Source organism: Poeciliopsis prolifica, unplaced genomic scaffold (assembly GCF_027474105.1).
Source record: "Poeciliopsis prolifica strain line A6 unplaced genomic scaffold, Auburn_PproV2 SCAFFOLD077, whole genome shotgun sequence".
In the NCBI taxonomy this organism is placed as follows: Eukaryota; Metazoa; Chordata; class Actinopteri; order Cyprinodontiformes; family Poeciliidae; genus Poeciliopsis; species Poeciliopsis prolifica.
Genome location: NW_026562452.1, coordinates 1370642 through 1475986, shown reverse-complemented (window position 1 = coordinate 1475986; position 105345 = coordinate 1370642). Strand labels below are relative to the sequence as shown.

The window sequence follows — 105345 nt, the reverse complement described above, 5'->3', positions numbered from 1 at the left end:
AAGTAAAGTCATTTTGCTTTCAAAATCAGAAGACAGAACATACATAATTTTTTTGAAAATTATGTATGTATTTTAACTTGTAACATTGCATATAAAGGCACACGTAATTTGGCACCATTGCATATAAAGGCTTTGACAAGTTCTTATTCTGTTAAAAAAGCTTTAATTTTAGTGTTTACTAAGCTAGTACATATGTGAAGTAAACAGAAGCTCTACAACAACAAAAACAACTATTCTAGATTGTGAACACATCATAGTATTTAACATGAACATTTCTCATTGCTACTGTGCTTTCATTAAAGCTGTTAAATCCAAGCAGTCGTTTAAGATCCTGGTGTACCTAATCCACTCAGGAATTTATTGGGTTCAAACACTACAGTTCAAGAGGGGTTTTTTTGTGGCTTTTTTATTGTCATTTATACGAGTACCGGTAAACAATTATTGCGAGTAGAAAACATTGTAAGAAATTCTTTTCAGGGAAGCTTTCAATTTTTACAGTTTTTCAACAGGATGAGTGGAGTGATCAGTGAGGGATGCTGTGATGGGCCCCCCTGCTGCATTCTGCTGTGCTTCAAAGCCCAGATTATTCTGTTGTTTGGTTCCCCCAGATGCAGCAGCGGCTGCAGCACAGGATGCCTACTGTCTGGCTCTGATGAGCAGATCTAAGCAAGATTAGTGGGCTGTTGTGGTGGGTTGGCAAGAACAGTTGGCGGCTGTCCACTCACAGCTGTGTGTTTGTGTATTTTACAACGCTCTGGTCTCTGGTCTGTCTTTGTGTTTGGCTCCAGCCACTTTCCCCCCCTCAGAGTCCCATCAGAACTGAGAGCTCTTAAAATGGGGGCTCTCCAAAATATCAGGAACACTGCCACCTTTTAAGGTAATATGAGACTACTTGAAGAATAGCAGAGACATATGAAATCTCTGCCTTTTTGGATCACATCAACTAAGTAGTTCAGCTTCTTTGCACGACTGTCAATCTTTGGACATGAAATGATTTGAAATGCGATTTTACTGAAAACACTGCAAGTCAATGTGTTAATAAATTGGTCCAGGCAACAAGAAAACAAATAAAAAGCACATAAAAGCTTAGAGTTTCAATAAAAAAATCTCTCATAGTTGGATTTTGGTTCCCCTGGCACCAATTATTGTTTCTCTGCTCAACACGCCAAGTCATATTTTTGCCTGTTCCATCACTGTAGTCATATTTCATATCCCCATAGCAGCCATGGTTAGCTGGTGACAGTCTCTATTTACAGAAAACAATCGTCATGAACAAAGAGCTGGTGGAAAGTATCAGATGATGAATGTCTCTTGGAAAAAAACATATATATTTTACTCTAGCTGGAAAAATGTTTAACATGAAACCATATTACATTTATCACAGGCTTTGCTTGCTTTGGAAATCAGTATAGTTCACGTAATTGTGGAAAAGTAATTCAAAATTGTCATTTTTGGAAGTCAAGCCCCAATCTATGCAAAAAATATATATATATTTGGAAGATTGTGTTAATGTTTTAGAAAAACGTTTTCTCTTTTTCTGTCAGATATTTTATCCCTGGTGTTATCAAATTTTAATTGTAGAAAAAAAATAACATCAGATATTTTGCATATGTTTTACCTCACTAGTTAGAAGCATTTCTATTTTTATTGATACTTATGGCTTTGCTAATAACTGCAATCAAAAAGTACTTTATATGTATGACAAAGAAATTATCTATCAACTCTATATGGGAATTTTGCCCACAATTTATTTCTTATCAGTGTCTGGGTTTGTATGGAATGGAAATTATATTAGTGTTGGTTTGAGGCTGATGATATGGTACATAAAAAGTACAAGATTAACTTCTGAGAATCTTACAGAAAAACCTACACATGTGAAAAAAAGTAAGAAAAAATCTGAATGCGGTGAGAAAATGCCTAAATGGTATAAAAGCCAACCCTCAATTGACATTATGTCACATTTGACAATTATATTATTTAACACTATGCTGGGTACTCATCTGAAAAGAAGAGCTTAGAGGTATTTTAAAAGTTCCCATGTTTAAATATAAAGGCTAGGATGATATGTATGCAGATATCTCCATAAACACACACCTACTGGAGCAAAAGGAGAAGAGAGATGAAATGTGTCAACCCTCAAAATTATTTTGAAGGACCATAACGCTAAAAACAAAAGTTTAGTGTTTCCTGACCTATTTACTTTTGTGATCCAGAGTTGTGTTTTTGACATAAGCAGTTTCGTTTCACAGACTTTCCTCAAAGACTTTTCCAGTGTGCTCCAAATTCAGGCGGTCAGAATAAATGGCTCTCCTAAACTTTTTTCTAGAAGGCCTTGGTCAGCACACAACATTGCTAACAATGCTCTGGCTGCAGAGTCTCTTTGCTCTTCCTCAATGTGTGTCTGTGTGTTTGATGTCGTGGTTTGGCTGTCCTCTAAAGTGTTCATTTCAAAGTGGTTACTTTGGGCCTCAATTGGACTCACTGGCTGTCTGCCTGCACACTGTGGTCTACCATCCACTACAACAACTGCCAGTATTTGTAGGGGTCTGTGTGCTTATGTGTATGCATAGTTGTCTGTGTGTCGGTAGAAAACTCATTCCTGTCTACTAGCACTGTAAATCCATGTTCTACTGGAAAAGTAGTCCTGTTTAGTCTGCATGTAAAGGGAAAGCATCCAGAAGGCTCTTGGACTGTTAACCAACAGAAAAGCAACCTCTAGTCCTCTGACGTCTTTGGCTTATTCGTTCTGATTGGGTAAAATGTGTATATTTTCAATACCTATTTCATTTTACAGGAAGCATCGTATCTAACAAATGCCACAATTCAAGAAATGTAGGCTGAAAAAAAAAGTTAACTCATTTTCATTTTCAGCCAAATCAAGATCATAAATGCTCTTAAAGGGCCAGTTGTACCAGAAGTTACTGATAAAACTCATTGACAAATTGTTAATACTGATGACTACCTGTTTCTGCACTTCCTAAGTCCTTCTTTAAATTAGACGTCTTTTCATATTGTTCAGTTCCTTCAGGATTTTGAGATTTTTGTTTTGCAATTAAAATCACAAACTTTGTGGAGCTAATTTAGAAATAGTTTCAAGGAAGTTTGCAATATTTGCATTTGATGTTGTATGTGAGACATTAATTGTGACTTTGTTAATTGTTATATCGATCACGGACTTGACATCAAATGAGGGTGAGGCAGCTGTGTTGTAAAAGTACAAAGTACTTTGTACAAAATACAAAGTATTTCTTTTCCTACAGTTGGGAGTTAGTGGGCAGCAAATCCAATGTTTTTGACAATTTTTGCAGAAAATTGGTAATAAACTTACAGTTGTGCATTAACGGAAAAAAATGAGGGTATCTGTTGCTTTTAAGTGAATTTTCATAATCATATAATCAATTACAGAAAACTGGATGGGATGATTGATGTAATTTAGCAACTGGAGTCATAATGAGTACGCAAAAAGCTATGGTGGGGTGGATTTGTCCCTGGGGCCTTCAGTTTGACAGATGTGCTCTAGACAGTTTCCTTTGTCTTGTCTCAGGACATAAACAGTGCAGCGCATTTAACATGCACCTGAACCATTGTCCTGCTGCAGTTTCACAACAAAGAATGCTTCGAGATTCCATTAGCAGTTTTGCTTCATTTGTTATACAAACACCCTACATGTATGCAAGATCATCGTGTAACATTAGTTTTTTAATCTACCACAGATGGTTGACATAAACACATGCAATGAAGTAGCCTTGCTCTAGTTGACATTCCACATTAATATCATCCCGTTTGCTTACACAGTTGTCCATGTTTCACAAAGCATTAGTCCACGATCTTGATAGTTGAACAATATGGAATTACATAGTCGAACTCTATCACACTCCATGGCCCTGTTAAGCATGCGGGAATGCAAATCTGAAGCAGGTGGTAAGAAAACTCCAAACGTAAAGAGGATGAAGCAAAACTTGCAACAATCTAGAGAACACCACTGCACAGTTCCTCCATAATAAGCGAGCTGTTTTGCCAAATTTAGATGTGATGGATTGCATAATAAAATGTTGCATTTTCACTTTCCACTCAAACTCTTTCCATGTTGGGCTATTTCTCGTCCTGATCCAAATTTCCCTGTCAGTCGCCATCTGTTACTCTAATGCTTACTTCTTGTTCCCATTTTTCCTTTTACATCCCGCACATCAGCACTGATTTTATTGAAGAGCTCTACAGCTCTAAAATGTTTTTATTCAATCTGTGCACCTGCTAAGATCAGCTTCTCCACTGTGAAAATTTCCTTGGAGATTTCCCCCCCTGCTCACTATGCTTCTGAAGTTAGTCCCTAATTTGCAGGTATCTGTAGCAGTCCCTTTATGGTCATCTAAATTCCAACTGGAGTTGTTTGTCCTCTAAAAAGCTGGAATCTGAGTAACAACTCCAAATGTTGTAACTTTAGACATAAAGCTTGACAAGTGTAATTTCTAGCCTATTGTTTTACCCAGCAACAAGCTATATGAAAGATCTGTGTGTTCTGCTGAAATTAAAACTGGAATCTGTCCTCATCTGTCATCCAAAAATACCTGACATTTTTTAAAATCATTTTAAGCCCTTCCACTCCCTGGAGGTTTTGCTAGTTTTAATTGACACAACAGACATAAAAACATTTTCTATCTTACCAAAGGATTGTTTTAAAACCTTTCTTGATTCCAATCAACACTCCATTGTGAGTTTGGAGAAACCTCTTTCAGCTATCATGGATCAAAAATCCCCAAATTGAATGACAATCAAAGCAAATATTCATGAATATTTAAATAATATAACACATACTCTCTGTCATTAGGCTCAGCAGTGGCAGTGAAATAATGAGAATGTTTTTATTGTTGTCAAATAAAACCTCCATGAGCTACAAACACAAGTTTATAAGTTTTGCTTGAAAAATGAATTTCTTTTTTTTTAACATCATCCAAAGCATTGAGCATTAGTTAGGTACACCACACTCCACTTTCATTCCTAGACATGAAAAAAGAGACAAAGCCAAAGAGACAAAACAAGTTAAACTTGTTTTGCATCGTAAGTCATTTATCTATCTGTTTCTCTTTCCATTCATCCATTATTTTCTGGAGGCGTTCCCAGGCCAGTCACTTCACTGTGTCCTGGTTCTTCCTTTGCATCTCCTCCCACTAATGTAGTGCCAAAATAACATACAGTGAGATAAAACTTGATACACTCTAACATAAATGTTCTGAGAAAAGACATGCAGATTAAAGAAACATTTGCTTTTGATGCAATATCGTTCTGAATCAAAGAACTGTAACAATGTGCGTGACAAGAAAAAAACTGTTATGGTTTAGTCGGGATAATAGTGTTACTGAAAGCATAATCAGAAACTATTAACCAACATGTTAGGTTTTGTGTACTTAGTTGTGGTACAATGAATGCATTTTTTTTTCACTAAGCCATTTTGTGGGTAAGTGAAGCAGAAACAAAAACAGGAACTGAGCAAGCACTGATAAGAAGAAACAGAAAGGAAGTCAACAGTGTCAAAATCTCTTTGAATAAAGAACAAAGTCTGTGGACCTCTGCTTATGACCTTTGATCAGTGCATGGAGTTTGTCATTCCTGCTCGGCCATTTGGGCCTCTGGCTGTGAATCAGGCCATGCAGCTTCTCTCTCAGTGTGGAGAATTGAATTGGTGAGGATGTTTGGATAAGTGAATGGAAGAGGCCAAGGGGAGGAAATGCTAATGAGCTTCATGGGCAATAAACAGGACATATATCTTCAGGTTGGTAGATGTACATGACCTTTGGAGTGTTTCAGTGACACTGTGTCTTTATTTGGGGAAGGCTGAAACCTGAAGATTTTCAGAGAAGGAGAAAACAGACTTTAGAGTAATCGTGATAAAATATTTTAGAGCTGTATTAATAAAATTGATTTACCTTTATCCTGCAGGAACATTATTGACTTTTCTGTTATTCACTGACTTGGGCACATTTTTTGAAATGGTGAGTGATGAAATGGGCAGTAAAATGTGATGACTATTAAGGAGAAGAAAGTTGTCAGTAGTTTTCTATCCATACTTTCTGCGGCAGCTCTTAATGGAGAACACCCCCACCCTTTTCTTGTTTTTCTCTTTAAATCTTTTTTTTTTTTCACCCATTCATGGCCATGGGATCTTCTCATCAGATAATACTTTTATACTGCTGACTCATGGTGGAAAAATGCTGAAGGTTCCATTGCAAACCTACCTGGCAGGTTCCTTCCCAGTAATTATCGAGTTTCTTCACTTCCTTCCCCTTTTTAGTATCAAAGACTTACTTACTGTACATGTCTAAACAAACAAGATGGGACATGTGCTGAAATTTAAAGAGGATGACAGACAAATCTTATTTCCTTTGAACATGACCATGTTAATTATTTTTTTAAAACCACACCGAGCTGTGAGCAGCATATACACAAACATGACTGGCATGGCTAAGACCCTTCTCCTGGCTCTGATTGGATGTTTCTGACCGGGAGCAGTTTATTAGCAGTTTACGTCTGAGAATAGTAGGACCGCATGGAGGAGATAAAGGTGCTTGATTTTTTCACAGATCACTGTCTCTTATTTCACTGTCAGAACATGACAGTTTAAACAAGTATGTACAACACATATTTTTATAAAAGTTTCCTGTGCAGCTTTTTGTCATTTAAATCACTAGGAAATGCAATGGAGGCAGGCATTCATTACTCTTGCTGCTAGAGCTGAGTGGGGTGTGATGGATCACCAGTGTTTTATTATCATTTTCCGTATTCATGTGTCATGGCAGTGCAAACAGAAATGGTGGGAAAGGAATGAAAGCAGGAGCTGTGTGACTCAAGACATGTTGGAAAAACAATGACTATAAGAAGATTTTTTCCCCCCTGAAGCTGTTAGATTTTAAAGCCCTCAAGAACAGCAGACATTCTGAAAACCTTCACACAATCATTTTTATGTCAAAATATACTGGCTACTGTACAGTAAAATGTTTAGATAGTAAATTCATAAGAGAATTTTGATTGCAGTTCTTCATCTGACCTCAGAATACGAATATTTCACTTCAGTATTAGATATCTGTTTTTTATCTCTGAAGGGGAGGCTTAGATACAGTAGGGCTATCAGAAAAGTGTTTCCTTTTTTATTTCAGTTATATGTGGTGTCTTCAGACCTTGCAGTCAATGTCACAAAACACAATGTGGGTGGAAGCAGGCGGTGGGCAGCAGGAAAGCAAAAGTAGTATTTCAGGGTGGAGGGGCTTTCTTTTTTAAGGCAAAGAACTGACACTGGATGAAGGAAACCAGGCTGAAGGGTATAATAAGAGGGTGAAAAAAACATGACAGATGTGACCACTGCCAAACTAGAAGCAAATATGCAAAATATATACAAAACACAAACACGCCCTTTTCAGTCCTGAAAACACAAGCCACTAGACAAATCCCGCTTCACCATCTTGATAAAAACATAAAACACATAGACATGCAAGTATGTACTGAAACACCCTTGTGTACCTCCGAGATTGGGTGTTTTTACAAAAGGCTAGAAGTTCCATAATTAGCTCACTGACAAACTATGCAGCTTTTTTTTTTTTTTTTTTGCGTCATTCTGTGTTTATTTAGGACACCACATAATCCACTTTTAAATAAACAATGTCAAAAAGTAAAGAAAGACAAGAACCTCACTAGGTTATGGATGAAGTGTAGAGACATCTTTCAGTAGTGAGGTGACAGAAACAGCATACTACTGATGAAACAACATTAGTGTACAAATACATGAAGAAAAACTGTGTTGCTGAGTTTTATATGGTCACATCTGAAATCGATTACTTATCCTTAATTGTTTCAACTTGTCAAATGAAAAATTACCCTTTTCAAAGAAAAATCTCGCAACAGGATCAACATCTTGTTTCTGGAAATTAAACTTGTGCACAGGATTAACGCAAATTTTACTTGTACAAACTGATGTTTTTCAGGGTATTTTTAATCTCACCAGTATTTGCCTCTATGTGTTAATGTTTGATCCAATATGGACACTAATGGGTTCCCTTCATGAACCAATATGTCTTGTTTTGAACTATTCTGGGTAACAAGAAGCTGTTCAGTCGATTGAGCTGGAATTTACCGTGAGCAGTTTTAAAACCAGAGGTATGTCAAGTGTCCATACTGGTGTTTGTTGTCAGAACAGAAGAATGGTCTCGAAAAAACTGTGGTGTGAATGTTTAGGCAAACCAAACAAATCGTGACAGTGGAAGTCATGACGGCTTTGTGAAATAACTGCTTTTAGCTGTAACCAATTTATTTCCACCCGAAACTTCATCAGGTAATTACAAAAGTGCCTTGTTTGTATTGCCTTAGCTGTTACTCAGACTTCAAAAACAGCTGCTCTGTTTGGTTGTTTAGCTTTTAAGCCTTTGAGTGCCTCCATCAGTGGTCTCAAGAACCCCCCTCTTTGTTTCATTTGTGGGCATAAAAGTTAAGGTCTTGCAAAAGTATTCACATCCATTTTGTTTTACGTGTTGAGACATTAAAACAGAAGGTTTCAATCAATTCTATTGTTTATGTGAGGAAAAAGGACGTCATAATTGAGAAATGAATGTTTTCAAAACCTTTAAATAAATGTTCCTTTCTCTTTTGTACAGCACATTTATTCTGGCACCCTGGAATAAAATAGTGTCTAATCTAATTACTGAAACGATCCCTCCTTGTAAGGATTTGGTTGTTTCTGTGTGTTTATTTAGGTTTCTGTGTCCTGTAGAGTCTCTGTGATGTCCCGTCTACCCCTTTATTAGTTACACCTGTTTCTTGTTTCTCCTGATTGTCTCCTTGTGTATGTAAACCCACTTGTGTGCCTTGGTTCTGGTTGGGTCCTTGTCGAATCTGTCTTGTCAAGCTGTCTCGTCTAGAATGCTTTCAGTTGTTCATTTTTGCCAGTTGTGAGCATTAGCCTTTCACTCATCTATGCTGCCTGGATTATTGTGCTTTTGGATAATTAAATCAACACTTCTTCATTCCAACCTGGGTCCTCGGCATCTTCCTCACCACCTCTTCACTGCAAATCGTGACTCCTGTGAATGCCTTAATACAACTATTAGAGTTAGTTGATAAATTCATCACCCAAAACACAAACTGATCATTGCAGGCAAGGGTAGCATTAATCTGAAAAGTAGACAAGACTACATGTCTGACCAGACAAGACTTTAGCAGGTTAATAATATTAAGAGTGACCACTTCGCTCCAGAGGAATGTTCATCTCGCTTTGGGCACTGATACAGCTGCAGAAGAATCTCTGTACAAGTAAGGAAACAAAGGGTGAAGAGCAAGACATGTGGTACTGTTTAAGAAGCATTCCCTGACAGTCTTAATCATAAACATAACTTCTCTGAACAAGTTAAACGCTGGAGGACAGGACTTAAAGGCATATAATATCACCACTAAACATGAGACATGTCCACAACAGTATTGTCTATCTGAACTCCAATAATTGGAAAAAAAGCAAAACGATCTTCGATCATACTTCTCCTCAGTGGTGAACAATATGGGCCATTTTGGCAGATTTTGTTTACCTCACTGAAGGTGACGGGTCCATCAGCAGGTGAAAACCAGATGCACAATGCTTCTTACTGAAATGGGTCTATGAGAGTGTTTCTGGCTGGGTGGTGTACAGGGCCTTTCCTCTCTTTGTGCAGCTATACTGTGGGTCTTTGAGCTGCCCCATTGTGGGGCCCCTTCTCCTCCACAGCCCTCCTACTCTATTGTTCTGCTGTTTAGTGCTTTGTTTGAGGTCTTTCCCTATCATGTGTGCAGACCCAGTTTAATCTTATTTACCATATAAAAACTACGAAAAGAGTATCTTCACAGTTAATCTTTAAGTCGGTTTTTGATAATTGTGACATAAACCGAAGCTGATTTGGGGACATGTGTGTCAGTTCAACTCCTTCCTCCAGCCTGTACCTGCCAGCAGCCCTATTTACTGTCACTCCTAATGCTTTGTGGGAGGTTTTGTATGGAGGAAGAGCTGAGGTGGTCTTTGCTGTCTGGCAGGCTTGTTTTATGAGAGGTCTGAATTCACCGCACAGGATTTTCTGAAGACAGACAAGTTAAACAGATGACAGAGTGCTGCATGCTCCGACCTTTCTCTCCCACACAGACTGTTGGATTCAGTGGAGCAATATCAATTACTGTGACACTATTCGTGCGCACAATATTTTTGTGTTTCTCAAAATGGTTGAAGTATAAACTGAGTTAGAATGGAGAGGTTATAAAGAGGTGGAAGAGACGTGGGAGAACCTTGCTGAACCGCAAGGGTGTCATTACACGGTTTTTCTGACATCAGCCACATTTCCTTCACACCCAAAAACACATGACTGTAGTCCAAACAAAGACAAACTGCCAGCTAGAAAACCATCACTGTAACAATAACGTCTACAGACTTCCTACATTTGCTTGGGTCTTACCTTGCACCCATGTAACTTTGCAGTGATTGTGGATAGCAGCAAAAATTCAAGCTTGAACAAGAAATCCTGAATACATACATATCAGATAAGAGTATGCCCGGAAATCTTACACATAAAACACATCCCTAGGCATTCCTCTGCTTCTGTATTTATATCTATTGCTGCTGTTTCAATAATGACTGAAGAACAACTATGTTCACTCAGTCCAGAATTTGTTGTGGACTTGTATCTAACTTGTTTATTCAGAGTTTATTTTTATTCTGTTTTAATGAGGCACCCAGCCATAGATTGTGGAACTGTGTGAACGTCACAGAGATTGCAGAGAGATGGCGACTTCAGCCACATTAAAGGCATATCCCAAAAGGATTTATTATGTGAAAATTAGTTGTACTCTGAAAAATGACTCGCTTCAGAGTACAACTAAAGCTGCTGTGCCTTACAGAAACAATGAATGGCAACGAGAATTTGTTCAAGTATATGCTGGAAATCTTAAACTTTTTGAAAAGTAAAACTCAGCCAGAGATGAAGGGGTTAATGTTCTTGTCTGTGACTCAGGGAGGGAGAAACGGTATCATTATATTTGAAGCCCTCTGGGGTATTTCTGAATTTCTACACCTGGTTCTATTAAATCCAAAGAAAGTATGCAGGCACAAGTAAAAACACTGTAAGGGATAAAAAAGATGTATATCATCAGGCAAATGGAAAGTCACTGCAAAATACCAGATAACAATTTAGGATTTCTTACAGCTGAACAGATGAGCTGTGATGTTTTTCACAGTGGTATGAAAAAGTTTTTTGTTTTTGTTTAGGTCACACTTAAATGTTCCAGATCAACAAAAACAAATTTCATGTAAAAGATAATGTGAGTGAAAACCAAAAAGCTTTTTGACAAATGATAATTTGATTTATCATGATGAATAAAAACTATCCAAATCAACCTTTTTATAAAATTACAACTTAGTTATTAACCATATTTATTTTAGAAAGCTGATTCCAAAACTGCTAGAAAAAGAGAATGTTTGACTATGTGTTTATGTCATTAAAGTACTTGATTTATGCAGCAAGATGATGACTGGATGCACACCAGTGAGTTCCCACTGATGGTCGTTCCAAAAGTTAAGGTTTTGGAGCGACCTGGTTAAACTTTGGACTTGAATCTACCTGACATGTCGCACTGTAAACAGATCTTGAACAGGTCAGCATAAAACATGTCCTGCACAAAAAGTTATTAGACTTTGGGTTTGATTACTTTCACAGAGGGCCAGGTTGGTATAAATGGAAATCCTAATTTCAAAACCGAATTTTAAATTTACTCATGTTGTTGTCTGACATTAAGTTTTAATAAAACATGCATTATGCACTAATAAAGTGAGTAAAAGCAAATGGCTCACATTGAAGTTAGAGCTACATGAGGTTTTAAGAAAAAACGACAACCTCGTTAAAATTACTGGAAATTTAAAAAGATTTTGTGAGGAAACTGACAAGTGTGTTGACCTGCTATAGCATGGCCTAAAACTCAGTGTTATTTTGTTTGCATACATTTCTTCAGAATAAACATATGATATTCCTACAAACCAAGAGAGATGCTTCACCATGACTTTTTAAAAATTCTATTATTAATATAAAACATTCAATATCTTCCTGCATTATTTTGGACATGCATTGCAAATTTCGCTGGACAGCAGAAAAGCGACCTCAACTATTTGACTTGTTCCAAGTCATATGTCCCTACTAGACCATACTACAACAAAACATAAAGGAGAAAGACCTGAAATACAGACATAATATGAACACACCTTCACTATAATTTAGCAGCGATTTTTTTTTTTTTCCTGAGACGCCACAAGTCTACAAACCCTCACCCTCCTCATTCCAAATGCAGAGCACTCAGGGGCTAACTGCTGGATTTTCCTGTTGTGTAACAACCCAGAGCTGCTACCAGGATTTGAGTGAAAGGGAGGCTGTGTGTGTATGTGTTGTTTGACTGGGCTGATATGTGTGAGTGTGTGGGTGGTGGGTGAATGCACTTGATCTGATAAAGTACTGTCTGCCTGCTCATGCACTGATTATCTTTGCGGTATTTTCCATAGAAGGTTTGGATGAGGTCGCAAACTCATTGGTTAACCTCATTCCTGTGGCGCTTGTTGCATCTCGTGGTGCAACAGATGGTAAGTTGTTAGTTCTTATTTTTTTATTTGCTAAAAAGTCCACCCATCAATTTCTAAAAATATTAAGGTGTTAAAAATAACACATCTGAATTTAACTCACTTTATGATGGTGGTCAGGGTTTAAAGGCTAAAAAAAATAAAGCAGTTACACAGCAAATCAGCGAGAAACATTCTTTGACTTTACATTAAGATCAAAACAAAACAGGCACTTGAAAAAATATTCTACACAAGATGACAGAGAGGTCTGATGTCACACATGGAATCTGCCATGATGTTTTCGTGCAATCCACTCTGGAGAACATACCGGTACGTGAGACTGAGACTGAAACGGCGCTGGTATTGCCAAATAGAAGGCATCTGGATTGAGTTTCACTCTGCAGGGGTCTGGTCCTCAGCAGATGGTGCTCGCCAAACAAGCAACGCTTATTAGAACCAGAGAGGCAGCGCTTTCGCTTACATGCACTCAATTCATGCATGCTTGTCAAATGGCCAGTTTTAATAACATGTACTTAAAAGAAACGAGGGCTTCCATGCTGGTCTCTGATCACGGCCACAAAAGGTTTATTTAAAGGCTGGTGATGACTGATCAGCAGTGTTTCTGTCTATTTTCATTAACTTCTATGGGAACTGAGAGGTTCTTAGCGTATATGTTGTTTAGATTTGATTCATTTGATGTTAAATTTGATTTTTTTTTTTTCCCTCTGATCAAGGACGGCTAATTTGTTTACACTGTTTAAAAGGAATTTGGGACAGATGGGCCCGTGCAAACATTTGATTTGAACCACTGAAACATCTTAATCAAGACTCCTAGAAAGAATAAACAAAAACAACACTCCATACCTGGCAACCCTTCTCACAGTGTTCCTTCATTTTTAAAAAAAAATCCAAATTCATTCTTAAATGAGCAACCTTTGTGCATAATTTTTCAGACAAAGGTGAAGGTACCATGGCATACTTTTTAAAGGAGCACAGAGTGTAATTCTTTTCCCCCCAAGTCTCACCACATGATGTTCACATGACGCAAAAAAATACTTCAGTAGTGGGTTGTAATGACCACAGAGTTTGTTAGCTTTTACAGAGTGGATGAGAGCACACTGAGTGTTGGCAGCATTCATGGTGGTCCCAGGGATTCAGTGACATCACTGAGCAGAACCAAGTGGCTTAATGTGGGATTTTGGCTAAAGCCTCACAAAGTGTAGAGCAATGTAGCATAATTAGAACATAAGACTTCATTTAGAGTAAATTGTCATCTTGAATTTGTTCACAGCGTTTATTTCTGCAGTTAGAGTCAAGTGTAAAATTATTCACACCATGGATAGATTATATTTAAAATTTGTTCTGTTCAACCAGGATTTTTATTTCCATTCAGAAATTAAACAGCCATCTTACAAAAGAAAAGAAAACAAAAAAAGCATCAATCTTGAAAAAAGAGAGAGAACTTAGCTGGTTTTGTTAACATTTTGTTGATGTCAGAATTATTTCTAATTTTCTCAGTCCTCCTCTCAGTGAAAAAAATTATCTATGGCCGTACAGCAGCTAAACACTCAATAGTTAAATACAGCAATGGTTTGGTTGAAAACGTGTTTATTTCTGGATAAACAAACTTTGTTGAAACTGGTAGAAAAAATAGTTTGGACAGCTGAGTCTCTTTCAGCATATAGGAAAAGATTCTACCAGCTGCTCCAGTCAAACACAAAACTATTGTTATTTCCAGAAATAAAGGACTTAACTTGTGCAGAGCAAAATAAATTAATTCCAAAATGAAATGTGTTAGTGCGTTAATCCATTTTTCTATACATCTTACCAGAAGGAATTTCAGTGGGATCACCTTACATCTATGTATAGCAATGAATCAAATTTTAATAAAACAAGTTGTTTCAGCATTAATTGTCCAGCAACGTGAGCTTAAACCATTTTAGTATTTTACCTTCCTTTGCTTTCCACTATAACCTACATAGTATTGGTCCACAAAGACCTTAAAGCATGTCAAGTTTTGTCCCATGTCTCAGTTGCTAAATGCTCTGATGATCCCAGAACTAAGGTAACCAGTCTCAATTCTGTTGTGTTTGCAACATACGTTTCTCCAGATCACACTTTTTTGCATACATCACTGTCAGATCTGCAGAAATGAAACGTACTGAGTTTTGAAAATTTCACAAGGTTTTGTTCTTTTAAAATCTATGTATAAATCTATGTCTGTACAATCAGCCCTCTTCTATAATCAGTGAACTTGTAGTTCCACTCAGAGCGGTGGGTTTTAACACACAAGCAGTCTGCAGTGGAAATGTCAGACCCTCTGAGAAAGTCATCCTTTGGACCGTTAACCTGAGGAGTTTCTTGAACCTTGAACTTAAACTGGATTCAGACTGGGAACAGTTTTAGATATGAATTGAAAATCACTTAAAAACATAGCCAGATCCGTAATCACAACTAATCTACTAATATATGTTTATCTACTTTTGTTATGTGTGTTTGACAGCAGATTTCAGAAACTACTTAAAGGCCCTTCAAGGAGCGACCATTGCAAATTAGCCATGTCTATAATTGCTAATGTATATATTATGTTAATTACAAATATAGTTGTCACGATCAAATAAACAAATACAAATAAACAATTGATTTTGATATTAATAATCCCTAAAAGTACATGCGGGACTTAAAGTGTTACTAAAATCATACCAAAATGCAAATTTTCTGCTAATAAATATAAAACTTCATAATATAAATCCTGAGACTGAAAGGTACCTTGGTTAGTATTTCCTGACAATCAGTCCCGACATGATAATGCTGTTTAAAATTTCTAATAATTGCATCTGGGACTTATTTTTACACAATACGACAAAAAACTCCATTACCTGGAACTCCTCCAATTTACCTCTCAGGGAAAGCTAATGTGATTCAAATGAAGGACTGGGGGCATGAGAGAAAGGCTGACATTGTACGTTGTTGCTCTGATTCACATACTGTACCCACAGGCGGCAAGACCTCAAAGCCTGTCTTTAGACTTGTGTCTCACCCTTTGCTTTCTTGTGGGAGGATTCCTGCAGTCCATTCCCACAGCCTCCATGAGAGGGTCCAGTCAGGATAAATAGCTCTACCTCCCACCCTGTGCCAGGGAACAACTTTTATGGGACTGTTCTCCATTATCATAAATATCTTCTCCGCATGTGACAGAAAAGCAGGTCACAGTGTCCCAGCAGAAAATTTGCCACCACTTCTAATAGATCGGGCAGTTAAAGTGGGAGAATCTTACTCCCACTTTCATGTGAGTAGGTTGTGATTGTCCATAACAACTGAGTAGAAACAAGGAAATTTTTGACAGCTCCCACATACAAAATATTTACAGTTTTGAAAAAACTATTTGTGTAGCAAAAGAGGAAACACATTGTCCCAAAAAGACTGTGACTGTGGTTGGAATTTCCTGGTTCACCAGTTGACAGAGAGCATCAGAGATCTGGAAGGAAAAATAGGCATCCAATCCAACATTGTTTGGGAAGTGTGAAGTCTGCTGACCTCAGTTTGAACCAGGAGATTTTAGCGGTAACCGGTCACATTCTCGCTCTTTCACCATCGGTGACCATGGATACAGTCGTCTTTTGTCTGAAAGTGTCCATCACCGACTTCAAAGACAGTTCGGCTTTCCAACTGACCACTTGACCCTCCGATGCCCCGTTCATGGAGAGCTGCAACAGGAAATGAACTAAAGCTCACTATTATCATGATCACCTCAGAGACAGGCTTCACAACAGAGAATTTTAGAAGGATGCGACAGCCGCTAAGAAATTGATACAAGGATGGTGGTCTTTGAGATTCAATTAGCACAGACTTTGAATGGCATGGCGGCGTCTTTAAAGAATTTGGATTTTTGCATAATAATTTCCTGCTTCTGAAAAGGGCAGCAGCGATAAGAATGAATAACGAGGGGTCTCAAGAGCTCTGATCAAAATGTCACCTCTGGCATTGATGCAGCACTGTGCATGCTTTGATTAGTGATGAATGCAAATCTTCTCTTTCTGATGCCTTCTTAACCTTCTGTGGCCTTCCTGCATTCTGAATGTAATTAGACAAGAAGCAATTAGCATATTTCCTAGCAGAAAGGAACTGGGTTTCATTTTAAATTTTGAAGCTCCAAACCTAATGCTAAAATTGCTTGTTCAGTTGTTAAAGAAAACCATTGTCAAACTGGAATAAGTATGTTTTGTCAATGCCACATTACAGCTATTAGCTCTGAAATGTTTCCACAGGACTGATGTTTTATTTTCTTCTTGCCAAAGCAAACAGTGTGCAACTTGTTTTTACTGCATGCAAACCATCTTTTTCATTTTAACCTAAAATCTGTAATGCACTGAAAAATAAAATATGACACAAAACTCCCTCTGGGATATAATTCTTTTTTGCTGTCACTTCATTGTTACCAGTCAGTTTTAAATGTGTACCAGAAATTCAAACTTTACATTTATTTCAGTTTCTATATCCTATCTAAGGGATGTGATTTTCTGCAGTATCACGTTGAGATTTCTCCCTCTCTGCAGTCGTCGTCTGATAAATTCGACAGCAAACAGAAACCTCTGTTGCCGCCATATCTCAGTGCTTTTTTTAAACACCACGAGGCTCGTTTGAACAGCAAGTTTTCTTAAGAAAACAAACAAAAAAAAAGTGGCAGAAAAAAAAAACACCATATGTGCTAAACACCTTTTTATATCTTAAGAAAAATACCCTGGGATCTGGTAAATTATGCATAGCATTCCCTGCCAGTTCTATAATTACTGTTAAAGCATTTATACAAAGATACATTCCAAAACAAGCCCCCTCGGTGGCAGCTGAACTAAATAAAGTAAACCCAAAGTTGAGCCAGTTTTTTTTCTATTTTTTCTTCGTTTTTTGCTCCTGCTGTTATTTGTTTGTGAATTTCAACTAAGAAGAGTGCTGAATATATAAAACCCTTTTATAGAGTCTCAGAAACAGTATATGCACTTTTGAGAGCAGCTGAGAGAGCCGCTGTTTTTGTACTTGCTGAGTGGATAAACTGAGTGGATTCATGTGGATGAGTTCTACCACAATAATGACTCCTTCTCAGAGACAAACAGTTCTGTTCTTATTTAAGTCCCCAAAGGAAAGATACCCCTCATAAAAGTTCATCTCTGTTTTTCATATTGTTGTCTCTTTTTTTTCCCCAAGCAAACCTTTTCCTTATAAAGTAGTTAAAATGCATCCCCAGGGTTGCTGCTATAACTAGTCAGTGGGAAAAAAAAGAAAAAAAGAATCAGGTGCTGCTCATGTGATAAGTGGCTTATGTCCTGAAAGGCTATAAGTCCTGAAAGGCGATACTATTTTTCTACTGCACGTGATCAAATTTACAATTTGTTGTAATTAATTATGTAGTTATGTACAACTTCTAACTGCTTTCAGTGCAATTACTGGTTCTGCAGTTATAAGTGCATGTGGAAAAAGAACAACAGCATAGAGAGCTAAGAGAAAAATTGTATCGACTGCTGCTGAATGTATTGCTTTATGTGGAAAAACAGATCACTCTTCTATAATGAACAATCACACCGATAAATTATGAAGAGACCATGAATGAACACCTGAGATTTGATCTTTTACACATGTCCTACAATTACTTTGAGAATGTGTTTGCAGGCCTCTCTGGTCATTTCTGGGGTCTTAAAAAACATATTTCCTTTTGAGTAATAAGTTTGTTATCAAACAGAATCTTTATAGTCAATGTTTATTAAATTAAAGTGTGGAGCACCAAAACATAACCTACAACTATGAGAGACACATTATGCTCATAAATGACCCAGAGAAATTCAATTACCAATATTTTTATGAGCAAAATAACTTAGAAGTCTAGCGGAAATCAAAGATTGCATTAAATTAATATGTAGCAACACTGGAAATTTCTTTCCTCCACTTGGCTTTTAATAATGAATCAGATTTCTTTTTGTTTATCTGGAAAGTTCTCCAGCATGAATCAGTGTTCAAGCAGAGTGAGTTCCCTTAATTCAGAAAGACTCAATCCTTAGTTTTACAGAGAATAAACCTAATGAGAACATGTCAGAGCCTGTGTGTCCACATTAATGGACTCATTCTGGTCTCATTCAGACAGTATATTGGGATCAGTCAACACAATACTGTAAGAAGATAAAGGGATGGTTCTCTGATGGATTTGGCCAACAGACCCAGCAAATCACTGGCTGTGGCCCAAACACCGCCCCATTTGCATTCCTCAAGGGCAAGCTGTCCAATATTATCTCTTCTCACTCCAGCAGAGGCCTCAGAAGCCACAAAGGACTTGCTGTGTAGGCTTCTTCCCACATCACATACACTGAAGAGCAAAGGCTGACTTCAGAAGTGTCTAATTATGTAGACCTGTCAGCAAGAGATGCACCTGCAGGCACAGGTGTTTATGTCCTTGCATGCAGTGATCTTTGTTAAAGGCATCTTCACAGGCCCTCGCAGCAGTACACATTTTTAATGATACAGCACAGCGTTCACAGGCAATTTTACCAAAATTTTGAAATTAGGGTGCATAAATGGTCACATTTTTTATTTTTTTGAACATAAACCACAAACAGAATAGTGGGTCTTGCCAGCACATGCACACAGAGATCCAAAAGATAGCTTAGTTTGTATAAATTTACAATGCTGCTCCATTGACTGATGCTGAAAGTAGTGCAGGTGTGAAATCCCACATCTGGGTGTGTGGGGGATCCAGGTTCAGCTGCTGTGGTGGGAGGAGACAGGGACTATGGTGTAACATTCTGCATGGAGGATTAGGCTTGTCTGAGAGAAGATAAGACTTTGCAGCATCAATGCTGTGTTAAATGTATCTGTCAGAGCCAGAAGAGGAGCAACAGCAAAGCACAGACATTGCCAACATTCCTGGGGATCAGACACTGCTACAGACTTCCAGCTTTTTCATAAGATTTAAGGAAAAGTTTGTATGAAAAGCTTGGTGTATTCTTAACTAACATCAAAACATGATGGACCTCTATTTTGGGTTTATGTGAAATGATAAATTATATATATATATATATATATATATATATATATATATATATATATATATATATATATATACTTGTTTTTACTTTTTCACTAAAATTATAAAGGAATTACAAAGGAATAGTGACTATTGCTGTCACTTTAACAGACAGCAGGAGTAAATACTGACTTTGACATAAGGATTTATTTACTTTTGTTCTTATTCCTAGAGAAGACATAATGAGAAGATATATTCATTTTAGTCTCTCATCAACAAACTATTCTTATACGTTTGCTGCAATTGAGCGTCAGTAGCTATACAATGGAAAACAGGGCTTGTTATTAGGTATTTCCCTTACTTTGTGCAACCTTTTTATTAATTTTCAAAGTTTTAAGTTTAAGGTAAAAGTAGAAATGCATAAAATCCTTTATCCAGTAATGATTTTCTACATAGATAACAGCACAACAAAGTGACAAATTTATAGTTCTGCTGTGCTGTTTACAATATGTTGTCAGTAAGACGGTCCTTGGAATACATGAAAAGTTTGGTAATTGGAAATACATCCTGGCATTACTACTAAAAAACACTATGTATAATATAGCCTACTGTCCTTAAAAAATGAGTAAATGTTGTTTTTAGTTGTCATTACGAAGATAACTGCATAAGTTGCTGAGTGGAAACAGTTAATGAAACTATAGGGACATCTAGTGGTGGGAATCAAAAGCCCTGCAACATTTTTACCCAGCTTTTCTAAAATCCATGTTGTCAAACAAACACTCAATTCATCACAGGGAGCCAGTATCACTAATCTGCAACTGGCTTCAGCCTTGCACATGCTGCAGCTGATGCACTGTTTGGAGGGCATTGTGTCTGTATAAAATGACAAGATCCTCTCCACACTTGAGCTAACATGCAGTTCATAACCCATCTGTTTTCACCAGGTTTCTCATTTAGAACGTATCGACTGCCAGTCAGTAAACCACAAGCTTTTGTGTCTTGCAGCTATGAGAAATCCTTGTCTAATCCAGTGTCACAGCAGTCCCTTTGAGTGGTATGGACACTAAGGTGAGTGTGTCCTGCGGCTCTGTATTCTCACAGTGGACATAATGAACACCACTGTTTTCTCGTAGTTTTATGTCGTTCTTCTGCAGAGTTGCTGCTGTGTTGCAGGACGTGTTTGATCTCCGGCTAGTCGCGGCAGTCGGGAAGCGAAATATTAAAAGGTCAAGGATTGCCAGAGACACAGGACTGAGAGGAGGAGTGTGGTGAAGAAAGGTGAGAGATTGACAGAGAGGATGAATGGACAAAAAGGTCAAAATCAGCCTGTGGATTTTATTTTTTTTCACACTACGATCGTGTGCTGGGTTGCATCATGTGCCAATGTTGCACCCTTTTCCTAAGGCTGCTATAATTTCAATAAATAATACATACAGTTTTTATGAGAATGAAGAAACCAGGATGAAATTTAAATACAGTCTTTATTGGGTCAGGGACATTTTCTAAAGTTATTATCTAATAAACAGCAACACAGGCATTTACAATTCAATGACAAATGATTCACTTTAACAATAACAATTTCAAAGTTTTTTTCCACTTTAGACAGTTTTTACTAGCTTTGATCTCTGAAATATGAAGAAAAATCATCAAAATTAAGGAAATCATTATATGGGGAGAAATTTAACTATTGTTGCAATTTGTGCATGTCTAAAACATGCTTTTTTAAACTTATGTTTTGCCCCTTTTTTATGTTGGTCACAAAAACACAACTAGTTTACTGTGACTGAATATTAACAAATTATTATTATTATTATTATTATTATTATTATTATTATTATTATTATTATTATTATTATTATTATTCCAAAGAGAGGATCCTGAATTTAAAACTACTCCCCTTAATACTGTCTTTATAAAGATATAAATGGCTACTATATCATGACCCTAATCTAAATTTTAATGTCTGTTTATACTCAAAATGAGGTTGCATTGTTCTTTGTAAACATTTGTAGGTAATAAATTAAAGTTTTTGAGGACGAATGCCAATCAAACACTGTTAGCTATTCAACTATTACCTTAATAAGCTGCGCTTGTCTTCTAGGGGGTAACTAAATGCCACATCTCAAAAATAAACTAAACAAACATAAATGCAAGTGCTGTTCAGACATACTGAATGACTCCCTGCACCTGTAAGAAAGCAGGCTTCCTGAACACCTGAACAAACCCTGTAATGCAAAACATGTTTGTATTTTAATGTTTTCTTTTCTGTTATTTTTTTCTGAGTGCTTTATTCTCACAACTTCACGTTTACAGCAAAGCACTACACAAGCAGCTACTAAAAAGTTACGTCATTGTCAAAATGCTGTCGGTGTGAGGATTTTGGTGCCGAGTACCTGCTACACTTTCTTTACTTCAACTTAGAGACTGATTTGAAATTGTGAAAAAAATATCAATATCATATGTTTCAGAAACCCCCAAAAGCCTAAATGGGCAAAAGCTCTTATTTGTTCTTAGCTAGCACTCCTGTAGAAGACTTTGAAAAATCCTAAAATAAAGTTGTGTTCAGATGTGGTAATGTGGCAATAAAAATGTCAAAACTTTTACTTCGAATGTGTTTACTCAGTGGGAAAAACAATTGTATCTTTGTTTATTATTATTATTTTTTTTTTTTTTGAATATGTGTAGGTTTACTTTCGGAAAGCTTTTATGGTTTAGAGTGGAACATTTGTAGGGAAAAAGTGTTTGTGGGTTGAATAGCAGAGTTGAGTAAGTAGGTTTGGCTCATGAATAACTCTGCAAATCCTCTCTGTGTCATAAACCAGACAAAGCATCCAAATATACAGCCAGATATCATGCACAGCTTACAAGATTTATTTCAAACCTCTTCAATAGTTTGGCAAGGCTAAAAAGCCTAATTTTTCCAATGAGGGATGTACTATCCCAGATCACAACACTGCCTCAACCAGAAGCTGTTGAAATTGGCTGAGAACATTTGATAAGTTAGTCAAAGGTGCAGCCCACTCAGCTCTCCTGCTCCACCCACAAATACATTTCTTTACAAATGTGGCACAATTTAAGTCTGACTAAACAGGTTTTCTAGTGCTGAATGTTTTATCACAAAAAGGAAATGCTACATGGAATAATCCTCACCAAGCACAAAAGTTCTTACATTAAAGGTGAAATTAATATGAGAAGAGATTTACTTTTTAACAATTTTTAACATACTAAAATGTACTAAAGGTACCAGCAAATTTGCCCATTTGTGCATTTAAAAAAAAATCCATAATACCTTTAATAAAGTAAACATATGTATTGAGAAATTTTTGACCAAGCTAGGATTAATCTAATCAATATTTACTTAACTATTTGTCAACTTGCAATAGCAACACTGAGATATTTTGTGCTTTTTGAAGCCTGTTTAATACTCCTTATTTTGCATAACCATGTAATATGAATGTCCTTTTCACAAGGTAAGGTGGTTGGATTCCAGGTCAAAGTGTGACCCTCATCTTTTTTGCAGCAGCATTAAGGTTCCAGTCTTCCAGCTCCACTAAAAGAGTGTTTGGAGCTCAAGCTTAATTCTGCTTGTCAGGCCAGAGAGAGCTGCTGCAGAGGGTAGGACTTTCTTTTCCCCTCAAGTGCAATTATACCACTGCACGTGTCATTATCCTCACTTCTCTTCACCTTGAGAGAGAAAATGTCAAACCATGGAACAGATTCATATTTAAAACATAAACGAAGGCCTTCATGGATTAAAAGCTTTCATATCCCAGGCACTGTGACGCCTGAAGTCGTTTTCTGGTGGATTCTGAACACTACATGTGCGAATCCAAACCAATTAGCCTGGTTTTCCTTTAAGAATGAGACGCTGGCATTTCTGAAACGAGGATGCAGTATTTTTGCCTCCATCAGAATAAAAATGTGAAGGACAAAGAGAGAAAGTGGAGGTCAGTCCTAGAAATGCATTCCTTGAACTCTTTAGAGTCATTTGTTCATTAATTTGTTCAATTCTGAACAAAATATAACATTTTTGAAATGATCTGAACTCACTGGGTCACTTTATATTACTCAGCAAGTATTTTATCAAGTTTTTCATGAATTAGGTGAGCGTTAGGTAAGATATTCTTTATATAAAAGCTTTGAATAAACATAAAACAGCTTTCAGTTAACCTGTTGCTCTTGTGCAAACAGGAAAAAAGAAAGAGGTAGGTGACTAAGTTTTTATAACACTGAAGTCTCTTGTCATTGGTTTCTTTGGTGACTTTTCATGTTAATGCAAGGTGATTAAAAGTTAAATGAAAGCACACAGTGACTTGTGTGCGAGGAAATGTTAGACCTTGTTGCTGCAGACCTCTCACTGGCCCACAAGCTTAAAATTTACGACTACCCAAAATTGTGTTCTTACAATTAATGTCTTATTATGTTTATATTAAGAAGCGTCAAAGAATAAATCATCCAGCACTTTCCACAGTTAATGGCACCCCTTAGTGCTCCTTAATAGCACCAAGCCCCAAAGTAAAATAAAATAAAATAAAATAATCCTACCTTTCAATAACATGAAATGTGGCACAATTTTCTGCATTAAGAAAATTAGTGAAAAGTAAGATTTCATAAAATAATTGGCTACGGGGAAGTTATTTGCAAATTTACAACACAAAAAATTCGGATAAAATATTTAAACAAAGTTTTTAACATCAGAGAATATCTAAGTATTTTCTTGTAAATATGTGAAATTGATCTCACAAAGTTTTTTGTAGAAATTTACTCCTCTGTGGCATTATATTACTCCTTTTATTTGTAATTTCTACTCCACTGTAAAAATAATTGTACTTCAATTATTATTTACTGTTTTAAGGTGGATTTGCATGTCAAGCAACATCTTGCTTTCCTGTGGTTTAACAAAGGATGTGACATAAATTTGCTTCTTCTTACCACAACTTTTAGTGAGAAAAACAAGAAAATTGGCATGCAGGTTGGACAGATGTGTGGAGATTTTAGTCGTAAAGGAAATAGATTACTCAGTCTAAGCTTTCCCATATCTTTAGACAGAGTAATAGTTAAATCAAATCAAACTCCCTACAGATTAACACATCCTTTCCATAGGTGCCATTAATTATGATGGATGCTATAGCAGGTGAACACCCTAAATAAGCTTCCATCCAATTGCACTCACATTACCTGTGAAGAACCCCCATCAAAACACGTCTGTATTCAATAAACATATCTGAGGTATAGATTTAGACTTAAGACTGAGAGCTATATGTTGGCTACTTTCACAAAATATTTTTTTAAATGTTAAATCTATCATATCAAATATTATACAACAAACATAACAATTACTTCATTACAAAAAATATAGACTAGTAACATTCAGTATCAACTATCCATTGACTTCTAAAATATAGTTAAACTGAGACAGCATAGAGTTGCACAGTGACTGGAGGTTCATTTTCCAGTAAGAAAACATCCTCATGTTCTTTTCATTTTGGTATAATTACCGAGCAAACAATACATTGGAAAAGAAAGGGTAAATATTGTAAACATTGTTACAAGTACAAAAGCACGTGTCGCAAGATGTGATCAGAAAACATGAATACAACCAATACTAACAGCTCTTAGTCCTCCTCCATCGACTTCTCAATCTCCTTCAGCCTGCGAACGAACTCCTGAGCCTCCCTGTCTCCCGTGCGAGCGTCCAACATCCTCATGATTGGCTTTTCTGAGGGAGAAAGAGCAAACATACCTCTTATATTCTTAGAATTACATCAGAAGGCAAACAGACCGAAACTTCCTCAACTACAGCATTTGTACCACTGGGTTTGCTGCGGGACAAGTGCAGAATGACGGGCTGGACATTCTTTCCGGCAGCTGAGGCATTGGGTCTCCCCGGCCAGCAGAAGTCGCTGAGTGGAGCGACGGCTTCTCCAGCAAAGTCGTTGGTCGACAGCCAGTCATAGTCCATCACAGTGAAAGTCAAACAGGCGTACCTGTGCCTGTACTGTTCAGGACTGACATGACTGGAAGACAATAGAGTCAAAGAACCAATCAAATGAGCAACAGAGTGTACACCGCCATGTACATGCACACACACACACACACACACACACCCACACACACACACACACACACACACCCACACACACACACACACACACACACACACACACACACACACACACACACACACACACGCACACACCCGCACACACACACACACAAACACACACAAACACACCCACACAGACCCACACACACACACACACACACCACACAGACCCACACACACACACACACATACACAGACCGACCCACACACACACACACACACACACACGCACACACCCACACACACACTGTCTTTTCCATATTTTGCCATGTGACCACAAACTTCAGTCTGCTTTACCAGAATTTTATGTGATGGACCAACACAGGTCAGAGAAAAATTGAGGAATGTAAGAACAATTAATAATGGCTTTCAATTCTTTTTGTTTTTTTTATTTTGGTGTGAATAGATGTATTTCCCCGCTCCTCCAACTGTTACTCTGATTCATCTAAAAACAATTTGTGTGACCAAATGTCTTGTTTGTCAAATGTTACCTAATTAGTAAACAGAGCCCATCTGTGTGTAATTTAATCTCATTGTAAATCTACAGACCCATTCAATAAATTAGAGTATTACTGAAAAGCCCATTTATTTTAGGAACTTTATCACTAAGTGAAAGAGTGTATAGATTAATTACACACAGATGGATAGTTGAAAGCCTCTATTTCTGTTAATTGTAATGATTTTCTACTCACAGACAATGAGAGCATGACATTTAAGATTAGACTACTACATTTAAGGCCATTAAAATAGTTTTTTATTGGCCTTAAAAAACTGTTTAAAAATGTGTCTTTTTGCTGGTGTTGGTGTCTTCCTGCCCCTCCACCTCCACCCTCTTTGTTTTTGTCCCGTCTGTCTCCCAATAATGTTGTTTATTTTCTGTTCAATCAATCAGCTGAACCTGGTATGGCCTGAAGTGCTGTCACTAATGTAATAACTTTAATGCACAACTCACGCTTCAGGTTTTTATTTATACAAAAAAAGGAAGAGAAAATTAAAATTATGTAATATTTCCTTTCACTTCATACTGTAACTGTCAGTAAGATTGTGTTGGCTTGCTAAATGAAAGACAGATAAAATAGTCCGAAGTTAGTGATAATAATATAATATATGCGGAGAAGAAACTAAGGCATTTCACTCACAAATAAAACAGTTCATCGAATACTGGATGCAGCGTCTTTAGCTTCACTTGAGTGCGTTGACTCTTGGCTGCTGGAAAGAGGTGATGAGGACAAAGCTCCACAATCACAAATGGATCACTAAGACCTGAAGGAGATGACAAAAGTATTACAAGATGTTCTGCAAAGCTTATGTCTGTCAAAAAACATTTGTTTTTACTTTTACCATTAGCATCCAATGCGATAATGTCTGCAGCGTGCAAAATCTCCACTGTGAGTCTCTGCTCTGGAGGATCGTAGTAGCATTTCACACTGATTCGACCATAAGGCGTATGCTTGAGTGTTTTCTGTGACATGTTACATCACAAGCAAAGTCAAAAACATATTTCTTAAGTGTTTACCTAGCAGTAAAACATCCACTAACAAGAATAATAATTTTCTTATTCTAAAAATATTCTAAATTTCTCACAGTGTCTCGTAATATTTGATTGCATGTTGCTTTTAGGGGCTTAAGAAAAGGCCAGACTTTCAATCAGGGGTGAAGCAATAGAGCTCAGGGTATTCAATCAATATCTCTCCATCCACTTAAATGAAATTGTCTGTCCGGTAACTTAAAACACACCTGGAGGGAAATCTTCTCCAGGTAGTACTGCTCAATCAGATCAAAGGAGGAACATTTGTTAAGCCTGAGCTCTTCATCCAAGACCTAAACAATGAAGGTGATCAGTTAGGGAAACATATAAAAGAGCCAAATTTAATTTACCGTGCACATGAAACTCGGCTGGCAGAATTGCATGACTACATACCTTGTAGTCTCCACTTTTCATGTCTTCCAAGGCCAGACCGTCACCCTTAACATGGAAGAACTGCAACAGGGTCTAAAACATTTAAATGATGACAGAAATAGAACAAGCATGCTATGAGTCATTATACACACCTCTCCAATAGGAATAGGCTAAAGTCTCAGCTCTGAGAAGATGCCTGTTGTTCACACTAACATTATGAAACCTTGGGCAGGCAAATGTGATATTTGTGGAGGAAGGTGTGGAGGGACAGTGCGAGCGGCTACTGCATCCTAACTTAGCCCACGTCTATGGAAGACCTAAGCGTCTCATGGAAATGTGTGACGTCCCCTGCCAGGTCGTTGACTTTGTTGAATAAATAACATTTTCTACATTGTCATTCATAAGGGAGCTCATGTTGCCACATAGCTGCTATCTGAAGACTTCATGAATATCTGACATATGCTAATTAGAGCATTACAGCCGGCAGAAAGCTAGAAAGGGACGGGAGCAAACATTTACTAATGGAAAAGAAAGTGGGTCAACAAAGCTATGACACTGACCTCAACTGTGTACTGGAAGCGGTTGTAGAACTCCACCTGAACACCCCTGTTTTCTGTGACCGCGTCCAGGATCATTCGCAGGAGAAGCTCCCACATGCTCTGCAGAACTCTGTGAGGCAACAAGCACGAACAATGCTCTCAAACATAATGCCCACAGGCCACAAAAACATGTAGTCATTTTGCCAAACTCATACTTCTGGAAGAAAACAGCAACATATTAAATGGTGAACTAAAATAATCACTTAATCATAATCAAAAGCTGCTTGGTTGTTTTAGCCAAATCTAGATAATTGCCCAATCATTTAACACAGAGCCAAGGTCTTTCCTGAAAAAGATGCCATCTTTGGTAGCAGCCTGTGTCACTCTAAAATGAGTAAATATTTTTCAGCCTTAGTGGTTTTTCCATGTAAGCAAAAGTTACTAAACACCATGTGCATTAATGGACCCTCATGCAGTCATGCATCCTGGCATTGCAGAGTCCTCATATCAAAAGCAGATGGTGTTTCCTCTTTTAAAGATGGAGGAAGTGCTGTCCATCATTTCCTAGATAATCGACTTGGAAAGGTTAGAAGTTTACAGGACAGATTTCATATGTAGCTCCTGCCTGCCAGCTTTGCTCGAGGTTTTAATCAGCCAAACATGTTGGCTGATTTTTACATGAGTGGGAAACATGCAGGAGATCTATTGGTTTACTTCTGGCTAAACTGTCTGATCAGATCAGATCAAATTTTATTTGTAGTACACATATGAAAATAATTCTACAGAAATATCACCATTAAATGATATAAGTATTGTCACTTAACAATATTGTAGATTGTAATTATGCGAAACACTTATTTCACTTATTTCTATATAGTTAAAAATATTCAATGTTTCAAGTAAAAGTATTCCTACCCTTGGACTGTTCCACATTATGTCATAATATAGCTGCTACTTTCAAATTTATGCTAGATCCACATTTTTTTGCAATTTCATCTTCAAGATTTTAAAGGTACAGTGCTGAAAAGTATCCACAGTGCTTCACTTTTTTCACACTTTGTGATGTTACAGTCTTATTCCAACTTGTACTGAATTAATCTCTTTTGAAAATTCCACACACAAATACCCCATTTTCACAGTAAAGAAAAAATATTTTGCAAACGTATTTTACTGTCATTTCTTTTTTACCTGGTAAGATTTTCCTTAACAAGGTTTGCTGTCAGGATGACCATCGTGTCTTGAAGGTACTTCATGAGGGGGCAAACAGCCTGGGAGAAATCCACATGTCACAAATATACAGTAATGACAAAACTGACACAGGAATGAAAATGTCAGCTCGTTGTTGCTACATACGTCGTCATTGTTGATGGAGTCCGGAGACAAGCTGATGTGCTGAATGTACCGCCGCAGTTCAGGCAGCATCTGCACCACACATAATGCTCAGTTATAGAAGAGCATGCTAGTGTCTATGACCATCTACTGATCAACAAATCTATGATAGCTTGAGTACATGTTTGACCCCCCAAAACAACCAAAGATATATATATATATATATATATATATATATATATATATATATATATATATATATATAAACTTTATATCCTTTTGCTTTCTTTCTGTATTCATTAATGTATTTTATCATTGATCTGGGTTGAAAAATAGGATGACACACTAATGTGGAAATTCTGTGGGAATATTTTTATAATTATTAGGTCTTAGCTATGCAACTCTGAAATTTTTAATACTTATATTCTATCATTTAAAAAATAGACAAAATGCCAGAATAAGAAATATTTTAGTCAGTAACATCAAAATAGTTACCTACCTACAAGCGTATATAGAAAAAGGCTTATTTAAGAGCAAAGCTAATAATTACAGCTAAACAGGTATGTTTTATTGTTATTTTTTTATGTAATTGAAGTTCAATATTTGCAAAGTCTGGACAAACTAATCTGTGGCACAAAACAAAAATAATAATTTTCTGTGCTGGTGGATAGTGCAGAAAACATATTGTTTTGCAATTTATCTGATGGTTATAATTAGCATTGAAGATTTAACATACATACTGAGGTTCTTAATGTTTTCACCTTGTCGGTGAGCACTGTGATGAGGCGCTTGGCTTCTCTTTGCAGGTCCAGGTCCATGTTGAACAGCTGCCCGTTGAGGGCTTTGTAGACCTGCTCTTTCCCCTCCGCTCCACACGACTCCTCCATGGCCCGCTCCACGCCAGGCCAGTCCAGGTCTCGAGGCAGGTGAGCCAGGAAAACACGCACATGCTCCACGTTGTTCAGGCCGATGCAGATCTAGCCAAAAGCCAAGAGGAGCAAAAGAGGAGAAAGAGAAGGGTGGTGGAGGAGATAAAAAAGAAGGAAAAGAAGCAGAGCTACCAAGAAGTAGAAAGATGGCTTATGAGTATAAACAAGTCATGACAGCAAGACACATCTGCTTTATTTCTGTGTCGACATTTGTACTCTCCTGCTGTGCTTTTGTGTTTATAAGCAGGAACTCTGATCGTTTTTACTTCATCGTGTGTCACCCCCTGCTCTGTCTTGCTACAGGCGGTACCTGCACTGTGAAATTCTTGTGGTCTCGGGCCAGCTGGTTCCTCTCAATCTTGCGCGTCATCATCTCCGAGTAGCAAACAGCTTCATTGCAGAAGTTCTGCGGGAGATGAAGGTAGGACCATTTATACAACTTGATAACTTCATATGGACCGCATGCTATACAGATGCTATATTTTGTGATGTGGGAGGAAAAATATGGATGGTGGTCTATTTTATTTTATTTTTTTCCAAATTACCTGCCTGAGTGATTCATTTGTGGAAATATTTGTGGCTGCAATTGTATCCACAAATGTTTTGGAGTTTTCATGTCAGTGTCAAGTCTGTTAGCTTGTTTCCTTCAACAATTGTTCTTGTATTTACAATTAAAACCAGATTTTTAAATACACAGAATGGAAAGACGCATATGTGTTTTTTTGATTTTTCCTCACTGCCTGAAGTTAAATCAGGCCAAACGTCTGATTCTTAGGTGAGATAGAAACCTTTTTTATTTAGGTTAGTTAGAATTAACAAAATTATTTCTATTTTCTAAATGCCAGAAAATGTACAGAAAACAAAAAAATATATTGTTTCAGATTTATGTCCATCCCATCTCACTGCTAACTCTGACCAGTTGTCCAGTCCCTAACAATGAAAAGCATTCCCACAGCATAATGCTGCCACCACCATGTATGCCAAGTAATATCATTTTGGAGTAATTTGCAGTTGTGCAATCTTTTTTTTTGGACAATGGGTTGAACATCTGTCAACGCTTGAGTAATAGTTTTATAACCTGATCTTGCCTTAAACTTCGTTACAACTGTATCCCTTCATTGTCAGATATGTTCCTTGGTGTTATGATGCAGTTTGTTCACTTATGTTCCTTAAACCTTTGAGTCCTTCACAGAACAGCTACATTTATAATGAGACTAGATTTAACTAGATGTCTACAAAAGGTCATTTGTCGCACTGGATTTTATCCAATTTTTATGCCATACTTTGATAATTTTATTTGTAAGAAAATCTGAAAACCATATTTTGTTTCACTTCACATACATGTCCCCGAGTGTTGGTTTATCACATACAATCTGAAAGTTTGTAATATTTAAAATTTGTGGTTTCAGTGTGACAAAATGTGCAAAAATTAAAGGGACGCTAGTACTTTTGCAAGGCATTGAAAGTGTCTTTCTTCAATTCAACTGGTAAAATCTTCCTTTAACCCTTGCACGTCTCATAGGAGTCATCTCTTTATGACTGCAGGATATGAGTATGCATGTGTTGCAATGCTAAAAGTGGCACTCACGTCTGTCAGACGAGTGACAAAGATGAAGGCCCCCGCAGAGTCTGGCCAGGACAGCTGGAGCCAGATCTTGCGTACCTGGCTGAAGCAAGCTGTCACTTCCACTGCTGAGCAACTGTGTTTGGCTTGTTGCACAGGCTGAAGCTGTTCACAAAACACATGCTTTTTAATCATCACACTGGCAGAACATGAATTTATTCACAAAAACATGAACACTAAGATTTTGTCAGGAGGCTTAACATACGACTTTTCACAGCATTTATGAACACACATTATGTTTCAGTGAACCTGTTTCAATTTCATCTATTTGTTCACATTTACATCATATTAAAGTAACTGTAATAACAAATCAAATGTGTGTTCTCAGTCTACGCAACTAAAATGTAATTGTGTGGTCGAAAACAGGGAAAATAATATTTAACTTAATTCAATAATTATATGGGTTAGGTTTTAGGTCATTAACCAGAATGAATGTCTGGTCCTAGGTGTAGTGCCTGTCATCACAGATCAACTCCAATTATTTTAATTACAAAAATAATTGTGTTTGAAGAGCAGAAGCGTCCCACCTGATCTGTTTCCACAGCTTTGCGGATTCTGTCACAGGATCTGTCATGAACAATCTGCAGGAACTTATGAATTGATGACTTGAACCAGTTATGAAAGCCAGTCAGGGCCAACATTTTGGCATCTCTATTTGAGCAAAGCAGAAGTCTTTATGAATAAAAGGGAGGCAAATCAAATGATGAGGCTGGCATATGAATAGTTATTAAAGCTGAACAAACTTGAGGGGAAGAAACTCTCGAAAGCCCTTGAGGATCTTCAAAGACATGAAGAGTTCGAAGATGGTTTCCCCCATAGTCTGAGTCAGTCTGGAGCTCTCTTGCTCCAGAGTGCCACAGACCCGCTCCATTGCTACATTTACATCATCTGCTACCTGCCAGGAGGGAGAATTGGAAAGAGGCAGAGTCAAATTTAGCAACAACAACATCACAGCATGACTCACAAAGACTTCAGAAGACTTTTTCACCTTGTTTCAAAGACTTACCTGTTTTTCCAGCTGCCTGTATGATATGCTGAAGTAATCTACTTTCACAGCACTGTGAGAGCAAAGAACAAAATGACATGAGACCAACTACTAGGTAACAACACAAAATGATAAAATGCTACTTGGTTGTATTTTATAAAGTACGTAGCACATACTCTTGGCTTTAGTAAAAATAAATAAAGAAAGAAATAAATAAATAAAAATAAATCACCTGTAGAAGAGTTTGTTGTAGATGTTTTGGCCTCTCTGTATGTCTGCACAAACTGCGTCAATCACCTGAACCATTTTTTTCAGCTGCTCCTCCAGAGACTGAATTATTAGAGAAGATTAACAAGCTTCAGCGTGCTTAGTAAAATAAGATTCCTTCTACCTTTACACGTCATAAACTTACCCCTTCCTCTGGTTTGTACTGGGCAATTAAGCTTTCATACCACTCAGATGATCCTTTCTGTTGATGAAAAGAAACAACGGGTTTCACCGGTGATGTAACAACATTTAGCGACATATTTTGTCAAAGTGAAGTCTGCACTGGTTGCTGTCAGCATGTATTAACATGTGAAGTTTTGTCATAATCGAAAGACATGAATATTTCTGGTTCATGTTTCCTACCCAACGGTATCGATGTCCAAGACTGTTAATTTGAAGAGGAAAAGGAAGAGTTTCCTCTTCAAGAAAATGTGTTGACAGATGCCAGAGGCAGGTTTTGTAACCTTCTGATTACAATACTATCAAAAATTGTCTTTTAAATTGTCTGTGAGGCATTATTTTATGTACTTTGGTATAATCAAAAACTGTTAAAGAGGGATGAATGAAATTGTAAGCTCTGTGAAACCAGGGGAACTGTTAGTACAGAGTTTTACAATGGCTAGAATTTCCCACCATCCCTTAAAATAGCAAGATTACTCATAACGCTTGAAAGAGGCACTCAGCAGTAAATCAGTTCTGGATGCATTTATCCTGTATTTTTATGAGTATGTATTTGTAGCTTATACAAAATACCTGAACTGATCAAAGAATAACAAGATTATTCTACACTGAACTGAGACTCTTCATAGGTTCATAAAATCTTTATTGACGGGGGAACTTGTGATTTTTTGAGATAGTTTGACATTGAATTTTTTTTCTGTTATTCTGATAGACAATAACCCTCTTTTCCTTGTGCTTGCATGATCTTTTTCTGAATATAATCTGTATTGTAAATTGATACACCATTTTCCAGAGTAAAATTCATGTAACACAACCTATCAGATTTCCAGTTATTTCTATTTTGGCAGACTGAACTACTACAGCAGAAGAACAAGTCCTGTGGCGTTTCACTGAGTTGTAATACAGATGTTCTGTTTTGCTATAAATGCTTGCCCATTGTTACCTTGACAGCAGTGGTGATGTCCAAATGAAGCTCATTTCGGAGAGGACAAACAGTCTTAAATGCCCTCATGTTTTGCATGTAGCCAATCCCCCTGGCATGCACAGACAGGAAAAACCAATTACATGACAAAATTGCTATTCAACTCATCACATAGTGACACATTGTTCTCAGAGTTTAGCAAGTATAATAGCTGCAATCTCACTAAATGAATTTCAGTCTAATTGTATGCAGGAGTCTGGGTTATTTATGCAGGAGGAGAAAGATACATGTTGGGTGTGTATGAGAGTTTGTATGACTGGCAGTTTGTTTTTATGTAATAATGGGGTCCATTACCTGAGCAATCACTAACTTCTGTAAATATGTTGACAACATTACAATTCCCACATGAAAATGTTTGAATATTTCTTTTTTTTAATTCAGATTTAAATCATGCCAGGCTCAGGCATGAGTATTCTCTGTTTAGAGAATACTCAAAAACATTACATTACTTTGTGTAGCATAAAGTTATTGTTTCTAAATTTTCTGATAATCAGAACCTTGTCTTGTTGAGATAAATGTTGCCATGGTGATCTGATAAAGCTCATAAGATACATCTACAAACATTTGCTGCACTTTCAATCTTTAAAAAGACACGAGTAGCTTCAGATTTGTTTTGTATTGCAATGTAAGCAATAAGTATGAGAACATTTTTACAAGTTTTATGAAAGCTTAGCATGATATAAATGAAAAATAATATAAAGATAGATGAGAATATGTCAGAGTACTGGCACACAAAATTCTGCCTTTTGTAGCATTTGTGCGACAATTTGTTGTTAGAAACAAATGATCGTTATCTTGTTTTGTATGACAATGAGAAATGATTGAGATAATATCTTTGTAATATACTTTGATATTACTGCTGCCTGCACAGAGTGCGACTGAACGGCTTTAGTCTCTCTGTGTTCGTTGGAGTGAAAAAGGTTCTTGGTATGGGAGCGCAGGCGAGAGCCTGATGTGATGGTGGTGTGACTTTACCTCAGCATGAGCTCGTAGCGTGTAATGGCAGCAGCGCTTGTGCAGGGGAAAACCTGACGCATGTTCTTCATCAGGCACAGGCAGTGCTCTGTGTACAGTCTGAAGCTGTCTGACAGCTGCCTCTCCTGGACACAGGAAGGGCCCTCAGTTATAGCTTCCAGTACACTGGCTGTGGGACATTTTTGGCTGAACCAAAAACCTTGATGAATGCCAGTGAAGGGCTGAGCTAATGAGGTGACTGTTTCTAGGCGATGGAATTTTTTTTGTTTGTTTTTTTTTTCCCCTATTGGGAAGCCGATAATGTAGAACCTACCAGGTCTCCCCTCACGGTGGGAGGGTCCCACTCTGCATCGATGGTCCTCAGGAGGCGCAGCAGCAGGGAGTAGCACAGCCTCTGGTTCCGATGATGGTTGCTGTAGCACTGCCAGCGCCTGCATAAAACAAAAGAAAATATGCACCTTGCAGGCAAATGCTTTAGGTCTCATACTTAATTTAATCAATGTAATTTTGTCATTAATACCTACACAATAGCCTGCTGTAGAGGTGAGAGATCAGTTTGCACAGCATGGTGAGTTAGTACAGTCCATGCTGGAGGAGAAACCTGTCCATTCCAGTTGTAAGGCTCTCTCTGGGGTTTTAAAAGAGTGACAATGTAATTTTATTCACATATTATGCAAAGTAAGATGCTTTTTTGTCAAACAGATGATGTTTGTGTGTGAGTTGTTACAAACATCTAAATACTAACCAAGGTCTCATACCAATGTAGAACAAAAAGCATCTGTCACTTCAGAATAATTACAACACTTAAATCATAAAAGGGAGAAGCTGTTAGCTCCAAGAAAGGTTGCAGCAAAATCATAACCAGTGGAACAGCTTTGTTCAGTTCAGCAAATTAAAGTTTAACGGGAAAACATTAACCAATCTTTTTAAACAAGCTTTGGCAAGTTTATGGGTTTTACATGCTCAACATTTTTGCACAAAATCATTCACAGGTAATATTTAATTCTTTCAAATTGACTTGTTTTAGGAATCTCCCACTTTGATGCAAATAAGTTGTTGCTGGTCACGCCCTCCCAACTCGTTATTTACACTTGGCCTTTAAACACGTCCAAATGCCTTAAACTGTTGTGTAATTGTACAACCGTACATCTTTGCCCCTGGATCAGACCCAGAAGCATAAGAAGATGAGCCTTCTTTGGTTTCTAATTTTAATACTGATATTTTAACATTTAAAAATAATAGACAAAATGCTAAAACACTTGTCTTTTCCAGCAGCCATTGTACAGCCCACATACAGCAATAAATTGATCAGCTCCATTGTAACAAATACTGATGATTGAGAAGAACTTATTAGGCATGTTTTATCTCAATAAAGAGATCAGGTTATTGATTTTATGAAGATATGAGCATAAAAGACAAAATCCATACTAATCCATAACCTTTGAATATTTTTCTTCCAAACTGAAATACATATCTAGCCAGAATCATTTTATTGGCCAAGATTGTGTACACAAACAAGGACTTCATCTTCGGTTTAAAGCACTCAGAGGTAAGATGACTCAGATTTAGAGCACAGCTGTAAAATATAAATATAGAGAGTTTACAGAAAATAAAGTAAAGAAGAAAAAGAACATGCATACTAATAGTTTTTGTGTAAAGGTAAAAAAAAAAAAAGAAAGCTAAGTTCCCTTCTTTTGTTTCACAGTAGAGTAGCTGACCATGTTCATCAAAGACAACCTGGGGAAAGACATTACTGTCTGTGCAGGCTGGTTTTGGAAAATAGCACCAGCCTGACTATAAAAGTAGAAACAGTTTTAATATTAATCTTGTAAAATGGTCTCGAGGATTTCTGAAGGTCTTTGGTTTCGTTTTCTTTCAAGTTTTTTGGTTAACTTCATCATCACTTTAACAGGAATGTTTTCTCGTTTTTAATTGTGAAGGCACTTAACTCAGACCTATGAATGTATCAGACATAAAAGGCTCCCACACACAAGGCATAAGCCATTAAAAAGATAACTTGCAAAAAATACAAAATAAAATTATTTGGGTCTTTTTCATGCAGTCTTTACCAATGATATCTACTTAGATGAGTGAGAAAGGCAACATAATTTTATACAATTTCTGTGTTGTCTCAGAAAGCTAAAAGGACCTGACACAAAATAGATATTTAGCTTAGTTAAATCATCTCTCAGTTAATATTTTGTAGGATTTTATGACAAAAAGACAAAGTATGCCGTTTTGATGACGAAAGATCAAAATGAAAACAGGTGATACAGCAGCCAAAATCCATAGAAAACATTTAAAAGACCTTCATAAACCTAATTTGAGTTAATCAAGACCAATTTAAAAGCGTATGACAAAGATTTTCTTCTTAGATTATAAGAATTATGTAATTGTTAGATTATTATGTTTCTCATATTTCTGTTTCATATTTCTACTAATTTATATTATTAGTAGTTTATATTTAAAGGTTGGTTTAGTGTTCTCACCTCAGAGAGGGAGAATTTCTTAAACTGTGTGAAAGACATAACTGACCTGTCCTTGACCTCGAGCATGTTTTTGCAGGTGGTGTCTTAATCTCCTTTAGGAGAACTTCCTGAGATACTCCTCACTTGTAAAACTGTCTCTGTGTAGAATGTAGTTTCTGTGCTTCTCCTTTCCTTGTTATCAGAATACCCCCGATCTTTTAAGATCACTCTCCCACATTCCACTCACTTGTTTCTTTTGCTAATAAAAGACAAGCTCTGAAGCAGAGTGTCAGAACGCACGGTGAACTGAACAGCTGGTGGAGGCCAGGCTGGCTTCTTACGGGCCGGTTTCTGCCAGGCAGGCAGAAATGCCTGGGTTACTGTGTCTTCTCGCTTTTGCAAAAGCTTGGTTGAAACAAATAAATGTTGTCTGTGGTTCTTTTTTATATCGGTTGAGGAAGTACCTATCAGAAATCAACACCTTTGCAGAATACTATTAAACGGCTTGTTGTAATGAACAGTACATTACAGAATTGCTCTGTTTTTGCTTTTTTGTTGTGCTTAAATTTTAGAAATTATTAAACCTATTTGAAACTCAGCAAATATAACAAGAGTGTAGATAAAAAGTAGTTTTTAATAAATCATGATTTAAGTTAGTATGAAAAATTCTACCTATAAAAGCTGCATGACCCATGAGACGCCATGCCACAAAATCTTTAATTTAGGTCTGCACTTTCACTAGGCCATTCCAAAACCTTACATTTTTTATATATAACATATTTGAACAAATAATTTGCAGAAATCTTACCTTAACTTGAGCATGCTCGTACTCCACAATCTGACTCAAAAGTTTCTTGTGAATGGAGACATTTGTGTCCCTCTTTGATAAAGTTGTGTCTCTCTGAAGGTAAAACATGTATTAGAGGATGCATGAATAGACAGGTGCACATTTAATGGATGACGTCCTGTAGAAACCTGGCTAGTGAAGACTTTCAGAATAAGGTGACATTCTCCCTGAACTTTAGATGCACTTGACCGTGGCTCCAGCTTAAACCAGGTATCATATCCAGCAACAGGAACTTCCTGCAAGAAATAGTCAGTTTCCAGTTTGTTCCCAGTTTGATTTTGCATGTTTTGATGCAGTAGCTTTGCATGTTGATTGGACAGACATCGCCGCTCACGTTCAAAGGAATGTTGATGCATCCGAGGAAGTCGTCAACATTCTCCTCAGACCCCGATGACGCTGAGCCATTGGAACGCACTGACTTTGCTATTTGCTTAAAATACCTGGAAAGAAAAAAAATAATAATTTCCGGTTTTATTACTTGAAATTAAAATCTTGCCTCCATGAGCAAATGATTCTCTGGTCCCTTGGTTGTGATTGACATTCGGAGGTTTTCATTAGACATGTCTGCTATTCATCAGGCTCTACTGTCTGTGTGCACAGCTTTATGGGCGGCTGGCTTTTCTGTGACCGCCTTTCAAAGGATAAAAATCAAATGGTTTTGTGGAATCAACAAGCAGAACATAGTTAGTTTTTTAAAGCAAATGGATACAAAGGCCTCTTCATTCAATAACGGCCACTTCATGCCTTTTTCACATGAAAGTGATGGGTTTAATTTGTCTTCCGTTTACTGCCGCAATACTGACTGGATGAATTCACTGCTGAACCAATTATACATCAGGTTTTACACAGGATCAGGACCTGTTGCATCTTTACACATCAAAACAACCAGTAAACAGAAATAGTCACAAAGAAAAAAGGCCTTCTAGACATTTACCATCTTTTAGTAGATACACTGAACAGATTTCAATACAAAACTTGAGTTAAAAAAACTCTATTCAGGACAATCTGACCATATTTTAACATAAATGTTAAAATATGAGTTGACCTTGATTAGCCACATTGTCAAATAAAACCAGTTAAACAGAATATTATTTAAAACATTGTTTTAAAAAAGGCCTTTTTATGTTTAAATCTAAATAGTTTTTTTTTACAGTGTTGTAAACTGGTAAATTTTTCACCTGCCCATTCCTCGAAGCCCACTGACTTCATTGAGCTTTTTGCAGGCCTCTGCAACAGATACATCATCATCATGGTCCCTGCAGAAAAAGAAATTACTCACAGGTCAGCATAAGGTTGGGTTTCTTCTACTTTACTGTTTCACTTTGATTTACCATGAGGAGAACTGAGAAGTAAATGACGCGTCGAATAGAATGAATTTGAGCGACTTCTACTGTCTGAGTAGGAACAAGTTTCAAATAAGAAGTGTACATATTGTCCAAAATTGCCACAAAAAATAAAATAAAATGCAAAAATGCTACAAATAAGTAATTCATGACCATTCCCTAAACAAATAAAAAGCAACTACCAAAAAAAAAAAAAAACACTTATTTGTAAAGTGTTATCGAAGTGTCTGTCCTAGAGTTGTGATGAATAATTGAAATATTAAATTGAACAAATTCTAATAGTCACTACAATGACTACAAAACCACATCAACCACATTTGTTGACGACCTTTCTTAACCAAACAAGTGTTTCAGGATTCCAGGATAAAGTAATTTTTTGCATGAATTTCTCTTAAAATCAGGAACCTGTCTTGTCCACATACTTTTTGTGGATACAAAGAAATATTGCGGTCATGTTCTCCTGAGGGGACATTGTCCACGTATGTAACAGGTACAAGGAGTGCCAGGATAGCTTTTTGCAGGCTTACCCAGACACTGTAGGACCAAAGAAAGCACTGTGTTCACATTCTTGTCATAAAATGTGTGAAGTGGCTAGGCTCGCTAAGCCTTATTCTGGTTCTTAAATGGAAAAAAGGGAATGTGCACTTCATGTGAAAGGAATGGAATGATCTTGTTTGCATTGATGAAGCTGGTTAAGTAAGCATGATTGATAGTGTAGTCAGGATACATAAGGCAGGATGGAAACTTGGAGTTAAAGTTGTTTTTAAAGCATAGAGTTCTATAAAACCTTGCTCAGTGAAGCATTTGTTAGCATCAGTTCCTTTTACTTAAAGTGCAAATATCACAAAAGTGCAAATTATTTACTTTTTTTACTTAAAAAAGTAAATAAAACCATTTCATGGTCCAAGCTAACATGCAATTGAGTGTCAATGGAGTGTCAATCTACAGATACCATCAGAACTCTGCAAAAACTTCAAACTAACCTTTGAAGCCAAGTTTCACTGAAAGAAACTCAACATCACCCTCTTTGGGTCAGGCAGGAAACTGGCTACGTAAGTGTATCCGTCTAGTTTCATTGCTGACTCCATAAGGCATGCAGGGGCAGATCGTTTCTGCTTTTACATCCCCAGTTCAGAAGATTTGGGTGAAAACTGCTTAAAAATAGTTCAACATGCTTAAAGGCAGTCTGTTACACTGTCTCAGACTTGTACACCTATAGAATAATGGTAAAGTTCAATTAAAAACGAGGCGATAATGTTATTTATTTTCTTGACTTTTAAATTAAGACAGAACTTCATTTCAAACAAAGTAAATCAAATTTCCTTTGACATCCCTCAATTTAAAATGAGAAAAAAACTGATATGCAAAGAATTACATTGTAGCAGCTTTGCTTGTGTTCTCAACTTACCATATGTCCAGATGCAAGAGATCATTGTGAACATCGTCTATTTCACTAAAAACAGATGAAAAAACAGAAAACAACACATTGGCTTTAGATCCTCTTCATCACTAAGATTGACATTAAACACCTCGGTTCTGCTCTCACAGCAGTGAATATGTGGTGAGCTGGTCATACAAATAACAACTTGAGGCGTTAGTGTGAAACAAATGAAAGCGTGATTTCTGCATGTGACACAGTTATTGCCATGAACAGCATGTTTCAGAAAGCTTAAAGGTTTTTCTTGTACTCACAACACAAAGTGTTCATCCCACACTGGGTTTAGAGTCTCTGGCTTGACTTCGGTCACCTGAATGCATCTGGCAGGTAAAACTTCTTTGGTGCTAGAGCGTTTCTCCAGCTTTTCCCTCCTCTTTCTGAAGCTGAATTTTCTCTCCTTCTTCTCCTCAGTTTCTCGAGGGCTCTGACCCATCAGGATTCCCAGCATGCAGTAGGGGTCACTGTACCCTGTCATAGAGAAGGGAATAAACAATTTTTTTTTTTTATCCATCCATTTAGGTAGATAAATCGGCAACTGAAAATAATTCTTACAGTCCTGCAGTGACTCATTGTTAATAGTCAAAATGACTCAGAAACCTTTTAAGAAGCACTTGTGAATGGGGGTAGGAGGGAAAATCCAAAGAAGTCAAGTAAAAAAGCATTTCAGTCACATTTTACTACAGGACAAAGCATATTTCATGAAACACATTGTTTCCCATTAGAAAATACTTAGCTCAGGCTTTAATGTTTTTACCATTTGCATCCTTGGCCATCAGGCTCTTTGCTTTCATAACAGAGACTCTCAAGGAAAAACTGGCTCGCTGTAAGAAAGAAATATTTGTTACTTAAAAAAACCTGTACCAACAAGCAGCTTTAATGCTGAGAATGAAAGGTGGTGATGAGAATATCAGTATGTGCTGGGAAGGAAGAGTGCATTTACTCAAATTCTTGCATGACTGAACAGATTCAAAACAGAGATAAGGCTTCAGTTTAGCAAGGAGTGGTATTTGGGAAAGCTTGAGTTAAGAAAAAGTTTTGTTCAACTTATATAATTTAACCTCATCCGGGTTTTAATTTCTGCCGGATTAACTAGGCTGTCAGTGCATTACTGCTACAGACTTTAACAAATATGTACAGTATGTGTGCAATCAGAAACCTCACTATCAAAATGCGGTATTTCATCTCAAATTGCAATCCATCATGCAAAGTGCTGTGCAGTTGCTTTTTCATGTGAGATTGTCTGGCGAAAAAACCTCTACAGGCATGTAGGCCTGATGCGTTTCTCGCTCCATAACTTATTTAGCTGGAACCTTGTAATTTAGCTCTTCTCTTTTGCTTTTGTTTGCTTGCACTGTGGGTTCCAAAAGGCATCATTCATGCAAAACACATCCACAGACACAAAGCAGTAACTGCTCCTCTTCGAGGAGTGCTGTCTTGTTTCGCAGCTGAGTGAAGGAGAAAGTCTCTTTCCTCAGAAATAAAAAGCCATAATCTTCAGCAAAAACATGTATCCTAGTAAATCTATGTTTGAGATTGTCTTTATGAAGTAAAACAGGAAATAATTGTTTCCCTATTTTATTGACAGCTCAGGTTGATAAAAAACTTTGAACTGGGTGACAAGATTTGGTTTCCTAACAACTGAGGAAAAATTTAAAATATTCTTTAGAAAAAAAACATACATCTATTGTCAGTTTCAGAAGGCGACAGAATAAAATGCCTCACCTTTGATTCTTGAACTTTTTGAAGAATGATCTCATGTTCCTCATCACCCATGTCAAACACCTTGAACAAGATGTTCATACAATTATCTTTATGTAGTTACATGTCACAGTAATGTTTGCTAATTCTTTTGCAAAAAAGAAATTATTGAACATTACTATGGTTTTACACTGTTTCTTGCTTCTTTAGTATGTGAACTGTTGGGAAACCCTTTGAAATAGGACTCCCATTTCAGACAGTCAAAAGGCTACAATCCTTAGTGCAGCATAATCACAGCTGAATATCAGTCCAAAGTGTAACTGGGCTTTGATGTTTAATCAGTTTTGAGCCAAGAGCATCTGCTTGAATTCTTACAGCCTCCTCACAACAAATAACACTCTCTGGGAGGCCACCATCAGTGTTACTGACAGAAATTTAATGAAGCTACAGGAACACAGTCTGTTCTATGGTTGTGCTTGTGATTATTACAGGACACTCAGACAGACAGAAAGGCAGACACACATACAGATACCTTCAGCAGGTAAGCAAACAGCTCGTCGTCACTTTTCACATGTTCTGGAGCAGGCACACCAACCCTGTTGACCACCGTGTACACAGCTTCCTCATAAAGCAGATCCAGCTACATGAAAACACACTCCACTCAATAACTTCCTTTCAGGGACAAATGCACGAGTTCTTTTCCCTACATGATTTCTGCTCTGCTGCACATCACAAGCAGGGATAAAAGCCACATTTCTTTCCCCTCTTTTCGTCTTTTAAAACATAACTCCTGCTGAAACACAATGGAAATAGCAAAAAACAAGGCAACACACCTCTGTCCTGCTGACCCTTTCAGATATAAAGCCCTGGTCCACATGCTCTTGTGGTGGAGGCATTGTGCATGGCCCTCTTTGGCACTGCAAGGAGACAAATTCAGTTTAGGCTCTGATAAAAAGGTTCTGCTGGTCATCAGAGAAGAAGCTGAGGCTGCAGTCAGATATTGGAAAGCATTACTTAAGTCAAGTGAAAATACTTCACAAAGGTTGCTCTGCGAACACAATAAAGCAATCAGAAAGGGCTAAGGAGATGTAAATGTCATCGGCATGGACTTCAGAACTGTATGGAAAATTACCTGCTGTATTCACAATTAATAAGAGCTTGGCTGATATTCTCTATACAAGGTTACATTGTTCTTATTTAGATGTTTACATTGACACTAAAATTATTATAAGGTTTAAGGGTTATAGTGTATACAGTTGAGATTTATTTACTCTTACATAATACATAAGTGAGAAACAAATCACAGTTTTGTGAAGTAATGCTTATCTTTAAAACAGCATAAACTATTGAGTAAAGTAATTTTTAATGAATGTTAAAAACTGAAGAAAGAAATCCCACTAAATTTTAATGTCACAACGACAAATAGAAACTTAATTTCTTTTAGTTTGTCGATTTTTAAAGCAGTGTGGATGTGATTCACGTCTTGACCAACTTTGACGGTTTCCATTTGTGTCATTTTGCTGTGTTAACATGCAGCAATTTGGGTGTGAAGTCATGAGCTGCTTTCATCAGTCATGTCTTGCTCTGCCAGTAAAGTCTGAACATATCAGTCGACAGCAGCTTGCAACAGCTGAGCACCCAGTCTTCTGAGCACCCTGTTTAACCCAGTCCTTCTGTCTGTGGACGTCATAGTGGTCATGATGGTGGGCTGAAAGACAGCTCTGTGCCCTGCTGGCTACACAAACTGTTCACGTTTCAAATGTGTAACAGATGGAAAGGTGGAAGTTGGGTTGGGGTTACCTCAGCCTGGGCTGCCCGCGTCATGTTCTCCTGTTTCTGCAGGATGGCATTCATACGCTCAAAGAACTCCGCACTTTCCCCTGAAATCCTGCCAAGAAAGTGGAGCAAAATGAGAAACTGTTCTTCTTTCTACAACTTCTCTTAAGAGGACGAACTACACAGGTTGACCTAAACAGGCTACATCACCTGGCTCATGAATATTTATGAAATATTCATTTAGGTGAACACACACCCATGTTCAGTGACACTAGTGAAATCAAACAGTGTCTTGTTGACACACATTTTGATCAGGGTTTGTCAATACATGATATTTTTTGATCAAGTTTTATGTGCTACAGGACTTCCTCTCCTGCAGTTCTGTGTTTTATCAGATGTTTAAGCACCTTCTCTTGTCTAGCATTAGAAGGCTTTCAGTTGCTCTCTGCATGAAGCATGTTAATCAAATTTTATATGTCGGGTTGTGCCCAATATGCAAATGATGCTTTTCTGTTTCCTCCAGGTGGGAATGAATCCCAAAACTCCTGCTAGTCGCAGTTGTCATGGTGATGAAGGCATGTTCAGAAAAAGGGTAGCTGGCTGAACACCTTGGGAATCCCCAATAAATCCACCCTCTCCCTGACCTCTCCCCCTCCCAAATCTCTCAAGGGGTACCTTCCTCTCAGGTGGTATGGAAATAACAGACAACCGCCCTGATGTGAGCTGTAGCAGAACCGGCACAATCACTCTGGCTGTGAATTTTTGTTGTTTTTTTTAACTCCTCATCCTGACTATCCCCTCCCACTGTGATTCTGTCTTCTTCCTCATCTATCAGGCAACACTGTGCAGAAGAGCCCCTACTCCCTTCTTTATTAGCGTCATCACTTCGCAGCAGGCATATGGCAGCCCATCCCAGCACCCACTGACTTTCAGCATGGTGGGAGAGCGGATGGTAAACCCGTGATGGTGTTTATGGAGACTAATAGAAGGCATGCTGGCAGAACTGGGAGGATTTTCACTGATGTCAGGCCAAATACACAGTGAAATGTCTGATGTTTATTAGACAAAGTGACAGATTAATTCGAATTTCCTGTACATATAAATCTATTAAAGCTAGTGGGATTATAGCTCACAGTTATTATAGTACGAAACAATTACTGGGTTTCCAACAAATTGTCAATTTACTAGAATTGGTTTATTTTTATCCTGATCAGCTCTCATGAGTGACCCAAAAAAAAAGAAGGATTTTCTCAATCAGTAAATGCTATTATAATAATAAACGCTATTAGCTTGCACTGTGTGCAACAGTCAAGGATGTGAACTGTATTAATGAATGAAAAAGATTCAAAGGTAGCTGTGAGATGTTTGAAACAAAGTCAAATATAACTAGGATTAATTGGAATGTACGCTATCTAATAAGTAACTTGAAAATGTGACTAAGGTGAGTAAATGATCTTGTGATTTGTCAGAATATATGTTAAACCACTGATTGTGTAGTTCACAGTCCACTATGAGTTTATTGGCATGTAAAACTGACAATCAAAAGTTTTTTGTTTTTTTTAATTATGGTTGTAAGATGTTAAAAACTTAAAAGCTATTTACTTTAAACTGGAAAAGCCAGGATGCATGTAGCTACCAGTTCTGAGTAAAGTAGTGAACACATTTAATTAAGAAAGTTTAGACAAAATTACAAGTCCTCCATGATGACATATCTGAGGAGTGAGGTTATCGGTTATCTCCCAATATTTTGTAAGTATTAGAAGACTCTTAGAGAAAAATATTTAAATAGGTTTTTGCAGCTGTCACTTCAGCAAAGAGGTTTAGGATTTAACTTGGAGAGGTTACTATATGAAAAAGTTGCATGCACACTTATTGCTCATTATAAAGTTGGTTCCTTGGTATTTAGGGTTTTAATTTACACATAAAATATTTTGTGAGCCACTTGGTTTTTTTCTACAACTGTGTTCATTTGTTGTGTTCAACTGTTGTTGTCTCGTCTCTGGCGGTCAGCCTGAAGATTGTCTCTTTTTGAATGGGAGGCAATATATTTCAGGTAGGAAATAAAACCTTACTGATTAAAATGCACACAGATTATTTTGATTTCACATTTATACTTATATATAAACACATTTCAAATGCGTTTTTCAATCTGTCTTTCTCTCTTTGTTCTCACATACAGACACACAAACACACCAGCATAACCAGAATAACATTGATTTGATGTTGCTAGGAAACAAGTCTTTAAAAAAAGGAGGAAAAAAAAGTTCTAATTTATTTTTAAAATTCATCCAGATGCTTCAATCATGTTTTCCTCTGAAGAGAGAGAATCAGAGGCAAAGCAAAAATTGAAAATGTGAATCCCAGGTAAGTCTTCTATTTAAAAGAATTGTTTCAATCACCTCTAAATGAGTGTATGATGGGGACTGCATGCGCTCTCTGCAAACTTAAACATACCATGCCCTTGCATAAATGATGATTAGTTTTGTACCCATTACTGTTACCCCAAGCATGACAAAGAATGCAACATCCAGTTGGATCGGAACAAAATAAAATCCTTTTTTTTTCTAAAAATTGGTTTCATCAATGGCTGTGAAACTATATAAGCCTGCAACTCGCATCATAAACAAGATCTCTACGGCAAAGATCAACCTCAGTGATACAAAGACTGTTTTATTGTAATTATGTCTCTGATTAAGAAGCAAAACATTACAGGTGGAAAACCCAGAACAACCACAAAAGCTCTAATTACATCTCTCCATTCAGTAACTTGACAATTATATTTTTGTGCCAAAATAATAACAATATAAAAAGGTTAAACACAGAAGAGGCGAGCAGATAATCTCTGATTCTTTCTATTTTATTACTCTTTCAGTTTTAACTACTGTCATCTATGTTTTGTAATTTTTATTCTTCCCTTTTGGTTTTCAGATATAAAGCTTTCAAAGTTGGAGCTTCTTGAGAAACACTGTGGTACTTTTGTATTGTGACATCTTGCGTGACATCTTGTAATACCTCTATTGCTTAAAAATTACTGTGATTCCACAAACGAGGAAGCCTTGTAATTAAATTTGTGAGTGAATACTCAGCAGTGGGATTCATTCTAAGTAGTGTTTGAAGAACACCACATGAACGATGAAACAGGCTCAACAAAGATCTGAACGTCTAGACGACTCACAGCATCTTCAAAATGCTACTATTGGCAAATTGGTGCTACAACCCAAATGCAGTAAAGGACAGTGTCAGAGAGATGCAGTTTTCTGTTGGAAATAGCTTTACTCTCGATTAATGCCTTCCAGGTTGTTTAACCACAAAGTTAATTTAAGAATGTCAATTTTGTCATTCTGTCTGTCTTTGTATCGTGCCTAAGCACGATACAAAGACAGTTTGTGAACTACTACACTGAATTACAATAGAAAAATCACATTACTTTGTCTGAAACATAAAACTCCACCAGAGGACATAGCTTTCCAAATCATTGACAATTCATCATCAAACCCCACTCTGGGGTTTCCATAACTGCTATGTAATATGTAAGTTTTACTTTTGACTTAAATTTCAAAAACAACTTTTTTTAATACTCTGGTTTCATGAGGAATAATAATTTATAAATGAGCTTTTGAGTAAAACTATGTAAACTATGTGATATATTCAGGATTCCTAGTTAACAACGTTTTAATTCATTTTCTATAATATTAAGATGTAATAGCTTCCGTACAGGAACAACAAGGAATCAAAGCTATTAAAGACATTGCCGCAAGTTTCTGATTTAAAACAAAAGCAAATTAAGTGTGAAAAATCACATTTGCCACTGCTGAAAGCAATCAGAGGGAAGACTAAACATGTAAATAACCAGCAGAAATATACAATCAAACATAAATCCTGTGGGTTTTTCTCCACAGTCTGACCAGCTCACGTCCGAGTTAAGTTCTTTTTTTTTTTTTTTACATTTCTAGAGATTTAACGATCAGTTCTCACAGAGGTAAAACCAATAATGTGCTCAACTGAATTAAATATTTATGTCCTCTGTCTGCCAGTCACTGTCTACTCAGAGAGCCTCAGCTCTGACGACTGACTCTACCACTGGGTCAACAGCTGCAAACGAAGCAGTCTAAATCTACCCGGCCTCATTTGCAAATTCTCAATTAGAGTGAGAGTGCAGGCAGGTCAGCGGCAGTCTGAATGGATAACAAAGATCAACAGCCTGGATCTAATGATGAGCGCTCAGGCTGAGGCTCAGTGGGAAAGCTGCAGCTCCAGGAAACTGGTACGGAAAATGAGAAGAAGGTGAGACATAGTCTGTCAGTTCCTATCAGCTGCTAATGAAGAACTCCAAACCACATCTGAGCGGCATTAAAACAGAATAAATAAAACAAAATGACACTGGATTAAATAATAATAAGAAGAAAATAAATCAAATCATGTATTATCATGTATGCCGAGCTTTAATCATTCAAATCCCAAATGTAACTTCATGCAACACATAACTGCGGTAAACTTCCCTGGTAAAAAAATAGATGTAGTTGTCTTTATAAGTAAAGGTTCACGTTGTGACAGCATCCTGTATTTGGGTTGCCATAGAAACCTCAGCTTCACACTATCACTTTTGGGTTGAGATGAAGCTCAGAATGAGACTGGAAAATATGAGATGACTCTTTTCACCTGAGAGACTTCATTAGTTATCATATCAAACCGCATGGTGAGAACTATGCTGCCTGCCCCTCCACTGGCCAAAAGGAAAGCAAATAGAGATGCAAAAATATAAGAAATGATAGAATGTAAGTCAACATTGAGGTTGATGTTCAATCAAGATACAAAATGCAGGTAAATTTATCTTTGGCAACTACAGCGTCGCTAATCATCTGTCGTCAAAATATGAAGGTATTACAAATATTATCGTGTTAAGGTTCAAAACACAAGATTTTCTATTGGTTTGATCAAATCAGATAACTTTCTTTGTCCTGGTTTTATGATTTCTAATATTTTTTCTGGTCAAATTCAAGCAGCCCATGTCTGTTCAGCTGCTCTGCCATACACTGCTTATTTGTGAAGTGCATGCCCATTGGGTCCTTGGTCAGCCCTTTGACATTCCTCCCTGATTACTACCCTTGTAAATTCATTAAAAGCATTGAAATTTGGGAAATCTGTTTTTGTGAAATATTAACTTTTAAGAAAGTGTATACTTTGTAACGAGGCACCAGTCATTGCCTAATCAATCTAAGCTGTTTTCCCATAGTTCTCTGTACTTAAAATAGTTTGAGGCCAAATCACGGACTACAAAAATCTAAAGTGAGAATTGTATTATAATTAGATTTAAGCTTTCTCAGTAACATAAGTGGCCGACAAAATAACTAGCACAGTAGAAACTGTCGAGATAGAACATCATGCTACTAGTGGTCTGTTGTGTTCATGGAAATGGAGAATACTCTCTGCCTTTCTAGTCTGAATTATCATGAAGTTAGGATTGAGTTTAGACCCTAAAAAATCCAAATTTTTCTTGAAACAACTTGAATTATTGAAAGATCCCCTCAAACAAAACAAGTTGGCAGAGTCATGACCGGAATAATTAAATGTACACCTGAGGGAAATTTGAAAATGATAGTGGTTTGCTAAGCTACTCCCTAATCTGAGAAGCCTTTTTTATCACTGAAATAAATTCAGGAAGCTTTTTGACATCAGAACCACGTTTTAAAGCTGCTTTACAAGCAAGCAGCATTTATATCCCTGAAGAGCCTGTCTGTGCATGTAACAGTGTGGTTAATGTGTCACAGGGGGGAAGTCTGTGTCTGGATGGCTTTTTCAGAGTGAGCCATGGCTTAGGTATAAATGTGATATATCATCACATTGTGCCAGCAAGAAATTATGACCCGTAGCTTCGGCAACACAGCCAGTGGAAAACAAATGAATAGCAAACATGAATTATTACTTCAGAGCTTTTTCTGCCATTTCTGAAGACATGTTATTATCTGTTGAGGTACCTTGACCGCGCTGTAGTTTCACAAAAAAAGAATCTCATAAGCAAAGCTATTACTTATCCGTAATGGGAACAATCAAGCAAATAATAATTCAAGCAGTAGCTTGCAGCTTTAGAGAAAGTAATATGGATTTGTACAGACTGAACACTTACGTTCAATGTTAAGCAAGGTTTATGATTCAGTCAGGTGTTTTCGATCAAAAACACTGAATATCATCAACTTCAATTAAATATGTAAAAGCAAGAGATTTGTCCTTTTGTTTGATTGGAACATTCAAGTGTCTGTTACTATGATGTTGAAAAGCAAAGACAACAGCAACAATGATTCAAATTAAAAACGAAAATCTGTTGTACCTATCAGTGTGGAAAGTTCTGGATCCATCATTTCACAGAAAAAAACATTATTTGCAAATGAAAATAAATTCAGTTGTCAGTCTTCTTACCAATGTATTTTGCAAAAGTGTTACTGTTTAGTTCAAATTGTATTATATGAACATAAATTGCAAAAAAAATAAAAAAAAATAAAGTTAAAAAAAATAATAAATAATACAATGATACACACTCAGTCATCCTGGAATCACTTAGTGCATGAAATGTAAAAGTTATGAATATTACAATGATAAAACTAGAACTCAAAGGTGTTATAAAAAGAGTACATTTAAAATTACAATAAGTTGTCATTTAAATGGACATAAAGAAATACCTGTGAAGTAACAAAGGTCAAAATTCTCCCACAATTTAAGATAGAAGGCAATTACCTCAAAATTATCATTGCTACAAGATGTCCTCAAGAGTTTAGGAGCTTTTCTACACATTACTTTTGAATTTCAGCTTTGTCATGTTGCGTAAATATTATCTGAGGTTGTCCTCACTCAAAACCAGGAGATGAAAGGATGACATTTTTTTTTTACATATTCTTTGTGTAGGTGTACATTTGTATGATCAACAGTGACTCACCTGCGAGGTAAAGGCTCCGTAGGACAGTGTGTGAGGGGACTGCTGGCAGTGGGCGGGGCCTCCCTCCGAGTCCTCAGAGACTGGCTCCTCTGGACCTGCCTTAGCACACTACTCTTCAGGTCAAGCAGTGTCGTCATGTTTCTCTGGCAATGACAAAAATTAAACATCAGCCTGACTAGACATTTATTTTAATTCATTTGAAAGAATTAATACAAAAAGTTAGGTTGAGATTCTTTCAGTTTTTATGTTTTAACTGAGTAGAGCATTAATAATATATTTTTTTAGCTCTCTCAACCCCAAGATTCAAGACTATATAAATTTGCACGTTCAAAATATTTTTTTAAAATATATACTTATATGTATTCTTGAAAAGCTTAAAAAATAAAGAGCCACTCTAAAGCAATAATTGTTGCCATTTTTATGAAACATATAATTTAAAAAGTCACCTTAAAATTGTATTTAGTAACATGCCCAGATTAGTTAATGGAAAAGCTTTTTGGCATATGGTTTGTTTTGAGAAAATGCAGAAAACATAAAGGAAATGACACGTTAATCCTATATGTACATAGATATAATTACTGGATGTTATTAAAGGATAATTAAAATTTGATTGAACATATCTTGTGCAAACAGACTCTAGTGATATCTGTGAAACTTCTGAGCTTAAGAAGGACGCTTGTTAACTTTGTGCATCTCTTACTTTTCAGTCTAAGTTAATCTTCATACCATTACCAGAGGGTAATATATGATTTTTTAAAGTGAATGTCTTGAGTTATTCACTTTCAAAGCCATAGCTTTTGAAAGTATGTTATTGTAAAAAACCTAAACCTCTTAACTATGCACATGTTGACTACAGATATTAGATTTGGGTGACAAAAAATAAACATAAATTCTATTATAAACACAGGTAAAAGACATATTTAGAGAAAAAAAAACACAGTAAATAATTATTTTCTATCTTATTTACCAACATAAGGGAACTTTTTTTTTTTCAAATGTCATCCAATCATTGCAGAGAAAGTTATTCTTGGGTTATCGTGACAGCAACATGAGCCTACTAGGCGACCTCAGAGAGATTGGCAATGTGTTGCTAAGCAATTCTCAGAGACAGAGTTGGCGTACTCGGAACCACTTGCCACAAAGTGAATTTTCATTTTGGCTTCCTGGAGTCCTCTAAGCATGTCCAAATCATATGACCTCACAGTCCCTACTCTACACAGAGGAATGGAACAAACTGTTCCTAACAGAGATGTTTTATACAACAGAACATTTTGTCATATTCTCTGAGCGGCATGTAACAATAGAACATGCATAGAAATCAAACTTTATATTTCCTATGCACAGCACCAACTCATTTTACACAGAACAGGGACTGTGAGCAAACATAAAATGAGGTTCCTTTCGACTGCAGCTCCTACTTATGACCTTTTTTGCAAGACTTCAGGGAAGGACTTTAATTTGAGAGCAGCTTTCACTTTTATTATTAGTTAATTATTTTAATCATACCAGAACCAGCATGTTCATATCAAGCAGTCTTCATTGAAACAAACCATAATTTATCATAGTCCCTGTAGCTGCACACCTACTTATAAGTCTTTTACAAAAAATATTTTGTATTCAGCTCGTGCAGATTTCAAGGTTTTCAGTCATACAAACGTACCGTACATTTATTGTACAGCCAAACATTTAAAAATTTCAAATATTTGTCCAGGAAATAAAGAATAGCGGGACAAGCCTACTGATGGCTAAACTCTCGTTTTGAGAATGATGTATGTTCTGCTACATCTGTTGAAATTTGGTGGTGGTAGTGTGATGATCTGAGGATTCCTTACTGCCTCAGAACCTGGATAACCTGACTTCCTTGGTGGAACCATGAATTTCTCTCTCAGAAAGTCCTGAATGAGAATATCAAGCCATCAAGTTTGAGTTTAAGTTCAAGAGTATCCGAGTTAAACAGCAGGAAAATGCACCCAAACGACACATCTACCTCTGCCTGTCTCAAAAAATCAGAAACAAGAAACCTTGTCAAAGTCTGGAATTAAATCAGATTCAAATTCTGATAAATTACCATAAAAAAGGTTTTTCATACTCAAAACCCTCAAATGTGGCTAATTAAAATCAAAAGCTCCAAAATGAATTTGACCTAAATTCTTTCATTGTGATGTAAAATAAAAAAAACACTGGATATTTTATTTCATGGGTTCTACAACTAATTATTTGGGTTAATCACACAGCAACATCTTGGTTTGAAAGGCTATTCCTTAAGTAAATCAAATCATTTGAAAGGTACACTTTGGTTTCACTCAACGTATCTTTGTCTAATATCAAAACATGTTTGATGATCTGTCACATTTTAGTGGGACAGAAAAGGGAAAAAAAGACGAAAGCTGCGAGTGGGAAAATACGTTTTAACAGCCCTATTAACAAGCACCACCTGCTTAACTGCATCTTTTTAAACTCCAACAGTTGCGAGCAGCAGGGAAAAATAGAAGCAACAAAACACGCACAAAAAACAAAAAAAAACACGCAGCAAAGTCTAAACAGAGACGGGATTTGATTGATGGAATAGTTGTTTTCAGAGACAGCCAGGCACACTCAAGCTTGCAGTCAGTTACTCTTTTCAACAGATGACAGCTTATGTCTTTGCGTCAATGTGAAAATGATGCCATGAAGCATTGTCAGTGGTTTTGAGGACAATTAGCCTGGTGTGCTTGTAGGAAGAGGGTGCTTGTTGTTGTGGTCCATATTAGAGGCAACGCTAATTCATTTTTCTCCCTTGGTTTTGAATGGCACAGTTTAGGTTTGCCTATTTAGTAGCATAGTGCTTACACTAAATGGATCCAGCAAATGAAACATGTTGGCCTCTTTGAGTGTAATCATTTGGAGCACTGAGCCAACAGAATGGAAAGCAGAATGCACGAAGAGTTCTGGCTCAGAGAAAGTCCAAAATTCATGGTACAAGATGCATCATTGTCTGAGCCAAAGAACAGTCTGCTGTCTAGTTAGGAGGCTGACATGCATACAGTACATTACTATGTTTTCAGTTTTTAGTTCTTCTGTAATGAAAATGCCAGTGTGTTACTCACCTGAGAAAAACTGGAGATATTCAAATTATACCTTATATAATCTTTGCTGTGATAGCTGTGACTTGGAGTAACACATAGTGGCTACTTAAAAGTAGAAATGACAAAATCATTGTTAGCAAAAAAAACCCCAAAAAACATCTTGTTCTGACTGCTGAAATATCTCTTGACTTCCTTGATGGCACAATAAATTTGTGAGAACTCAGATGTAATGAGTTGCTGGGTCTTTGTATACAGAAGCAGAAATATTAAAAGAAGTTCAAGAAAATTTTAGACATATTTATGGAAAAGAAAATAAGATATTTTTTACTTTGTACATTTTACACCTGCAACTGTGGCTAATTTATTAAAATAACTATATTTCTGGTCATTTCATCATGTTGTCACTTCAGTCAAGCTCAAAGCAAACCCAATGAAGGTCACAAAAACTTAATTTCAGATGGATTTAAATCTGGATATTTCTTGTATTTCAATATGAGGTTTCTCATCCAAGTCTGACAATATCCACAGAAAAATAAAATTATTTGCTAAGGTGTTTTTTTATATATATATTAAAGATACAATGTATAATTTTCTCACTCCAGGCCATGATTCCCTGACTTAATTAATGTCATCAACAAGTGTGTATGTATGTCTGTGGGGGTGTGCATGTTTCATAAGTTGAGTTCAGCTTCAGTCATTGGCAGGCTCTGTCTTCTCTAACATTTATTTAATTTCCCTCTGGGATCATTAAAGTATTTTAGAATTTGAATTTCAACATAAACAGTTTAGAACCAAGCAGCATAAATGCCCTGCATGAGATGCTTAAAAGAAGGTCCCATGGGTTGCTGATGAGTCACAAAGACACAACAAAATAACTAAACGTTAGTTATTTTTAAAGCTGTCGATTGCTCTCTGAGCTTATGCAAGTTCTCTAAATGCTACATTTTGAAGCAGATTGTATATCTGCTTTATGGCATCCTATTTTATTCACCTTCATTTCTCTGCATAATTAAAAATAATTATTCTAAATATGAAAAAATATCAATGAAAAACTAGATATAACACAGGAATGACGTATTTCACGTGCAGACTTTGGACGTTTTCTGCTCTCAAGCAAAACAGACAAAGAACCAATATAGACATCAATCCATCCATTGATTTTCTGCACAAGATTAATCCTTGCAGGTTCGTGCAGGGGGGAGGGGGCAAGATGCAAGGATTGATGGACATAGGGCTCTATGGCCATCAGTCAATGGATTGGGAGTTGGATACAGCTTGGCCAGGTCGCCAATCCAATACTGGGCAAGACAAAGACCATGACCAAGACACACGTTTTGGCAATTCAGAGGTCAATTAACCAAATATGCATACATTTAGAGGGAGGAAGACAGTGGAATATTCCATAAGTGTGGAGTAGCCAGAGAAAACCCAGGTACACAGGAGGAAAAGACAAAAAACTCCATACAAAAATCCCCACATAGGGATTCAAACCCAGGACCTTAAACTTTTCATCTCCTCTCGAATCATACATAAAGTTTGTGTCTGGTTGGCTTTGAGCCAAGGAAAATTTGCCTTCAGTGCATAATGTGGAGCTGAGTTTAGGGCTGTTACTCATGCTATGGTACACCCAAAGCTTTTAAAAGTCACAGTTTGAAAAACACAAAAACGAAAAAAAAAAATCTTTAACTATTTCTATGATTCACAGTTCTTTTAAGGAGATGAAAGACACAAATGCAGGAGAGACTGGTGCTTTCCTTGACCATGTGGAACCACCAGTGAGCTGGCTGAAAGAAGGGTGCAGTATTTTCTTTTTTCATACTTACAGAAAAAAATGGATTGCTTTTTTTAGGAAATGTTTCCAGTCATGAAAAATACTGAATGATCACTCTTTTCAAACTTTTAAAACTACAGTTTTCAGTCTACAAGCAGTTCACGGAATGCTTAAGCTATTGCATTGTGTTTTGCAGTTTTATTTGAAAGTTTTATGTTAATGCCAAGATACAGTTAAATTGTCGTCAGAGTCTCAGTGAAGCATTTGTTGTTTGCAACAACAAACGCCAAAGTTTCCAAACAAATTGCATGTCAAAGTGATAAAAAAATGTTTTACCAGCTTTTTATGTAAAACTTGCAGTCAAAATTCTAAATGTCTGTCCTTTTCATCCTTTGAAGGATCAAGGAAGGGATCCATCTGTACGTCTCCCACATTGCAACTGGACATTAAAAATTTACAGTACAGCCGTAAAATTCCACGCGTGATCCAGCGATCTAACCACGTCCCATATACTATCCATACGCATTTCAGATCACAGGAAAGAGTTGTATTTCCAAAATCCAGCCACCTTACTACATTTTCATGCTGTAGTTTTTACAGCCATTTGTAACAGTGAACTAGAAAAAAAGTTTTTTTTTCAAATATCTCTGAAAATCAGAGATATTTTTTATATTACAGAACTGGCAGCAAAGCAAAAACAGCTGTCTGTTAGTGTTGAAAAGAGCTTCCGCAAACACATAAATCTTGTTTTTGGGTGAGTTTGCTTCTTAAGAGGCATCAAACCATATTCTGTTGGCATGATGATCCAGGATGAAAGGCTGCTGCATTGTGCCAACTCCACAATTACTCCTTTATGGTGCACAGAAACCAGATGAAATATGCAAAGTAAGATAATATACAGTGCAAAAAAAAAACAATAAAAAACAATTTAGAAAGTCTTACTTGAGATTATAAAATCAAAATCAAAGATAGTAGTTGAAATTTTCACAAATATTGTTAGAAATCCATGCTTCTACTCATCAAAACTCGCATGAGAGTGTAAGCACCTCCACCTTCAAGCTGTGCTGCAGCTATATTTATGTGGATTTTGTCACTGCAGGTGAACTGTTCAATGTTTCATGCTCCATCGAGTGACTCCTATTTACCAGCTCTCTGCTTTATATGTGATGCTCTTTTCGTCACATATCTAAATGTCATGCATCTGGAATACCTGAGGCATGTTTGCTGCAGTGAAAACGTTTCCCAACTTTGAAACAATGGTGTCACAGGCCGAGTGATAACTGCTCAGTGGTTCTCATATCACTTCCACATGCACAGACTGTGACAGCTTCCAGGCACGGCGCTGCAGCTGTCTCCCAGGTGAACTCATTTCAATTACAGGGGTGGATTTCTCCCAGCTGGATTTCACACGGTCTCGGTCGTCAACGCAAAGTGACAAAACGGGGTGACGTGCCGCCTTGGCCGGGCCACAGGCTTCCAGGGAAACACTGTCAAAGCTAAGTAAATGCCTTTCTCGCTACATTGGTGCCGAAGTCAAACCAGAGAGGCACTTGCCTACCGGACTCGCTCCTGCAAGAGAGCCGATGAGCCCTGCAACCAAAGTCGACTTGCTGATGGGGATGGAGTGTCTCTATGGTAACAGTAGAGGGAAAGGAGCCAGTAAATACAGGTAAATGGAATTCTGCGAAGGATGAAAAAACAACCCCTTTGGTCATAATATGTTTATCCAAATGCACACTTCATAAATAACAAGTTTAATGATGCCTGGTTCAACAGACAAAAAGATCAAATGATTTGAAAGGTGCACAGTTTTTTATGAGTACACCAGGCACTCCTGAGAATATTTCAGTATAAATCATATACCTAAGAAATTCATTGTCGAGTTTATGATTTCATACAAAATCTAAAATCACAGAAATGATAAAGATCATTTCAACGTACTTTCCATCCATTTATTAACACCGGCTTCATGCAGGAACACGTGTCCTTGTGTGAGTCTTAATAGCTTTAATCAATATAAATACCAGGGAGAAGATAATTCAATACATTCCTTTGAGTCGCCACAAAAAAAGGTTGCAGACAGCTTATGTAATTGAATGTAACAACACTTTCACTTAGGACCTTAATATTTCTCAAGACCGTGTTTCGCACACCAGCCAGAGGGAATACAGATTGAAATTATATCATAACCTTCAGGAGATTATTCTGTAGTGCTACTGATGTTTTATGATGAGGTTTAAGACAGAGCAAAAAGCTTTATCAATGACCACTAATGTTATTATGTGGCAGGCCCTTAGGGACTCATAGGCTAAATGGATCACAGTGTCAGGTCTTCATCGAACCCTTAACAAGCTTTCCAAATGGAGGGAGGGAAGGATGTAAAAACAGAGCAGACATGACTGGGATCTTTAACTGCAACCACCTGTGGATAACACATAATCCATAACAAGCTAAAAAAGCACAATACTGGTCTATTGCAAGCAGCTTACGACATTAAGACACATGACAGGCACTTTGGCTTCAGAATTGATTGCCAGAGAATATTCCAAGAATTGATGGCTGTGTGCTTTTGTAAAAAGCCTTTGCTGCACAGCCAAGCAAAAAAAAAAAAAAAATCACTGACAGTTGCACACAAAAAATGTTCATCTAGTACAATGGCACAAAGTCTTGCTTATTATACCCCAATAATACACTCTTTTGTCAGCTTGATAACACTCCAAAAGTACCTCTTCAGTCAAAAATAGCAGACATTTAGTTTTTCTGCAATAAAGCCACCTCCATAGTTTACACAAAAACATCCATCTGCATCCACAAGACACTATGCCACATTAAGAAGAATGTGATGAAGTCATACTACTGTTCAACAGGCTGTAATTACAGATTGAACAAAGCAACCCAGTTGTACTGCATTACTATAACCATTTTTTTTGTCATGACTCAACACATGCAGGGAAGCTGTGGTTTTAAGAAATTATTATTGAGTTATGAACACACATTCATTCTGCAGTTCTTATGATTAATTAGCAAGGACACACAGATCAGCCTGAAGTGAGGCTATGACCTGCACCAGTCTGCTTCTGAAGAAAATCAGTTGTGAGTTGTGCTGAAGGACAAATCATGATCCACAGAAGATTTCTGCAAAACACAGATATTCGTGACGATTACGCTCGCAGAGTTTAAGCTCTATTGTTCTGTATTCAGCTGATTAATAATGAAACCTAATAGTTTTTATTGCCCTTTTAATCAGCTGGGCATGTAATTATTGTCAATACAGGCAGCACAGGTAAATTGAAAGCACTGAACTGCTGGGGCTGTCTCTGGGGTAAGACAGTTGGAGCTGTGAATTCTGTGAGTGCGTGTGCCTGTGTGTGTAATAGCGAGAGAGAGTGAGAGAGACCTCCACAGGATTCTTCATAGCACTGCTTCTAAAACGAGCCATCAAGTGCATCAGTCAACTCAGGATGTCTTCAGTCTGCAGCCATATCTTCAGCTCTTCACTTTACCATATTTTATTGTTTTCTAATTAGTTTTTTCTTATCTTGGCATAATTTCCCGTTAGAAAAATAAAAAATAAATAAAAATGTGTAAATTTTGAGTCTGAGTCAATCCTTACCAGCTGATTAGGTTTGCATGGGTAGAACCTTCTTGTTTAACATGCAGGGAACTTCTGCTTATATTTCAGTCATATAGAACAAAAAATATTTTTCTTGTCAGACAAGTCATATTCCTTTGTACGAAATCTTCATCCCCGACATAGTCCCTTAAATTATTTTACTGTTACTGGAACATTTGTAGAACTTTATCCTTCAAGAATAACTGATTTGGAATTGTCTGGAACTTAATTCAAATCAACAGGTGCACGTTCAGGGTCATATTTCGCAATTATGGAATCATAAGAACAACTAGTGCATAATCTATCTTGACCAACAATGTTTATATTTTTTCATAAGTACAAATTACATAAATATATCTTACCTGCGTCTCTTGACAGTTTTTTCCAGTGTGATATTTTTTTTTCTTTTGCAAAGGTTGCGTGTGTCAGAGTTCCTACAATCACAGCTCTGATCAGTGCAGCAGGACGTCGCTCCTTGCTGTGAACGTGACGCAGTCAACTTATGAGAAAACAACGTTTGGGTCTTTTTCCTCAGATAGACGACAGACAAAAGCCCTTATTAGTCTCTCGAAATGCTCACCCCTTCGCTCCCCCGATGCCAACCCAAATATGGCCATAGGAAGTCGAGCGATACTTCAAGGACCCTGTCGACTGTCAGACATTTACCATTTAGCCAGAAACGTGTTCCCGCCATCGGCTTACAATTTGGAAAAAAAAAAAAAGGAAAAAAAAAAAAAAAAGAACGCTTCTGAGAAATAATTGGAGGGTTTTTTTTTTGTTTTTTTTTTTTTAAGCAAAAGTTATTTATAAAAACGATAATTTGTTAAAGCACATAATCCTTGTTATAGTTTAATTTTGTCAGGTTATAGGAAATGAGAAAATGTATGAAATTCCCAGGGTATTACAAGCTTCAGAAACAATACCACTATTTCAGTTTTTTTTACTTCAGTTAACATAATAATAATATATATATATATAATTGATTATTATTTGAGTTACAATAACGTTATTTGTTCTGATTTAGTAAGAAAATAAGTAAACATTTTTTGCAGAGCACCTTTTATAGAACAAAAATACAAGATGCTTTGCAGAGATACAGCTGAGTCTTAATATAAACAAAGATAGTAAGAACAATTGATAAAAACAATAAGCATATTTAACTTAAACTAGTTGCTCAATTGTAAAAGCCTTTTTTCACTTGGGTAGAGGAGGGGAAGGACAGTGCACCATACAGCGTTGGAAAAAAAAAATCTAACAATTGAATCGTTTTGAAAGAACAATGCTTTCAAACCTTGATATCCTTAATTAGACATGCCTACTTCCACAAAAGACTGTAGATCAGAGAATATGTATTATTTCAGCAACGCAATGTTAATTAAACACAGTGGCAATAATAGATTTCGTTGTTTCTCTTTGGAATAATTTGCATTAATTTGATATAAATAGTTTGGTTTCCAAATATAAAGACATTACTTTTTGAAATCAAGCACATATTTTATGTTTAGAAAATACGCTGAAGTTTTGCTTAATCGTAGAATAAATGTACTTTTTCTAATTCATTGAATATGCGTTCATTTTTAACGTGGATAAGTTATGAAGTAAATGTTTACAGAATGTCCGTGAACGCATCATTTGACTGTTGCTGAGGGGATGTCGCCGAGAAAAATCCTCTCTGAGGCAGAGGGAAGCAAGTTCAGCTGTCAATCAACACGTGATTCATGGGTTTTTCCTTTCTTTCGCTTAATTAGCTCGAACACAGCCAGGAGTTAATGTAGTAGTATGATGATGCATGACAGAGATACAACATGGCAAATACACAAAGTCTATTTAATGTTTAAGAGTGAGTCCAGCAAACAATATTGTGCTTTTAAATAATTTTCAAAATACAGAAGATAACTTCTGGAAGCTAAGGTCAGGGGTTAGACTTAAGAACTCAGTAAACAACTTACTGTAACATCAAACTTTAATTGCTCACTTTAAATTAAACCAAATGCTAATATGCAGCTAACATTTCAAACCAGAATTATAAAAAAAAAAAACAACAAAAAAAATTTAAAGATTTCCTTTGTTTATTTCTGTCATACCTGTTTGTGCATACTGTTCCTTAATTTTCAATAAAAACTGGTATATTTACAGTCAAGTCAGATTTGCATAACACCAGACATTTGCTCACTCTTTAGTTTATGACAGGAGGACATGCAAGTAAATTCTTTAAATAGGCACACGAGCATTCTCCTGCAGGGTATAGCCTCTCTTTAAAAAAGATTTCCCACATGGTCATTATCACAGAGGGTGCAACACATTGTTTAGAAAGGAGGAATTTATTTTTAGTCACAAAGTAAAATCTACTACTACAGCCTAATTAGAGTTTATTGGAATATCATACATCAAAGAGGTCAAATATAACAAGTTTTAAGGTATTAATTTTTCTTCTTATAAATTATTTCAAATGTCTGTTGTCAGTGAAAAACACTGATGAAGTCTTTGGAAACAATAGATGTTGTTTTTGTAAATAAACTCTCCAAACATTAGATTAATCATAAATCTTTAAAGCCTTTTCTCAATTCTTTGTCAGAAATTCAATGGTTTCGAAGGACATGAAAGTTGGTTCAGGATTCCAAAATGATTTAGTCACTGAGAGTTTTCATGCTTAAAGGTATTAATTAATGTTTAGGTTGTTTATGGTTAATGGTTTGTTGAGGGTTGGTAGACAATTTTTTTTTGCTCTCTCTTCCAAAATGTCTGTATATAGAGGGGTGTACAATCAAATCATTCAATCAATCTGAGAGAGGTGTTGAGTAAAGAATCCAAAAGGTTTTTGTCAGAGGCTTTGTTAAGCACATTAAGGAGAAAAAACACAAATGTGGACTTGTTCTCGACTTTGAAATGCTTTGGCATTGTTGTAAGATCCAAGATAAAGTATAGAGCTTTTCCTGAGCTCAGTGATGATAAGACACATGTGACCATGTTCCTTGTTTCCATGGACACATCATTAGAGAACTTCCCCAGCTGGTTTCAACTACTTGAAGTGTTGACGGCAAATAGCAAGTGAAGGATTTGGTCATAACCAGGGCAAAAGGAAAAGTGACTTTTTAAGTCCCGCACTCAGACAGATATTAAGCTATATTGGATCAATGTTTTCTCATAGGTGATTATTTTGTTTATTTATTTTCATCACGTCTATTCTTAGGTTTTTCTTTTAGGTTTGAATGTACAAGTCTATTTTCTGTTCTTATCTCCATTTTAACAAAATAATCTTATTATTGCAAATCAAAGTTTTGCATTAATTAATTCAAGTGCCCACCATAATCTCCCAATAGAATACATTAGTGTTGACCTCGGAACAAAACAATGTTGATTACGTCAGTCTAAGTCAAACAAATTTAACATGAGGAAAATTCAGTCTAATGCCCTCATTATGTTACACTGTTAATTTGATTCCTGTAAGTCTGAAATAAATTATAAAGCCCAGCCTCACAAGTTTCTCGGTTCATTTCACACAACTCATTGGGTAGAGTTCAGGACAAATGCCCAGTTCAGTTGAGAGGATTTAACTTTTCTATTTTTGTGAAGAAGAAAAAAGCAAGAAACACAATTAGATAACTATCTGTAAAAGTATTGTAAGTCATAATTGTGCAACTATAAATTTAACTACTAGGGTAATGAAAAAATTAACATGCCATCTTTGTTTATGAATAATTTAAACAATGATAATTAATTTTTTTTATTCCGTGCGTTTATGTGCAAGACTCTCATCTATTTTTTTGTTTATGCGTGCTTCTTGCGCCCCCCTCAGGGAGACAAAGAAACTGAAGAGTCATTTTTTCTGTTCTTTTAGTCTTCACTGGCAATGTTGGATAAAGGTGAATAACCTCAATACTATGACACAGAAGAAGGTGACTTTAATATTATTATTGTTTAATGAATGGGAATTGAAAATTGATTTGCAAGCACCAAGACTGTGTGTTTATGTGACTTAATGATAGAAGAATAAATAGTTTAATAATAATAATAATAATAATAATAATAATAATAATAATAATAATAATAATAATAATAATAATAATAATAATAATAATATATGTTGAAGCAGTGCTAATGTTACTTGAGCACAGATTTTGACACTGCTTACTGGCTATCAGCAGTGTCAAATGAGAAGTAAATCATAAAACAAAACAAAACAACAATTCAGTAAGACTCCCTCCTGTCCAGTGCGTGGTGCTGTAAAGCAGTTGTAAACTGTGACTTTCGCATCTCACATGAAGAAGAAGTAAATCAAGCCTTTCCAGTCTGGCCCGAATGTGTCTCTAAATGAACCTAAAATGTGAGGTTATTCAGTTTCAGCACGGTGTCTAACTTTGACCGTCGTTAGCTGCATGTCATGGCGGAATATGCCTTCCGACTGGACCAAAATATCTCGACCGAAACCGACTGTCACCGTTTCAGGTGTTCGTGTTGTTATTGGAGCTAGCATTAGCCTGGGCTAAATTAGCTAAGGCTGCTGTTATTTTATACTTCAGCATAACTGATTCATGGTTGCAGGGCAGAAAGCCGCAAAAACAAGGTAATTCCGTTGCAAGTTGCACCGTTCCGTAATAACCGGGTTAATATCTGGATATTATTCTATTCATTATTGCAGTTCTTTGTAGTAGTTTTATATATATATGTACATATATAAGTAATTAACTGTTGTGTGAGTTTTAGGGAGACGCATCTCAGGCAAAATGTCGCGTGCATCAACGGTTAAGGTTAGCTAACAGACTCGGAGTTGTCCCAGTACAAGCTGTTTTGAGATGTAGCAGCAGGCAGCCAGTGAGCTGACCCTGGTTCAGCACAGCCCGTCTGTCAGAAGGCAAAAGGGAAATCATGTCCTGCAAAGCCGCAACCAAGGACAAGAAGTCGAGCTTCAGCAAGAAGCTGTTCAGGCGAGGCTCTGTGCGCTCCGTGGGCAGCTTTATGAGCAAAGTCCTCCGGACGCTGACAGCCTTATCACACTTTGGATCTGAAGTACAAACTGATGATGACAAGGATGATGGAGGATTCTCCGCGTTCAAATCTGGGAGCAAAGATGTTCCCATGGAGGATGGGGACTTTGGTGGGTTCCTGTCCGGAGAGCGAGTTCCCGGAGTGTCAGGGCTGAAGAACCACGGTAATACCTGCTTCATGAATGCAATCCTGCAGTGCCTGAGTAACACGGAACTCTTCGCCGAGTACCTCGTTTTGGAGCACTACAAAGGCGAGGAATTAGAGGAGGATAAGCCCAAAACAAACGGCGTCCATCTGCAGAAGAAAGGACCTCTTGGTAAAGGGGAAGTGACCGAACAGCTGTCCGGACTGGTGCGGGCTTTGTGGACTTTTGAATACACACCTCAGCATAGCAGGGACTTCAAGGTAAGAACCAAAACAACACAGTATAAATGGACATTAAATTCTGATTTTTCATATTACAATGTTTCAAATTCTTTGTAAGCTTTAGCATCTTGACACTGATTTAGATGTGGATTAAGGTTCACAGTCAGAATATATTGTTGGGTAGAGATGCACTGATCAGGCTTTTTTTGAGCCAGTATCATGTGCCAGTTTTCTTTGGGAGTCTTATCTGTTGATTCTGATTACTTAGAAAAAATAATCAGTCTTTAAAGATAAATATCACTTTTTTTTCCAACAGGTTAGTCATTTCATTCAATAAAAATATCTCTTAATCTTTGAGGAATTTATATTCTAGAAAATGTGAATTAAAGTTGACGGTATTAAAAATTGTGGTCGTTTTTGCTTTATTCTTCGGAAGAATGGGAAGAAAATCCAGTTTATTATTTCAGCAAATGATCATCTGTCAGAGCTGATGGCAGAAAATGTCTCATGTCTGGTTGGTTGATCGATGCTGCACTAATTATCAGCATACAAATGATTAATTCCAAACATTTAGGGTTTATTTGTCAGGAAATTTTACATTCTTAGCCAGCTGTGTTATCATTGCACGTGTTAATTTTAGATGTGGAAATATTTACAACATATTGTAAATATTTATAGCTCTTGTGTTTATCTAAAATAAGGCTGAAAGAAACCTTAGAAATATATATAGCATAGATAAAATCAATTTATTCTGAGTCTTAAAATCAAGTTTGGATGTATATAGTCAAATTTCAGTCTGTATGTATAATTTCATGTTGGATTGATTTGATAATGTGTTTCTGTTTATGTTCCCCAAGATTTCATTTGAATTAATCTGCTAAAATGAACTAAAAAACAGGCAAAATGAATGTTTTAGAGTTTTAGTCAGTGTTTTGTATTGTTGGATTTTGTCGTTTGTTGCAGAATGCTGTGTCAAAAAATGCCACACAGTTTAAAGGGAACGCTCAACACGATGCTCAAGAGTTTCTACTGTGGTTGCTGGACAGAGTGCACGAGGATCTCAACACCGTCAACCCAAACACCAGGCCTGCTATTAAGGTGAATTGTGAAGCTATTAGAAGGATAATAAGTCTCATATTTGTGAGAAATCTGAGACTTTACTCTTGATATCTGAGCCATCGGATTATATTTTTTATGTAATTTTTTATCACATTGTTTCCTATTTAATTTTGCTCATTAAATTGTAGTTGGAGCAAATTAGACTTGTCTGACCTTGTGCTTCCACTTGAAGTTAGTAATGTATATTTGCATCTCAAGGCATATGCACCTCACTGACAAGTGTAATTATGACCCATCAGTCAGGTTAATAAATCATCTCATCTCGTTAGCCTCCCATTGAAGAAGATGACCAGAGCTTAGAGGGGCCCTCTCCTCCTCTCTCTGCTGGGTCGTTTGTGCAGGAGCTGTTCCAGGCTCAGTACAGGTAGACTTGATTCATTTAGAGTTTGCTAACACTATCTGTTTGTCACATTAAGTTATTTATTTATTTTTTCCCTCTTGTAGGTCTTCTCTCACTTGCCCGCATTGCCAAAAGCAGAGCAACACCTTTGACCCCTTTCTCTGCATCTCCTTACCAATCCCTCTGCCACACACAAGGTGAGTTCCTGTTTAAAGCTCTGGTTGTGGATCAGCAGGGAGGAACCAGTTTCTAGAGATCTGCTTACGGGTCCCCACATGTTCCTAACTATTGCCACTTGACATGGCTGTCTTTTCTTCTTTGAAACTACACGTACCTAAATAGACTGCATGTAGTCTCTAAAGCACTGCCACTTTTGACTTTAGGTCAAACAGTGTTTGTGCATGCAGGTGTATGTGTTTTGAGAAGCTTACAAGGGTGTGACAATAATGGAAGTGTTGGACTGTGTGTGGCGGTGAAGGGAATGAAGGAAACCTGTTTTGACAGGAGGACTGTCAGGCAAAAGATGCAGGAGCATCAAATGAGTTGAGTAGGAGCATGTGCTCCAGTTTTAGAACGAAAACAATTATGTGTGAGCAGAGAGGGAGGAGAGAAAATAAGAAAAACAAAAAAAAACTACTGTAGGTGAAGCATGTTGTTATGTTGTAGATCAGCAAATTTAACCTGTAAGCAGTGCATCTTTTCTCTTTGGTAGTACAGGATGGATGAGTTTACTATTCAGTTTTCCCCACTTGTCCCAAATTGCAGATTCTTGTCTTTGGTAGGAGTGAAGAAGTGAAATTTTTTAAAATGAGAACAATTTTTACCTTCTTAAAAATAGAGAAAATGAGAATGTGTTGAACAACTTGGCTTTGCAAGGATCAAAAATCTTGTTGACTGGAAATGAAACCTGGACATTACTGTTGAGCGTATCAAACATCTTCTCTCGAATGTGCAGTTATTAATGTAAACTTTGATTATTCTGTTGGAATAATTCAGAAATTATGTGGTTTCTGCACCAATAAAGGACACACTACTAATTTATTGAGTCAGAATGTCAGTCTCTATGTGATACTTCATTTTAAATTTACTGCTGGCTTAAATGAAATGATAATTTGCAAATCATCATACATAAAACAATACTTTTTACTTTGTTTTTCTTTCATCAGGCCCTTGTATGTGACTGTGGTCTACCAGGGGAAGTACTCTCACTGCATGAGGATTGGAGTTGCTGTTCCTCTCAAAAGTACTGTCTATCGCCTCAGAGACGCTGTGTCACGTGAAACCAAGATCCCAATGGACCAGGTGCTATTCCTGTCTCTGTTCAGGGTCTGACACTGAAAGGTTATGTTACAGGCACAAGGTGTTGGCTCAGTCAGTGTGTGTTGAACCTGTTCTACCTTCCAGTCAAATAGTAATTTGTAAATTGAACTAGTTTTCCCTGAAGCACGAGTTGAAATTGATGGTAGCTGTCAGCAAAAGCATTATGTCGGCTTTCCTTTTTGCTTTCCCGCAGTTTGTTCTGACTGAAATGTATTACGATGGCTTCCATCGCTCATTTTGCGATGATGACGATGATCTTGACATCATCCAAGAGAGCGATTCCATCTATGCCTTTGAGACACCAGAGACCTTCAAATTAGAAAACCTACGCACAAAAAGAGGTAAGCTGGAAACAATTTTCAAAAATTGTTTCAAAGTGTGTTTTTTTCTGCATATAATAAACAATGCAGAGACAGAAACATCAGTGTGCCTTTTTTGTCACAGGAAGCCTTCTAGCAAATCTAAATCATAACAATTTAAAGTACGGGGCAGAAATCAGCAGGACTCCATCCTTCATGCAGGGTGCAATGACTCCTGTAACTGGCTCTCCAAATAAAAATGTCGGGCCAGAAAAGGTTATTCTCCTAGTGTGTAACAGAGCGTGCACTGGCCACCAGGCAAAAAGGTACTGCTATGAAATATGTCAAAGCTTGTAATTTTGGTTAAGTGTCTTCCTAGTTAATCACAGCTATATAATATGTTTTATTAGATTTGGCCTGCCTTTTGTACTGTACATGGAGCGCACTGTGACTTGGGATGCTCTTCAAAAAGAGATCCTGGAGAAAATGCGACATCTTTTGAGGCCTGGGGTCTACATTCAGGTAGGGAGTTTTTCAATTTCTGCCTGTTACATTGTGTGTAATCAAATTTAAATATTTTGTCTGTGAACCGACTCTTTATTTCCAGCAGTGAGATCACAAAGAGCAATATAAAGAAAGTAGAACATCTGTTACTTTATTGCTTAGGTTGGACCTTTCAGTCTGCGGGTGGTTGGCGTTGTTGGTATTACCTACCTCCTTCCTCAAGATGAGAGACCACTGTGTCACCCAACGGTTGAAAGGTCAGTTCATATAGCTAATGTTATGTTTCCTAAGCTTTTATAGATTGAACCTGTGACATCAAGTGTTATTTTCATATATAAATTAAGCCTGATTAACATAATTAAGTTATGTTGAAACAGGAATTTGAGTGTTGAGATTCTAGTTTAACTTGTTTTGTTAATCCACTGCACTTTGCATTAATGAATCAGTACAGCTTGTCAGTCTTGTGTAGCAATCCTTCATATATTGTTGTTATACTGTTCGATCTATAAGTGACATATTATGAATAAAAGAACATTTGGTTCTAACAGTTCTTAACACTGGCTTTACATAACAAAAATATTAATATTTTATTATTAGTATGTAGCTGTGGCAATTCAGTTTTTACATTTGAATAAGTGTAAAGTTGAGATTTTACACTTTTACGGCTATTTGTCTCTAATCATTGAAAATTCTGAAGGACAACTAGAAATAAAACATGATTTTAGCAGTTAAGCACAATATTGTTTTGAATTAATCATAGGACGAAATGGGTGAAACAGGAGTATGAATTGTAAACAAAAATGTCACTGACTTTTTTTTATTGCAGAGCATACAAGTCCTGTGGACAAGGGGGACCTCCACATGTGAAGATTGTGGTCGAGTGGGACAAGGAAACCAAGGACTAGTGAGTTAAAACACAGTTGTATTAACAAAGTTAATGCTGGCTGCTAAATGCCATAAAAAGAGAGATTCTGTAATGCAGCACACTATTTAAGAATGTTAAAAAAGATTGTATTATTTAAATCAAAAACCTCCGGTCAGTGAATAACATCTTTTGTAGTGCAGAAGATTTTGCAGGTCAACAACAATTTATAAAAGTCACGGAGACCTTATCTGACAACTTTGATCAGAATTTCTGACGTTTTTGCTTTCAAAATAACCTCAAACCAGACTCAATCTCTTTTGAGCTCTTGACAGTTTCTACGGTGGTACTGCCTTTCACAATTGTCTGATTTTGAAAAAATAAACCAGATTTTTCTTTGAACTGATGCGAGCAGAAGTGATAAACTCAAATTGATTACTGCCACATTTATTGGTGTTAACCTGCAATGCAGTATCAAAATATACTCTAATTATAATATCAACTAAAACAAAAGGTATTTGAAGAATTCAAAGGCTCATTTTGATTGTTCGTTTTCTGTTTTCTGCAGTCTGTTCGGCCACACTGAGGAGGAGTATATTCCAGATGCTGAGAGCGTCTATCTGCATAGGCAGCAGCATCATCAGCCCCAGGCCTGCACCCTCGCTCACTGCTTTCAGCTCTACACTAAAGAGGAGCAGGTACAAACCAGCAGACAAATATGCTTTCACCCAGTGGTTTCCCATGAAAAGAATATAACCTAAATTTGCCTTGGCGATAGCAGTTTGAAAAAATCCCTCCCTTTCTTTTTGTTTTGCAGTTTGAAAAATTCTCCAAACATCCAAAAGCTATTTTGTTCTCACAGTTTAATGGCATGTAACTGCTAATGCTATGTTTCAGATAGACTAAAAATCCTAAGCTTAGTAAAATACCTCCATTGTGGTTTAACTTGCCTTGAACTGCTCTGGTGGAAAGTAGAGAAAAGGGTGGAAATGTGGGCCTCATCCTGTGTGGAGCTTATTTTAAAAGCAGTGTGGTTGAAACTTGTTCTTCTTTTTGGACTGCGTGTGTGTGTTTTAGCTGGCTCCAGACGATGCCTGGCGCTGTCCCCACTGCAAGCAGCTGCAGCAGGGCCGGATAAAGCTCAGCTTGTGGACGCTGCCGGATGTGCTTATACTGCATCTCAAGAGATTTCGACAGGTATTTGAGCTGAAGTGATTACAAAATAAATTTAAAATTGTCTTTCAAGCATTTAATTATTTGAAAACATAATTTGTTTCTGTAATTAATTACATTTATTCATGGTGATCTTGATGGCTTGCAGGTAGTTCAAACTAAAAATTGAGTATCTCAAAAAATTTTAATGTTTCAAAAAATCTATAAAAAAGGATTTGGTTTATCTAAAGGTTTTCTGTTGTCTACTCAAGTATAGATAAGACTGCTGATTTGTCAGTAGTTTTCAGTCATTGACACCCTCTGTTCAGAGGAACATAAGCCATGAAAAGACATTGCTGTGGAAGTTGGTTGGTGAAGCATGTTACTGGTTATTATGCATAAGTTGAGTGGAAGGAAAAAGTGCTGTAGTAAATCACATCACCTGTTTGAGAATGTATGAAGAACAGTCCAAGAAGATGATGAGAAACACCAGAAGCAACAATGCAGATGAGCACTGATGCAGTAATTCATGCTGCACAATCAAATTTGAGTCCATTGAACAGTAAATGGAGATTTTTTTTGTTTTGGCTAAGATTATGTAATACGATTTTTATTGGTCCTATAGTGATAAAATTACGTTAAAAAACAAAATTTAACAGAAATAAATGTTTGAAATACATCGCTGTGCTTAAGTAATCCCTATGTTACATACAGTAAGTCACACTTTTGACAGTAGATTTCTGAAAAAAAACAAAAAAACTTTTCAATCTAACTTGCTTCTGGATCGCGATCGGTTTCTGAATTCAGGAAGGAGACCGGAGGGTGAAGATGCAGAACATGGTGAGGTTCCCACTGATGGGGATGGACATGGCACCACATGTGGTCAAGAGAAGCCAGAGCAGTTGGAGTTTACCGTCTCACTGGTCACCATGGAGAAGGTCCTATGGCCTTGGAAGGAACCCTGATGACTACCTTTATGACCTCTATGCTGTTTGCAACCATCATGGCAATATGCATGGAGGACACTACACTGGTGATGCACATAGTTAAAGCAATTTTAAACAATGTTCATAATTCAAGATCCAAATGAATAGATTTGATTGTTAATTTGAACCTGTTTATTCTTGTTCTTTGTTCTCAGCTTACTGCAAAAACTCAGTTGATGGTCAGTGGTACTGCTTCGATGACAGTGAGGTGACACCAATTTCTGATGATGCTGTGTGTCAGCAAACGGCCTATATACTGTTTTACCAGAGAAGAACCGCAATTCCCTCTTGGTCTGCCAACAGCTCTGTTGCTGGTCAGCATCATTTCTATACTGTTTGTATGCAAACTTAACCCAATGATCATGTTTTGACAGAATTACTTGAGAACTCTCTTTGTACTGGAGCTTGAGTTTTGATCTGTGGTTGAATCCTTTGTCTGTCACACAGGCTCCACTAGCTCATCACTGTGTGACCACTGGATCAATAGGTTACCTGGAAGCAGGCCTGCCAGTTTGGCCTCTGGAGCTTCTTCCAGACGTACCTCGCTTGCTTCACTGGCTGAGTCGGTGGAGTTTCCTGCAGAACGTAATGAGGATGATGGTGAGGATAGATCTTCATTTATAGTGTTTGAAATTGCATGGGAAGTGGGCATTTTAACCACATTCATCTGACTGTACTTTCCCATATTAATTTTGAGCGAATCACAAAGCTAAAGAAGCCTACAACCAGAAATGAAATCAGGCTAAATAAAAACTTTTTTTTTTCCTTGTAATCAAGCTGCTACAAACCCATTCACCTTACCCCCCAAAAAATTTCTGATGAAATATTACTTAAACGTTTCTACATAGTTGATAGGAACAAATTCAATAATTCTGTGCCTCTCTGCAATATACATAATAAATAACTACTTATGATTTATGTCCATGTCAGTTTATTGATTCTGTTGGCAACCACAATTTTCATGAGTTCCAAAACTTGTTTTTGTGTCCGTTATTACTAGATTGCCTCAATTTAATAAAATACATATTATTATGCTGCACAGTGGCACAGTTGGTAGCACTGTCACCTTTTAGCAAAAAAGTCCTGGGTTCGATTCCTGGCCCGGGGTCTTTCTGCACAGAGTTCGCATGTTCTCCCTGTGCTAGAGTGTGTTCTCTCTGGGTATCCAGCTTCCTCTCACAATCCAAAAACACCACTGTCAGGTTAATTGGTCTTTCCAAATTTTCCCTAGGTGTGAGTGTGTGTGCATGGTTATTTGTCCTGTTTGTTTCTGCGTTGCCCTGCGACAAACTGGCAATCTGTCCATGGTGTACCCCGCCTCTCGGCCGGAACGTAGCTGGAGATAGGCACCAGCAACTCCCGACCCCAATAGGGATAAAGGTGGAAAGATGGATGGATGGATGGACGGACGGATGGACATATTATTATCATGTCCTACTTTTGTAAACACCATATTATTCTGATATTACAAGTGGGCAATTACTGTATTGTTTATCATTTATGAAAATTTCTTATCATGATAAAAATTTAGATTTATTGTTGTAATTGTTTATTGATGTGAATTACATTTGCTGTGATTGTTGAGCCTTACAGTTACTTAATAAAGATATAATACATAGTTTTTTGTCATGATTTTTATTATCACAATAGTACCACAAAATACTGTAATAAAATTCTAAGTCCATATCGCCCATCCCTGTTTGATGTTCACTCATTTAGTTTACAGAAAAGCAAAAATCTTTTTAGCTTAATAATCAAAGAATCTCTCAAATCTTTGCTGTTTTTAGGAGGATTTTCTGTCCGCCCATTTGTGAGAAGCATCCAGCGGCAGAGCTTGTCCTCAAGGTCATCTATTGCCAGCCCTTTGGCCTTCAGTGACAGTGGAATGAAGCCGTCTTGGTCTCTCTCTGCCAAGCTCCAGATGAGATCCAACTCACCCTCACGCTTCTCCTTAGACTCTCGATGTTCTCCTCCTCTCGAGAGGATAGGAGAGGCAGGCGACGATAAGGTATCCACATCCTGTTTTGGCAGCTACAGTCGACATGAACGGTACTTTGGCAGCAGGACTCCGTTGTCTATGATGGAAAGCAACTTCGGTGAAGACAGCAATAAAAGGTTCCTAGACATGATGTACTGCAAGGCTCCCACCCCAGTGGAAAAGAAGAGCAGCAAAAACGACACAACTGAAAACAACAATGAGATCACAGCTATTGACCAAAACAAACAACCCACTCAAGCAACCCCCTCCAAAGAGCAAAAAAGAAAAAGTAGCATTGGAGGATTTACCCTGAAGTCTGAAAGCACAGGCTCCACCAAGAGCTCCAGCAAAACAGAGTTGGAGAAGACCTCCAAAAAACGTCTTTGCTCAATTAATAAAAACCCAGCCTCCGAAGCGTCTTCCAGTTCACCGGCAAAAGGCAAGAAGCTGAGCAGCACGAAGGAGAAGACTGTAAATACAAAAAAAAGCACCTTGACACCCAGTGGAACTCCCTCGAAAACGAAGGAATCAAATAAAACTCCAGAGGCGACTCCACAACGTAAACCTTCCCTCTGCTCCACACCTCAGTCTTCAGCTTCTCCCTCTCCAACTGCGAAGAAGAACTCAAGCATTACTGAGAAGGGCTCAACAAGCTGCCGGAAACGACTGATGGAAAGGAGTTACAGCAGAGATTCTATGCACACCAGCCCCCTAGTTGATAGCCATCGGAGCAGCTGTGTGTCCCGCAGTTCAATTCCCAAGAATGGGGACAGTAGTCGGCTTGAGAGGAGGTCTGTAAGGAGTTCAAGCAGCAGTTCTTCAGTCACTAGCCTGCGCTCACCAAGTGTATCCACCAGAGACCTGCAACGGAGTAGCAAATCAGAGGAGAAAGGTTTGTCTTTCTTCAAGAGTGCCCTCCGACAGAGAGAAAGTCGCCGGTCGGCCGATTTAGGAAAAAGTGCATTGCTTACCAAATTGGCTTCAGAGAGGACATGCAAGCAGAATGGACAAGCTAAGGAGGTAGACGGTGATGATCAAAAGACTGGAGAAGCAGGGTCCTTGAAAATGTCTAAAGAAACTCTGGGAGGCGAGCCAAACTCAGACAAGCAGGAGTCTTCCAAGCTCCCCAGCTCTCTTAGTCGTACTTTACTAGGAAAGTCCAAGTCTTCCTCATCCGATGTAAGTAGCAAGTCTCGTACAGATGGGAAGAAACCTCTAGAAAAGATGACATCTTCTCGAAAGCTGTCATCAAGCATGCAATCTCCTGCACGAACAACACAGAGGCCTCAGTAATACATCGGTAATAGTAATGAGAAATAGAACAATGCAGCTATTTACGTTGAATCTGGGTTTCAGTTAGCATCAGATGTATTTGAGACATACTTTTTGGTGTTATGGTTTTCTACATTAGCCCTAAAATCTTTGGCTTTGAAATTTCTCTGTTTAAGATATTTCTTTTTTTGTTTTTTATTAAAGTAAAAACATTCTATTGTCTGCATACAAGAATTCATGGCACTTGCCTGACATGCTAACAGTATTTTTCCAGCCTTTTGATGCTTATGTTTTGAATGTCTTCTGTAAATATTCAAAAGCCAATCTCAAAGAAAACAAAACCATGACATCAAAATTAGCCTCTGGTACCAGTTCCCAGTTATTTTATAGTTCAGAAAAACGTTTTAAGAGTTTCATTCTGAAATCTTTAAAAATTTTATTTTTTGTGAATTGCTTTGAGCCTATGCTTTTCTCACTTGTCTTCATGTTGTCTACACATTTATTACTATAAATGCAAAGTTTTTAAATTGAAAGCAGTGGAGAAAAATGCATGCCATATTTACTTCTAAAAATTCGCTAACATTCTTAAAAGCCTTTGGTATTGATGTATAGGAGCAACAACAAATGAGTCTTTATTTTGAATATTAAAAATATTAAAGTGAATGATGGCTCTAGACCAAACCCGGAAATATAAAAAATTACTCTATAAAAGAGGTTCTGCAAAATTTTGAAACCTTAGTTTTTATTTTATAGAGTACTGTTTTGATAAAAGATTTTTTTTAAGTAAAAATGTATTTAAGTTCTTATGTATATATAAAAAAATTGGATGGTTTGAAAGGAAAACCCTTTAAAATCTAAATGTATCAATACATATTGATGTAACTATAAAATTGTGGACATAACATAAATTGTATCCATTTTCCCCCCTCTATGAGCAAGATAAGAAATAATCTTAAGCGCCTTTTAATGCTGCATATGGAACAAAAATGGCCTTTTGGCAAAATAGTCTTTTACTGTAAGTGTCACCTATAGGAATGTTGTTCAATAGCACTTTGTATCGTTGAAAACATAGGAAAGTTATTATATAATAGTTTGTTAAATATTATAGGGTACATTGTAAAGTAGAGTAAGGAGCCTTAGACTTAAAGTGGTAAAAGGGTACATTCATCTCAATGTTGCAGGGTTCACCCTACCATAAGAAATATTTCATCTAATACAACTAGTGCTGTAACAGACCACTGCTTCAGTAGCACTGACAGGTTCTTTTCTTTTAAATAATTACGTTAAGAACTGTAACCACAATTTTAATGAGTTACAGAGCTGTTGGTGTTTGTATCATAACCTTTGGTACCTCATTCAAGATGTTATCTTAAACAACATTTTGTCTTCTGAAGCCTGAATCACATTATTGGTAATGAGCCATTTACTTAGCTAAATAACTCAACATATGTTGTCCGGGAATAGTTGTCAATGTGTGGACATGAATGCTGAACTTTCTCATCTGATCTTCCGGACAGTGCATGACAGATTTACTTAAGAAAAAAAAAATGAAACAAAGTCTGGCGCTTGTCATCAGGTTTGCTGGGCTTATTTTAGATTGTAACTGTAGCTTAGTAATTGTTAAACTGTGCCACCTCTACTGGCAATACTCAGACATCAAATACCAGCAGACACTTTGTTTTCAAAGATTTAAATGTCTGTAAAGGATCAGAATTTAAGTCTCAAATGTTTTTATTTTTTCATTTTAGCTATGCAGGAGTTTGTTTTCGTAGCATTTGTCAAGTTTACAATAGCTCTCGAGTTGTTTGAGAAAATGCCACCTTATTGAACCTGACTGCATTATTTAAATGGTCTGTGACATATTTGGCTAGATCAGTCTATTAAAGTCTATTATTGGATTGGGATTTGCCAATCTTAAGTTTAAGACTGGAGCGATGCACCAAGATCAGGTTGGAAAGTGTATAATTCTCCATCTAAACTGCCAAATAAAATTATTGAATCAAATACATTGTTAACATGATAGACAGGATCTATCAGTAATAATGTTTCATAAAACAAATAGGCTTGAATTTAAAAACTAGACACCTCCTTTGTGACCATTAAAACACAATGAAACACATTTTTAATTATGTTTTACTTCCTGTAGGTACGTTTCTTTAACGTGTTTCTGCAATACTCAAAAGTACAATCAGACATTTGGATATGGCATCATCCTCAGTTGATGCCTACTATAACAGCTCATTTCTGTCACAGACCATAAAAATAAAAGGCAGCATGTTTAGATAATATGGTGTTGCTGTAGCTGCTCTATTTACCCAATCTATCAGGAACATGTGCATGGCACTTGAATCAAAGGAGATATTTTTTTTGATTCATTTTGCTTTGTCTTTCTGTAAAGTCTGTAACTGTTGGTATACATTTCAGAAATGGCTCATCCTTCATGTTTGTTTCCAGTCATGTCCAAGTTCATGTAGCCATAAAGCGGTGTGATGCCCTTTTACTTACAAAGCTTTTTTATATTTTCTATTAGGGTTGGAGGTCGCTGTTAGACAATCTGATAAAAAAAAAAAAAAAAAACATTAAATGTTAATACTTTATTACGAATATGTAAATATAAATCATCTCTTTTGGGCACATCATCTTCCCAAAGCATTGTTGAGTTTTTGGGACCCTGTAAAGACAGGTGGTATGTTCCACAGTTTTTATTACCACTACATTTCTGACAGTTTCTTTAAACATGCAAAATACTTAGAGATCTGACTGGTTAGGACTTATAGTTCAGTATGAAACATCAGGCAGCTAACTCTTTGGAAATTGGGCAGGTTTTCAGCTGAGATGCAATTTAGTAAATTGAAATATTACTGAGAGATAAAAATTATTTCTGTAATTCAGTTTAAAAAGAACCATTAATTCTAATGATTAAGGCTTACAGCTTAAAAAGTCAAAATACAGTTTCTTGAGGATGTTAAGATACTGTGCTCTTTTGCTGCAATCTGAGATCTTAATTTTCTAATTTTTAAAATTTATGTATGAAAGCTGCTTCCAAATGTTCAAGAGAGACAAAAATTGTAACAAAAAAAACAAATATAATTTGGGATTTACTTCATATAATTTTAATCTCCAGATGCTGGATTATGTGAGATAAAAAAAAGTATAAAAATGTGTACAATCAAAGATTAAACCAATTCTCATTCCAGTTGAAAACATTAAAGCTGAATCATAATCTTCTCATGAATCTTCTTTGTTTACCCTTCTGCACTGCAGTGCATGTCTCTTTTTTCTTTTCATTTTCCTTTGCTGTTTCCTGTAAACTTGTCATTGTACAGACCAGAATGATTAATGAATGCAGTATTGCATGAAAACACTAATGCATGTATTTTAAATCAACTATGCAAGACTGCAGCTGTGTAACATAGATTGCAATGCATGGCAGGTATATCCCATTGCTTTATTTGCACACCTTTACAATAGTTCAGAATTATAGAACACAGAATATTTCATTTTGCTGTAAAGTGTTTTGAGTCATTAATTTCTTCCATGTTGACTTTCTCTAATCTTTATGGGTGCTCCCACTAGTCTGGTGGGTTTTTTGTCATTGTCGTTTCACATTTACCGTTGTACACCAGCAGAGAATACTATGGATGCGAAAATCTATATGTGGTTACTATGTCGACTCATTATCTGTGACTGTATTGTGAAAGCCTTTCATTAGTTTACTTCAGTGGGGGAAAAAAGTGTGTGAACCCCTGTTGCCATTTTCTCAGCTGTATCCAAGGTGTGGTCAGTCTTGAATATATATAATGAAAAATAGCAACGTAGCTACATGCAATAAATAGAGATAGTAAATTTAGTTTTGTAATACAGTACATAAATATGACATTATTTTTTTTAGTTTCATATTTATCAGACAGTCATTTCAGTCATGCTGATTTTATTTTTATTATTAATTCAAATTTTTAAAGAGGCAGTTTTACAAATTACTCTTTTTTTTCATGGCTTGTGAACTTTTGTTTATTGAATATTCAGCCAGCAGGAGCAAACATCTATTACTATTAAGATAAAGTAGCATGTTACATATTCAGATATGCATTTTGCTGCTAAACTGAAGCCGCATTGAACTTTGAAACTAAAGTACTTGCATTTTACATTTGAGTAACATACATCATTTCTGCAGGTTCCGTGGCACTTCAAATATATTCCCTCAAGTAGAGCGTCGATGTTTAAAAGGCTTGCAGTACTTTAAAATGGATTTTCGAGGCATTTTTCAAATGTAAGCACTACAAATGTACTAAAACTGTTTGCTAGCCTTAAGCAGTCACATGTAATGGTTATGTCACTTTGGAAGATGCAGAATTTAGAAAGCTGTGTAATGAAATGTCTTGAGTGTCATTTATTTTTGTTAAGCTAGAAAATCATTCTGGATACACAGATTTCTTTCTTTTTTTTTTTTTTACATTTTTATATAATCTACAAACTTTTATAAAATTAAATATCTTGCAAATGTTCACTTTTTAAGTTTGAGAATAGTTTATTCCTTTTTATCAGACCAACAGCTGCATTTTGTGATTCTTGTTATACATTACAGCCTCTATTCCACAATATGCCTGTACATTTTTTGTTAAACTGTTAGGTCATTTAGCTGATTTGAGCTCAAGTCTTTTTAATTTAATTTATTTTTTTATTTTGTTTTTTCTATCATGTGCACTTTTATATTTGTTTCGTCCAAATGGACAAATGTGTACATACTTCCATGCAAGTGCAAAATTAAACTTCTCATTAATATGTTGAGTGTTTGGACTTCTTTTTTAAATGATTTTGTAACTATACTATGTTCCCCCACCAGGTGGCGCTTTTGTCAAGCAAACTAGCCACTGATGTTATTGTAGGATATTGTTGGTTATTTGACATTACTGCTGAAGACAACAGGGGCCTCAATGTATTTACATTTTATTGAGGTTTTGCTTTGCTACTTTAACCAGTGTTCGTCTGTCATGTCACTAAATCTACTTTACTGGCATGAAGTTGATCGTGGAGTCCAACAGCCCCCACAACATGCGTTTTAAAACGTAAAGTGTTTGTGCAAGCAGTACATAAGCACATAAATACAAATTATTGTATTCTTGTTGCAGATACTGTGTGTACTCTGAGCTATCAACACTGAGCAAAGCACAAAAGGCTCTAAATTTGTGAACTGGGTTGTTATTTCAGGCTTTTACTGGTCACGCAATATAGAGGTGGAGGAATGAGGATGTGCAGATGCAAGCATGTCTGAGCTTAGCTTTTCTCAGAGAAGAGTAATAATTGAAGACCTTCCACTCTCTGGGAAAAAATAAATCACAGTTGGAAAGTATTGTTGTATTAGATTGGCATGTAGCATTTGAAGATCATAAAAAAAACATTTCTTTTTACTGTGGTTCATCAGTATGGAATGAAAAAAACAGCTGTGTTAGAAATGAAAACTAGATTTCTTTTGACAAGTTGTAGTACAGGAAGCCTGGGTAAGCGTTATTATTTGAATTATTAAAACATTCCTTCAACAAAATCTGCCTCAAATTCTTGAGAACTTAAATTAAAATTAATTCAGAAAGTTTTACACAAAATATTTCTGGCTCAAAAAGAGAATAAAACATACTCCCAGGGAATGACTTAAGATTGCTTTTGGTTTCAAAATTTTGTATTTGAATGGACTTTAGGGTAACGCTGTGAAACTCCTATACATCACATATCTGGTGAATATCCTTTAACTATGATTTTTAAAGAACTGATTAGAATTTTTATGCATAATAAATAAGAATTTGATCACCAGTCAATTTAAAAAGAACTCCAACCTTCACAAACTTGTTGGTCGATTTTTAAGAAGCCTTCCTATCCTCCATTCATTACCTGTAGTGATTGCACCTGTTTGAAATTACCTGTGTAAGACACAAATGTCCACACAAGTAGACTTTTAAATACAGAATTCATGAGAACGTTTGAGAAGTAATTGTGTTATACAGTCATTTACAGCAGGTGGCGGTATGCACCTTGAAGTTGCTTGGTGTCTGCCATAATAGAAAAGAAGACCTTAACTTTCGTTCCATGGGCTGCATTGCATAGGAACACAACTGTAGATCTGCAGTTGGAATAAGCTACATAGGGTGGCTGTGTGGCAGAGTTGTCGTCTTGCAATCGGAAGGTTGTAGGTTCGATTCCAGCTTCCTCCTGCCATATGTCGATGTGCCTCTGGGCAAAAAAAAATTGCCTACCGGTCTGCGTATCGGTGTATGAATGTGTGTGCGAATGGGTGAATGTGACTCTAGTGTAAAGTGCTTTGAGTGGTCAAAATGACTGGAAAAGCACTATATAAGTTCAGTCCATTTTACAGGACAATTAGCAAACAGCTTGCTGACAAGTAAAAACAATGATAGGAAATGGAAGAAATTCAGGATGACATGTACATTTCCTCAGACTGAGGCTCGTGGAGTATCATTGACCATGAGAAAGATGAGGTATCATCTCAAAGCTCCACAGCAGGTGCTGGGAACAAAAAACATGAACCACAGTATGGATTAAAAATCATGCAGCAAGTACTTCCTGCTTGAGCCATGTTAGGTTCATCTAAAGCAGGGGTGCTCAAGTCCAGTCCTCGAGAGCTACCGTCCTGCAACTTTTAGTTGCAGCCTTACTCCAGTAGACCAGGCCTGGTAACGAGCCATTCATTTGATTCAGGTGTGTTGGAGCAGGGATGCATCTGATAGTTGCAGGATGGTAGCTCTTGAGGACTGGACTTGAGCACCCCTGATCTAAAGTGTGCCTGTGACCATCTGGAGGATCCATGGAACACGCGGAAGAAGGTCCTGTGGTCAGATGAGGCCAAAATAGGACGGTTTGGTATGAACTCCACTTATCACTCATAAAGGAAAAAGGATGAGTAAAATCCCAGGACGCTTATCCCAAGTGTGAGACATGGGGATGGAAACATCACTCTTATGAGCTGCTAATCTTCAAAAGGAACTGGACGACTGCACCTCATTGAGAAGATGATGGCTGGAGCGATATGTGTTAAGGTTTTTGGCCAACAGCCTCTCTCCCTGAATAAGAAGATTGAAGACAAGTCATAGCTGAGTCTTCCAGTATGGCAGTAACCTGAAACACACAGTCAGGGCAACCTGTGGACAACCAGTTAAGCATTTCAAGGTCCTAGAGGGGCCGCGCTGAACCCAATAGAAAATCTTTGGAAGGAGCTGAAGCCCTGTGTTTGCCAGCATTAGCCCTGAAACCCTAAAAGATCTGGATAATATCTGTATGGAGTAGTGGCCCAAAAACCATCTGCAACAGTGTGTGCTAACCCAGTTAAGAACGAGAGGAAACGTTCCACATCTGCAAGTGACCCTGTAAGTATCAAATATTAACTTCAATCTTTTTCTGGTATCAAATAGTTATTTCATAAAATAAAATCCAAAATAGATTTTAAGGGTCACAAAATATAATGTAATTTTTGTAGATTCTGTCTCTCACAGTTGAAGTGCGCTTATTATAATTACGGACCACTAATTAATCTTTGTGAGGAAACTTGTAAAATTGTTTCCCTACAATTTTACACGTTCATGATCTCCACTGTATTTTTCCGGTTGGGTTTACTATGGAGATGAACTCAAAATGAAAATGTGTATTTCATTGTAGAAAGTTGACCTGGAGCAAATTTTCTCATTTTTTGGGGGGCTGATTAGTTGACATAACATGTGACATCACATAATCCTTGTAATGCAGGAATATCAAATTTTTATACATATATATATCCTTTAATGTATGCTTAGAGTTTCATTAAATGGGCTGAAGTTGTTGATCAGATATTAAGAACATTACAATGTGCAATACTTATTTAAATTGTTCACTGTAGAACTATTTTCATGAATTTATTTGACTTTTATAGTTTGTGCAACAGCTGTGTCTGCTCTCCTTTTGATGTATCCTTGCTTCAGTCTCTCTCTTGTCGTCAGCCTATTTATTTATGTTATGAATTAGACCACCCAGCCAACCTGGCTAAGATCCACCATCGGCACCAGATGCGATTGTGCTCTTATTTGCCAGTGCTTTCAAGCGCATTCAAACCAGTATCTGCCTCATCTCTCATGATCGGTTAAGTCCCCAGCGGTATGGTGGAGTTACTCTGACAATCTGCCTATGGTTTTATCTCCTTTGTCCCCTCTTTTGACTCCACCCTGTAGAGTGCAAAGAAATCAATAAAAATTGATTTTACAAGGCAGGAAAAGGAGGTTAGAATTCAGGGGAAGGACCAGGGGAAGACAGAGACGGAGAGGCACTCGCAGAGAGGTGAAAGACCCCAAGCATAATACGTATGTGCTGGCACGGAGAAAGGTCAACAACATGAACCTGTCTGTAACAACAGATTATTAGCTGTCTTGCACTCATAGTGGCGAGATCGTATATAAAAAAAAAAGGAGAATAATGGCAGGTGTAAACAAACAATAAAAAATGTGTAAAATGACAAGTACCAGAGCTTCTTGAAGAAAAGAAAAAATAAACAGGTTTTCTGCACATTTAGCTCATAAAAGCTTCTTCCTGTTTAATTTTTGCTTCTAGTTAGGAATAATTTAGAAGAACTCGTGAATTTTTATGGCAAATAACATACATCTAGGTGGAGCCTGCTTTACTTTCACACTGCTTGTTTATTAGTTGTTGGTTTTTTTTTCACTGTCAACCTTCTGAGAGATATGTTCAAAGGAGAGTAAGAAAGCATCAGGCTCTCACTGCACAAAGGAAGAGCTGTTTGATTTCTGTCGAAGGATCCGTCTGGGGTCCAGTGGGTCAGCGTGGCTGACAGCTTAGAGATTGATAGTTGAGATCTTTCCCAGGCGGAACAGTGTTGGACAGCATGACCAGTGATCCAAGACACCAGCGAAACAGGGCGGAGGTGATGCGGCTGCAGATGCATTATATCCCACAGTGAAGGGTGTGTGTTTGTGTGTGTTGTATGTGTGTGTGTGTGTGTGTGTGTGTGTGTGTGTGTGTGTGTGTGTGTGTTGTCTTTTACTGAAGTCCACTTCTTCCCACCATCATCAGGACTGCTGAACTGTGCTCAGTACTTGAAGACTTAAATGTAAAGCACTGGGAAGCCATCAGTCTCAAGATTGGTGAATTTATATGGTAAATAAGCTACTTATTCACTTTTTCATTCCTCATTTTTTTTTTTTTTTTTGTATTGAATATATATATTTTTTATCATTCCCTGCTGTCATTTCCTTTCCTTCCTTATCTTGTGTTTTCAGACAAAGCAAATACCCCAAGATAGGACTGAGATAAATCGCCACTCTTTGAGATTTTGATCAGAACCGTCCAAACAATAGGCTGATTTTTAATATAGATGTGGGCACCCATGGGCAGCCAATCACAAAACTGCTGGGGTGTTACTTTTTCCTGTTTTTCTTCACTGTTAAAGGAATTATTTGTTCAGCATCACAACAGCTTCTTTAGAAGCGGAGACGGGCCATAAGGCTTTGGCCCAACTCACTTTGAGATGCATCCAGCCAAACCTTAAAGCTGGGAATGTACTTCATACAATCTATTCAATAAGACATAAAAATTTGCTCTTCAAATACACACTTGGTCAGTCATTTAGATGCACATACAAATGATTTAGATTTATTTTTAAGATCAACAGTATAGATTAGTATGTCAGAAACCTATAAATCCCTTGAGTTTGCAGCAAACGGACAGACTGTGCAGTAAATATCCAATTTTTCTGTTGCTATGGCTGTCTGAGCAGACGTGTAATGACCCTTTATACAGTGTAGGTGATTTCCGCTGACGGCACTTTTTATGTCATCACAATTACCCTGATAGCCTGTTTTTTATGTTTGGCTGTGTGGTGGAGGAGAAGAAAAGCAAGAACCTATCAGTGAATGAGAGTGCTTCTGTTGCAGTTATGAATACATGGATTTTCATTATGTCTTTACAAAAGCAGTAAAAAAAAAAAAAAGATTAGGCATGTGGCATATTTCTTGAAAGAGAGAATACAGATTTGTGTAATAATGGGAACTCTACTTTTCCCAGAGGATAAAGAGTTGGAGATGGATGAAATCTTAGATTTGTGAAAGGCTTTGGAGCATGGTAATCATTGCCATTAGCTGTACTTGGAGATTTTAAACACAAAGAAAGAAAATCTTCCAGAGAGTACTCCTGCCTAAGTGCTTCTCTTTTGTTTTGTTTTTTTCAGCTTTTTCTATGATTAGGGTTTGTTTGTGTGTGTTTTTGTTAAGGTTTTGTTTTATTTTGTTTGTGTGTGTGTATAGTTGTCATCCACCTGTACTTTTGATCTCTGGTCCTTCAGTCATTTTTACCAGTTGATATATTGACAATTAGCAAATTGAATTTTGCAATGAATTTAAAGATATGCTATTGGTTTGGAATCTGACCACACTGTTGGATATTTTTGGGTTTGAATTTGTCATTGAAATGAATTAAATGTGACTGTGAGAAGGTTTAATTGGCGTTCCATTCAAAACATGGCACGAGTTTGTGTGAAACAACCTTTAAAACGCACACAATTTACTAACCCATTTACTAATTTAAAGTCAAAAAGTGGAAAATAACAAATCCATAGTCTTAGAAGTCAGTAGGTTATAAAAAGAACCAATTAAAAACAGCAAAAAGGATGGCGCAACGTGATTATGTATGTGTTGCCCTTGAGGTATATTGCACTTGTCTATCAGGTGTGTGCATGCATGTTTTATGAATTCAGTGGAGAGCTCTTGGGAAGAAGCTGTTTTTCATTCTGTTCGCTCCAATGTTTCTCAGCCAGCCCAACAGAAGGATGGTGAGCAGGTAGAGTCCACAGCAAGAGGACTTCTCAAAGATGTTAAAGACACATTTTAGTAGAACCTCTTGCAAACTTCAGTCTGGTGCTAGCAGAGAGTTGTCTGTTTTTCCATCAGTTGAACAAATTCATCCTCTCTGCTGGACTGTAACTCGGTTATGAGCATCAAAACAGATGCTGGATCCATTTGTTATTGAAGTAGAAAAATTCAAGAAGAATAGGAAGAATTACAATGCATCTGTATGAGGAAATAAGCTCAGTCAAATCAACAAGTGCCTCAGGAAGCTGGAGATCAAAGAGTCCAAGACACAAAACATACAACAATAATTTGATATTTATTTTCACTTTTGTTCTTAGAACTGCTAGATGTATTAGTAGAGCTGGAAAAGAGATTCAACATGACTTTAATATTGCACATTTCCACAAGAACAAACAGCTTGAAGGAACCGTTATTTAAAAAGGAACAGGGCTCATGAATCCTCTTTAACATGATACATGGTTTCATGAGCACAGCAGCTAATACGAATATAAAGCCAGATGCCTCCCATAAGCTGCTTCACCATTATTTATTTATGAATGAATATTCTCCAGCAGCACTAATATGTCCCCGGGCCTTGGGAAATGGGCTAATATATGTGTTAAGCACGGTCTTGGATTCTTTATTGCCTGTCAAATCTATAAAAGTACCGCTTTGTCTTGGGGTTTATTTCTTTTTCCCTTTTGGCCCCAAACAACATGGAGAAACTGCACAAGTGGATGTTTAGTTAAAAGATAAAAATAAATAAATAAATGCATTGTTTATTAGTAGCCCAACTTACCACTTTGTACAAAGTGAAATTAACATTTGCGGATATTTCTTGCCAGCAGAAATGTAAATGACTTCATCTGCCTTCGAATCAGAGCAAATCACACGTTTAATGAAAATAGAGCAGCTTTATGACAAAGATTTATCTTTTTTTTACTTCTTAATGACTCTGGTGTGGATGCTCCCTCTTCGCTCAGGTACTTTCATCAGCAACAAAAGATTGTGCTTTGAAGTGTGCTGACTGTAACACGCGTTTCAAGTGGAAATGTTCTTCTTCAGCAGAGATGGGAAGCTGGTCGGGGTGGATGAAAGATAAATCAAGCTAAATACAGGACAATGCAGGAATAAAGATGGTTACGGTTTGTTTGAGACTATGAGGGTTTGCTTTTCAGCAGAACAATATAGGAAAAAAAAAATATATATATATATCATATGTCAGAATGGCCCAGTTAAAGTCCAGACCCAAATGGAATGACTAAACTGTGACAGGACTTGAAAATTACTGTGTGGAGGTTCTCCTTCCAAGCAAGGAGGTCTTGCAAAGCTGGTTAAAAAAATAAATAAATAAAAAACATGTACTCCTGGGATTAGAACAATAGATGGCTCTCCATCATGTTCACTCAGTTTGTTGCTGAATTTTATAAAATGTGGAAAGGTTCAAGCGATATTAATGATCCTCAAATCACCAGAAGTGCTCATTTATTCAGCTATAAGATTTCTGTGTATCCTTGATGCAAAAAAAAAAAAAAAAATAAGCAGAATCGTTAGCACACACTTATGCAATGGACAAAGTCATAGAGATTTCAAAAGTATTTACTTTTCGCCATTTGTCTGGAGAGAAGATGCAACCACAGACTGCATTTGTGCAATTTCCCCACAAGTCAAATTTCACTGTCACCTAATGGCTTTCTGTCACATTCACAATATTTTTTTTGTTAAAAAGCCAGCTTCCCCTCTCTTCTAATTAACTGCAAGAATAGACCCTATCACATTCCCCAGAGTACCCTTTCCACCAATGAGAATAACAATGAACCTCACAGAATGAATTATATATCACCCTATGCTCTAAAGAATAATTGCACCACTTTTGTACACAGAAAATCTTGGTGGCCACTCACTGCACTTTTGAGCTATTTTGAGGGGCCAACAAAGATATTTAACGAGTGTTCGCCAAGTGCATCAACTTTGCTTAAAAGGAGAGCAGCACCCTTATACAAAGCATTGCTTCTTCTGCGTTTATTATGCTTTAAGTTTCAAGACAGATGTGGGTTTTTTTTGTTTGTTTGTTTTGATGTTACCTGCATATTTCTTATATTTGCAAATGTGTTTATACCCACTGGACTTTTTTCTGGTTTGTGGTTCTACAAAGATTGTAAGCAATAAACCAATGCATAGTAGACACAACTTTAAAAGGAAAGGGGGGATGGGTTTAATTTTTTTTTTGGAGATATTAAATTAAAGAATACTGAACGCAAAACCATTTAAAGTTTTTTTAGGTTTATAAAATTAAATCAAAGCTGAGTGCTCTATATTGAACTTTGTTGGTAGCACACATGAGCCTTAAAAGTGACGTTTGAACCTTTTATTTCCTTTTAAGCTTGTACAGACAGCTTTTGTTTTGTCCTCATCAGCATCACCGGTTTGTCAGCAAGCAAATATCCTTTAGCAGTGACGTCTTTGCAAAACCCCCAAAAAGTTTTCCAGACAGACACCCTTGGCCTCTTTTCATTCCTTAGTGCAACCTAAGTTAGTCTCAAGGGCAGTGGGCTGAGATTCTGTTGTCAGGAAGATAAGGAGCTGGGACCGCTGTACTGTCCGCTTGCAAGGAGCCTGAAATCCGGGGAGTGGAAGATACACATTCCCTAATCGACCTGAAAGAGAAAAATCCTTTACATTTCATGATGTGAAGGTAGAGGCAGAGGTCAGAAGGAGCAGTGTTGAGCAGGTCACTTTGAAAATTAAACTGCTTACGAATAAACCCCAGTTAATTCACTTAGAATATACTAATTGTATAACAAGTAAAATCACTTTATCAAGAATATGTACTTGCATTTAGTTATTAGTTCAGCTTAGTTAACTTTGAATACATTCACAGCAGTTTGGATTTTAGGGTCTTGCAGGCTCGAAGCAAATGAAGTTCCAGATAACCTGGTGTCACTGTAAATGTAGAAAGCAAAGCAACAGTTCTCTGAAATGAGCCAAACCCATATTTCCTCCCAAAGAGATGTTTAAAAGAATGGCTTAGCCACGTATCCATCCATCCATACATGCATACATAGGAAGATGCAAAATAGATGTTGAGCCAAACTTTAATAAAACATTTTCTGAAAAATATTCTGTCCTTGACTACTTTTTTCACATTTTTTCTGGGAAGGCAAAACATTTACATCATCTATTATTTTTTATTTTTTTTATTTATGCTTTCATCAATTTGTTTCATCCACAAAAGGAAGAATGAAACTGAATATTTAGATTCCATATTAACATATTTACAATGGTGTGAAAATGTGAAATATAACGGAAGTTTTGATAGAATGAACAGCAGTATTCACCTTTTAAAAGTAACATTCTCAACACATATATAAGCTGTGTTTTATCCCCTTCAGTTTTCATTTTCCTTATTTATGTTATTTATGGCATTTTACAAAAGAGAACAGCTTCTTGCCCTGACGTGATTCATGCCCTGGATGTGAGCGTTTATCAGTTTTACCGATCCAAATTGTCCTCAAGAACTCATTTTGCCATTGCTCTAAGGGATGACATGAAACCCTCAACAACTGGTGAACATTCAGTGCAGCTGGCTCTTCATAAAGGAAGAAATGTCAGCCTTGACTTTAAGGCAAACTCCTTAAGTCTACCTCTATAATTATGACGTGAGGAAAGTCATTAATGAATAAAATATCAAACTCTGCCTCCAGTGTGTAAACTTGAAAACCCCATGGCGACTTATGATGAGGATCTTAAAACTTCTACTTTCATGCATTTTTAATCAGTGGTAAAATAAAGTGAGAGGGAAAGAAAACAGACCAAAGTGAACTTCATGAAAAAGAAAGTATTTGCATGCCATACAGAAGCAATTTACAGCATTTTACTGTGGCTGAAATCCAGCAGCTTCCTTGGGCGCCTCTTTTATTTTTATACGAGACTCAGTGAGTGTAATGAATCATAGTTAAGACCAAACTGCAGTGTAAGCTTGCTGTTTAATAAACAGCCACAAACTCATTGCTTTTATTCCTTAAGAACGTCACTGTGTTAGATTACATTGCACCATGTCCAGAGTTTTCCCAGTTATTCCTCTCTGATTTTTTTCCCTCTCATTCCTAGCCTCAAAACTTAAAAAAAACAAAACAAAACAACAAAAGAAAAAACAACCATCAGCAGACCCAAGGAGTTATGCTTTGGAATGTGAATACACTGACCTTGGCTGGTGTTATCCTCTCGAGCGCTGAGGTTCTCGGTGGCTGAAGGCAGGAATTTAATCACTGCATTCTTTTTGTCTCTGAAACAGGTTCAAGCTGACATTCTGGTGAAGGACGAGATATGTTTGGGGAGAGTTATCAGGGCCTACGCAGAAGCAGAACAAATTTAGTCTCCCTTGACTGTTTCATTCATCACCAGATGATGGATATTTATATCTCGTGCTGACATGGAAACATTCTTCTTAATTCTTCTTCCAGCGTCTGCCAGTAGTGTCAGAGCAGTGAGTCAGAATGGGGTTACCTTATTGATTAGTGAGCAACATCCATATTACTTTACTTCTCTATGTCTGCAGTTTTTTTTTTCATTTTTTGACACATTTAATTATTTTAAATTTATTACATACTTTAAACATTGCTGTGAATGAGTATTGGCTTATTTTGTTGCACATTTGTTTAAAGACAAACTTTATGTTTTCTTCTCAAAATCCCTTTAGAATAGGACTTGCTGCTTTGCAAAATCTTTTAGCCTGCTTCCTTCTGTCAGAAACCTTTAATTTTATTATTATTGTTATTTTTAATTCAACAATTCTTGCAGTGATTGTGAAATTGAACTCTTTATGACTAATTGCAGGTAATTCATTATTTAAAGGTGTGTGTTAAATTATTTTACAATAGATCAGTTGTTTTTTTTCCCCATTAGATAGTCTAAATTATTTGAAAGTTGAACATTTGGAAACATGACCAACACGGACTGAATAACTTTAATCACTTCGACTGCTGCCACTGATAAAACGACAGTCAGACTACAATTCTAAAAAATCAATGCAGAACATCAACTTCTTCTTCTATTTGCTGATTGGCCCTGTCAAAAATCGAGTGGAGACAAGGGGAGAAAGCCAAGTCTATGCTGGAAGGGTTATTTTTTTTCCAGTGGAGTTGCACAGGAAGGCAATCACCAGGCTAGTGTCACACATAACTATTACTCTCCCAAACTAATTTTAGGTTATTAATGAAATCCAAACAATTTGATCTTTTTAAGAAGTTAAATGTAAAACAATAGATGGTAATATATTTCAAGCATTGCCTTTATGTCCTTTACAGTCAACAACAGTGACCCTTACTATCAATAAATCTGTGTAAGGGTTTGCTTACATTTGCATAATTGAGGATCTTGATACTATGGAGATAATCCACATCATTCTCACTTTAAATTAAGCACATGCTGATGTCCTCTGCATCTTTTTGTTTTGCCACACTAACAGAGAGCATTTTTACTACTGGAGTGCAGTAATCAGCCTGTGTGAGTAGCAGTAGAAGTAAACATGGGAAGAAAAGCATTACAGTACAGTGCTTGCTTATAAATACATAATGAATATTGCCCTGGGTCAGGAAGTCAGTGGGAGAGGGATTGAGAATGGTAGACACCTGACAAATTTACTGTTTTTCACCTTCATTAGGCTTTTTCCTTTCTTTCTACATACCAATGTTTTCTTTTACATCAAACATTCTTAATTAATGTTTGATAAAAATCTCAGAGTTTATTCTAGAAAGAATCACTTTCTACTTTGCCATTCTGACTCGCTCTAAAATAGTTCACCTGAAACTGGAAAATAGTTGATTTTGGTCTTTCCATTAAAAATCAAGGTAAGCCCTTCCTCAAAGATAAGATCAGCAAATTTTTCTGAACTGCAACATTTGGATAACAGAAGTAACAAAAATAAAAAATCTATCAACATATACCGGTTGCCATAAGTCATCACTCATTTCATATGCTGCCTTTGAAGATTTTCTTTGGTTTATGACCTGATGCTGATGAAGGCCACAAGCAGAGATGTGTTGATTAAAATTTTTATTTAATTGGTTTGCCAGTTACCTTATGCAGAAGTTAGACTTAACCAGCATTTAAACAGCAAGTAATTAAGTATTTCATAGTTTTTTCAGTTAATAGAAGTTTATATTTACAGACCTCCATCATAGTCACAATTTAAAAAAGATATACATGTCATGATAATGCTAAATATTTACTATACTAATAGGTTATAATGCTATTTTACCTGCAAATTGTTGTTTACTCAAGTTTGTATTTTAAACATGCCTCATGTTCACTTAAAAAGCATTATGTGTACAATGTGGATATTGGTTTCTTTTCAAGAACTTTCTTCCCAGTTCCCATTTTGCTTTGACAAAATGATAAAGGGAACTTGCTTATTTAGCACTCCAATGTGTCTCCATGAGCTTGATATAATCAGATTGTGTTTAATTTTTTCATGAGTGTGAAACAGCTCTGTAGCGTGTTGCATCCACCAGCTGCTCATCTCATCTCATATTTGGCGCGAGAATCAATCACGGCTCTGGACGTGACGTGTCGCCAATTGCAAACACACAGAGATGCATGCTGAACATTGTGGCTCTTGCTTTTCACAGCTCACTGAAGCATTAGGTTTTTTCTCTGGCAAAATTCATGGAGGAGAAATGACTGGTCGAGATGATCCAGCTTGGTCAACTTTGATGTCTGGAACAGCTGCACAGAAATACCATAATAAGTTATTTTTGCTCAATTGCAGACCTGCATTAGCTTATTGGGAGAACTGGGAGCATTCCCAGTGGGTTGCCTGGATAAAGTAAAGTTTAAGTCAGTAATTGGATGAAAACAGAAGAGACAGCCTGGAGTCCAAGTTTTTGCACAACCTTCTGTAACCAACACTAACTCTGCAGCAAAGTTTTATGTGTGGCATGTTGACCATACCCAGGTATTCACAGACCACATGCTTTTATACATTTTGTCTTGTGTCATTATTTATGTGATTTCCTGCATTTTGAATGTTAATGGGGTGGCAGAGGTAACCTGGTTTTATTTAGTTTTATTAGAAATACCTTATTATTAATTTACTTTCATCTGCCTTTTTATTCACTGTTTTTGGGTCTTATATCCAACCCCAATAGGATGATATATGATTAGCTAACCATGTAGCTTATTTTTCCATTATTATGACAGGCTTTATTTAGCATCAGAAATATAATGACAACTGTGCTAGTAAGTAAAATTGGACTGCACTTTAATACAGAACAGGAAGACCAAAAAGCATGCAAACATTCTAAATTACGGTTTCATAACTATATTTTTGTAGGGCTTGTGGATGACAGCATCTTTTTTATTGCTTGAACCGTGAGTCAGTTACTCAGTAAGTCCACATCACCATGCAGAGTAATTAATCTATTCAGAATGCTATAACAATTACCAGGCTGATCCTTTCACAAGGCGGCAGCGGGTTGGAGCATACTTAGATTTCCAAGCTGAAAATCCTTTCGACGTGTTTAAAATATCAAGCAGCTCAAAACTTGCATCGACTGCATGTTTTTTCAAGCAAAGACTTACTTAAGTTGAATTAAATAACAGCAGGACTATATCATATAGGATTTATTTTTCAACTTCCAACTGATTTTTTTTGTTTGTTTTGAAGTTCTTTAAATCTAACTCTTCCTCCCCTTATCTCTCATTACTTCTGTTTTTATAGTGTTGGATCATAAGACAATTCCTTGCTCAGCAGCAATGGATGATTTGATCCTCACTCTGTGCTGCGATAAAAAGGACAGCTGAGTATATAAGATCCCCACAGCTTTACCCACACACAAAGTGATGGATTTTTGCAGCCATCCATGAGAGGAAAAGCAAAGATACATTGTTAGACTACAGCTGACAGGCCTTGCTTTGTTTGTCCAAATATTGGCAACACAAAGTAATGAATACTAATAAAGATCTTATGCATGGATAGATAAAACATTTCCCATTATCCTGTTGGTCTTGGTTTATATCTTTAATTTGTTCAGATGCCAGAAGATTTGGAGCATTTTTTACATAGTTTTGATCTGATACAAAGTTATGCAACTTCTGTCCTTTGGAAGTGATGCATCAACACAAGCAATCTTAGTTCTTTAGCTGGGATTGTGGAAATTATTTAAATTCCAAGAATTTGCAAACGACCTCCATAAACTTGAATTTTTACAGGGAAAATTGACACATCTGTCACTAAGATGTTTATTTCTCTTTATTTCTGTAAAAAGCAAAAGTAGTGGCTGTTTGTGCAGGCATGGAAAGAGCAACTTGCTCGTGCCACTCCCCAAGGAGCACAAGCCACTTTAAAATAAAATTGACATGAAAGGATGTTTGGATCAAAATCCCAAAAGTCTACATAATGTTTTCTGTTTGCGCTTTTGCTCAACTGGTTATCATTTTTTGTGAGTCTTAATAGGAAAAGAATAAAAATTGCACTGATGTTGCATCAGACATGAAAAGAAGCACACACCCTTGGTCCTGGGATGCACATGTTGGTTCTAATTTTTGTGCAACAGAAAAGAGCTTCATGTCTACAAGACTGCTGGTTTGTTAAAGAGATGGCTGCCTTAATAATGAATGAAAGCAGACAGTTAATTTAAGGCGTGTGGCTTGAAGCTCCTGAAAATCATGTCTAAAAGGAGGCCACATCAAGATTGGTTACAGTCAACAGTTCTTATGATTTATTATGAGTATAGTTGTTATTGATCTGAGCTCAACTCTAGTCGTATGTTTTGTAAAATGCAACATTTTCACAATAGTTGTCCATGTTTTAATTATTGCAAAAATCTGTGACATCGTAGGTACGATGATCCAAAAGATACATAGTCTTGCCTTTATGTGCCTCCAAAGACTAATGTCTTTGAGAACATCAATGAGCAAGCTTCATAATTCTCATAAATTATAAAAGAAAATGTTGCTGATATTTTCTACAATACCGTGCACGCATCTCTTGAAAGTAAGACATGAAACATCGATGAAAAAAGAGCCTCAACCTCCTAGACATAGTTTATTAAAGAGCTCTTCTTTGCCCCAGTTTTCTGCTCCCTTCTTTAATTTCAGTTTCGCTCAAATAAAGGTGAGCTGAGGATATGCGCGAATGTTTCTGAGGTTAGAGACCTATCTGCCGTCACCCTTCATCCTCCCAGTGAAGAACTTATCTTTTGGGCATGTTATTTTCCTGACGCTTGCTGCATCTTTAATGTAGTATTGAAGCCAAATCCGCCATGGACAAAATAAGTCTTCTCTCGTCATCTGCAGCCATAAACAGACAAAACAGATGGATGCAATCTATGATTGATGTCAATTATTTGAAAAACAGCATGGAATAAACATATTTAGTCTTGCGCTTGCCATATGCCACATTTCTTTTTCTTTCCAAAAGTTGCCAACATCTGGAAAGCTTTTTCAATTGTAGCTGTGAAAGGATGCCAAATTGAATGCGCTTACAATCAGAACTTATTGAAGTTATTAGTGGTGCATAGATCTTCATTGTACTACAGGTTGTTGGCAAAAAAGAGGAATAATGTTTAAAATGTAGGCAAGATTGTAATTTTTACCTACACATCCTGTAGCATGATGATGATTATCCCTTCTCTCAGAAAATAGATCCTGCTGACCATGGTCAGACTGTTGTTCTGCAGGGTTGTGAAATGAATGGTTTATCTCTAATATGTAGTATTAATTAAGATGGCGATACCACCTGGGGCTTTTACTTATCCAAGATCAGGGCGAGGAAATCCAGGAGAAAAATCCCAGACAAATTCTCAGACAGCCAAACTCCAATGAGCCCCTCAGCGGTTCAACAATGACAAAACAAAGATCAGATGTCCTGTTCCTGGTGTTTATCCATATTTTGGTGTTTATCTGATTTTGACAGTCTTCCAAAGAGACTGAGAAACATTATTCCTTGATATATTAAAAAATATGTTCATCATTCACAGTCATCCATTCTGCAAGAGCTTTGGTTGTGTTTATTGTGGCTCTGAAAAGAACTGATAACAGAACGATGGCTCTACAACAGCCCTAGCATTAGCCATTCCAGAAATACGTCACTGCTTCTTGTTTTAAAAGTTGAGTAACAGCCTTTAGGCTCTGTGAACTTAAGCTGGAATTGGTGTAGCTTAAAATCATCAAGAATTTATTACTGATTCTGGCTCTAATAGAGTTTTTTTTTAATAATACAACATTCTGACTTTAACTCACCTCTGTTGTCCAGTTTACATCTATATCTATGATATTACATGATAATTCGAATGAGTAGTTATGTTGTATACCCCTCCTTCTCTTGGTTGCTCTGAGGTTTATAGCCTAGTTAAAATGCCTGTCCACCATTCGTAGTATGAAGATTAATTTTTAGGCTGGAGGCAAAGTGTCAAGAGTTGTCTGTCTCTATCAAGGCTACCTGAGAGAAGGCTCACTGTGCATAACAAAGTGGCCAGTGAACTTTCTTCGCACTCGCTTAGAGTGAGTGATGCCAGTCTGTAAAAGAAGGAAGCACTGGTTGAAAAAATACAAATAACACTTACGCTCATCATTCATGCTACATGTCACTTCACTTGTGCAATCAGATGTGTGAAACCAGGACGCAAATGAGCAGCTTGTGTGTGGTTGGTGTGCAGGAAAAGAGCGACTGTCTGATTCCAACGGCAAAGCCTTCTAATTGTTTTAGCAAACCAGTTTGTGCTGTAACATCTAAATATTCAGTGTCACTTTGCTTTATCTGTAGTCACAGAGGACATATTTTAAACCACGATCAGGCAGCTCTATGTTAACCAATACACCTTTCTTAGTCTTGTGCACCTCACACACATATTTTTGATCAGCAGCTGTAGGTTGATATATCGAGTTAGCATTTTGTTCAATTAGAAAATTTCCATTCAGAGCAACAACAGCGATTATTTTGGTGAACAGCTTGTGGAGATTATTTGACTTCTCCAGGCTGTCTAAATCTGTGAGTTTTCCAGTGTCTCCTTGTTGTTGTACTTAAGAGCCATTTTACCCCACATCCCAAGAAAATATTCAACACAATTCATCACACTATCAACATCACATTGGGCTATGGAAATCGATACACAATAATTCCGTGTACTGTTAATAAGACTGAAACTTAAGTGCACAAAAGAAGCTTTTCAAATTTTCGACTCAACCAGCTCTTTCCAGAGTTTTATATATCTCAAGGAAATCTTTCAACCTGTCCAGCGATCTTCACTCCTCGCAGCTTCTTTGTACTGTGTACATCTTTTGTGTATCAGTTGTAGACCTATGAATGTGTGTCCTAAAATATTATGTATGCTAGTAGGTTGTTGGGATGATTCTAAGAGCTAACAGAGCCTTATGTAAATAAAGCTAGAGCTTTGCCCACATTCTCTTCAGAATGTTGAGGCTGTTCCCAGTGTGTGTTGGACTCAATCCAGATTGGCTCTTGTTGCCTAATCTGGACTGGATTCAAAGGCTTGGTCATAGAAAGAAAGATTCCCTTTTGGAAACCTTAGAGTCTTATCTTGACTTTTTGCAACTGACATGGTTCTGTTGGTTTCTTTATAACCTTCAGTATATCCTGGAGCAATTCATGCAAAGTGATTGGGATGAGACTGAGCTCCTTTTAAAGACATATATATATATTTTTTCCCCAAAAAAACCTAATTTACTTGAACTTTCGTTTTTGTGAGCATTCCCACTGTGAGGTCCAAAACAGGGCTAAGAGGAAAACTCCTCCCACTGCAGCAGCATTGACCAAGATCTGCTGCAGAGACTGAAGAGAGACTCCCATTATAAAATAAAAGCCATCATTTTTCACTTCTCCACAATTTTACATTTAACTATCATATTTAGCTATACCAAATTTTAAATAGATTTTGCTTACACTATCTCTGCCTCAAGTATTGAAGTTTAAGTGTCACGGTGTCTTGCTCATGAGTGATAAATAATGTGTTTTTACATTTTTTAATTTGATGTACATTTAAAACGTATAGAAACAGCAATTCAAAAGATACATTTTCAGTTGCCACAAAGACCTTTGATGTATGTGTTTAGTTAAAACATATTTCAACTAAAAACTGTGGAAGAATTCAGAAATTCTTCAGGAAAACAATTGATATACCTGTATAAGTCATGACCTTAACTGAGCAATAACGCAGGTTGCAGCCACATTTAAAGTTACCAGGAAGAGTCACCCTTTTTAAGTATATAGATATTGTAGAAGTAAAGTTGGAGATCTTTTGGATTAAAACACGTCAGGGATGAATAGATGATTCCCAAAACAAATCACTGTCACAGTTTTATGTATTCACAAGAACTCGTCCTTCACTCTGTATTTTTAAAAAGCAAGGGAATGATTGGTAATGAATTTGGAACATGCTCCCATTACAATGAAAATAGTAAGGCTAACTTTCTTAATGTTTCTCATATTGTGCATAAATCTGTTGTGATGCATATTGTGTTGTAAGGCAGGTGTTCACTTCTTGCTTTATGTTGCTCGACAACAGCCTTAATTTTACTATTGGAGTGTTTAGTCAAAACAACACTGTATTTCAATGTCATGCATTTTGCTACACGGCCTTAAGTATGAAAAACTGATGCTTTAAGATTCCCAGGCACGGCTCTAAATTAATCCCCATGGAGCCATTTGCACTCCGTCAATTCAAAAAATGTATACCTCGTCTCTCAGTAACGGATGGCTGTTAAAGAGCAAATGGCTTCATAATTGTAGAAGAGTCCCTGCAGGTATTGTACTTTACAGTCAGTAATGCATTGTACTTTTCTTGGCATTGATATTAGAATCACATTTCAAGGCAGGTTGTTTGAAACATTTCTTAGGAAAGCCTGAAGCATAAATATTCTTTGAACATGTAAGATCAATTGTCTCCAGTGATCAAAAACTACAGCGCCACAATGATTCCTTTTGAAGTTTTATGCAGGGCTGCTGAAGGCTTTTCATTTCAAACATTGCTGATTCTGTGACATTTCATGACCCCTACCGCGCATTATCACTTTTAATCTGTTTTAGATTTATGAGCAGCATCTCACAAACAGCAACACCTGTCCATTATTCGACACTGCAATGTTTTGCATAATATGACATCATAGAAAAAGTCCATTAATTTAAAGTAGTTGATACAAGATACATAAATACTGCAAAGAGAGGGATTAAATAAGACTCAACGTTTTCTATTGTCAGTCAGTACAAAGTTACCAAAGTTGTTTACATTTTCTTAATGCCAGTATACGGACAGATAGATTTTTTTAGCTTTTAATTTTAATTCCTATATCTATATTAATTTATTTCCTTCAAATTTAAAATAATTGCTAGTTTACTGTGATTTTGGCCCATTTCTTCTGTACTGCTGTAACCAAGTCAGAGTTCTTTGCTTATAAAGTGTTTCACTTGCACTGAAAAATAGGTCTCTAATTTGCGGTAAAATATGGGCTGTTGCCAGAATTTTCCTGTACAGGTACAGGAAAATCTGTATATTAATATGGATTTTACCGTATAAATATGATAGAATCCATATTTTACACAGTAAATTCAGTGAAACTACAGCTGCCGGTATTTATTATTATTTTAAATTAGAGACGTTTCTTTTCACAGTGTGTGGCGTGCTCATACATTTTCTGTGGGATCATGGCTTCTGATGATCACCCCAAAACACTTAACATTTAGCTAGAAGTAGAAAAAGCAGAGTTAAAGGATTTAAAACATCTGTGTGTACTCTCTATATAATGTGTTTCACTTAGTGAATTGAGTTACACAAAAAAATTACATTTTTAATGCTATTCTTATTTACTGAATATGACTGTGTAACAATGCTAAAAAATATCTTCTGCATGACTTCTTAGCATTTTTTCTGGAAGTGCTCCTGTCTCATCCCTCCCACATTCAACTCTTTCCTTTCACTCTTTTGACCCTCCTTCCCCTCTTCAACCTTATGGCTTAATATTTCCACAGTAACAAAAATAAATAATGTTGATGATGCTAGAACAAAGGCAGTGGAAGAAAAAAGTGAACTCAACATCCAAATATGATAATACAAATAAGAAAAACAAAAACAAGGCACTGAAATACGTTGTTTCTTTTTTTAAGGCTGTACATATGTGATATTTAGCTTTTTTTCTTTGCGCTCTTTTAGGTGGCAACTCCTCAGCATCTTTATCTCTATCTGCATCCTTATCTCCTCTGTGACTAAATCATTTTCTTAAGGACAGTCATGGAACTGTCACGCTTATCATTCTCAGTTTCACTGAGATACTGTAAAGGATTGAAAATAAAAATGTTGTAAAATGCTCCTAAAGTGAGCTTGAGTTTAAAATTTGAACTGCTATCTTAGCCCTTATCACTAATTGATGTTAATATTCCTTATTAACTGTAAAAAAGAGATGGTCTTAAATGACTGTTAATTCATTAGTGAGGTGCTATGCATGACTGGCTCTGTGGGTTTGAGGTAATGTCTTGTGAACTTACACGTTAAGTTCAGGTCTCTTTTTCCTCCACAGCCAAGATGAGAAATGTAGGAGCTATACTTGATTCCTGTTTGTACTTTGACTTGCATATTATCTATTGCTCACACCAGTACTTCTCGACTAAGAAGTGTTTCTAAAATATGAAAATGTGATTTTTCCTGGCAGCTTCAGGGAAACGCATAAATGTACTGGTGTCATAATTCTGATTGTAATATCCAGGTTGTGCAAATCATCAATTTCACAACTAGCTATTCACATCCATCACCCAGACTTTGCCCGAAACCCAGAAAATGAACCTATGTCACAACTACTTTACACCGACTTTTAATAGATGTTAGAAGTATGTTTACCCACCTATGGATTCTTGATTTTCTCTCTGCTTTTCATAAAAAATACTGCTGTTTGTAGCCTTCAATTCTAACCTTGGAATACAGTTTTTGTGTCTCACATTTATAGTTAAAACCAAGGAAGACAGAGTCTTGTGGCTCCACAGCTCTGGAAAGGTTTCCCTCATAAACTTTGTTTTGCTGACTCCAGTTGACAGTCTTTTGCTGTCAGGCTTGTAAGTTATGATTTTATCGTAAATCTTTTTATTTGGGTTGCACTGTTTGTAACTTCATTTCACATGTACTGCACAGCACTTTCCGACTGTCTGGGAGAGGCACTTTATAAACTTACTTAATTACTTGAGACTTGCTTACAGTGGTCGCTCTGTGAGATGCAGAGCTTGGTGTGACACCCATAATGAACTGGCAAGTTTACAAATGACATGAAGAAAACTGCCCCATTTTGAAAATTCAGTACCTTGTAATGAACAATGTGCATGAAACATACATAGCAGTATGATATGTGTTGTTTGTATGGTGTGGTGTTTTCTAATTTTAATATAAAGATGTGGATTAAGTCTGCATTGTTTCTGTTTAAGGTCATGATCATGATCATGATACTGGGAAATGAAACAATGCATATCCTACATCTTTTGTGCATTAAAAAAGCAAAAAATATTCAACATTTTAGTCATATTTAGTAATTTAACTGAAATACTCTGGGATTATTAGAAAAAAAAAAAAACATTGGCAAGTACAGAAACTCAAAAATCCTTTTCCCAGGAATGATTGATTTGGTTTATAAGTAGTGGTTGAACTGTTATTTTTAAATCTTGCACCAAAGATTTTAGATAAAACAAAACTTTAGGACATTATGCAAAAAAAATAATAAAATAAAATACAATAAAAATGCTTGAATAAAAATGCAGTGTTTGGCTTGTGAGATGACTTTGATGTTGCAGCTGCTGTCTGAAGACTGACAGCATCAGCATTTCCGTGTTTAACATCTCATTATGCTGAGTTTAAACCTGCAGTATTATTTGTGACAGGCCTGGCTGGTCAGCTCAAGGAGAATTTAAACTGGCAGCTTTTTAAAAATGAGATCTGACAATGCAATCCTGTGCAAAATAGGGGTCAATGAGAATTTCAAACTGAGCTCCTTTTTTCCCCCCACTAATCCACCCCAAATAGCAGTGAGTTAAAATGCAGTTCCTGTTGACCTAACATAGTGTTTCTTTTAAGGTGCCGATCAGGCCGTCTCTGCAGAGATAGGTGTGACCTTTACATGATGAACCATGTGGGGGTGCAGTTCTGACATATCATTTTGTCTCGGCAGTCTATGCCAAAGAGGCTCTGCTCTGTTCTGTGCAAGAATGCATGACAGAGTTCTGGGATTTTTGAAATGCCACTATCCATTTTCAGAACATTTAACAAGCAGCCATAGGACACACTGTTTGTTTGGCCCCATGAATCATATCTGCTCACCCACATCATTCCCCTTTATTCGCTCTAAAGCGTTCTTAGCTTCAGGGAAGAGGGGTAGAAAGAAATATTTAGGTGTCTCAGTGATGATGCAGAGTTGTCTTTTTCCTTGGCACTATTTTATTATTATTATTATTATTTTCTTTAATCTACATTTCTGTTCTAAGATCTATTAGGGGACAATGAAGTAGGAGCTTTTTCATGTCAACTGATATTAACATTGAAGTAGATTTGAATTGTTTACATGATTTCCTTTTGTAACAGCTGGGAAAATGCTCCACTGCTGTTATCAGAGCACATTTGTGCCTATAAAATTGCAATATGATTGAGATAAATCAGGCCGGCTCATCCTAAACTTTGTTTTTTTTCATTATCCATCAATCCATCCATTATCTGTTCACCCTTATCCGTATTGGGGTCGGGAGTTGCTGGTGCCTATCTCCAGGTGCGTTCTTGGCGAGAGGCGGGGTCACCCTGGACAGGTCGCCAGTCTGTCGCAGGGCATTTGTTTTCATTAATTATGATTAAATTTGAAAAGCATCCATCCATCCATCCTTATATAAGGTTTAAATTGGTTGTTTTAGTTGCTTCAATCCAAATATCAAATATCAAAACGCTGTCCCCATCACTTAAGCCTGAACTCGGTTTGCCAATATGGCCATCACAAGATCCAGTTATTTATTTATTTATGTTTTTTTTGTGTGCTGCTTACAGCAACTTAAATGGTGCCATTGCTGCACCATTTTGACAGGCCATGATGTGGCTCAGAACAGGGTGTTGGAATGATGCAATTTAAGTGCTTAAACTGATGCAATTGTAATGTTTTTGTTTTATGCAAAAAAAAAATGGTTGAGCTCAGCACAAAACTAAAACAAACATAATAAATGCTGGAAAAAATCCACATGAAGTTTAGTTTTTAGTTAGGTATGCTTTCTTAAGTATTCTCTCTAAAGTTATTTATTCCTCTTCTTCCCTCAAAAAAAGCAACATGTTGATTTTTTTTGTTGAAGAAAGCTTTAATATAATAAAAGAAAAAAAAAGTTGGCCACTGAAGTTTTTTTTTCAAACCATTCTGGGATAAAACACTGCTCTCATTCTTTGGAGCAGATAGTTGAAAATCATTATGGCATATGTGTGACCTCAAAAAATAAGACCCATGCAGTCCTTGAATTTTAAAATGCTTTCACGTCTTTCTTTTTTACAGATGCCTGCTGTTGGATCCAGCACCAAAGTCATTTATTCTGCATGGAATAAAGAGAAAAAATCTTTCAAGAACCTTCAAAATCTTTAAAAAGATGTGAAAGCTATGGCACGCTTAAAAGAAAAAAATAAATTCACTTTAACATCAGACAGTGATTTCAGGGTGTGTAAAGTGCCATCACAGCTTCCAGAAACAGAAATAAAGGAGAAAAAAAATACTACACTTACTCAATCTTGACAGTTTGTGGCAAATCATCACTCTGCTTTTACAGATAACTGACAGTGGTGATTTTAAAATCCACACAAGTCCACAAGTTGGGTTAGAAATGGCTCTGCTTCGTATGAAGAGAATAAAAAGCAAATCTTCATTCCTTTAGGGGTTTTCTCTTGTAAAAATGGATTCACTTACCAAAGAGTTCAAAAAGGTCTTTATAAAGGTTTCTTTATTCGAAGAAAATAACATCAAGTGAGCAATTAAAGGATAAACTCTAATTTCTGAGTCATTTCATCGCTGTACCTCAGGATTAAGATGTTTCACATTTTTTGGCCCACCAAAACATTTGACGCCAGCTTTCTTTTGTTTTCTTGTTATTTCAGATTCCGGGAAGGTCTTTTTTTTTAAACTGCATTGTTTCACTCTGAGTTATGTTGATGGAACACTTTTAATATTTCAAGGCTGAAACATCTTTGATGTTGTAAGACACAGAGGCTGACAATTCCAGTGGAGCTCAATGTAAGTCCCAGTTATGTCAGCAAATGTTACTAATCCTCCTGCATTCTTTGCATCCTTGTACTGCAGCTTGTCATGTCTCACAGACTGATTCTTTGTTTTCTGCATCTGGCTATAAGGTTTATCTGTCAAGCGCAAGCCATTGAGCTGGGCCCATTTTTACTAACTTGGAGGACAGATTGCTTTTTAATGTTTTCTCTGTGCTTGTATGAAATCTTGAGATTAACTGTTAAAATTTGAATTTCAGTAAGAAATTGACACATTCTTGGATTGTTATTTTGAGAGCATAAGCAACCTTTTCAGCTCTTAGCACATGATTTTAAGAGATGGCAAAATGATGATGCATTTATTCATAGCAATGTGTTTTCTTTTTCAGTTTTGAGATTGCATATGACTTCTTCACAGCAAGAGGCTTTGTGCTCTTTAAACTTTAAATATTTGCTGTGAAGCTAACATTGGTTTGGTGTAAAATTCCTACCAGACATCAAATGTTGAAGTTCATCAACAAAAGAATTAAATCATGCTGTAATTACCATAAGCTGCCTTCATTAATTAAAAAAAAGTACTTTCTTAGAATAGCCCCAGTCATTGAAAAACCCCTTTTGTAACATCACTGCCCTCAGAAGTAGAAGTAGAAGCTAAACCTGCATGCTTTGTGTTAAAATTATGAGGAGACATTGAATAGTCATACATGATTTCAAATTATGTTTTATATATATGGTGGT

The 105345-nt window shown here is 36.8% G+C and overlaps 2 protein-coding genes across 2 annotated transcripts; one reads left to right on the top strand and one right to left on the bottom strand.

The window, feature by feature from the left end:
• Positions 1-21066: 21066 nt before the first annotated feature.
• Positions 21067-60986, bottom strand: baiap3 (BAI1 associated protein 3). Its single transcript, XM_055021586.1, has 34 exons — positions 60730-60986; positions 51919-52061; positions 45015-45102; positions 44048-44131; positions 43747-43854; positions 43239-43298; positions 42271-42337; positions 41771-41984; positions 41487-41531; positions 39914-39991; positions 39070-39175; positions 38864-38971; positions 38697-38789; positions 35945-36048; positions 35734-35851; positions 35421-35545; positions 34407-34497; positions 33429-33485; positions 33249-33346; positions 33038-33089; positions 32775-32926; positions 32559-32682; positions 31996-32136; positions 30718-30813; positions 30240-30455; positions 29503-29571; positions 29338-29417; positions 28171-28279; positions 27632-27703; positions 27448-27531; positions 27052-27172; positions 26850-26973; positions 25416-25621; positions 21067-25323 (listed from the first exon to the last, which is right to left on the bottom strand). Exons 2-34 carry the CDS (start codon positions 52053-52055, stop codon positions 25220-25222), a joined length of 3531 nt encoding a protein of 1176 aa, XP_054877561.1. The 5' UTR covers positions 52056-52061; positions 60730-60986; the 3' UTR covers positions 21067-25219.
• A 3657-nt stretch (positions 60987-64643) lies between these two features.
• usp31 (ubiquitin specific peptidase 31) lies at positions 64644-80333 on the top strand. The gene is made up of 16 exons (XM_055021585.1): positions 64644-65758; positions 66683-66817; positions 67108-67202; positions 67283-67375; positions 68345-68480; positions 68692-68839; positions 68943-69123; positions 69208-69319; positions 69464-69558; positions 70128-70205; positions 70732-70861; positions 71241-71360; positions 72123-72348; positions 72457-72615; positions 72749-72901; positions 74089-80333. Exons 1-16 carry the CDS (start codon positions 65234-65236, stop codon positions 75570-75572), a joined length of 3870 nt encoding a protein of 1289 aa, XP_054877560.1. The 5' UTR covers positions 64644-65233; the 3' UTR covers positions 75573-80333.
• The last annotated feature ends 25012 nt before the right edge of the window (positions 80334-105345 follow it).

Excerpts from the sequence above, each read along its gene's own strand:
- usp31 (XM_055021585.1), top strand. The coding sequence starts at position 65,234 with ATGTCCTGCAAAGCCGCAACCAAGGACAAGAAGTCGAGCTTCAGCAAG. Across the intron at positions 69,320-69,463 it reads GGCCTGGGGTCTACATTCAG|GTTGGACCTTTCAGTCTGCG; the intron begins GTAGGGAGTTTT and ends TTTATTGCTTAG. Across the intron at positions 70,862-71,240 it reads TCTACACTAAAGAGGAGCAG|CTGGCTCCAGACGATGCCTG; the intron begins GTACAAACCAGC and ends TGTGTGTTTTAG.
- baiap3 (XM_055021586.1), bottom strand. The coding sequence starts at position 52,055 with ATGACGACACTGCTTGACCTGAAGAGTAGTGTGCTAAGGCAGGTCCAG. Across the intron at positions 42,338-43,238 it reads AAAAAGTTCAAGAATCAAAG|CGAGCCAGTTTTTCCTTGAG; the intron begins GTGAGGCATTTT and ends TCTTTCTTACAG. Across the intron at positions 35,546-35,733 it reads CCACCGTGAGGGGAGACCTG|GAGAGGCAGCTGTCAGACAG; the intron begins GTAGGTTCTACA and ends TCCTGTGTCCAG.